General features: G+C 36.8%; 14 protein-coding genes, 2 long non-coding RNA genes, 1 other non-coding gene and 5 pseudogenes across 21 annotated transcripts; 12 read left to right on the top strand and 10 right to left on the bottom strand.

Annotated features, from left to right (window-relative positions):
* Positions 1-4253: 4253 nt before the first annotated feature.
* On the bottom strand, positions 4254-7241 carry LOC106442184 (annotated as a pseudogene).
* Positions 7242-11336: 4095 nt separating this feature from the next.
* Positions 11337-15075, top strand: LOC106404613. The gene is made up of 5 exons (XM_013845322.3): positions 11337-13389; positions 13488-14019; positions 14092-14191; positions 14279-14668; positions 14748-15075. The coding sequence occupies exons 1-5, from the start codon at positions 11370-11372 to the stop codon at positions 14952-14954; spliced, it is 3249 nt and encodes a 1082-aa protein (XP_013700776.2). The 5' UTR covers positions 11337-11369; the 3' UTR covers positions 14955-15075.
* A 282-nt stretch (positions 15076-15357) lies between these two features.
* LOC111202110 lies at positions 15358-17906 on the top strand. Its single transcript, XM_048749495.1, has 4 exons — positions 15358-16073; positions 16447-17333; positions 17399-17626; positions 17718-17906. Exons 2-4 carry the CDS (start codon positions 17280-17282, stop codon positions 17904-17906), a joined length of 471 nt encoding a protein of 156 aa, XP_048605452.1. The 5' UTR covers positions 15358-16073; positions 16447-17279.
* On the bottom strand, positions 17905-20010 carry LOC125584480 (annotated as a pseudogene).
* A 3504-nt stretch (positions 20011-23514) lies between these two features.
* Positions 23515-25625, bottom strand: LOC106442183 (putative Myb family transcription factor At1g14600). Its single transcript, XM_048752977.1, has 4 exons — positions 24835-25625; positions 24543-24619; positions 24382-24418; positions 23515-23857 (listed from the first exon to the last, which is right to left on the bottom strand). The coding sequence occupies exons 1-4, from the start codon at positions 24947-24949 to the stop codon at positions 23739-23741; spliced, it is 348 nt and encodes a 115-aa protein (XP_048608934.1). The 5' UTR covers positions 24950-25625; the 3' UTR covers positions 23515-23738.
* Positions 25626-35588: 9963 nt separating this feature from the next.
* On the top strand, positions 35589-38117 carry LOC106439277 (plant intracellular Ras-group-related LRR protein 9-like). The gene is made up of 3 exons (XM_048752976.1): positions 35589-36410; positions 37015-37181; positions 37265-38117. Exons 1-3 carry the CDS (start codon positions 35724-35726, stop codon positions 37893-37895), a joined length of 1485 nt encoding a protein of 494 aa, XP_048608933.1. The 5' UTR covers positions 35589-35723; the 3' UTR covers positions 37896-38117.
* Positions 38118-38585: 468 nt separating this feature from the next.
* On the top strand, positions 38586-40958 carry LOC106439279 (probable sugar phosphate/phosphate translocator At3g11320). The gene is made up of 4 exons (XM_013880686.3): positions 38586-39681; positions 39961-40064; positions 40179-40407; positions 40495-40958. Exons 1-4 carry the CDS (start codon positions 39235-39237, stop codon positions 40639-40641), a joined length of 927 nt encoding a protein of 308 aa, XP_013736140.1. The 5' UTR covers positions 38586-39234; the 3' UTR covers positions 40642-40958.
* A 130-nt stretch (positions 40959-41088) lies between these two features.
* On the bottom strand, positions 41089-42684 carry LOC106439281 (protein yippee-like At3g11230). The gene is made up of 5 exons (XM_013880689.3): positions 42390-42684; positions 41828-41871; positions 41612-41720; positions 41477-41532; positions 41089-41388 (listed from the first exon to the last, which is right to left on the bottom strand). Exons 1-5 carry the CDS (start codon positions 42483-42485, stop codon positions 41307-41309), a joined length of 387 nt encoding a protein of 128 aa, XP_013736143.1. The 5' UTR covers positions 42486-42684; the 3' UTR covers positions 41089-41306.
* LOC106441294 lies at positions 42653-44284 on the top strand. The gene is made up of 6 exons (XM_048749494.1): positions 42653-42680; positions 43327-43370; positions 43486-43552; positions 43646-43694; positions 43828-43872; positions 44022-44284. Exons 1-6 carry the CDS (start codon positions 42653-42655, stop codon positions 44086-44088), a joined length of 300 nt encoding a protein of 99 aa, XP_048605451.1. The 3' UTR covers positions 44089-44284.
* A 322-nt stretch (positions 44285-44606) lies between these two features.
* LOC106439284 lies at positions 44607-45995 on the top strand. Of its 2 annotated transcripts, none has more exons than XR_001287508.3 (3): positions 44607-45119; positions 45223-45293; positions 45704-45995. It is a non-coding gene; the product is annotated as an uncharacterized LOC106439284 (long non-coding RNA). The 2 variants fall into 2 exon arrangements; XR_001287509.3 differs by having other exon boundaries at positions 44607-45144.
* Positions 45996-47257: 1262 nt separating this feature from the next.
* Positions 47258-48954, bottom strand: LOC106439276. Its single transcript, XM_013880683.3, has 2 exons — positions 47966-48954; positions 47258-47860 (listed from the first exon to the last, which is right to left on the bottom strand). The coding sequence occupies exons 1-2, from the start codon at positions 48952-48954 to the stop codon at positions 47425-47427; spliced, it is 1425 nt and encodes a 474-aa protein (XP_013736137.1). The 3' UTR covers positions 47258-47424.
* A 20983-nt stretch (positions 48955-69937) lies between these two features.
* LOC106439275 (PHD finger protein ALFIN-LIKE 2-like) lies at positions 69938-72275 on the top strand. The gene is made up of 5 exons (XM_013880682.3): positions 69938-70312; positions 70414-70446; positions 70519-70741; positions 71548-71671; positions 71748-72275. The coding sequence occupies exons 1-5, from the start codon at positions 69994-69996 to the stop codon at positions 72009-72011; spliced, it is 963 nt and encodes a 320-aa protein (XP_013736136.2). The 5' UTR covers positions 69938-69993; the 3' UTR covers positions 72012-72275.
* A 40-nt stretch (positions 72276-72315) lies between these two features.
* LOC106439274 (omega-3 fatty acid desaturase, chloroplastic-like) lies at positions 72316-76031 on the bottom strand. The gene is made up of 8 exons (XM_013880681.3): positions 74636-76031; positions 73816-73905; positions 73663-73729; positions 73492-73584; positions 73205-73390; positions 73025-73105; positions 72785-72922; positions 72316-72694 (listed from the first exon to the last, which is right to left on the bottom strand). Exons 1-8 carry the CDS (start codon positions 75088-75090, stop codon positions 72503-72505), a joined length of 1302 nt encoding a protein of 433 aa, XP_013736135.1. The 5' UTR covers positions 75091-76031; the 3' UTR covers positions 72316-72502.
* A 504-nt stretch (positions 76032-76535) lies between these two features.
* On the top strand, positions 76536-85482 carry LOC106439273 (clathrin heavy chain 1-like). The gene is made up of 30 exons (XM_013880680.3): positions 76536-76791; positions 77093-77297; positions 77782-77870; positions 77965-78043; positions 78123-78250; positions 78349-78447; positions 78530-78638; positions 78747-78826; positions 78916-79143; positions 79231-79296; positions 79438-79554; positions 79663-79860; positions 79934-80050; positions 80145-80204; positions 80352-80438; positions 80530-80613; positions 80699-80833; positions 80929-80991; positions 81070-81174; positions 81247-81359; positions 81453-81705; positions 81790-81926; positions 82015-82293; positions 82379-83381; positions 83473-83958; positions 84045-84215; positions 84295-84480; positions 84572-84694; positions 84780-84890; positions 84994-85482. Exons 1-30 carry the CDS (start codon positions 76747-76749, stop codon positions 85159-85161), a joined length of 5124 nt encoding a protein of 1707 aa, XP_013736134.1. The 5' UTR covers positions 76536-76746; the 3' UTR covers positions 85162-85482.
* Positions 85483-86236: 754 nt separating this feature from the next.
* On the top strand, positions 86237-87164 carry LOC106439272 (probable thionin-2.4). Of its 2 annotated transcripts, none has more exons than XM_013880679.3 (3): positions 86237-86525; positions 86638-86715; positions 86845-87164. In XM_013880679.3, exons 1-3 carry the CDS (start codon positions 86282-86284, stop codon positions 86937-86939), a joined length of 417 nt encoding a protein of 138 aa, XP_013736133.1. In that variant the 5' UTR covers positions 86237-86281; the 3' UTR covers positions 86940-87164. The 2 variants fall into 2 exon arrangements, with proteins under 2 accessions (XP_013736133.1, XP_013736132.1); XM_013880678.3 differs by having other exon boundaries at positions 86247-86525; positions 86839-87164.
* Positions 87165-87494: 330 nt separating this feature from the next.
* On the bottom strand, positions 87495-89031 carry LOC106439271 (RING-H2 finger protein ATL66-like). Of its 2 annotated transcripts, XM_048752975.1 has the most exons (3): positions 88351-89025; positions 87804-87943; positions 87495-87717 (listed from the first exon to the last, which is right to left on the bottom strand). In XM_048752975.1, the coding sequence occupies exon 1, from the start codon at positions 88848-88850 to the stop codon at positions 88374-88376; it is 477 nt and encodes a 158-aa protein (XP_048608932.1). In that variant the 5' UTR covers positions 88851-89025; the 3' UTR covers positions 87495-87717; positions 87804-87943; positions 88351-88373. The 2 variants fall into 2 exon arrangements, with proteins under 2 accessions (XP_048608932.1, XP_013736130.1); XM_013880676.3 differs by having other exon boundaries at positions 87804-89031.
* Positions 89032-92937: 3906 nt separating this feature from the next.
* Positions 92938-95463, top strand: LOC106389107 (sorting and assembly machinery component 50 homolog B). Of its 2 annotated transcripts, XM_048751525.1 has the most exons (5): positions 92938-93460; positions 93960-94445; positions 94520-95002; positions 95101-95197; positions 95358-95463. In XM_048751525.1, exons 1-4 carry the CDS (start codon positions 92993-92995, stop codon positions 95176-95178), a joined length of 1515 nt encoding a protein of 504 aa, XP_048607482.1. In that variant the 5' UTR covers positions 92938-92992; the 3' UTR covers positions 95179-95197; positions 95358-95463. The 2 variants fall into 2 exon arrangements, with proteins under 2 accessions (XP_048607482.1, XP_013684752.1); XM_013829298.3 differs by having other exon boundaries at positions 95101-95463.
* Positions 95464-101100: 5637 nt separating this feature from the next.
* Positions 101101-104793, top strand: LOC106385754 (annotated as a pseudogene).
* A 645-nt stretch (positions 104794-105438) lies between these two features.
* On the bottom strand, positions 105439-106745 carry LOC106384290 (annotated as a pseudogene).
* Positions 106746-115360: 8615 nt separating this feature from the next.
* LOC125584850 lies at positions 115361-115468 on the top strand. Its single transcript, XR_007321757.1, has one exon. It is a non-coding gene; the product is annotated as a small nucleolar RNA R71 (small nucleolar RNA).
* Positions 115469-121608: 6140 nt separating this feature from the next.
* LOC106384289 lies at positions 121609-132958 on the bottom strand (annotated as a pseudogene).
* A 4302-nt stretch (positions 132959-137260) lies between these two features.
* LOC125583756 lies at positions 137261-139151 on the bottom strand. Its single transcript, XR_007320838.1, has 3 exons — positions 138540-139151; positions 137708-137750; positions 137261-137573 (listed from the first exon to the last, which is right to left on the bottom strand). It is a non-coding gene; the product is annotated as an uncharacterized LOC125583756 (long non-coding RNA).
* Positions 139152-140460: the final 1309 nt, after the last annotated feature.

The following is a 140460-nucleotide window of genomic DNA, read 5'->3' as shown; positions in this document are numbered from 1 at the left end:
ACACTACCCATTATACATATTTACTCTATACACCCCCTCAAGATGGAGGGAGGGAAACCACTCCAATCTTGCGTATTAACTCTGTGAAGTGTGGTCTTGGTAATGGCTTGGTGAGGACATCAGCGAGCTGGTCTTTGGTGGAGACGTGAGTGACGCGCAGAGCTCCTGAGCGAACATTTTCGCGCACAAAATGAAAGTCTAAGGCCAGATGTTTCATCCTGGAGTGGAAGACAGGATTTGCGCTGAGGTATGTTGCACCTACATTATCACAGAAGACAACTGGAGGTTGAGTAAGAGTGACACCAAGTTCCGTGAGTAATGAGCACACCCATCGCAGCTCAGCAGCTGTATTTGCGACAACCCGATATTCAGCTTCTGTTGATGAGCGAGCAACTCCTGTTCGTTTCTTCGAAGACCAAGCAATAGGTGTTGCTTCAATGTATAGGATGAACGCGTTCGTTGAAATGAAGTCATCAGTGTCCCCTGCCCAATCAGCGTCTGAGTAGGCGTGGAGAGACAGAGGCGTATCGCGGCGGAAGAGAATGCCGTGAGAGAGGGTTCCAGCGAGATATCGTAAGACGCGTTTCACCGCTTGCCAGTGTTCATCAGTTGGACAGTGCATAAACTGAGAAAGCTTGTTGACGCTGTAGGCAATGTCGGGTCGCGTGAAAGATAGATATTGAAGACTTCCCACAATCATACGAAATTCACGCGGATCTTGCATCGGTTGACCGGAGGTGATGGTGAGCTTTGGTGAGATAGGCATCGGAGTCGCAACCGGTTTCGCGTCGAACATCTTCGTCTTGGTGAGAAGATCGATGATGTATTTGCGTTGCATGAGGTGAAGACCAGCTGGAGTTCGTGTTACTTCGACACCAAGAAAGTAGCTGATATCAGATGGTTCTTTGAGAGAGAACCGCGAGGCAAGAACACGTATGCAGGCATCGACCAAGCTAGTGCTGCTTCCCGTAATGATAATATCGTCGACATATACAAGGATGTAGACAATTTGTGTGCCATGTATGTAGACGAAGGCGGACGTGTCTGCAACCGAGTTCGTGCATCCCATTTGAAGAAGAAAGTTGCGGAGCTCCTGGTACCAGGCTCGAGGAGCTTGTTTGAGACCGTAAAGCGCCTTCTTGAGATGACATACGTGATGAGGACGATCAGAATCAATAAAACCAGGTGGCTGAGACACATATACCTCGTCGGTTAGAGTTCCTTGGAGAAAGGCATTATTGACGTCCAGTTGCTTGATAACCCACGAGCGACTAACAGCAAGTTGAAGAACAAGGCGAATCGTCAAAGTCTTGACCACAGGACTGAAAGTTTCTGCATAATCCACGCCATATTCTTGTCTGAACCCACGAGCCACCCATCTTGATTTGTACCTGCGAATCGTGCCATCAGGTGAATATTTAACTGTGTGGACCCATTTCGTAGCAATAACATGTTGTTCCGGTCTCGGAGGAACAAGTTCAAACATATGGTTTTTGATCTGAGCATTATACTCATCTTCCATAGATTGTCTCCAGTTGGGATCTCGCATTGCCTGGGCCACGGTCGTGGGAACTATGGGTTTGGTTTCAGGTGTGGCGAGAAGGGTAAGCTTTTGGGTTGAGTTGGTTATTTTATTTTTGGCACGGGTTTGCATCGGGTGGACATTTTGGAGAGGTTCAGGATGTGGAGTGGGAGACAATGTATTTGGTTCGGGAGGTGGGATATTTGTGGTGACTGTTGGTTGATGGTCAGAGTGAGAAGGCGAGGTTTGTGAGGTAGTTGGTTGTGGAGTCTCTGCTTGTACCTGCACAGAACCAATACACGTACCTGAAGAATTATTTCTTGTGCTCTGTTCTGCTGATGGAATGGCAGAGACAGAGGGAGACGGTGATGATAGCACCGGCTAATGGTGAGGATCCGGGCACGGGGGAGAAGACGAGCCTTGATGTACGAGTGGTGACTGTGAGATCGGTATGTAAGTGTGTGGAGCATGGGTGGTGGTTTCGGTGGCTTGAGGCAGAGGTGCTTTCGGTGGAGTGTATGGGAACTGCGTCTCATCAAACTGAACATGGCGCGAGGTGTAAATGCGACCAGTCGGAAGGTGAAGGCAAAGATATGCGCTTTGGGTGAGCGAGTATCCCAGAAAGATGCACGGAAGAGATCTGTTGTCGAGCTTGTGTTGCGCATAGGGCCTGAGCCAGGGAAAACAAAGACAGCCGAAGACCCGAAGCTTGAGATAGTTAGGTTCCTTGTTGAACAGCTTCTTGTATGGCGATTGGTGCTGAGTTACCGGAGACGGGAGACGGTTGATGAGATACATTGCAGCAGCGAAAGAGTAAGTCCAGTAGGTTGTTGGTATCGTCGATTGGTGAAGAAGAGTTAAACCAGTTTCGACAATATGTCGATGCTTTCTTTCTGCAATGCCATTATGCTCAGGTGTGTGGGGAGGTGAAGTGAAATGAGAGATCCCGTGTGATGCCAAGAAACTCGGCAAAGCGATGTACTCGCCACCATTGTCAGAGTAGAGATTTTTGATCGGCTTCCCAAAGTGCTTTTCGACAACAGCCTTGAAGAGGATGAAGGTTTCTTTGACCTGAGATTTTTGTTTCAGAGGATAGAACCAGGTGTATCGGGTGAAATGATCGACAAATATGATGTAGTATTTGAAATTGTCGACAGTGAGAATTGGGGAGGTCCAAACATCAGTGTATAAGTACTCAAGAGGTTGAGTTGAGGTGATTGTGTTTGTGTGAAATGGAAGTTTATGACTTTTATTAATGAGACAATGAGAACAAGGGGTTTTTTTTTTGAGAAGTAGAAGAAAGCGGTAACAAAAACTTAGAAATAATAGCTTGCAAAACAGAAGAAGATGGGTGTCCCAATCGGGAATGCCATGAAAAGAGAGTGGTTTTTGGTGTTGGTGAGGCGTAAAGGGAGATGGTATTGGATGAAGTCACGGTCCACTCGTACAGCTCGTCCTTAGTCTTGCCTTGGAGCAACCGGACCCCCGTGCTGAGATCCTTCACCTGAAAATGTGCAGGAAAGAATTCAACAAAAACGTTATTGGAATTGCACAAGCGATAAACAGAGATAAGGTTTCGTTTCAGGTTAGGAACATAAAGGATATTATTTAAGTTAAAGGAATGAGAAGGAGTGGTAAGAGTTGTGGAACCAGTATGCGAGATCGGGAGACCGGAGCCATCTTCAATCATGACATCTTCACCACCAGTGTACGGCTGATTCAGAGCTAGGTTACTCAAGTCGGTTGTCAAGTGGTGTGTCGCGCCGCTGTCCAAGATCCAGTTTCCTGGATTATACGATTGAGCCATGGCCATATTAGCACGAGGTTGCCACGCCGATGACGAGGCCTTGGAGCTCGGGTTGTAGGAGGCAGCTGCGCTCTGAAGCTGATTGCACCGACGTGCAGAGTGTCCATGGACGCCACACAGTTGACAACGACCCTGATAGCCACGCGAAGATTGATCATTGCGCGGACTGAACTGCTGTTGTTGCCAGGTCTGGTGAGGACGAGAGTTGTTGTTGCGGGACTGGCCATAGCTGGTCTTCTGCGCATTGCGATGGTTGTTCGAGGAGCCGCGGTGATGGGCAACATTGGCAGTGACCGGAAGAACCGCTGCCGTTGTGGTTTTGGAGAGGAGCTTGGTCTCATGGTTCAACAGCTTCTCGTGAATCTCGGTGAGCGATGGTGGGGACTCACGACCTTCAATCTGATCCTTCACCGGCTTGTAATCTTCCGGTAAACCTTCAAGGAGGAACTCGATCTGATCTTCAATGTCATAAGGTTTGCCCAATAAGGCGACTTGATCAAACCAAGTCTTGAATCCCTGAAAGTAATCATCAATACTCATGGTTCCTTTGGTCCAGCTTTTGATCTGCTGGCGCAGTTGTTGGATGTGGCCACGGCTGGGTTTTGCGTAGGTAGAGGATAGAGTCTCCCAGATTTGAGCCGACGTCGTCGCTGTGGACAGAATTGGTTGAATGGAGACAGTGATGGCGCCGAGCAAACCACTGTAGATCAAGCGATCTTGACGCTTCCATAAGAGATAGTCTGGGTTCGAGGTAACCTCACCCTCGTTTGTAATGGTCGGAGGTGGAGGAACGGCAGATCCGCCGAGAAAGCCCGAGAGATCGTAACCGTCGAGCAGCGCACTGACTTGACGACTCCACATGAGGAAGTTTGAAGCCGTGAGCTTGGTGACATTGTTCATGTTCACGTTGAGGAGGTTTGAAGAAGGAGAGACTACAGGAGAGAGAGCGTATTGAAAATGACGGCTAGGTCAATTTTTAATGGATCAATAGCTCTGATACCATATAAGGTTTGATGACTGAATAGTATTATTAGAATGAGAGTTACACGTATATATACTCAATACAAGATGTACTAGGTTAATATGAATGACTACACTACCCATTATACATATTTACTCTATATTAACTCTCAAAACGTTGTACATTGTGACACTATCAGGGTCTATGTTCTTCTCCTTCATCTTCCTTAGAAGATTGTCAATCTCAACTCGTTTTAGAAACACACTGTAGATAGAAATCATCGACTTAAAGGGTGAAAGCTTGTTGAGAAAACCTAGCTCTCCCATCTTCTCAAAGATAGCTTCAGCTTCACCAACATCTTGGTGAGCTCTAGTGTACATGTTCAAGAGTGTAGTGTAGACAGAGTAGCCCTTCATGGTCTCAGGGATGCTTGTGTCAAAAAACTTATCAGCTTCTTTCAAACCCAACACTTTCTCGGTTAGGTCAAGCCTATCAGCATAATCTTCTGGAAAAAGATTAATCATCTTTTGATCACAAAACCATGAAGATGCCTCAAGTGCTATGGATAATTTATTTGAGTCTTGAAGGTTCTTGATGAGGTCTCTAAACTCTGAAGGCTTCACTTGGCTCCCCATCTTCCCCCACTCTTCCAGAAACGGAGTGATTGGTTTATTACCAAATCTTATGTTCCTTAGAGTTTTGTTCATTAGTATGTCTGCTTGTTGGACCATACCATGTTTGCGGAAACCAGACGCCAACATCGTTGGGATTCGGACATCAAACTCAAGACCCGACAACGCGTACTCACTGTAGTACATCTCAGCTGCTATGTTGATATCGTCAAGATTCAAGAGAGATTCAATCAAAGCTAGGAACCCATCATTGTCTTGCTCTCTTGTCTTCTTGTATAGATTCCATATACGGTAAACATCTCCACTGTCTCCTGCTTCACCGTATAGCCTCATGAGCTCCTCATACGAGGAGGGATCATTCAGCTCCTCAGCTCTAACAAGCATCTCTCTCGCTTCTCTCTTGGAACCAACTCTTAGATAAGCCTTTGCCATGTCAAGATTGTCGAGCTTGACGTTGTTCTCCTTCATCTCTCGTAGAACCTCGTCGACCTTACCTCTGTTCCCAACGGAGCTGTAGAGAGACATCATGTAGCTGTACGGCGAAGGTTTCAAGAGCAGACCTAGCTCTCTCATCTTCTTGAAAGCAGCTTCTGCTCTATCAACATCTTTGTTCCCTGACTCTGCGTAGCTCTTTAGTAGAGATGTGTACATAGACTCGTTTCTAAGATTCTCAGGGACCTTCTCCAAGAACTTCTCTGCTTCTTCAAACCCTAACACGTTTTCGACCAGATCAAACGTGCTGTGTAGTCTTCAGGTACGAGACTGCACATCTTTCGTTCAACCATCCATTCTGATACCTCTAGGGCTTGTGGAAACCGCTTGGTGTCACGGAGCTTCTCTAAGATTCCTCTCACCAGAGTAGGATTCAAGTTGTTACCTTGTTGTCTCCATTGCTCGAGCACTGTACTGATCTTTGCCTTGTGATTTAAAGCCGACTCTATCCGATTCTGCAGGACTTGGTTCGAGGCCCATAGGGTTTCGTTTGAATTGGAGCAGAAGAGACGAAGACGAGGCTTGGTGCTGTGAGCGAGAATACGCTTTGCGTGTTGCTGAAGACTAATCATGCTCTCTAGTTCAGTCTTAGGGTTTTGTGCTACCTAACTTACCGAGACACTAACTTAGTCGTGTTTATCACGTAAGGTTTTTGAGTGTTGGGGAAATAATACCGTAAGTAACTAAAGGGGTTATTTAGTAAAAAAAAAAATTAAAGAAGTTATTAGGAGATGAATTTGTGTAGAATTTGTGAATTTTAAGAGTTGATAGTTTTTAATAGTTATATGGATTGTGAAAATATATATATATTTTTTTAGATTGTTATAAATTTTCATAAATTTTATTATGCCTATTATGAAAAATATATATAAGTTCAAAACTGTTATAAATATTGTAATTATGTCTATTATGGAGAGTTCAAATATATTTGTTCTCCAAACTTTACTTATTTACTTATTCTCTATGTTATCCTTTGTTTCAAAGTTATTGTATTCTTATATAAATGGTTATTACTCATGAATAACACACACTAATTTCTAAATTTTTTTAGTTATATACTTATAACGTGTTATTAACACGAAACTCTAGCATTTTTGAGTTAAAAGGTATAAAAAAAATTTCTGTTAGATTCTTAATCTTTATTAAATTCTTCTTCGATCTATTTTTATTATCGATACATGGTCGTAAGTGTGGATCTAATTGTTGGAGTTTTAAAAGCTTTATGATATCGATTTTTACGGGAAGCTTTTTTAGGGAAATTCTTTGTCGTTTTACGACAGTTTTAGAGAAAACTTGTTTTGTAGTTTTGGCAGAAACTCATTTTTGCGAGAGTTCGGTTTTGCGAATTTGGTGAAAAACTCAATTTTGTGATTTTAGCGAAATTTTTTGATTTTGTGATTTTGACGAGAAAATTGATTTGGTGAGAAAACTTATTTTTCAGTTTTCGCGAGAAAGTTTTTTTGTGGTTTTGGAGGGGGAGAGCACAATTTTTTGGTTTTGACGGATAAACTCGATTTTGCGGTTTTAGTGAAACCACAATTAGTTTTTTTTTTTTTGCGAGAAAATTTGTTCTTTTTTTTTGCCGGAAAAGTTTTTTGTGTGTAGAATAACTTGATTGTACACTTTTCGTAGGAAAACTCGATTTCACATTTTCGGTGAAAAAATTAACTCAAAATTCTTATTCCCCATATTTGATATGAGCTAAAACTTTATTTGTTTTAGATTATTGGATGGGCCATGTCTATATTGCCCAAAAACTCACTAACGCGCATGGTATAGTTTGGCTTGTGACTCTTACCAAAAACTCACTAACGCGCATGGTATAATTAGGCTTGTGACTCTTATCAAATTATAATCCACGTCATTTGTATTTGGACACGGACCATTCATAGCCAGGCCACCCATTTGACAGCCTTACTCGCTGTATAGAACACATAGCATATCTCCAATGTTTACTATACATAGCATAATTCTTAAAAGAACTCATTAAAACTTTCTAAGCAAATAAATATAACTTTATTACTAATTTCTCCTCGAATTTTACCAATTAAAACAATTAAAATCAAAATAACAAAGAAAACAAAATTGTTGAGAATGATCGTTCTTTGAGATATCTGAACAAAAAATGAAAAAAAATCTAAAACAAAAGAGGAACATTTATAAATTAATAACTCTATAAACTAATAAAATATTGTGTTTACATCGTTACTCATTTATAAAAATTTCACTGTGAATCTGCTCGAGACGAGAACAAGAGGAACAATAATAATAATCAAACAAGTAATAAAAATGGAATAAGAGCCTTGGATAGACTGTCCACGTCAGATGGAAAAATCACTCAATCATGTTATAAGGTTTTGCCACGTAATCAAGTGATTTCGGATGTTGGGTTTAAATTTCTTTACTACCCCGCATGTTAATCTGAATGGCCCAGGAAACCCATTTTATTGAAAGCATCGTGACCTTATTCTTCACCGACGCGAGATCTCCTTTTCTCATTTTGTCCAAACCCTAATACGGTTGCAACTGGCACATACAAAGATCTTTTGTCAGCAGGATCCATTGATCCAACCAAAGTGAAAATGATCATTACTTAATTACAGATTGAAGTACTCCGTTCTGCATGCTAACCGAGTGTTTTTCTTAGGGTTGTGAGATGTTGCTTGCAGTATGCTTCAGCCATAAAGCATCTTTGATGTCCAAGTGTGTTGTTGTCGACATCAAGGAGCCTGACTCAGCAGCTTCTGCTGGTAACCTTTATTAGTTATTTTTTATTTGAATCTTCAGAATTACCGGTAGATCTGCAACCTTTTCCCTGATATCTCTGTTGGCCTGCATGTTATGGCTTTTAAGTTAGCAATGAGAACAGAGTAATGTTTGAGAAAGAAAAAGCCACGACCAAGTTATTTGTTTCCTGATGTGGAACATAACCAAATATATGTTTCTCCGATGACCTGATCATATAAATTTGTTTGTGTAGTGTGAATCAAGAGCAAACAAATCTTTGAATATGAACTCTTTTTTTTTTGAGAACTGAGTATGAACATATCTTATTCTTTCTCTTTTTTGCAGCTTTTAGAGCACGTGATGGTGGACAAAAAGATTTACATGATTTGCAATGTGTAATGATCAACAGATTTTAGTGACACAGAAATTGGTGTTGCACAAAAAAGAAAGCAATTTATGATGCGGTAAGTATATTTGCGTTTACTTTTTTTACAGCAATAGCTACTTTGCTTATGACTGATTTTCTAAAACCAGTTGAGCAAATATGAACAAGTGTCTACGTTCTCACGAGTTCAATCCATCTTTGGTATGATTTGCAGGAAGGCCTGCTCTCAACCCCCATATCCAAGATATTCAACTCGTGCACTTAAAGATAAGAGATCACATGGTAGTCTTTCAAGCTAGAGAAGGGAATAGAGTGGCAGACAAAATTGCAAAGGAAGATCTCTATTTTTTTTTTAAATAGTGCCCCTATATTGTATTATGTTGCCAAGTTGGTTGAATGTCTTAGTGGAGGGTGATAATGTGTAAACTATTGGGTTAATGAAAAGTATGAAGGTTGAGCCAAAAAAAAAGAAGGAGATTAAGATATTAACATGGAAATATGGATTAGTGTTAGTTCTGATGATAGTTATGCCAAGTTGAAATAATATTTTTGTTGTAGCGCGCATATTCTTTGCATCTTAAAAAAAAAAAATAAGCAAGTCGTACATATGACAAACTAACATCAATTTAACAGTTTTGAAGAAAATATTCTTGCAAATTAAATACCTTAATTTATTTATCTCACAGATACAATATTGTGATGTTGAAAGATTTTAAAAATTGGTGATATGCGTAAGAAATGAAACCCTTAACAAAATAAATATTTGTTACAGCATATTATAAATCAATGCATTTTCAAAAGTGACTTAAATTGCTAACTGTAGAGAAAGCATACATACCAGAAAAGAGCAACAGTACAAATATTAGTTTTCTATAAACTGACCAAGCTAAATATTGTAATTTCATCATAATAAAGTATGAACAACATAAATATTCCACACCAAAGCTATATTTTATAAGCAAAAAGCAAAAACGTGTCATTAATTATCATCCAAACTTCTTTCCTTCAAGAAAACGAAAACGTTAGACAACAGGAACAAAAAGCATATGCACAGATGTAAAGAAACATTACCATAGATTATTTCTGCTTTGGGATTAGAAATTTGGTGGCTCATATAAATTAATAAATCTAACACATATATATATATATATGCATGTTATGTGATCAAAGGGTTCTGACATTACTAATATTAATAAGGTTTACCAATTATAGTGTGAGTTCTTATAGTATATAGCGTAACCAGTGTAAGTATAAATATATATATATATATAGATACAAATTACAAAGTAATTTAAATTTAACTAAAATATATGGAAAACAATCCGGCTGTAGCCCGGAGAAGGCTCTAGTAATAATAATAATAAATAGGGGAAGGTGGATGCAAACAAGCATAGCATGGCCACAGAAAACGCTAAGTCGGGGTCGGCAGCTGCAGCATGCAAGATCATGGACAGAGCAATCACTAAACAGATAATCAGCACCACACCCACCATATTTTGCATAAACCTCTTAATCTTCATTTCGCCACCAGGTATCTTAGCATCGAACTCTGCTCCTCCTGATGATTGTTCCCACTCTCCATACATCTTTTGTGCTCCTTGTACATCATCAAACTTCGACAAAGACTTAACGACACCCATCTCTCCTACCTTGTTCCTTACTCTCGAAACGCTGTTCATTGTGACACTGTCCAACTCTATGTTCTTATCCTCCATCTTCCTTAGAAGATTCTCGATCTCTGTTCGTTTCCCTAGCACACTGTAGAGAGATATCATCGACTTAAACTGATAAGTTTCTTGGGATTCCAACTTAAAACCAATTGACAATTAGTGGATTGGCCCAAGTCTCTTATATATTACTCAAGTCTCTTTCATATTTCCGATGTGGGATCTTCTTTCCAATACCCTCCCTCGAAATAATAGTGCATATAACCATTAATCTCGCAGAATCCATCATACCCCCTCTGAAATCAAGCTTTATTTTCTAGCGATCTCGGCGGAACTGAGCCTTCTATGGACAATCAGCTAATGGGATGATCGGACCACTGTACGGGCCGGATTAATGGGTCAGAGTATTGGGCCCGCTCTAATACCATGATAAGTTTTTTGAGCTTCCAACTTAAAACCAATTGGCAATTAGTGGATTGGCCCAAGTCTCTTATATATTACACTACAAGAAAACACGGATAATACCGACGGAAAAACCGACCGAAAAAAATCGGTCAGGATTTTCCAACGGAATTCCGACGAAAACTTGTCGGAAATCTATTTCGGCAAATTCGTCGGAACTGCGTCGGAAAATACTGACAGAATACTTTCGTCGGTATTTGGTCATACGATCCCGACAGAAAACCGACAAAAAACTGACAAAAATATGACCGTTGCAAAAAGTTGACACATACCGACGAAATACCGACGCAGTACCGACAATTTTGGAACTCGGTCATAATTCCGTCGGTATATTCCGACGGAATACCGACGGATTGAACACCCTTTCACTTCCCGATGGAATACCGACGAATTTACAGCCGTTGCACTTCCCGACGAAATACCGACGAATTATGTAGCCGTTAGTATCCGTTTAAATTACCGACGGAACACCGACGGGTTTTGTACGTTAATTTAGCCGTTATGATTCCCGACGGAATACCGACGAATATTTGCCGTCGGGAAGTTTTCCAAATTCATTATAAATACGACCTCTCCTTCATTCATTCAAATCACAACAAAACAATATAAATTATGGGTACTCCTTATAATTTCCGTTCTTGGTTAAATCAACCTCATATGGATCCAAATACAAATTTACTTACGGAGGAATACACACGTGGTATTCAAGAATTCATGGGGGTGGTTCAAAGTCAACCGGAAGCAAGAACAAGTAAGTATTTATTATGTCCATGTTCTACTTGTAAGAATAATATCCGTGTCAAAAAAATGGAAGTATGGAGTCATTTATATTTGAAAGGATTTACACGTGGTTATAAGATTTGGTATCTTCATGGAGAAAGATTTGAGTATGGTAGTAGTAGCGAACCTCAAACTGCCGATAGGTTAGATGAACCTACCACAAATGTAGATTTTGGGGTAGGGACTGTTCAGATGGTATATGATGCATATGGAGAAAATTTACCGTCGGGTGAAGAGGAAGGAGATAGACAAGAACAACCCAATTTAGAAAATTTCCCATGTGAAGAGGAAGGAGAACGAGAACAACCCAATCTAGAAGCGAGAAGATTTTTTGAAATGTTAGATGCAGCTAAGCAGCCATTGTATCAAGGATGTAAAGATGGGCATTCACCTTTATCATCCGCAAGTCGATTGATGGCGCTAAAGACTGACTATAATTTGGCTGAAGAATGTGTGGATGCGATTGCAGATTTTGTTAGAGATGTTCTACCTGAAGATAATCTTGCACCTGGCTCATATTATGAGGTACAAAAATTGGTCGCTGGTCTTGGCTTACCATATCAGGTGATAGATGTATGCATCGATAACTGCATGATTTACTGGAGAGCAGATGAGAACAGGGAGAATTGTAAATTCTGTCGGAAACCTCGTTATCAGGATACGAGTGGAAGAGTTCCGGTGCCATACAAACGAATGTGGTATTTGCCGTTGACTGAAAGATTAAAGAGGTTATATCAGTCTGAACGAACAGCAGAACCAATGAGATGGCATGCAGAGCACTTAACAAATGGTGAGATAACACATCCTTCCGATGCAGAGGCGTGGAAGCATTTTCAATCAACATATCCAGAATTTGCATCTGAGGTAAGAAATGTGTATCTTGCATTATGCACAGATGGTTTCAGCCCATTTGGAAAGCATGGAAGACAATATTCATTGTGGCCGGTAATCTTGACACCTTACAACTTACCACCACATTTGTGTATGCGACGGGAGTTTTTGTTCCTCTCAATTCTCGTTCCCGGGCCAGATCATCCTAAGAGATCACTGGATGTGTTTCTTCAGCCATTGATATATGAGCTGCAATTATTATGGGAGCACGGTGTTCATACATACGATGTTTCGCGGAAAGAGAATTTTCAGATGCGAGCAGTACTTATGTGGACAATAAGTGATTTTCCAGCATATGGTATGTTATCTGGATGGACCACGCATGGGAGGCTATCATGTCCTTATTGCCAAGACAACACAGATGCTTTCCAACTAAAAAATGGTCGGAAAACGTGTTGGTTTGACTGTCACAGGAGATTTCTACCACACGATCATCCATATCGTAAGAGTAAGACATTGTTTACAAAGAACAAGAGGGTGTTTGACAGTCCACCTGAAGAAGTAAGTGGCAAAAAGTTGAAGGAACAATTAAGAGATTTTGGTGCAGATAGAACGCCAGACGTGGGTGGAAACGGACATGAACCGATTTATGGTGTAGGGGAAAATCATAATTGGCATAAGAAAAGTATCTTCTGGGATTTGCCCTATTGGGAGACTCATTTGTTGCGGCACTGTTTAGATGTCATGCATATTGAGAAGAACTTTTTCGACAATTTGATGAACACCATCCTTGATGTCCAAGGCAAGACGAAGGATAACTTGAAGTCAAGACTGGATTTGGTTGATATTTGTGCTCGTCCCGAACTTCATGTTGATGAGCACGGTAAAGGTCCTATTCCCATATATCGACTGGATGCAACTGCAAAAGAAGAGTTTTTTGATTGGATAACACACAGTGTTAAATTTCCAGACGGTTATGCATCAAGTTTGCGTAATTGTGTTGACAAAAGTGAAGGGAAGTTTACTGGCTTGAAGAGCCATGATTGTCATGTAATGATGCAGCGCCTCCTTCCTTTTGCGTTTTCCGCACTATTGCCACGAAATGTCCACGAAGCAATCGCAGGTACTTTAAAATTTAACATAGTTAAATTAATTGTCATATTATTTTTTAATGCTTATATATATATATGCTTATGGAATTTGTTTTCTTCGTGTATGTAGGGATAAGTGCTTTCTTCCGTGATTTATGCTCGAGATCACTCACATCAGATGGTATTCGCAATTTGGAAGTTAAAATACCGGTGATCCTTTGCAACCTCGAGAAGATATTTCCTCCATCATTTTTTGATGTTATGGAGCATCTTGCTATTCATCTTGCGAGAGAAGCGGCACTCGGTGGTCCCGTGCAGTACAGGTGGATGTATTTGTACGAACGGTTTATGTTTCATCTGAAGAAGAAGGTCAAGAATTTAAGCAAGGTGGAGGGATCAATAGTGTCTCAGTGCATCAATGAGGAAACCTCAAACTTTGCTGAATACTACTTTCCATCAGAAGTTCGAACAAAAAGTCGAAGACCTGCACGGCATGATGATAGAGGTGAAAGGGCAACTTATTATGTTTATGTGCCAAACATGTTTACACAAATTGGACGACATAGTGGAAAGTCAACGGACCGGATACTTACAGTGGCTGAGCATGCTCATTTGCACACATATTTGCTTACAAACTGCGAAGACATTCTTGAATATGAGAGGTACATAGATTTAAAACTATGAATTATTTGCAATATTTTTGACACATATCTAACATTTTGTGTTTTTTACAGTATTTACTTGGCAGAGATGCGCTTAAAGTACCCGGATGCGACCGAAGAACAACTCGAACAACTCAAGCAAAACAACTTTGCAACATGGCTTTCTGATTATGTAAGTGTCTACTCAGTAATTAGTGGTAACTAATCATTTTACTTATTATCTTTTAATGAAAGAAAACATTTTTTTTTGTTTTTATAGGTAAGCCATTGTTTAGCTACTGGGCACCCACCTAAAGATTGGTTACGTGAGATAGTTTGTGGTCCAAAGTTTGTTGCGAAGTCATATCCGAGATATTGCACTCGAGGATATGCATTCAGAGTTCTTAAGGAAAATACTGTAAGGAGAACAGTTGATTGTGGGGTTTCTTCGTCATCCGGAGACGATGTGTACTACGGTAACGTACGCGAGATTTTGGAAATTCAGTACCCGGGAATGATTGGCATGAGATGTATTGTCTTCAACTGTGAGTGGTACGACAACGTTGTTGGTCGCGGAGTAAGCACTGACGCATTCGGTGTTACATCTGTACATTCGCGACGACGACTGGATTTTTACGATCCATTCATTCTTGCTTCACAAGCTGACCAGGTATGTATGTTGAAATATATTTTCCATCGGAAGTAATCATATATAATTACTTCGACTTATATAATTTATAATTTTTCAGGTTTGCTATATTCGTTATCCGCGGATTAGGCAAAGGAACGATCCTTGGATCGTTGTCATGTCAATAAATCCCAGAAGCCGAGTACAAGGAGTATTTGATCCACTACAACAACAATTAACCGAAGAGGACGGCGAGATTGGAGAGTTTGACGAAGACGATTCAGATTCATCATGTTCATCATCAGATAATTCCTCAGATGCAGAGTAGATACTCTTTTATGAATGTATATGCAAATTACTTTTAAACATTGTAGATTTCTTCTAAAAACAAATTATGGGTTTGAAACGTTGTATACTTTAAAATTAAAAAAATAAATTAGATTTGTTGATTTAAAAATCTAACGGTTGTAAAACAAAAATCGAACTGAAACTCTAAATTGATAATGTCCGTCGGTATTCCGTCGGTATTTACCGACGCATTTCCGACGAACCCTTAGAATTTGAGGGTTTTGTCGGAAATGCGTCGGTAAATACCGACGGAATTCCGACGAACCCCTCAAATTCTAGGGGTTCGTCGGTATTCCGTCGGTATTTACCGACGCATTTCCGACGAACCCTAAATTTAGGGGTTCGTCGGAAATGCGTCGGTAAATACCGACGGACATTATCAATTTAGAGTTTCGGTTTCTTACAGGTATGTTTTTTTTACAGTTGTATTAAATATCATATATAACATCAGACAACAAATCTACCCATTGTATTCTCACAGTTTTAAAACTTTGAACATGACATATATATAATCATTCAATCAAAACCGTTCGAACAACATCATACACTTTTAAGTTGGCTTGTGCCAGTTCTCAGAAGTTGTAACACTCAAATAAATTTATAACATTTTTTGAGAATGTTTTATGATTATATAACATAATATATCGGTTTTAGAAAGTCGTATAACAAATATAAATAATTTCGACACCCTGTGTAAACTCTAAACCGTAATCCGTCGGTATCTCGTCGGAATATTCCGACAAATAACCGACGGAATTAACTATACCGACGAAGAACAGACGGAAATGGTCGTCGGTATTTATAAAATTACCCGAGTGAAGCTGTACCGCGCAAAATTTCAGTGAACCGCCAATATTAAAAAACCGACGGATTTCCGACGGGTATATTAAATACCGACGGAAAAAACCCGTCGGTAATCCGTCAGTTTGTTAAATGAATACATAAGAGAAAATCTCTTCTTTTTCCTCATTTCTTCCCCTTTTTTCTCTCTCTCCGCCCAACCTCTCCTCCTCCCTCGCGATTTCCGGCGATTCCCTCCTCCTCCCTCGCGATTTCCGGCTAAATCCCCCAAATTCGACCTCCTCTTTCACCCAGTCATGTAAGATTTTCAATTCCTTTAACTTTGCTCATGGGATTTTAAAGGTTACAATGTTAGTTTTAGGGTTTATGTGATTTTGAGATTGATTAGGGATTTGGAAGTTAGTTTAGGGCCGGGATTGAAGTTTTGATTTAGGATTTGTGTGATTGAAGTTATAGATTTTGAAGTTATAAAGTTTTTTTTTAATCAAATGTTTTTAATTATATAAAAATCGTTTTTATTTATAAAAAATCAGCATATGGTATAAAAAATATTTTTTTCATTATAAAAATTCGTTAAATAAATTATAAAACACATTTTAATTATTATAAAAATATTTTAATTATAAAACGTTTCTAAATAATAAAAAAGCTTACTAATGTTTTTTTTGTAGGGATGAACCACCTCCTCTTATACTTAGACGTCGTTCTCGCCGGGGTACTTCTTCAGTCACTCAGAGTACTCAGAGTACGTCACCCGCTAGTAGCCCAGTTGCAGCTACCACTCCTCCAGCAGCCCCCACCCCTCTAGCAGCCCGCACCCCCCCCCCCTCTGTAGCTTCCGGCCCTTCTCAAAGTTCAAGAGGAGGAGGATTGCCTACTACGATGACTGTTGCGGAGTTAGTTAGGCAACCTGGCCGAGAATCGCTTCAGCGCCTTGATCCAAATTATCTTATTGTCCCAAACACCACTTGGTAAGTATTTGTTTTAAAAGGTTCTTTCATTTTATATTCATCTTTTACATTTAATTGTGTTTGGTTTTATTTCGTAGGTTTGATTTGTCTGGCAATGGTATCACCAACAGCCTTCTTAGGATGGAGTACACGATGCTAAAGCGTGGTTATCCAACTTTCTATGACATGCCTGAAGAAGATCAAGAACTTTGGTTTCGGCAATTTGCGGTATACGTTGTCAATTTTTAATATTATAAAAAAAATTTCTACAATTGTAACTTTCTAAAAAAAAATTTGTATTTATTTTGCAGCAAGAGTTCACTTGGGAATCAGGGATTACAGAACAAGTGAAAATTGTTTTCCGCCGCAAAGCAGCTTCGCACTACACCAAGCGGATCAATGAGTGGAAGCAAAAATTCGATGTTGGCGAGGTCCCGAAGCACATCAACCCAGACGTTTGGCGGGATTTGTGTGCTCATTGGACGAAAGATGAGACAAAGTCTTTGTCGACAATCAACTCGCAAAATCGGTGTAGCGGGCGTGGCGGGAAAGGGATGTTTGTCCACAACTTAGGGGCAACAAGTTTACAGACCCGAGCACTTCAGCTAGTAAGTTTCTAATCTGATTTTCTTATTCATTTTTAAATATGTGATACTAAATATATTGTTTTTAGATGAAGGAAAACGGTGGAGTTCCCGTAGATGATTTTACCCTGATGAAGAACGCCTATACCAACAAGAAGACTGGGGAGATTCAGGATGGACTTATTAAGGGCGTAATCCAGGTCGTGGAAAATCGAAAAGTGGATCTCCTCGCGACTCAAGCTTCTATGTGTGAAGAAGGCGATTCTGCATCTTCCAACTCCTTAACCGTAGAGCAACTCAACAACCTTGTTCTCGAGGTACATTCTAATTTCTTTTTGCTATGTATGTGTGATATGTGTGTGTGCGTGCGTATGTGTGTGATATGTATTTGTTATATTTCTCATTCAGGCTGTTCCAAAGAAAAAGGGCCGTTATGTTGGATTGGCTCGTTCGACCGGAGGGGCTTCTTCTTCTTCTTCAGCTCACTATCCACTCGTTGATGAGCTTATGGAGCAGATTAAGACCAAGGATACGGAGATTGAGTTCCTGAAGCAGACAATGCTGAAATCCGGGTTGAGCTGCAGCAAAACCGAATGACTATGGAGGAAAACAATGTTCTCACCCAGACCTTGTTGCAGAAGTTTAGGACCCGATTCGGTGAAGACTTTTAGTTGTTTTTTAATTTTCAAAAACTTTTTATTACTTTTTATAACTTTAATGTATAATAATGTTGAATTTATATATCTATAATGTTTTTAAGAAATTATCAATTTTTTCTTGAAATTAAATTAAGAATTATAAAAATTATTTTTTTAATTAAAAAAGGAATACCGACGGATAGAGTTATCCGTCGGAATTTCTACATTTTTCCGACGACTAAGATCCATCGGTATATTCATGATATTCCGACGGAATAAAGTCGTCGGTTTTATTTTCAATTACCGACGGAATCTTTTCGTCGGTATTTTCTGAATATTCCGATGAACACCCTTTGTCGGTATTTTTTGAAATTCCGACGAATTCTCTTCGTCGGTATTCTCTATAAATACCGACGGATACGCATCGTCGGAAATTTTAGATAAAAACCGACGGAATACGTTCGTCGGTATTTGCCGACGAAATATGTTTGTCGGTATTTACCGACAAATTTCCGACGAATATCAGTATACCGACGAGATGATACCGACGGACATTTTTCGTCGGTATTCCATCGGTATGCGGCTTTCCCGACGAGATTATGACGGATTTGTCCATCGGTATCGCGCAGTTTTCTTGTAGTGTTACTCAAGTCTCTTTCATATTTCAGATGTGAGATCTTTTCTCCAATATAAACGGTGAAAGCTTGGAGAGGAAACCTAGCTCTCCCATCTTCTCAAAGATAGCTTCAGCTTCACCAACATCTTGGTGAGATATAGTGTACATGTTCAAGAGTGTAGTGCAGAAAGAGTAGCCCTTCATAGTCTCAGGGATGCTTGTTTCAAAAAACTTATATGCTTCTTTCAAACCCAACACTTTCTCAGTAAGATCAAGCCTATTTGCATAATCTTCCGGAAAAGATTAATCATCTTTTGATCACAAAACCATGAAGATGCCTCAAGTGCTTTGGTAAACTTATTTGAATCTTGAAGGTTCTTGATGAGGTCTCTCAACTCTGAAGGCTTCCCACACTTTTCTAGCAACGGAGTGATTGGTTTATTACCAGATCTTATGTTCCTTAAAGTCTTGTTCATTAGTACATCAGCTTGTTTCACCATACCGTGTTTGCGGAAACCAGACACCAACATAGTTGGGATCCGGACATCAAACTCAAGACCAGACCACTCGTACTCTTTGTAGTACATCAACGCTGCTCCGTTAATACCATCAAGATTTAAGAGAGACGCAAACAAAGCTAAGAACCCATCATTGTCTTCCCCTCTTGTCTTCTTGTATAGATTCCACATACGGTAAACATCTCCATTGTCTCCTGCTTCACCGTATAGCCTCATGAGCTCCTTGGGATCATTCAGCTCCTCAGCTTTAACAAGCATCTCTCTCGCTTCTCTCTTGGAACCAACTCTTAGATAAGCCTTCGCCATCTCAAGGCTATCAAGCTCAACGTTGTTCTCCTCCATCTCTCTCAGAATCTCATCTACCTTGCCTCGGATCCCAACGGAGATATAGAGCGACGTCATGGAGCTTTACGGTGAAGGTTTCAAGAGCAAACCTAGCTCTCTCATCTTATTGAAAACAGCTTCGGCTCTATTAAGATATTTCTTCTTTGCGTAGCTCTTTAGTAAAGTGGTGTACATATGCTCGTTTCTGAGATTCTCTGGGACCTTCTCCAAGAACTTCTCTGCTTCTTTAAACCCTAGAACGTTCTCGATGAGATGAAAACGTGCTGTGTAGTCTTCAGGTAGGAGACTGCATACGTTACCTTCGGCCATCCACGTTGACACCTCTAGGGCTTGTGGATATTGCTTGGAGTCGCGGAGCTTCTCGAAGATTCCTTTCACTAACGAAGGGTTTAGCTTGTTACCTTGTTGTCTCCATTGCTCGAGGACTGTACTGATCTTTGAGTTTTGATGTAAATCTGAATCGATCCGAGTCTGTAGAGTTTGACTCCGTGTCGATAGGGTTGGGTTTGTGTTGGAGCAGAAGAGACGAGCCTTGCTGCTGTGAGCGAACGCCTTGCGTGTTGCCGAAGACTATGGATCATCATGATGCTCAAGTTCAGAGCTTAGGGTTTATGTGTCTTTAATAAGCTTTGCGTGTTGCTGACTGTGAAATTAATCTGAGGTTAATAGGAATTATTCACCCTGTTTCAATATATAATTTTTTATTTTTACAATGTAAGTCGGTTTCAAAATACAACTCAAAACAGAAAAATTTTAAAATATGATTTACAGATTTACCATTAGCCCTCTCTTTCTTCAATTAAATACTAAAACTAAAAATATATTTTTAATATCAACACTATTAAAACATGAGAACTTTTTATCTACTTACAAATAGTCTATGTTAGACCATTACATTAATTTAATTTTCCATTATTTCTCCTACAACTAACTTAGTTATTATTAAATATATATCATATTTAACCAATTATTTTAATATTTTTAAAATAAAATATATTATTAAGTATCTTTTTCTAAGACTACATTTTGATAATATATTTTAATATCTTTTATTTAAAATGTAACTATACATTTTTAATATTTAATTTTAAATAAGAAAATTCATAATTAATATAAGATATAATTAAAACGAATATTGATTCATTTTTAATTTATATAATAAGAAATAAAATTTCTATAAAATCTCTATATACATAATTTATATTCATAATTAAATTACTACACTAATTAATAAATATAAAGTAACTTAATCCATTTATTAGCTATTTTACAAATTATAAAATAACAGAATAAAACAAATAATAAAGTAATATATATAAACTAATAAATAATTTAATATTGAAATATATATATATATATATATTTAAATTAGAGTATTAAAAATAATTAGAGTATTTAATATGAATTAAATTTGAAAATTTAAAATAAACAAAAAAACAAAACATCGAAAAAATTCTAATAACATGTTAACAATAAAATTAAACTAAACAAATGAAAAAGAAATTATATTTATTTCTATTTATGTATACGAATCGTTCATGCTCAAATTTATTTCTATTTTAGTATGCATCTTCTCAAATATTGATCCATTACGATTACAATAAAATAATAAATTAGTTTGACTAAAACTTTGTATATCTAACTTTTGTAAAATTGAAGCATCACATTCATATTATATCCACCATTCATCTAAACATTCATGAATTATAATACTTTAAGTAAGACAATTTAAGTCAAACCGTATTACATAATGGGTCATCCATCGGTTCAACTGATTGCCGAGTCCCATGTTTTATCGTTTTTTGCGGGTTTTATAGAACTTTTAAATAACAATTTTTTTAAGCCAGGTCGGATTACATATAGGGTCACCGGTTTTGTCGGTTTAACCGTTGGCCAGAGTCGAGTTTCAGAACACTAAATATAATGTTTCATGTGTAACATTTAAATGTAGATACACAGTTAAAAATACAAATTTATGTCATATAAATTTGGTTTGTTTCAAAACATATCCCGAGTTTCAAAGCGCGGCTCAAAATTTAGTCTAATCAATTAATTTAGGGTTCTATTTTTTTTATCTACCATTAACAAATTATAGTAAGACCACTTAAAGAATTAGATAATATGACATATTTGAATATTTACATTAATAATAAACCAACTATAAATTTGAATATTTTTTTAACTATAACAAAATCTGTTAAGAAAGAATCTAACAAAATCTTACTTAAAATTTAAATATTTTAATAAAATAACATATTAAATAATTTCGTAATTTGCTATATAATATTATTATAAATCAATTTATAAAACAAGAAAATAAAATTATACTGTTTTTTATAAATTCTATAATTATATTCTGTATTATATAAAAATATAAGTGCTATATGAATTAAATATGACAATTCTCTCAAATAGTCATTAGTTTTTGTCACAAAAATAGCCTCAAAAAATAAAATGACCAAAATAGCTCTTTTTATTTTGAAAATTTTAATATTTATTCTTTATTTTTTAAATTTTGAACTCATCCTCAAAATCCAACCCCTTAACTCTAAATCCTAAGTCTTAGATACTTGTAAATTAGTTAAAAACTAGTCACACAATATTGCAATCACCATGTACAGTCGCAAGAGTAGTCTAATTGATGTTTTCTTGGAGTGTAACCTCTCTCACTCCTTCTCCATACTATCCCACAAGCTTGTGAACCTTGTTAAAGGGATGCCATATATATAGTACAAGATTTATCTTGTCATAAGAAATGTAAGATTTCATACTCTTCCATTTCGTTTAAGTAAAAATCGTTTTATTTAGAACCCAAAAAAAAATTGATCCAACTTTCTCTCTTCACATTAATCCAAAATTTTACACAGTCCAAAGACTTACAAAATTTGGGTTCCAACAGACTCTTGCCTTAAACTAAGCTTGGTCAAGGTGGATTTGGAAATGTCTACAAGGTCAGAACATTCATAAACTAGAAATTTTGTTAAAATATTTAAATGGTCTATGATTTCAGGAGCTTCACCAAAGGGACAGAGATATAGTTGAAGTAACTAGCAAATGTTTTTGCATAAACTTGATACAGAGAAGAAGAACGAGGTCTCAGTGAAATGATAAGAAGAGATTCTTGTCTGCAATAAAATATTTATTATTAAATAATATTTTTTTTTTTTGTAACTTTATTATTAAATAATATTTTCACCCAAATAATGGATGAAAAATCACATACTTACATTTTATATTATATTGTTCCTTTTTTGATTGGAGCGCATATTGTTCATTTTTATTTCTCATACCATTATATGGAACAAGAATTACATAAATATAGGAAACTTAAAAAGGATAGAACCGAAGTCCTCTTAGTAGTTGAGTCCAAGAGTGAGTCCAAGGGACAATTTCTCTTCACCCTTCAAAACTCCTGTGGAGTTTAAAAGAACGTTTGCACCATCGCCAGCAGCAACGAAACCATCGTCAGCATGTACGACCTTCCATAAACCAATCATATAGATCACAATAATTATAAACAACCTTGTTTTTCTAATTTTAAAAAAAAACACAAATTCATTCTCAAGTTTCTATTGTCACATAGATTATCTTTTTTATATGATAGCATATCCAAAATCAACATAAACTTAGAAAATATAATCGGAAAATAATATCGAAAATAGTTAGATATCATTATTATGGGTAAACATTTGATAAAAAAAATTTAGCAATGAGTGTAGGGTGATGCTATTTGGGGGTGGGGGGAGAGGGGGGGGGGGGGGGGGGGGGGGGGGGGTGGTTATGATCTTGTGTATGTGATTTGATATAAACATCTATTTAAATGATCTTCATGGAATCTAATAATCCTTCACGATTATAATTTAGTACAAAGGAAACGAAAGATCGCTCATGAAGACTGAAATAGAGACTTGCAAGATACCTCCATAGCTTTGTTACTTGGTTTCAGAAATTCGATTGTTTTTTCTTTATTATCGCTTAGCCTACAAGAAATTCAAAACAAAGTTTATCATTATATATAAAACAGAAAAAAAATGTATATATAAATAAACAACTAGATGAATTTAGAGAAATCAATTAAAATATCATAAGTTGACTACCACTTTTCAAAAATACAATCAATCAAAAATATCATAATATTTGGGACTTGTATATTACTTAGAGAATAAATTATTAATTTAAAGTTTGTTTAATTAAAATTATTGTAACGCTGCCACACAAGCAATAAAATAATGTTAAACAAGTTCAAATTGTTATTAATTCAAGGTTGAGGTTGCATTTTTTAAAAGATACTTGATAATATATAGCAGATCAATTATCGCATGAACCTTCGTTGATTTTGCATAAACTCGATAGCGTCTCGAAGGCGTTCATAGATTTGAAGGTGTTGTTGAGATTGCCGCCACCTCATTTCTCGTCTCATTCTCCTTTCTGCTATAGAATTGCACACATGTAATTTATAATAAGACTACAGCAAAATATTAGATATTTCAAACATTTTAAAAATATTTATAAAATAACTAAATACCATTTAAGTTTTTGAATTACAACATAAATCCAGTAATTTCAATCAATACAAATAATGCCGATCCAGAGTGGAAGGCATATAAACATGTTCTTCCAGTCTTGTTTACAATATTTAAAATTTTGACCGTTCATTTCATAAGTCATATGTCACTCAGTTGGCTAATGCCTTAAGACTGTTACCATTTTAGAACTTTATTACCATTTTCGTTCATTTTAAGATACAATTTCTTTTGTTCTCTGGCCCAAAATGTTTCAGACCAAGCCAACGAATTAAAATTTTATATCCAAATGAAATGAAACAAATCATGGACATCACAAAACAATTATCATATCTGCTGTGAACTCTCTGTTATTGGATCATGTGCAAAAAGATGTACAATACAAACATGCTTGTACAGCTTTAAATTAAAGTGCGTGTGATATTTATTTACCTTGTACTGAGTCTCTCCGCTTCTTGTTCCTATACATCTATTGAGATCAACAGATTCGTTTGATTCAGTAAACACCAGCATAGACAAATATAAATGTTCACACACTGAAAATTTGCATATATAGTGATACTTATAGACATATTTTGTGTGTATATAATGACCTGGAGATGGCTTTTCACATGAGATAGTGTGAGACTTTTCACACCCATTGCCTGCACAATCTTCTTAGGAGTTGCTTCTGTAATTTTAACAATAAAATAAATACTTTTTATACAGTCAAAAAATTATAAATATATTGTAATATAAAAATTATTTATAAATTATAATATAGATAAATTTTGAAAGTAGAGAAAAGTATCAAAATAAATAAAATAAAAACAAATAATATTGGTTTTGATAGACATCATTTTTAATAGAGAAACTGTAATTGTTTTTGAAAAAAATATTGTTTACTTCTTTCGCCACCAAGTCGATTAACAACATAAACAAAATATTGATGGAGATCAGTGGCCCATCGCAGCCGCGGCATCTTTGACTTAGTGTAAAATCTAACAATCGGTTTTTCCATCGCCTATGTTTTCCGATGAAACTTGTAATCTGATTTTCAGTAATATACCGATTTATATTTTTTGTTCAGATATTTATAGAATTTTGTTTCTAGAGGATTTAATTCCCAAAATAAATAACTAGGAAGAAAATATTTGATCCATATAAATATTGTTTGTTTCTTTCTTTTTTAACTATACCTCTTAAAAGACATTCAAACTGAACTTCTAGAGAAAATAAAAATTTACACCATTTTTTTCTCATGCTAATAATATGTATCATAAATTTATAAATATCAATTAATACTACTAGATTTTGTTTAGAAAATCATAAAATAAAACTATATACAAAATTTATATAAATAAGTCAAATTGACCAAGAATTGATGTATAGGATATGTATAACTTAATAGTTTCAACAACTGTATTACCAACCAAATTCTGACCGGCATATTAAAAGTTATTGACAACAACAACAAATATTAAAACATAAAGCCTCAAATAGTCAAGTTATAACTTATTATCATTATTTTTAACCAAATGATAAAAATAACTTGGACATTTTCCAAGAAAAATACCATGAATATATACACTATACAAATGCTGTTTCCTTTCCAACCAAACTTTTTTCTGATCACAAAACACTTCAATATTGGAGATATCACAGTGTAGAAATTTAATAGTTTCCAAATAATTAAAGTAACCCCCCCCCCCCCCCCCCCAGATTCCCTTATGTGTTAGATATTGTAATTTATTCTTATTAAATTTTTTATAGATTATTAAGTTGTAGGTTTGAATTTACAGTAAAAATTCTATAAATTAATAATGTTGGGATTATGATATTTATTAATTTATAGAGTTATTAATCTACACTAATTTTTTTTTAGATTTATATATAATAAATATATAATTTTCTAAAATAAAAAATATATATATATATATATTTTTAATTTTATGTATATACATTAATTAAATTTTTGAAATTCGACGTTCATACTATTTTATTATATTATTTGGTGTATATAAAATATGTTTAATATAGTTTAAATGTGATTTTAGATATAATTTTACTAAATCTTATTAAAATATATTAAATAAAAAAATCATTTTGAATAAAAAAAATAATATAATGGTTTGTTTGTACATATATAAATGTATATACAAATGAATTATTAAAGAAATCAAGGAATTTCTAAGAAAAACTTCTTCCCAAAAGGAGTACTAGAGGGGTCCCGATTTCGAATTTATAATTTTAATGGAACCATATATTTACAAAAATTTACTTAAAAATCATTATTTTATTGATTTGTGTCACATTTTGAATTGGTCTAATTTAAAATTGGAGAAATTTATTCATTTATAGTATTTATTAATCTATAGAGTTTCATCTACTGTATCTAATTTTATTTCACCCTTCATCTGAGTAATGTTATAGTTCATTCCTTAGCAAATGTGCAGTTCTCTATTCTATCGTAAAGTCTCTCTTGGTGGAGTAACTTTGTTTTTTTTATGAAATCAAGATTATTGTTCAAAAAAATCACAAAACGGTTTATGGAAAAAATAAATAAAGCGAAATACATATGTGTATTATATATAGAACAATATTTTATGATTGAACTTCAAGTAGCTATAAATAAAAAAGATACTAAATTAGTATATGGACTGAGTTCAACAGTTAATTCGAGACCGTGTAAACCAGTCATACAGCCATTAGCCAGCAATATTAGTTGCATGAATATTTTCTGAAATATAAAACCCAATCGTATACTAATGAAAGGATCTACCAATAAAAAGAGAATGAAAGAATAGTGGAATAGTTACCGTAAATTCGTAATGATCCTAAAGAGGAATTAGGATATATTAATATATCCTATCTACTTGTACATGATAATGGCTAATGATTTTATAATCCTATATAAGAAAAGCTTTTTTTCTCGTAGTGTCAGGGCAATAAACCAAATCTGTAGCTATCTCAAGCTTCTAGAAGTTATTCACATACAGCTGGCAAATAGATGTTTTCTTCACCGTGAAGCCACGAAACAGAAAAACACACGCCTACAATACAACCACCAGCTAAGAAGTAAGAAGCACTTCATAAACAAAACAACCACATACAAGGCGTCATGCCAATGAAAAACCACAAAGCTCTGAATAGAAGAGACGAAAGGTCCAAGAGACTAACTCTACACACCTACCAAGAAAAACATGAGAAGAAGAAAAACAACCAAAAGGAGGGCGAATGAAAGCCAACCACGGAAAAACCAAAGCTCAAATTTGAGACAAGAAATAATATCCCAAGCCCACAAAACATACACAAAGAAAAACACTATCCAAACCTGGAGTGGCAATCATGGCGAAATGGAGAGCTACCAGAAACGCAACTAGCGATGAAAATGCAACAAGATGAGAAAACAAAGAAAGAAAAGGAGACTACACAAAATCAACAAACTGTGGAGCCATCCTCGAGTTATGAAAATAACATAAAAGTCAGATCACCAAAAACGAGATCTTGAAAACCAAGACGAGCAGGGACTATCAACGGCAAGCCAACTACGAGGAAGACAACATAAAAGACAACTAAACTCTGACCCAACCCAATGAGATGTAGTTCCTAACATTAGCCAAATCTAAGGAAATATAGGACAAATATTAACCAGAACAGCGTACAACGTCATGAGAAACAACCGCACAACTGGAAACTCATAAACCTGATTTACAACAAATATCATATAATCTCACTTGAGAAGAAGACGAGGAAAAACAAGAAAAACGAAGGTGAATTTTTCTGGTGATGGTAAGAAACACCCACACCGGAAATGTAAACAAAGTACATAGATGACGGCTCAAGTCAAAGATGCGGAGACGGAAAAAAATATCTTAGGAGAATAATGCTCGACGTTGTTAAAAAAAAGAATAATGTTCAAAATATTAAATATAATTTTGACGCTGAAACCGTTAATGTTAGAATTAACAAATGCTTAAATGTAAAGTTATTGAAATTTAATATGCTTTACACCAAAAGCTCAATTCACCACTAACAAATACTATTATACACACAACAACACATTATTGAAAAAACAAACATATAATATATTAACTTATAACATAATACTACATAACAAAATAAAATATTAAATCATGCTCTTCACAAATAAACAGTGACCACATAATTACATCATCCAAAAACATCATACTTAACAACAATAAAATAATATTCCGCACGAAGCGCGGACACCCCCTAGTTTTATTATAAGAAAGACAAACTACAACATGTGTTAGTCTCATTTCTGTCACGTGCATTATTACGTTTTTTTTTTCTTCACGTGGAACGGCCAGCATTATTACGTTTAAGTAGGTGAAATACCTAATTATATATTACTAGGTCCGGCCCGACCTGCGGACGGGATGAATATTTAAAAATAGTTTAAATTGTTAGAGTAAATATTTAATATAAATTTTTATTAATCAAAAATATAAATATTAGTTAAATTTTATACATGTTTTTTTTAAGACTAAATAAACCATGCTATGTTGATAATTAGTTTTTTTTTTCTTGGAGTGGCATTATATCATTTCTTTCATAGTATTCATGATGTTGTACTGGAAGTTATTATCATATAAAAATCTATTTATGTTTAATATTTATTTTGTTTCAAATTATAAGTATTTTGGGTTAAAAATACAAATATTAAGAAAAAAATATCTTTTTATATTTAGCATTTAATTAAATAGTAAAATTGACCAATGATAAATTATAGGGAAATTATCTCAAATAGACATTTTTAAGTTTTCGCCACAAAAATAGTTCTTAATGAAAAAATGACCAAAATAGACCCTTTTTATATTGAAATTTTTAATTTTTAATTTTTATTTTTAAAATTTTGAAAATCTATCCTCAAAACCTCACCCTTTAATTCTAAACCCTAAATCTAGATTAGTTAACCTTATTGTAAAAATACATTTTTACCTTTTAATAAAATTTATTTTGATCATTTTTCTATTTGAGAGCTATTTTGTGAATATAAATTAAAAAAGGTCATCCTAGCGAATTTCTCTAAACTATATTATAAATTTGTTTTTCAATTTTGTTTTAATTGATTTACTTTTTATATTGGATTTTGAAAATAACATAAACTGTGAAACAATAAAAAACTCTTCAGACTATTTAATTAAATAGTAAAAGTGACCAATGATAAATTATATTACGTTTGCGTGCCAACCAATAGCTGAGTTACACATCAAATTCAAACACATATAACACATACGGAGCTGAGATAATTCAATAATTCACAGAAGTGTTAGTTTTTTCACTTTTAATTATTATCTTCTATACTCTTTGATTTTATAACTTTTTTTGACATATAATGGCATTTTATTAAAAGAAGCAAAAGTTTTCTTTTTACATAAATCAACTTTTTTTTGGGTCCAAAGAAGCTCAATCCTGATATGCCAGAGTGTAAGGTGAAGGATATATATTTGCAAGTTTGAATTTTTTTAATGTGAAATCGTAGGCAGTTAATTAATTTTTTTGGTCTTAAATCAATCCTGGAGAACATATTTGTTGGAACTTGGAGAGAATTTATCTAATTTCTCATAATATGTGAATTAAGAGAATTATAAGGTTTAAATTCAACTCCCTTAAGACATTAACAAAATTATCTTTGCACAACAGTAGCAGTGCTTAAAGATTTATATTTAGGACTTTTCGTGGTTAGAAGGTTTGAAAGTATAGATGAAATCTACTTCTCCATACTGTTACTATAAATAAATGTTTTCCTCTCACACTTACCACATAGTAAAATATGTTACATATCTCGTGAAGTAAATCACGTTAGTTCACGTCCAGCATTAACATACAACATTCACTTTGAGAAACTGTCTAATATTTTTTTGCTTTCTCGTGAAATAAGGGCTTACCGTATCAGAGAGCTCAGAAAACTCAGCAAGAAAGCTGTTGAAGATATCTTGATATTGGTTTAAGCTATATTGCATCACCAAACTATTCTTCATACATCGTTTCAATCATCGGTTCATACAGCAAACTCTCTAATTAACAAAACCACATCACAACTTGAAGTTTGTCAGGAACCAGAAACCACTCAAATCAAAGTGACACCAAAGAGACAACAACAAAAGTTTCATCTATCCTTCTTGCATTACCTTGTTTTATCTAGTCATGTCTGCTTCGCAAACCTGATTTTCTCTAGTTCCTTTGGATATCTGGAAATATATTGAGATGGTTATTAATCAAGTAAAGAAAAGCAAGAATGATGTCTCTTGATCAACACTTACGAATGAAGTAAATGCGCTCAAAGAGTCAAGCGCAGAATATAGAGACAAACTTTTCAGGTAAGCCTTTTTGTGGTCTCCAGACTTGTCTAACCACGAAGCTGTTGATGCAAGTCTCTCGGTCGTCTTCACATATGTTCTAAATACCTAATATGTGGTAGCTTCTAAAAGTTACAGATGCAGATGTACGCAAACTCTTGCGCAGCAGCATGAACGAAAGTGTTAATGAACATACAATTCCCCTATAAACTATATTGGTTCCAAATAGAATATTATATATATATATATATATATCACCATAAAACACTCAAGCCACCCTCAAATCATCAACACTCAAGCTTCCTGTGTTTAAGAAGCGCTCGTCTATACTACAAAAAGGCATCAAGCGAGGAATCAGCGAGTTTCCACAGCTGGGGAAGCAGCTCAACTACTTTGGTTAGCGTCTCCTGCAACTATGTATCAACTGACACATGTTCAGACTCAGCTTCCGGTTAAAAAGCCTCCGCTGTTTCAGTTTTCTGAAAAAAATCCTCCATAATATCATACCAACTTTGTGAGATTGTGGCGCTTCTGCAATAAGAATCACTCTGTTTAGCAAAATGAAAAAAAAAATAGTCAATTGCAGAACTAAAAGAAAAGATTGTTACTTGTGACTAACATGGAACCTTCTAAAACGCTCGAGAGATTTGGATTCATCAGTTGGCGTACCCTTTTTATCGGTGGAAGAACACCGCCATGAAGAGGGATAACTTACAATCATTTTCAGATCGTGCTTTAGGTAGCACGGTATATGGAATTAAGAAGACGATAATGACGTTGGATCTGTAAGTTTGACGGCTTCGGTTGAGTAGATTAGAAGACCAAAGGACGCGAGTGGAGATAAACAAAGAGGTTCTTCATCTCGATTTCGTCATCCAAATCCCTGGAAACACCATTGAAGGTATGGGAGATCGAAGAAGAAACTTTTTTTAGGTATTGCTTATCGAAGAAGAACACGGCGTGAAAGAGATGAAGACTAAAAGACCGTTCAGTTTTGGGCTTTAATTGTGAAGATTAACACAAAGCCCAAATTTTCTTCTGTATATCTTTAAATGAAACGGTGAGTTTCGAAGACAGAGACACATGTCAGATGCAGGATGCACGAATTAGTGACCTGTCATCCCATGTGGACATCCTAGTAGAGAAAGAAACTCTATTTTATATAAATATATAGATAGATTTGGTGATCGAGCTAATGCATAAATATTCCAATAAATTTAATTTTTTTTGTAGCATAACCAATAAAGTTAATTATGGCTGGTAAGTATACTTGCATAAAATTATATTAAACTAAAAAAACTTATCTAAGGAAATTTTTCAATTAAATATGACAAAATTATATTAAATAAGTAAAATAAAAAATTATTTTTAAAAATTATTTCATTTAAATAAATTATCACTCATCACTAAAATGGATTAAAATTCGTAAACTATATAATATTTTTATATAAAAATAAATTTATTAACATAGGTAACTTTTATATCTACAACTATATATTTTTATTTTTATTTATTTTGAAACTCTCAACAGTATATTGTTTAAAATGTTTATATACAAAAATATAATAGTATATAATAACATTTAGTTCATATACTATTTAAAAATATGTTATTAGAAAATGAAATTTTAGTAATTCACTTAAAATATTAATGACAAATCAACTTTTAACTATAATTTTTTTTTAATTATAACAAAATCTGTTAAAAAAAAATAGTTTAAAAACTTCAAATATTTTTTTTATAAAATAATATATTAATGTAGTAACAAAAACAAATTCAAAATTCATGTAACCTTCCAAACTCAAAAATAGTAGTGTAATGTTTATAAACTTTTTGACAAAATATGAAATTTTGAAAATAAATATTCAAGGTCAAAATGATAATATTTCAAATTTTGAAAACGATAAAATCATCGATAATCAACAATAATTTTTGAAATGCACCACGAAAAAACAAACTATATATATTGTAAATTTTAAAGCAATCTAATATTTTGAAATCTTAATTAAAAATAAAAAGAAAACTTTATATCATAACATCCAAAAAATATCCGTTATCAATATAACTTACTAAAATAATATGATAGATGCTACAACGTATAAAATTTACTAGAATAATAGGGCTATATTATTTAAACAAAACAATATTTTTACTTATTAATCCAGTAAAATATTAAAATAATATATGTTAAAGTATATTTTTAAATACAACATGTAAATATAAATTATCTTAAACATATTTCTTTTCTATAATATAAATTAATAAAATTTTAAAATTTATTATAGCAAAGTGTATAAGCTAAAGAGAAAACATATTTTGAAGGAGGAATTTTTGATTATTTCATATTGTTATTTTATTATACCTAACTCGAAAATATATTAATATGTAATAAAAATTAATAACAAAGTAAAATGTATTAAACAAATCACTATATATTAATAATGCCGAATAAGAAATATAAACAATAATATTATAAAGTTACACAATATATAATACTAAAATGGAAATTATATATTTAAAACATTTATAATACCAAATTTATAAAACGAAAAAGTATTCATACGTACATGCGGATTAAAATCTAGTTTATATTTTAACTGAAACTACTTATAAAAAAGTTCAAATATTTTTATTATATATATTCTTATATGTATAAACAAATCAATATAGCGTAGTCAGTGGGTTATTGTGTTTATCCAGTTTTGTAAAGTAGTGGATTAGAATGTTGAAAAAGGTGTTTTGGGGTTTTTAATATTGTCTTCACTGAATATGAAATTTTAAAAAAAAATCTGTATTTTCATCACCGATGTCTACCTGCAAATCTTAATTTTCTCTTTCACCAAATTCTTACAATTCATTACGATTTTGACATTTTCTGTTGTGTTTTTTTTTTAGTTTTGTCTAATTGTAATAAAATTTAAATCACAAATATGATTTAAATCTTAAATTTTAAATTTATTTATTTAAACCACCTAGTTTGCCAGCCTGTCGCCGTTTAAACGTCTGAATCTCCATAAGCCCGACAAATACTCCGAGAGAAGCAGAAACGGAAGCGTTACGCATGACAGTACGACAAATGCGAGCACTCACCTTCACAAATATTCATTTTGAAGATGATTGTAAATCTGTAACATCCTGAGCTGTGATATATGGAAATGTTCAGAAGATTGATTTGGTTACCTATGTCACCAAAGTTGACTTATATTTTCTGTCACACATCCATTTAGAACTCTAGAGTTAATCGTGCTTGAGCTGGAGTAGTAGAATGATGAGTGACCTATCGGGAAGTGATTCGCGATACCGTGCGAGTGAGACTAAAACACAGGGAAAGGTCGGGTGGTGATGGCAGGGTCAGTAAACAATGATTTCGAGCCTTGAAAAATTTACGCACCGACCGTTGGAACGGGATGGAACCCACGGACCGAGAAAACGGGTGTGGATGGCCTATTAGCTGTAGACGATCGGAGCGTTAGAATATAAATCATGGATGATTTGGGTCAGTACACCACTGGAGCAACCATCGCAAAAGGTCTGTAACACATAATCTCTATGATACATGACATTGTAGATGCTTCAAAAGCAAATGGTTTTTTACCTTTAGTTATGTACTGAGAAATAGTCTAATGTTGGTAGATGAATTAGCCAAAAAGGCTAGATGTAATAACCAAAACTATGTAATCACTTGGTTTTAATATTTTTTAAATACAAAATCACAAGTCACCTAGCCAACAAAAGTTTGACAAGTGTCATTGCATAATAAAATTTAAAAACAATTTTTTTGTTTCAAATATTTATGTACCTGTAAAAAAATATAAAGTTACAAAAGAAAAGAATCATATTATTTCTCAAACAACTGCTTCTATTACACGTTCAAAAAATAAATTTTCTAACTCCCTAACTGCTCCATCTCCTATATAACATTTAATTAACTGGTTTTGTTTTCTTTTTTTTCAATAGTTTCAGCTTCTTTGTTAAAAAAAAAATCAGCTTTTTTTGTTGTTTTAATTTGGCTTCAGTGTGGCAAAGATCTATTTTAAAGTTCATTCTCTTTTTCCTGAAATCATTCTCATGATTCTTTCTACATGATTCAAGTTGAAGATTTTATCAAAATACACTTTTTAGCTCAATATTTCACAACAACGTGGAAGATCAGAGCTTTGTTTCAGAAAGCATTACTACCAAAAGCATGAAGCCATTCTTAGTGTCAAAAACTATGTAGAAAAAGTTAAGCACAATTTACATTTTAAAATTATGATATCTAAAAATCAATTTAAATAGATGAAACTCAACTATCTCCAGATTTATTATATAGAAAACATATGGATTTCAAACTTCAATGAAATAGAATTTGATTAAAAAAAAGAATTAGGGAAAGGAGAGTGTGATTAGTTTCTATTTGGACATACAAAAATTTCCATTGATTCTTTAATTGTTATATTGGATATAATATTTATTTTGGATTTCAAATATCAAAATACTTTCAATTATATTTAAATTTATCATAATTTCATTTGTTTTATTTTCTTCAATAAATTCATGTTTTTATGTTTATTTTGTTGACAATGAAGAGATTTATATATATTTTAAGAAGTATTATTTACAAAAAAAAAAACATGCATCATGTATTCATTTCTCAAAACAAAGTCACATAAACTGTTTAGTGCTCTCTACTACTGTATTTGAATTACTTTTAAATCAAATGTACCAATGTATTATTTAGATTTAGAAAATATGTGACTAATATAAGAATTTGTTACTTTTTTATATGATAGCTATAAAAATCTTATGATCAAATAGTTTTTAAAGATAATAAAATTCAGCTATAATTTGTACGGATATTTTTAGATATAATATGTAACATTTACAGTGAAAAATATAGAATTATTTTTCAAGTTATATCTATAATTTTATTATCTTTAAAATTATAGAATTATTTATTATTTTTTAATGATTCTATAATTTTATCAAAATCTAATGTTATTGAAATTTGAATTCTTAAAAATTTAACTTATAAAACAAAAATTTCAAAATATTGCATACATCTTCAAGATTTTTAAAATCATTATAATAAAATAGTTTTATTGACTTTTAAATATAAAAAAAAACATTTAGTACTCTTTAAAATTTAACAAATCTGTTTATTCTTAAAATCAATAAACTCTACCTAAGTTCAATCCACACTACCTCCTAATTCTGCCTGAAGTATCATGTTACTGCAATAGAATACATGGACAATTAACATCCGACGATCAATTTGTTAAACGATATTCTACAGCCCATGAAAGGCCCAAGTGTATTTAGCTGACACTAAGTGAACACGTGGCGACTTGGCAACAGAGAGCATTAGAGAGAGAGGCAAACACAAGAGAACGTGGGAGAGAACAATCTCACCACTTGATCATCATTCACTCGATTCAGATTCAAATCTTCTCCGAGAACACTCTTCACACACGCCCAAAAGCTACGACAATGGCGGCGGATCCTAACCCTAAAAAGTTCCCCGTCCTCTCCTACGTCTTGGCTCGCCTCCCTTCCTTCACCCCCGCCAAATCCGCCCCCGCCTTCGATGTCGAGCAGCCACCACCGTCGTCAATCGAGATCGAGATGCCTCACCTGGCCGAGCCGGGAGTCCTCGCCTCCATGACCAAAGCCATCACCGACGTCGCCGAGACCCGATCCGTCCTCCGAACCCTAGGGCCCAGGCCCGATCACGAGGCCGTCGACAGGGCGCGCGCCAAGCTAAACGAGATCGAGGGGATGCTGTCGGAGTCCTTCGAGGACATCGCGCTGACCGAGGCGGCGGGGGAGGATGAGGTTGAGAAGAGGAGGCGGGAGATGGATCAGGAGAAGGCTTGGTGCGAGTCGATTCTGAAGCTGGACGAGGTTCACGGTTCGTATGAGAAGCTGTTGAGTGAGGCGGAGGAGAGGCTAGTGAGGATTTATGAGTTCGCTGAGAAGAAAGCTAAGGTTGAAGAGGGCGAGGGTAGCGTTGAGGAGGTGGAGGTTAATGAGGAGGTTGTGGGGATACTGCAGGAGGCGTTGGCTAATCCAGTGGAGAGGGTTGATTTGTCTGGGAGGAAGCTGAGTTTGCTCCCTGAGGCGTTTGGGAGGATCCAAGGGTTGCTTGTTCTTAATCTCTCCAACAATCAGCTCCAGGTTTGTTCTCGTTCCTTGTTGAGAATAATAGATATGGAATCAAGATCACATTTTGAGTAGGATGAGTTTGAATCTGTATATGGTTGTTAAAAGATGCAACTTTCATTTAACATCTTATAGTGATGGCATTCTAGAGTCGATGATGTTAAAGGAGTGATCACAATCACAAGATTACTAGTTGCATTTGGTTATTGCCTTATTCTATTGGTGACAATGCCTTATTTCATGTGATTCAAAGACATTTTGTATCAGTGATGTGACTGATGTCTAGTCTAATGTGAAAGTTAAGAGATTCCGGCTAATGTCTAGTCTAATGTGAAAGACATTCTTCCTACTTGCCTGTTTCTGGTTCTGCCATCGTTGATTTGTCCGTCTTCGAAAGTGTAAAACCTGTGTCCGATAAGTTAGTTATTTAAAGGAAATGGTTCAGGTATGGCCTAATGGGTTTAATCACGTTCTGCAAGCTATTGATCTCTGATTGTTCTTGAGTTAGAATCTACGATGCCAGCTGCATTAATTTTCTTGATTTATTAGTGCTGCAAAATAGATTTTGCAAAAGCTCAGTTCCACTTGTCTTGCATGACCGCGGTTTATTGTCCAACAGGCTATTCCTGATTCAATAGCAGGATTGCATGGCCTTGCTGAGTTAGATGTCTCCGGTAATCTTCTGGAGACATTACCAGATTCTGTTGGTCTACTGTCAAACTTGAAGATTCTAAATGTCTCAACTAACAAGCTCACCTCCTTGCCTGATTCCATCTGCCGTTGCGGGTACGTAATACACAACTTCACTTTATCAAGTTTTAGTTTTTGTAATCAACCTCAACCGTTTTCTTACACATCAAAACTCTCAGGTCGTTGGTTGTCTTGGACGTGAGCTTCAACCGTCTCACCTACTTACCAACCAACATAGGGTTCGAGCTAGTGAATCTAGAAAAGCTCATGATCCAATACAACAAGATCCGATCCTTACCGAGCAGTATAGGCGAAATGAGATCCCTAACATACCTCGACGCCCACTTCAACGAACTCCACGGCCTTCCTGACTCTTTCGTCTTGCTCACAAACCTAGAGTACTTGAACCTAAGCAGCAACTTCAGCGACCTCAAGGATCTCCCTTCCTCCTTCGGCGACCTCATAAGCCTCCAGAAACTGGACTTGAGCAACAATCAAATCCACGCCCTCCCTGACACTTTTGGCACGCTGGAGAGCCTGGTGGAGCTGAACGTGGACCAGAACCCGCTCGTGGTCCCACCGAAGGAAGTTGTGAATGAAGGCGTGGTGGCTGTGAAGATGTACATGGGTAAGAGAAGGATCACTATGTTGGAAGAAGAAGAGAGGAGGAGAGTGGAGGAGGAGATGGAGCAGGCGAACGCTGGGTGGCTCACACGAACCACCTCTAAGCTGAAAAGTTATGTCTCAGATGTTTCTGAGTATCTAAACCCGAGTTCTCCTCGAGACCCTTACCTTGAGAGGGAACTATGAATGTGACTTTGGCTTTGAAGAAACGATAACTCTCTTTTCAGTCAGAGTATATAATGAAGGGTTCTCTCTTCGTTACGTTTGTGATTCTTTCTGATAGGTTATATGCCTGTCTTTTAACTTGGGTTCATTGTTAAGATGAACCTTCTTGAATTTTGCCGGTTTTAAAGAAAAAACAAACAACTGTTTTGTGGGTTAAATAAAAGCTCAAAGGAGTTTAACTGAGTTCTGTGTGTCTTATATTCTTTTGGTTGGTTTCCTTGGTTTGATAATTGCATTAGACTATGAGTTAAAGTCTAAAGATTCTAATCTAATATTGTGAGAAACATGAACGGATCTACCTCTTACGTTTATGCTAGTTTTGTGCAAAATTAAGCGTATGGTTCACAAGCTTAAGTTTCAAGAAATGGACAGCTAGAGCCTGAGAGTTGGATTCAAGGATGTAGGTCCCAAAGTCCTTAACTATTTCAGAACCGGTTAATGAACAGGACCTGTCTGAAGGAGCTCTGGTGACTTATCTTAAGGGATGACTTTATTGTCGGTTGGTAGTGTTCCTTATAATAAGATTCAGCACGTTGCGGTAAGTCAACGGACAACAAGATCGTGCCCGAGCATGGGTCATGAACTGATAATCCACTTCACGATCCCAAATCCCGTGATCTGTGATTATGAGACAGTATCCATATAATAAACAGAATTATCTACTGAACACAAAGTCGTATAAAAATTTAGCATATACTCCTATTTTACTACAAACAGAAGCCATATTTGAATCATTGTAACAAATGTGACAATTACATTTCAACAACCTGTATGTAACTATCTTATTTTGCTTGCCCTTATCTTTACCTATTTAAATCATTTGGATTTTTTTTTCCACCTAATTATTTATTGGTGCATGTGATGATCATTACAACTTTTATGGGTTCGAAACTACATTAACTTCATAATTACATAAAACGCAGTAAATCGAACCAAACCGAAAACCGGTATTACTACGAACAAGGTTAGAAGTCAAAAACAGGCAAGTCCGACGTTAATTGAGAGTCCCACAAAACAGTTAAAAAGTAGTAGTCTTATAAATGCAATGTACTGAATAATTAAATTTAAACTGACGGAAACTTACATAAACGCATTAAAAAGAGAAGAAGAAAAAACAATAATACATAACGCATTGTTGAAGAAGCTTTAGCCCAAAAAAAAAAAAAACTCTGATTTGACCATTCCTCCTTGTTCACCACCAATCGCAACTTTCTCCAAATCTCGATTCCACCATTCTCCCCGATTGCCGCATAAGAATCCTCAAATCGAATCAGATCGAAGTGGGACTTCCCAAAATCCGATGAAGATGGCGGCGAACGGCCGATTATTCACGATCGGGATCGTCGCGTCGTGGTACTCGTCCAACATCGGAGTGCTGTTACTAAACAAGTACCTCCTCAGCAACTACGGGTTCAAGTACCCGATCTTCCTCACCATGTGCCACATGACCGCCTGCTCCCTCCTCAGCTACGTGGCCATCGCGTGGATGAAGATGGTCCCTATGCAGACGATCAGGTCCCGCGTCCAGTTCCTCAAGATCGCGGCGCTGAGCCTCGTCTTCTGCGTCTCCGTGGTGTTCGGGAACATCTCCCTCAGGTTTCTCCCCGTCTCGTTCAACCAGGCCATCGGCGCCACGACGCCGTTTTTCACCGCCGTGTTTGCGTATTTGATTACGTTGAAGAAGGAGGCCTGGTTGACTTATGTTACGCTCGTGCCCGTTGTCACTGGTGTTGTTATTGCTAGTGGGGTAAGTTTGTGTTTTTTTTTTTATTTTGATTGAGATATTGAAATGTGTTGTTATGTGAATGTAGAGGCATGGCATCTGATTGGTTCTGTTTTGTATGTGAATTTTGATAGAAATCTTAGGAAAGGTAACATTTGTGAATGTTGAGAAGTTGTTCTTATATGTGTGTGAAGAGTATGCTTACTTTTGCATCTATTCGATTTCAGACAGAGTTTTGTTATCTCTGTATTGAGTTGACTCTCTATCTGATTTTTTTTTTCTTTGTTTTCGTGATTTGACCAGAGTGAACCAAGTTTCCACCTGTTTGGATTCATAATGTGCGTTGCAGCCACAGCTGCGAGAGCACTTAAATCAGTTCTTCAAGGGATTTTGCTATCTTCAGAAGGGTAAGTGATAAATATCATCTTTTGGAGATTTACCAGCTTAAGGTTTTATATTTCTCAAGTCTTTATTTGTCAAGATAGCTGCTGAAAATATTTATTATGAATTTTGTTTTGAAGGGAGAAGCTAAACTCCATGAATCTCCTCCTCTACATGGCTCCCATAGCGGTTGTGTTCCTTCTTCCGGCTACCCTTATCATGGAGAAGAACGTTGTTGGCATCACAATTGCACTCGCCAGAGACGATTTCAGAATCGTTTGGTATCTGCTATTCAACTCGGCGCTTGCTTATTTCGTGAACTTGACTAACTTCTTAGTCACAAAACACACCAGCGCTCTGACACTCCAGGTAAAACAATTCATCTTCTTCTATACATTAATTACCACTTCTTCTCTAAAAGTTAATAAGTGGTTTCATGAACCTTCTCTATGGCAGGTGCTAGGAAACGCCAAAGGAGCAGTAGCAGTGGTGGTATCGATCCTAATATTCAAGAATCCTGTCTCAGTGACTGGAATGTTAGGCTACTCGCTAACTGTCATTGGAGTAATCCTCTACAGTGAAGCCAAGAAACGAAGCAAATGAAGTTAAAGAAACCTCTTCAATTTTTATTTGTTAGGTCCTTGCAGGTAAAACACACAAGGCAAAGTTCCTTTTGCTGGACCAGAAGCAAAAGGATGTGTAAAGGCAACACCAAAGGATCAGAGTACCCATAAGCAATAAGTGATTTTTGTTTCCTTCTTTTAATTTTTGTTTACGGATCTTCTACAGCTTTTGTCTTAGGTTGTTCTAAGAGTAACTTCGATGTAGCTTCCTTTTTTTTTGGTCGATTCTTTACATCTTTTGTGATACAACATTTATAACACTGATTAATTAATGGAAAAGACGAGTTTTTTTTTTTCTTTCATCTGTCTGTTAATCCAACTTGTGTTCTGTAGTTCCACTATGATTTGGTAAACTCTGTAAGGCTTGGAACTGAATTTGATTTCTAAACAGCAATGTACACTGCTCTGTCTTAATGTAGTAAAGAACTTTGGAAACGAAGTTAAAGCTTTGATAAATAAGATAATGTATGTGTTCTACAAGTGGTTGCAACACAAACATTTGATCTCTGAAGGTGTACTAATGGAAGATGGATGGTTCAGAAAATGAGGAAAAAGAGATTGAAAAGAATGATAGAAGATATGAGAGAGGAGGAGAGAATGTACAAATCAGATAATGAGTTATTTGAGATAAAGCATATTCATCAATCAATCATCAGTATCACTATCTCCAGCTTCAACTTCTTGAGCCACCCAGTAATTGTTCCCATCCGGACCCCAAACCTTGTACCTGTCAAACACATTTATCGTCTCAACTAAAAAAAAAAAACAATTTGTTAAGAAAAAACCTGTGATTGAGATGAATCAATGTACTTTACCTTTCGAGAACAGATTTGCCTTCCTTGTACTTTTGGCTCTTCTCAAAAGCAAACTCCTGAATAGCAAACAAAACATTAGATTAGCAAAGGCAAGGGCCAAAAAAAGAAAGAAACATTGGATGTTTTTCTTCTTACATATCTCCATCCAACATAAGAGCCGCATTTGACGCAGTAAATATCGAAAACGGTGTGCACTCCAGTCATCATCATCCTATCTTCCTTCTTCCCAGTATACACATTCGCTCTGTCCACACACAAGTTGACATTCATAAAACTATTCATATCAAGCTTTGGCCATTTGCAAAGGATGTTGGGCTTACACAAAAACCAAATGAAAGTAGATTAACTTACACCTTACTGAAGAGGTAAGCTTTCCCATGGCGTGATTGAAAAGACTGTTAAAAAAAACAAAGCAAACGACATAGACGTTGTCACTATCTTCTATACTCAACAAAGCGCAAAGACATTGCAATATATCATTTAAATAGTTTTAACAATGTGTGAAGTGAACCATATAAGCACTTAGAAATAAAGTAATCAAAATCCACACAGCTTATTATGCACCAACCAATCGTTATATGTGATTGAGAATGCAGGATGGTCTCAAGATTCACGTAGCTATATAGAAAGAGTAACAAATGTTGTAGATTGATCTAGTTTCATACAATTTACTGCTGCTAAATCTTTTTCTAGATGTGAAGTATCCCCCAATTCTCATGATCCAGAATCTTAGAGCGTTGATCATGGAGATTCAATTAACACAAAAAAAAAGGCACAATCGATGCAATGCAAAGCAATCAACAGTGTTGATTCTTTACAGTCAATCTAGAGAATCTGATCGTGTACTCATCGAATGATGAGAGATAAATCGCAGAAAAAGATTTAGCAGCAGTAAAAAGAAATTATGGAAAACCTTGGAGACGACATCATCGCAGAGGGCTATATCAGTTTTGCAGTGACGACAACAGTAGGACTTGCCTTCCAATTCCACCAAGAACAATCTCCCCATCTTCTTCTTTTTTTTTCCTTCAGGAATCGATCTCACTAGTAGTGGAGAGAAAGGAACCGATCTTTATATTTTTAATACTAATCAATGAGAGATATGAGATCATTTAATTACGGAACAAGGCGTTAGAGATTATTTTTGGGTGAAAGAACCAAGAAAAGTCTATAAAAATGGAGAAAATTCAGAGTTGTGTGTTCGGTATTTTTTTTTATTTTTATTTAAAAAAATGTTCATAAACATTTTTTTGTAGAAAAGTGGACCCTGACAAAGTCATGGCCTGGGAATATACGTTAAACTATTTCTTTTATGCCAATTTTACTTACGTACAACTCTCTTTGTACTAGATTGATGCAAGTGTACGTGATTGCTTCGTTCTTATCCTAAGATTCTTTCTATGTATCCATCATCACACTACTTGTCAACAATACTATAATCGCGGAGAGCTTCTCGTCTCTCTTCGTTTCCCTCCAATCGACTCTTTCTAAGGTTAGAATAAAGTATTAGTGGAATGACCCATCTATCTTATTTATGGGCTTCCAACCTAAAACCAATTGGTGATAAGTGGAATGTCACATCTATCTTATATATTAAAGATCCCTTCCAACTACCGATGTGGGACCTTTGTCCCTAATACGCCCCCTCGAGATGATGGCTCTTTAAGCGTCAATCTCGGAATGTTTGGGCAAGGATCGAGGACCAACTTTGGACCGGGTCGATGTGGATCGGATTGGACTGCGTGGATCGGACTCTGATACCATGTTAAGCTAGACGGGCTTCCAACCTAAAACCAATTGGTTGGAAGCCCGTCTAACTTAACATAAAGAACCAATTTTTTGGGTTATAGGAGATTTCATCAGTGCCCTTGTTTGTCTTCATGTTTTGAGCTTTGTAATGATCTGATCGCATCTCTAGTTGTCCGTGGACCGATGTAAACATTGCAAAGTTTGATGCTTTTAATCTATTTGCTTAGAGTTGTTTGTTTGCGTGGCTAATGGTGTAATAGGCTACAGGAAGCTCAGTTGATCACATGACTTGCTTTGGAGATGCAGCTGGACGCCTTCAGGAAACCGGTAACGTTAGAGAAAACTCACTGCTTTTCTTTTGTATGAATGAATGAAGAAATCAACTTGAACTGCTTTTCTTTTGTTTTGTGAATTTTACAGCTCTAGATGCATCCACAAAAGGGAACCGCTACATCAACTCTTGCCTCAGGTACCTATCGTAGCGAACACCGAATATGTTTCCAAAATCCAAATGTGTGGCTTCATATCGTCGGTTAATTAAATTTCAAATACACTCACGGTTGTGATTTGTGAACGAGTTCTTATTCGGTTCAAATGTGCATACTAAACGAGGAAATTAAAGGCGTTGATACTCTGGCGGCTCAGTTGTATCCTTGATATAGTTCTTTGCGTGTCAACCATGTTGTTGAGTGTTGTACACAGAGAGACAAATACAAACCATCTTTGGCTCAAAGCTTTGTTAATTGTGGTTTTAGTTGGAAATTGTTGTACAATTCCTTGATAAATCAATCTACAGAAAGCACCTGGGGAGAAATTTGGATGTTCTTGACACGGCTGTGAACAAGCTTCTCCGTCCACCATGACAAGTCATTGTTAGCTTTCATGGACTTGGATCACTTATCTCTCGTACATAAAGGTTTTGATTATAACTGATGTTTTTCTTCTTCTTTTGTGACGCAATGTTTTGTGGTGAAACGTTTTTTACTAAAATATTTTTGAAATTTAAAATGTTTAGTAACATACGATATTAAAAAAAAAAATCGAATTTTTTTTTAAAAACCCTTGATTAAGAGACTCGCATTGGAGCACATAAATGTTCGGGTCTCTTAACGGAGTCTCTTAACACCCATTTATTGCTTAAAATTATTAAAAAATAACTAAGAGACCCTAAATGAATATTTGGGATAATGATGCTAAGAGCATGATTATCCCTAGAAACCCATAAGGTTTTTTATGTACACTTTAATGACTATTTAACTATTAAATTTTAGCTAAGGGTTTTAGTTAAGAATCACCTAATTTTTGTGCTACGGTAATTTCTTAATTTGGGTTTTTTAAAAAAAATTTAACTTTTTTTAACGATTCGAGTAAATGCTTGACATACAAACAAACGCCACAAAACCCTAGAACACTTGGAAGAAGTAGAAGATCAATCATTATATAAAAAATAATCTGGAAGGTCAAACCACCTAGCTATATTGACCCAACAGTTGCGTATGTATCAATATCATGTATGTCGTGTTTTAATCGATCAATGTACATGAAGAGATTAGGAACCTGATAACTGTTGTTGAAGTTACCGTACGCGAAGTGATGATGCTTGTTTTACCAACTCCTTGATCGCCAAGGAACACGAGTGTTAGACCATAATTATTGGAGTCTCTTAACAGCGTATTTTAATTTATTTAGGAATAAAAAAAAAGAAAATAGCAATTAACATAAGAGACGTGAGAGAGAGGCGATGGAGGCACGAGGTATACCGTATACGGTGGAGAAATCCCAGACGTCGGAGTTGGATGGATTGATTGATTTGGTGTTGGTAACAATAGGAGTTGGATGAGATGAAGAATCGATTGAGGATGAAGCTGCTGCTCTTCGTGAGATGCAGGCCAAGGTTGAGAAGGATATGGGACCTCAAGGTTTGTTCTGATTCTGATTTGTTAGCGGCAGATTCAAGTTCTTTTGTAATTCAACTGTTTATTCAATTCTATTTGCAGTTCCTGTTACGATAGCAGCAGATCAAGCAGGCAAGGAGGAGGTGGATGCTCGATCTGTTTTTGTTGGCAATGTAAGAACGCTTATGTGTCTTTAATTCTTCTTTGAATTGAAACGTTGTAACTCCTAGTTGATTTCATAGTTTGTTCCTCTTTGTGACTTAGTGGGCATTCAGCTAGACTTATGAATTGTGCGTAGATGACTAGCCCAGTTGATAAAAAGGAGTGTTTAGTCTTAAGAGTTTAGAAGTGTATTATGGTTTAATTGTGAGTTCATAATCTGATTATTTTCTCTTGCTTTCTCTACAATGCATGCACTGGATATCTGTTCAATGACGAGTCTAGATTTGGCGAATATTATGAATGGTAAAATTGGGTGATGAGATTGTAGAGTACATCTTAAAATGTAGTATCATAAGCCATTGTCTGTCCATTAGAAATTCAGTTTCATTTGTACATAGTACTGACTTTTCCATTTGGGCAGTCACAGGGTCCACTTCAGCACATTCAGTCTATGTCTGGTTTGAAGGACATAACCGAAAGCTCAAACAGCCGTGAGAGTTTCTCCAGTGGAACACATCCTGGAAGATGAAGATCAGTTACTGGCTCCTGTCACCGTTTTGTTAACTTGTTACTCAAGGTTAGTCTTTTGTATATAAAGAGGCGAAATCTATGTATTCGTTTTGGTGTTTTTCTGGCTCATGCCAACTCTTATGTATAATTAAGGGAAAGATTAGAAGAATCTGTAAAATATAATTGATCATCTTTGTTCACTATATAGTATGTAAAGTCTGAGTCTCTATGGTCACTCATAAGGATTATGAGTTAGTATAGAATCATTTGCTCTGTTTTTTTGCTTGTATGCTGAGGATTGAAGAGAAATTTTCTTGATTTATCTTGTTATGATCATGTACACACTTGTATAGTCTGAGTCTTTGTGGTCACTCAAAAGGATCATGATTTAGCATATAATCATTTTCTCAGTTCTTTTGTTCATATGCTAAGGAACAAAAGTGTCTTATTGTTCCATTTATCGACATATTATGATCATATACATACTGTATAGTCTGAGCCTTGTAATGTTGTGTAATCTTGTTGTGTTTTATTGTGTATTCTTGTCAAGTATTGTGTAATTTTTTTTAAGAATGAGGTCTTTTAAATAACAATATAACATTTAATACTGAAAAATGATTAAGAGACCCAAAGTGAGTCTTTGGGTTAATGATGCTCTTAGTCTTAGATTCTTCTATGCATCCATCATACTACTTGTCAACAATACTATAATACTCCTCTGATTACTCGCAAACCCTCTTAGCTATAAAGAGTCTTTACAAAAGAGTCTTTACAAAGAGTCTCCAATCTCTGTATCGATACCATTTTATCCAAAGACAAAAGAAGATTTTGCAGCTTTTGCGTTTGAGACAGGTGACAAATCTTAATTATGCCTTCATATGTGGCTTGATCAAAAATTGTAGCTTTAAAATTTGTTCTCGAAACTTAAATCTACTAGTTTGTTCCTTGAGTCTTTTTTTCCACCTTTTTTGGGACTTAAGCAACTTCTATCATCTTTTATTGTCAGAAATGAATATTTACATACCTTTTAGCAAAAAAATGGTGCATATGTTCTTGAAGGTCAACAAGGCGACCATTAATATGCTTCGCTGAGTTGAACCCTACGTGACCTGCGGGTACTCCTCTCTTCATTTACAATGTCAAAACTGCCTTTCTTGTGAACTGCACGTTAGAGTGTTTTTTTTTTTATAACATCTTAACTTTATTAATATCAAAAGAGAGTTAACAATGAACCAGAATCAAAATTTACAACAAATACATTTTAAGCTGAACATGACAACGTCAAGAGTGTTTCTGTGTAGCCATGTTGGGCTCAGTCGTTAATTACGATACATTGCAGTTTTGAAGTGTAATATTTAATATAAAGCGAACCCATAATCTATTTTTTAAGGTTTGATGATTTCTTGATGAGTTATTCCTGTAAAAAAATATTTGGTTTTATGAGTTTTAAGATAGAGAGAGTCACTTTATTAACAAGGAGATTTTTTATTTTATTTTTGTTACATATGATTACAAGGAGAATTATTACATATCATTAAACTGGTTTTGCCATGTCCTAGCATAAACATAATTTTATTTACTCCACGCGATATTATTATAATCGATCATTATTTTAGACATTTTATTCCGATTCTAAGAACAAGCTTGGGAAGGAATACACTTGATAGAACAGAAGCATACTTGATCTTTTCCATTGAAAACCTGTTTGTCTTGGCAAATACGGTGACAGGTTTGACAAATGGGGCGAGAAGCACCATCGTTTGAAGAAATCTTAACCTCGAAGCCATTCACTTTGATCCTATTGCCACATTTCAAATAAGGGTATTTCCCTAAGATGCAGTCAACATGTAGAGTGGTGAAGCAATGGCGGCAGGTGTAGATAATTCGTCTTTTCTCTATAATTTCTTCACATATCTCACACCACCCACTGCTATGACCTTCATGATCATAGTATAAGGTGAGTGGATGGTCGTCACACTTGTATTCCACCTGTCCTGGTAAATTCAGGCATTTGAAGTCAAAGTCGATGCTGCCTTGGACACATGTTGCTGTGAACCTTGAACGTTGCCTGCAACCGTAACACCGGTAAATGTATTCGTTAAAGTCTACTCCCAGATAGAATGGATCATGTGGGAGAGCAGTATGGTTGAATGGCTCAACAAAAGAAGCACACCTTACGTCCATTTTGAATCCACAATCTTTTTGGTTGCATTTGTACGACATGAGTCCACAAGAGTATTGATTGCACACAGAACAAATGAAGAATCCATCCCCGGTTTCGACATGTAGAGTTAGGGGATGGACATGTAACCCGTGCTCCATCTTCCGAGGAAGACTGGCGCACGTTTCGTGGAGAGCAAAGTCGCACTCCTTGCAACGCAAGAACTTACCGGTTTTATAAGTGGGAAGTATGCATGCTTGACATAACTCCTCACTTTCTTGCTCTTCCACTACTCTCAATAGGTCATGGTCATGGCTAAAATGACGCCATGTTGATTCTCCATCTATATCCTCCACCAACAACAAGGGCGCAACATCATCAACTTCAGAGGCAGCAACCTCTTCTCCTTCAACGTCTTTGCCATCCCACACATTGAGGCGAATAATACAATCAAAATGTGCAAAATAATTGCATGTCTTGTCAATACAAGAATATCCTCCATACCCAACATCAACTAGAGACCGACAAATTCCACAAACTTTGTCGCCATCAGACATGCGGAGAACGTGAGAGAGACGGTGCGAGTGACGTGTGATCTTTATAACCTTTGGTAGGTATATACAATGTCTATTTACAAAGAAATCGCACTGTAAACATCCGTACATCTCATCGGGAAACTCTTGCCCACAAACATCACAAGGGAAGGGAATCTTCCGACGAATGAAGGTTAGTGTATGCTCATGGCACTTTGGATAAGTTACCGTGAGACAATCCTTGTGGAAACTGGATCCACATCCTTGACAACAATAAAAGGCGTTTGACGACTCCTCCACCAAAGAAAACTTGTTTTTACAAAGATAGCAAATTGCACCTCTAGATATGCACTGCTGAGATTCTTCAAATTCGTGTTTAGGGTGATCAGAGCTGAAGAACATCACGGCAATGTAGTTTTTTTTCTTATGAGAAAAAATTATATTAACTTTTACGTGTATTGAATACATAATACGATCGAATCACGTGGTATAAATAGATATCTTGTTTGTTCTCCTTCCTTTTAGATACAAGAAAGAAGAAGAAAAGTACATTTTGGCTTTACGATGCCTGGACAAAAAGCATACTCCATAATTCATACATATACTTTGCACAGGGCCTTAGGCTATGATTAAAGGAGGATGCAAGGTGGGGTTTTAGGGGAAAATGTGGTGTGGACCCCACCAAAACGGGGGAGACCATTGTCTTCTGTCGCGAAATAAGGGACGTGTTTTGCACTGTTTCGCGGGTCCCACTGACACGTGGTAGCTTGCGATTGGTTCATTTTTAATTTTTTTTTTTTAAATCAGCAAAAAAAAATAAGAAACCCAAGTTGGGTATTTGCGTTGAGGGTGCTCTTACGCTGTTGCGTACCTCCGTTCTTATTTTCTTTATGTCAGATATGATATTTGTTATATTCTTGAGGCAATCCATTTAGACATACAGTACTAGTATATAGCCCGTACTGTGCGTACGGGAAAAGAAAAATAAAATAAAAGAGAATGATTGTAGTAAACTATTGCCGGATTAATGCTTATTCTCAATGTATTGCAGTATTTGTAGACAACAAATGTATATACTTGAGTAGCCCTGGGCGTTCGGGTATTCGGTTCGGTTTCGGGTAGGAACCATTCGGTTCCAGGTATATCGGATAAATAATTCTTATACCTAATGGGTATTTAGGAGATTTCGCTTCGGTTTCGGTTCGGTTTCGGTTTGGTTTCGGTTTGGTTTCGGGTACCCATTTAATAAATGAATCAAATATATATATACAAAATATATGAGTTAATATGTTAATCTAAGTGGTCTAGTGGTTACACACTTGTATATTTGTCAATCCAACTAGAGTTCAAATCAATAAAGTGCTAGTTTTATAAGTATTTATTGAATTTTAATATAAAAATACCATATATATATAATATATGTATAATATTAGAGAGTACATAAAAGATAACATGGTTTGGCGATAACAATGTTCTCGTTCTTCATGTTCGAGTGGGGTTGATGACATTTTACCTTATATTAGAAAGTGGATACTTGTTTTTCGGATATTCGGGTATTCGTCCGGTTTTCGGTTCGGTTCCGGTTCGGTTCCGGTTATTCGGATATAGAAATTTAAGAACCATTCGGATATTTGAGAGTTTCGGTTCGGTTTCGATTTCGGGTAATTTGATTCGGTTCCGGTTCGGTTTTTCGGTTCCGGTTTTTTTGCCTAGGGCTATACTTGAGTTCTAGTAAATAATAACATTTTCTTCTTTTCGACGTACAAAGTTATTAATAATATTATACTGAAATTAGTTTTACTTGGTTTCAAGGTTTGTGTAGTTCTTGTTATGTTTTTCTTTGAACATTTTTTTTTTGTTATGTTTCTCTTTCAACAGTTTAGAGTTAACCTTATAATTTCCTTGACTATTATGCTCAATTGCTCATATACAGATAATCATGTATTGTAAAGCATTAGTAAATTAATGTGGAACTAATAAAAAAAATTACACTCAGTTTACAATTTTAACAAAAAAAAAGAAGAAAATTTGATTTTCAGCTCCACCACAGAATTGATATCTACTTGTTTTATAAACACAAAACCGTATACACTGGAAACATATTTATTATACTGTTGGTTCTTGTGCCAGAAATTCATTATAGTATAGACAAATGTATTTGCTCTCCAACTCTGAAATCTATTTGAGAATTTTATTAGAGCACAATGAGTAAAATATTAATTATAATTTTTTTCCGTAAGATATTATATTTCTTTTTATGAAAAGGAATCTGATTCTAGTCTATAAACTTGCAAATAAACGAATAATGTATACTTGCTATTCAAGTAGTCTTTCAACAGAATTCACAAAAGAAAGACATTATAGGTGTCAATCATCATGGCTTATATTTTATTTTTGTCACCAAGTAAACAAATATCAATCCAAAGAAACCGTGTAAAATACGATAATTTTTTTTTTTTTGTAAACTAAAAATACGATAATTCTTATGATAAAAAATATGAAAATTATACCTGTAATTTAGTTTTTGTTGATCGGTAGTGTTAAATTTTGTTTGATCGTTTCACATATTTTGGAATCTGCTTCAGTCAATCAATATTTATTAGGAATGAGATACGATTTCTTCCAGCATGCAACAATTACATAAAATAAAATAAAAGTTTGAGGAGTAAGATAAGAGATGAGAAAACCAATGATTTTCCATTTTCCCCATCCTTTACAGATTTTCAGATTTAGAAAAGAAGTATACCTTGAGTTTTTTAAGAAAACCTTGCATGTGAGCGAATGAGCCTTGATAAATAAAAGCCATAGTGGAAGTAGAGAAAAGAACGAGATCCAAAGATATTAAGAAAGAGTAAAACAGAAATAAATGATATGAACTAACAATTTATTTTAGAGAAGAAGCTTTGCATGTCCACATCGGGTTCGTGGAACAGAGGAGAGAACTGTGTGTTTATAGCAATAAGCCATCATAGAATAACTTCACACAAGTATATATGTTAGAATAGGGGTAGTTACCAGAGATTGTTGAATGGTGTGATCGTGGAGGTGTGGATAGAAGAACCGCCGGCAAAGGCGAGGTGGCTGATAAAATATTTTTTGTTATTTTTTTTTACTAAATATCTGAAGTAATAACACGTAATATAGAACAATTTTTTTTTTTTGTTTTTGTTATTTATATTTTTCAATCTATGTGACAGAATATGATTGGTTGAGTGACTTGTGATTTAGTATATAAAGGATATGGGTTTTGATTTCGTCAATTATAGAAATAATTTTTACCGAGGGCAAAACATATTAACTAAAATATAAATAAATAAATTTATATATATATATATATAAATGACAAATTAATTATCTATTTTAAATTTTTATATATTTATTTTAATATAACATTTACAAAAAAAATTATCAAAACCACAATATTTTTGTTAATTATCGTATATCTATCTAGCATGTTATGTAGCATGTTATATACAAATTTTAAGAAAAAGTGCTGGTATAGACAAGTATTTTATATATACTGTACTTATAATATCATATGGGACGTACGAAAGTATAAAAAAATAATGAAGTAATACTAATGATCTTCATATGGGACATACGAAAGTATAAAAGAATAGTGAAGAAATAACATTCAATTCCTTATGGTTTTCATAAAATTATACCGTTCATAAGGAATTAATTTTCCTTTTCTATTTTTTATCGTTTTTTTTGTAGAAAATAATAAAGCAAAATTATTCTTCATTATTTTTGAGGAGCAACCATTATTCCCACTCATTTTTTTATTTTATTTCTATTCATTTATTTTCTATTTGTTCTTAGTGTTCTCCGAATGGTCACCGGTCAGAACCTAAACTCTACCGATTAATAAAAAGCATTGATCAAATAAAATGACTGAACAAAGAAAACAAATTAATGGGGGCAAATATATAATTTTTTTGTGGGGCAAGAACTATTTTAATTTCCTTAATAACATACACTGATTTTTTTTATTGGGGCAGCTGTCCTCATTCCACTCCACGTGCGTCCGCCACTGATTACAGGGCATGTTTGTTTGGTTATCTGGATAAATGAAAGTTGATGTTTTTTTTTGTATTAAAATGAGCATCATCGGAATGATTCATCGAATGAGTTTTTAAATTTTAGCATAAAACGAGATTCAATGTAGATTTAGAAAAAATTGAATATGTCCAAATAACAATGATAAATTTATTATTACTCAAACACATATTTAGATCCAAGTCTAGACAACAAATAATATCATATATATTTTTCAAAAAGTTAGAAACCCATATTTTTCATTAAAACTACAAAATAGTATTTTTTCGCCAACAGCAAAATCTCTATGTAATATTGACTTTTAGTGTATTGGAGATCTCATATACAAAGAGGCTATTGTATTGTATTCTAGTTTATTTTTGTTACTCTATCGATAATCTATTACAATTTGATGTTTTACTTTTGTTTTATTTTGGATTTAAAGTTTAATTTTATTATTTACATTAGACATTTAAATACTTATCGGTTTTAAGTATTGATATTTTTATTAGATGTAATAACTCATAATTTGTTACAAAAAATTTAAATAGTCTAAACTATTTTTGTTATTTTGTATATCAAATAAAAATAAAAATAAAGAAAACTAAATTTAACTATTTTCAAAATGTTTTTTAAACACACAAAATATCTCTTATATTTTTTAATAGCTATTATTTTATTATATAAAAATTAACTAATTTATAAATATATGGTTCGTCTGCGATCGACTCACTAACCCGATGACAGAAAAAATTATTCGGTTCAGTGTTTGAGCCGGGTTTAAAAACATTGGTTAAAGTATAACCTGCTATACTTTAAGCCTACAGTATTTTAGGGCTTTCTGAGTGAGCTATAATCTTTTCTGCAGCTTCCACTTTACGCCTCCAGTATTTTATCCTTTGGTATAAAAGAAACAGCTAAGAAGATTCAGTATTTCACCACTGAATCAAAGGTAGAAGCAAGATGACTACAATGGGGCTTAAAAAGGAAGCTAGAGTTTCTCCTGGAACTAACGAAGTGCCTAAGAATATCCTGTTCCCGCTTCTCAATCCTGCATCCTTTAAGATGATGGGAGTGAAGCCATTGTTTGATCCAAAAACGGTGTTTATGCTGGTGATGTTTGTTGGATTCAATCAAATAAAGAATATAAAGATAAAAGATTAGATTCTTAAGGTTTAGGAGAAATCTTGAAAGAATCAAATGAAAAATGAACATCAAAAAGAGTTTATTGATCAAAGAATGTATTACAAGAATGGTTTCTAGTGTAAAGTAAATCTAAAATGATATAAACTCTTTGTAAGAAGTTTTCTAGGTCTAAAATGGAGAAGAGAAGATTCTTTCTAAGAAGGAGGTTGCTCCTTATTTATAAAAGGATGAAGCCTAGGGCTTTCTAGCAATATGAGCTTAATTCATTGTCTAATGGGCCTTGAGTGAGGATGTAAATCCACCTCCAACAGTAGGTCCCCCCAAGTTCGTTGAGAGAGATGAAATCGATCTCTGCGAAGTTTACGAATAGGGTTTATTAGACAATGAACTAGACACATTCATGCCTATGACAGTTTAGGCGAGTTTATTTCGAACTTGTGCCTAGTAAGAAGCGAGTTTGCTTTAAACTCGTGCTTAGCGAAAGATGAGTTTACTTGACTCATGCTAAGACAGAGGCGAGTTTACTGAGAGCTCGTGCCTAGTAGAAGGAGAGCTTCTGTAAACTCATGCCGAGTCAAAGACGAGTTTTTGTAAACTCGTGTCTAACAATAAGCGAGTCGACCGCAAACTCGTGCCTAATAAAAAGCAAGTTCAATTTAAACTTGTGCCTAAAATACACGTTTACTGAACTATTGCTGACCCGAAGTCTCGTGTTGAGATCGTGTGTGCCAAGAAAGTTGTTGGCTTGTGTGTTCGTCAAGCTATGATGATGTTGAGAAATGTGCCGGCTTGTGCTGTTTGTATTGCTTCCGCCAAGCTCGTAGCTGTCTTTCGAAGTGTGACGACATGATGGTGGCGAGCGCTTGTTGATTCTCTTTGGCCCAACTATCACTGGCAGAGCCGTGCGAAGGTTTAATGGGGCCTGAGGCGAATATAAAAATGGGGCCCCTTTATAAATTTTTTTTTATCATAGTACAATATATATTTGGAAAAAAAATATTAAGACAATAAATTTAAAAAACTAAGTATTATCTTGAACTTGATCATTCACGTCTTCATTCTCCTTTTCACTTAGATTATCATACTCTTCAGTGACATCAGTAACATCATCTTCAACCTCCTTATCTTCTTCATTGACATCCTCATCATTTATTTCATTCTCATCTTCCATTGGATCATCAAACTCATCACCACTTCTACCGGATTCATTAAGATTTGCTGATTTTACAAGAAATCTGTCCATAGAACCTTGCATTGATTTCACCAATGCATCAACTCTGTCTTTTTTTTGTCTTTTCTTGGCTCATGATGCACATGATCTCGTTGGAGGCATATTTTCTGAAATTAATAATTAAACTTAAATCAACAAAGACTGAAAACTAAAAAAATAAAAAAATAAAAAAATTCACCACTTTAACAAAACTGATGATAATATAAGAGACACCTGTAGCACATGATTGAGAACCAAGAAAGAAGACGTGTGTGCTTGCTTGAGAAAGATTGATGTGAACATTGCACGTAGAATACTTAGGAATATATACGAACCAAATATATTAAGTATAACTGCACTTTTTCCTTTTTATTTAGGAGTTTGACATATAAAACATATATTCCTTTTTTCAATTTCGAAAATTGACAATAAAATAAAATACTCATTTTTTTAAAAAGCAATGTAGATAATTGAACTTGTATTGAATAATAAATGGCAAACTTAAACCAATATACTACTAATAATTTTTGGAAATTTGGGACCCTAAAAAAACTATATATTTTGGGGGCCCTAGGCGAAAGCCTTTTTGGATACACTTGAAGCACGGCTCTGATCACTGGTCACGAAATACATAATCATAATCATGATTAGATCAATGTAAACCCAAAGACATAATCAACTTTGGCATAAATCAATAAGCAAGCGATCAAACTTATAAGAGGATAAGCAGCTTAGAGTTGTTTAATGATTTAAACCACAGTGACACATATTTGTTATTTAAAAGTTAATAAAGCATGTTGTGATTTAGTAAGAGAGCTTATCTTCATGGTGAAGAGCAATCAAGCGTCCGAGGTTGTGGTTTGTATCTTCTCGAGGATGTTACCGTCGTTGACGTTGTTTCAAGACCTTGTTACGTCATAACAAAACAAGATAGAGCTGTGTTTGAGTGTCCAGCTCGGGCTCCTTGGTGCTAGCGGAGCTTAAAGACGTGACCGCTGATGGAGCATGAGAGCTTCTCCACGAAATCTTCTCGCAAGAGCTTTGTAGGATGTCCGTGACGGAGGTGAGAGGCGTTTCTGTTATGATGGAGACCGTGATGTTACTATCCCACCTCAGCTCTAGCTTCCATGAACCCTCCATGTGAATGCTATAATAACTAGACCTAGAGCTCTCACTAGCAGCTCTAGCAGAGCAAAGGAAACATAGAACCGGTTCATCTTGCCACTCCAGAGAACACAAATGAACTTGAACTTGTCCAGTGGCTGACGAGATGGCCTTCTTCAACGAGGGCCTTGTGCTGGTTACGGCAAGCTTGTCTCGAGCGATGAGTGACATCACTTCACTTTCCCAGATCTTCAACGAGCTAGCAACATCTCCAGAGACGCAGGCATCTCACTGACTCGATTGGAACCAGAGGAGCTCTCAAAGATGGTTGAAACAAGCTCAAGTTTGAAACTTTCCTCCACATCCGACTCCAATTCCCTACCGCGACACCTTTGGTTGTGGTGAACTCGTCGTGGGGCAGAGAAGCTTTGTCAAACAGATAGTGAGCTGATGTGCTCGACCAAAGTTCGAAAGCAACAACTGTTTGGCCCACCAATCGGAGGTTGAAGTTCCTCTGGAAAGTAGAAACGTGAGCTTGGGAGCAAGTGACCTTCACGACCAGCTTCAGGGCTCGCATAAGTACAAACAACGCCATCTCTCTCGCTCCGAGGCGTTGATCATAGTTCAAGCACATCTGAGTTTACAACGAACCCGAACAGAATCTCAATTCAAATCCGTCGATCTTGGTTCAAGCACAGCCGCAGCAGATGACGATGAAGACATCGCATGTTTTATGTTGTTGATCTTAAAGGACCAATCTTTTGTTGATTTCTCACTCGAACACGAACTTTCAAGCAACGAGCTTGGCTATCATCGGACATGCTTCTCTTAAAGGAGAAACCAATTTGGATGCTCTAGAGAGACTCGCCGCAATGTCACCAAGCCTGAAGAGCTTGATGGTGAAACGTCATGTTCCTCTCGATGCACTGACAAGACTGATTTTATCCAATCAGGTCTGAGAGCTGGTCATGGTTCGAGATTGTCGTGAAGAGATGGAGAGAAGCCTCTGAATAGAGATCACAACTGAGTCAACTCGCCCTGAGTCCGACCACAGCCCCGACACCGTACTTTTCCATCGCGAACAGCTTCTTCGTGAAGAGCTGAGGATGCGACCCCGTCACTCCCCGCCGCTTAGGTTCTTTGCCGTTACATTTGATGACTTGGAGCAGATCGCCACTGTTTCGTGTGTGGTTCCGTCGTCGGGATTCTCCCGGAGGGGACGATGAGGATGAGGTGTCGACGAGATCTGTTGGGTCTAATTTGGGCCTTTTTTTTTTTAATATGGTTTTCTTTGAGCCCAAATCCTCGGCTGTTGTAATGGAGTAGAAGCCAACGATTACTCTGATTCGTTCCCAAGTTTGATTCTTCAAAGATAGTTTTCATTTCCCCCTCCTTCTAGCGCCAACTGTTTGATCCAAAAACGGGGTTTATGCTGGTGATGTTTGTTGAATTTAATCAAATAAAGAATCCAAAGATAAAAGATTAGATTCTTGAGGTTTAGGAGAAATCTTGAAAGAATCAAATGAAAAATGAACATCAAAAAGAGTTTATTGATCAAAGATTGTATTACAAGAATGGTTTCTAGTGTAAAGTAAATCTAAAATGATATAAACTCTTTGTAAGAAGTGTTGTAGGTCTAAAATGGAGAAGAGAAGATTCTTTCTAAGAATGATGAAGCCTAGGGCTTTCTAGTAATATGAACTTAATTCATTGTATAATGGGCCTTGAGGGAGGATGTAAATTCACCTCCAACAGCCACCAAGCGGGATTCTATTCCATGGACCACCTGGCTGTGGAATGACTCAGCTGGCCAATGCCATTGCCATTGCCAATGAAGTTGGTCTTCCCTTTTATCAGATTTCAGCTTCTGCTATTGTTGGCTCCCTCTCGCATCTCATTATTTAATGTATTTTGTACTAATCACAGTAACACCTTTCAGGTGCTTCTGAAGAGAATATTAGAGAGATCTTCTCTATAGCATATAGGACTGCGCCTTCCATTGTGTTTATCGATGAGGTTGATGCAATTGGATCAGTAACACAACTATTGACTTCAGAGCCGGTCTTTAGATTTTGAGGGTTTTAGGCGATTTTTGTAAAGATTTCACTGAAAAAAAATTTAAAAAAATTTGAAGGCCTTTTTAAAATAATTTGAGGACCTACGTATATGTAATTTTTTTCAAAAAATGTAAGGGTCATAGGCGAATGTTTCATCTGACTCTGCCCAGCACCGGCCCTGATTGACTTGTATGGATGGGCCTCGAGATAAAAATGATACTGATTCATGTGGTGGGTATGTTCTTGTCATTGGAGCTACTACTAGGCCTGGTGCTCTTGATCCTGCTCTCAGGAGAAGTGGGCGATTTAAGATTGCTCTAAGAGTTCCTGATGAAAGATGCCAGGGCTGAGATACTTACTGTTGCAGTCCAAAGACTTCGACTTGAAAGTATCCAATCCATATAAGTCAGAGTGATAAAGGTGCTATCTTATTAATTGTCTTTCAGATTTTGAACAAGTTATTAATCCGGCCTCGAGAAAGAGAACGAAAATGTTCCTTCTCTCCTATTTAGATATTTTATAGTAAAGTGATTGGACCTCAAACTATTGTCAGTGCACTCCCCTTAAACCTAATCTATAGAGCACCATTAGAGCATGATTATTGGGAGTTCTTAGAGTGGAGTTTTTAGCGAAATATAAGAACCCGTCTTCTAACTTTTAACTAAAAAAATTAAGAACCGGCTCTTAAAACTCTTATTTAAGAACCGGTTCTTAGCTTTTTTAGTTAAAAGTTAAAAGACGGGTTCTTATATTCCGCTAAGAAACTCACCTTAAGAACCCTCCAATAATCATGCTCTTAACGATTTGAACCCGTGCAAGTTTCTTAAAAAAATAATATTACTATTATAATCCCTTTATTTATGTTTAGGTTTGGTCAAAACAATAAAACAATATTGAAGTGACATCTGTTTTTCTTTATACTCAATCGGTTCTTAATTTTTTTTATTAAAAACTCCATTTTGTTCTATTTCTTAATTTTGATTATATTTTATTTATTTTTAAAATTAAGAACTCTTCATAAACTTAGAGCATGTTTAATGGGGTGTTATCGGAATATAAGAACATCACCATAAGAGCATGTTCATTGATATAACCCCTTAATGGGCTCTTAGCTAATATTTTAGTAATTAATTTAGGTTAAGAGTTAATGCTAAGAAACTCTTAATTTTTAGTCATCCAATAGAGGTTTCTTTAGTTAAGAGTTCTTAAAAAAAATTATTAAAAAAAAAATTGAAACTAAAATTTATTTATTAAATAAAACAAAATAAAACACTACATTTTAAACATAGAATTTAAAATAAAAACATAAAAACAAAGATTACTAAAATAAGCGATAATAATTTAAAAAATGCATTGAATCTCAGTTGTTGTCTTGATCACGTCCAAATTTAGACCACATATGTTCAACCAAATCAGCTTTCAGTCGTTCATGAATTCGTCTATCACGAATTGTAGTTCGAACATTCACCATATTGCCCATATATGAAGGGATGTCTGTAGAATAGGTGAGATTGACATGTGAACATCCGTTGTCTTCTCCTTGTTGGAATTCTGAAACATCAAACTGAGTGTTTTGACCTCGTTCGTCTTGTACTATCATATTATGGAGTATGATACATGCTCCCATAATCTTTCCGATCTTTACTTTATCCCAAATACGTGCCGGATTTTTAATAATGCCAAATCGAGCTTGCAAGACTCCGATAGCAAGCTCGACATCTTTTCGAACAGCTTCTTGACGTTGAGCAAATAAAGCTACTTTCGGCTCTTGTGGAATCGAAATAGATTGGATAAAAGTAGCCCATTTCAGATGAATACCATCAGTGAGATAGTAAGCCAAATCATACTCTCTTCTGTTGACCGAGAGCTTGACCATTTATTATGTCATCAAAAACAGGTGAGCGATCAAGAACATTGATATCATTTAAAGTACCTGGAGGTTCAAAAAACGCATGCCATATCTATAGATCATATGAAGCAACCGCCTCTAAGACTACAATAGTGGGTTTTCTAGAATCACGAGAATATTGCCCTTTCCAAGCGGTGGGACAATTCTTCCACTCCCAATGCATACAATTGATGTTCCCTATCATCCTGGGAAATTCACAAAGCTCTCCAATATAAAGTAGACGTTGAAGATCATCCGGTGTTGGTCTTCTTAGGTACTCATCGCCGAAAAAAATTATTATTGCTTCCACAAAATTTTCCACACATAACCGAGCAGTGGTTGCACCGAGCCTGAGGTATTCGTCGACCGCGTCAAGCACAGAACCATATGCCAACACACGAATAACTGCTGTACACTTTTGAAGTGTAGAGAGACCAAGCCTTCCTAGACCGTCTTTCTTTTGACGAAGGAAATGAACTTCATTGGAGAGGCGATCAACAATATGCATGAACAATCGCTTGTTCATTCTAAATCGTCGTCGGAATAGATTTTCAGGATATGTTGGAGTGTCACTGAAATAATCATTGCATAACCGGAGATTACCTTCTTTACAATTTTATTCGATAAAAACTCTCTTTTTTTTTCTTGTGTTTCTTTCATCTTCTTGATCACCATTAGCATTGATCAGATACAACACACTCTCTCTCGTGATACAACATTACAAAACAAGAGTAAATCACTCTCTATCGTGATACAAGATTACAAAGAAGAGTACAACACACTCTCTCTCGTGATACAAGATTTCAAATGAGTACAAACAAGATTACAAATACAATCTCCCTCTGTGACATCTCTCTGTGACCCTTCCACTCACAATCTGCACCACAAACACATACACATGTTTCTGTCCCAACGTACAGTCTCTCACCTGAAAAAAGAACAATACAACAAGAACATTTAACCATTTGAAACCATTTGAAACAGAACAAGACAACAAGACACGTTCATTTTAGCATAACAAGACCAATTTAACAATTTTAAACCATTTGAAACAGAACAACAAATAACTAGAACTACATATCCACATAAACTCGATGAAACAGAACAACAAACAGACTCAATTCATAACTCAAACAGCCAACAATCCAACAAACAGACTCAAACTTAAACTCAAACATCCAACAATTCATCAATCAACTTCTTCTTTAGCACTTCCTCACACTCATTCAGTGGTCCTTCTTTTGCAATAAGCCTGTCAAGCAGAGACATCTTGGAGAGCATTTCTTTACAGGCTAGATCAGCATGTTTGATGGTCCACATTGTCTCAAACTCTGACACCCCCTTCTCCTCAACTTACCATGTGCCTTATCTGCCTTTACACCCGGTGGACGACTGGTGCATTCATCAGCTTCAGTTGCGTCACATGTTGTTAACTGTCCAGCATCAGCCACCTTCCTCTTCCTAGAGATTCCCTCATGTTTTGAGCTTGAAAGATCACACTATTTCTGATCATTTTGGAGCTCCATCCACACACGCTCGAGATTGAACTTCTTTTGATGGTTGTTGTAGAAGATCTCATGCGCTTTTTTGAGGACATCAGTTTCATTTTGTCCGCTGGTCTTCTCCCTTGTTGCAGCTTCATACGAGCCACATAACTTGCATACGAGATCGTTGATCTTCTGCCACCGCTGTTTACAGTGCATCGGCTCTCTCGGTTCGGACCCTTCAGCTTTCTGGCTTGCCAAAAAGTTGGCTGCAATTCTTTTCCGAAATGCGCCTGATCTTTGCTCATTACCCACGACTGGGTATTTGCTCGTGTTAAGCCAGAAGCTGATGAGCAAAATGTCATTTGTAGGCGTCCATTTCCTCCGTTCTTTGCGCTCTACAACACTCTCTGAACCGAAGGAATGTGGAGTTCCATATACAGGAACTTTGGATGAACCAAATATACTTTGTTAACTTTGAAGAAGATCAACAAATTTTGATCCACTCGTAGATGGATTAAATTCCATTTTCGAATGTGTGAAAGACGAGAGAAATAGAAGAACAAGAGGAAGGAAGGTGTTATAGATGGACGAGAAGATCGAAGAGTTGTTAATGAAAAAAAAAAGAAAACATAAGCAATGCGTTTAATAGATGGAAGAGGATTTGACATATTTCTACACACATTCATCACAACCCATAGACTTGACACAAAGCCAACACATTTATCACCCTAAACCATAACTTCTATTTATCACTAACACAACCGTAATCTATCCCTAACCAACACATTTATTACACACGCTTCAGTTCAAACAAGGATCAAAGAGAAATGTTTACATGTCTTGCAATTGTTTAACGCATTGTGTCTCATGTCTCCTTATCATCTCTCCATATCATGTCTCCTTATCCTGCATTGATAAAACAAGTCAAATATGTTACCAACATAACGAAGAAACCGAAAAAGATCCTGCAATATACTAGTATCCCTCATCCATCACTCTACACCATCACTAAACTCCAACCATAAGTTCTATTTGTTACTAACACAACCATACTATAACCTAAACATTTATTACACCATCGACTTCAATTCAAACTAGAACTAAAAGACTAAAATCAATCTATCGGATCAAAGAAGGAAACTTTCGATTTACCTTTATCTCCTCGATGTACTGAACGTGAGCAGAGCAGCTTCTCCTCTCCTCGGAACCATTGATCCTTGCACAATCCAACAACAATGTCAGTAACTAAACACAAAAACAATTAAGAAATTTGGAACCATAAGATAAAGCGCTTAATCAAGACTCAGCTCTTAAATAAATCTTTTTTTTACCATTTAATTTAATTGCTTATTAGGCTAAGAGCTTGTCTTAAGATCCTGCAATGCACATGCTCTAAAAACCCTCATTAAACATACTCTAAGAATTCTTCCTAAACCTCTTGTTGGAGGTGCCGTAAGAAACTTAGATCACTTCTAACAAAAAAGTACTTAAAATACATATATATATATATATGTATTTATATGTATATATGTATTTAACCTATTAGACTGACTCTTTAAGCCCATGTGTTTATTACTGTAGTACTATTTTTGAAAATTTCAGTTTTTTTTTTGAAAAATACAAATTTCGGCATTGTTTAGGAATATCTAGCTAATTAGCACAAAACACAAATCCAATAAAATTAGAAGGAAAGAACCTCTCTCTAACTTGCTCTATCTTCTCTCTACCAAAGTTTCTAAATCAAAGAATCTTGTCGGTGGCCGGTGGTCTTGCTGCCTCTTTTGTTTTTTGTTGTGAATACCTTCGATCTATGAATCGAACTTGCTTCGCGTAGGCGAACTTGCTTCGCGTAGGCGATCTTGTTTTCGTTAGGCGATTTTGGTGCGCTAAGCTTTAATCAAAACTAGCTCTGGGCATTCGGGTATTCGGTTTGGTTTCGGGTAGGAACCATTCGGTTCCGGGTATATCGGATAAATCATTCTTATACCCAATGGGTACTTAGGAGTTTTTGGTTCAGTTTCGGTTCGGTTTTGGTTCGGTTTCGGGTATCCATTTAATAAATGAATCAAATATACATATACAAAATATATGAGTTAATACGTTAATCAAAGTGGTCTAGTGGTTACACACTTGCATATTTGTCAATCCACTAGAATTCGAATCAATAAAGTGCTAATTTTATAAGTATTTATTGAATTTTAATATAAAAATACAATATGTATATATTTATAATATAAGAGAGTACATAAAAGATAACATGGTTTGGTGATAGCAATGTTCTCACTCTTCATGTTCAAGTGGGGTTGATGACATTTTACCTTATATTAGAAAGTGAATACTTGTTTTTCGGATATTCGGGTATCCGTTCGGTTTTCGGTTCGGTTCCGGTTCGGTTCCGGTTATTCGGATATAGAAATTTAAGAACCATTCGGATATTTGAGAGTTTTGGTTCGGTTTCGGTTTCGGATAATTTGATTCGGTTTCGGTTCGTTTTTTCGATTCCGGTTTTTTTGCCGAGGACTAATCAAAACAGACCCGATTTTCACTCGTAACGTTTCTCTGTTTTGAATTAAAGCTGAATAAAGTTTTCAAGTTAAACTTCATCTCTCGTATTTCAACTTATCTATTCCTGTTTGTCTCTAAAATTTTCTTCTTTATCTGGTCATGCTTGATCTTCAAGTTTGAAGAAATCAATCTTTGCTTCATATGGATTTGGCAAAGTATTCGGATGATTTACAGATTTGAGTTTTTACAAGTGAGCTTTTGGTTTGGTACAGTTTAAGAAAAGACAGAGTTTGTTCTATAGACAAGCGTTATGTCAATGGCTGTGTCCTAAATCAGATAAAGCTTCTTGAAGATGTTCACATCCAGTGAAGACAGTAAGAGAGTCTCAGAGGCAACAGCGATTGAGAGATTGAAGCATACAAATGGAATCAAAGTTGGGTTCGATCTTTGTGTTCCGGAGGAATCGACTCGTCAGGAGTTCAAGTTGGTGACTTTTCCGGAGAAGACGCAAGAAGACGCAATCCTTTCCCTTGAGCGACACGTGGAGCCAGTTAAGAGATGATGGAGGCACGTGGATGGACAACTGCCTTACTCTTGTTCATCCTTATCATATAAACTAGGAATTAATCTTAATGTTTTTCAAATGTTAATTATCTTAACTATTCTTAATGTTTTATATCAAATGATAATAATAAAATATATTTAATATAATATTTAATTATTATTTATTTTATTTAACATTTTCAAATAGATAGTTAATACTATATTTTTTATTATATATTTTTTATTATTTATTTCTTCTATATTGTATATTTAATTATAATAATATTACCCTAAATGTTTAATGTAATATTCTTATTTCTTATATTGTATATTTACTTATTGTTTAAATTTTTTATTATACTGTATATTTATTTATTCTAATATTTTTGCTTTTATATTAAATAAAAATACTACGATAAATGTTTAACAAAATATTTGTGTTTCTTCTACTGCATATTTCCTTATTATTTATCTTTCCTTATATTGCATATTTACTTATTCAAATATTACAATAGATGTTAATGTAATATTTATATTTCTTATATTGTATATTTACAAGTTATTTGTTTTATTATAAATGTTGCAGATATATGTTTAATTTATTTTTTATATATTGTATATTTACTTATTTTTTATTTGTCTTATATTGTATATTTACTTATTCTATTTTTTTGCTTTATATTAAATGATAATAATACGATAAGTGTTTAATGTAATATTTATATCTTATCATGTATATTTTACTTATTATTTATTTTATATTATACATTTACTTATAAAAATATTGGAAAATAATAAAAATGTAAAATTATACATTTTTCAAATAAATGTTTAATGTAGTTTTTTCATTTCTTATATTATATATTAAATGTTATTATTATTTTTTTGAGAAAGGATTTTATTATATATTGTTTCTTATATTTTATATTTACTTAATCAAATTTTCTTACTTTTATACGTAATGGTAATATAATGATAAATGTTTAATGTAAGATTTCTATTTTTTATACTGTATATTTACTTTTCATTTATTTTAATATACAATTTTTTGATAGATTTTTAATGTAGTTTTATTTTATTTTTTATTTTTTATATATATTTTTAAATTATATATATATTTACTTTAATATTATGATAGATGTTTAATGTAATATTTCTATTTCTTATATTGTACATTAATTTATTATTTTAATATACATTTTTAGATATATGTTTAATTTAGATTTTCTATTGAAATATTTTATATTTACTTATTGTTTTATATTTCTCATATTGTATATATACATATTCTAATTCTTTGCATAATATCAAATTATAATATTATGATAGATGTTTAATATAATATTTATATTTCTTATATTATATATTTATTTATTATTATTTTTTTATATTATATATTTATTTATTTTAATATTTCGCTAGATGCTTATTGTAATATTTATATTTACTTACTATTTATTTTATTATACATTTTTTCAGATCGACGTGTAATTTAGTTTTTCCATTTCTTATATTGTATATTTACTTATTATTTATTTTTTCTTGTTTTTATATTGATTTTCAAAGTTAGTATGATAATATTATAATAAATTTTCCATTTCTTATATTTCTTTATATTATATATTTATTTATTATATTTTATTGCTTTTATATCATATGATAATATTATAATAAATTTTAAATATAATATTTATTTATTATTTATTTTTATTATATATTTAGCAGATAGATTTTTAATTTAATTTTTCTATTTTTTATATTATATATATATTTATTTATTTTTCTATATTGTACATTTACTAATTCTAATATTACGTTAGATGTTTAATGTAATATTTGTATTTCTTATATTGTATATTTATTTATTGATTATTATTTTTATATGGTATATATATTTATTCTAATTTTCTTGTTTTTATATTAAATGATATTTTTAAGATAGATTTGTAATGTAATATTACTTACTGTGTATTTTATTTTACATTTTACAGATAGATTTTTAATGTACCTTTTTATTTTTTATTTCTTATATTATATATTTATTTTTTTATTTTTTATATTGTATATTTACTAATTCTAGTATTATGTTAAATGTTTAATATGATATTTATATTTCTTATATTTTATATTTACTTATTGTTTATTTCTTCTTGTATTGTATATTTACTTATTTTAATTTTCTTGTTTTTATATTAAATGATAATATTAAGATAGATTTTAATGTAATATTTATATTTATTATATTAAATATTTGTTTATTGTATATTTTTATTTTATTTTATATCAAATGATAATATTACCGTAGAAGTTTTATGTAATTTTTTTGATTCTGATATTTTATATTTACTTATTATTTTTTCTATATTGTATGTTTATTTATTATCTATTTTTAATACCACATGGTTTCTTTTGAAAAATAGAATTTTTTATTTATGTGGACGGTCTATGAAAAACATTTAATTTTTAATATGAAAAACACATGATTAATTATAAAATGATAAATCAATAAAAATTTAACAAAAAAACTAATGCAATGTTTACAATGAAAGGATTCTTGTTATTGATAGATTAATTTATACCAACTATGTTTTAACTAAGGTAGTATTTACATTTTTTATATTATATATTACTTTTTAATGTAGTATTTTCTTTTTCTTTCAAGTTATGTACTTGCTTATTATTACTTTTTGTATATTATATATTTACTTATTTAAATGTATATTTACATGTATTTAGTTTTTTACATTTTAAGATACATGTCTACTATAGTATTTTTATTTTTTATTTTTTTTATTTACATTTTAAGATAGATGTTTAATGCTTAATGTACTTTTCCATTTTTTATATTATGTATTTACTTATTAATATTATTTTTGTATATATTATATATTTACTTAATATCTATATTTTACATTTCAAGATAAATGTTTAAGCTTTAATGTATCTTTTCTATTTTTTAAATTGTTTATTTACATTTTAAGATAAACGTTTAATGATTAACATAAACCTTTCTGCGCTACGCATAACCTCTTTTTCTAAGACCTTTCTTAAATGATTAACATAACTCAGACTTCAAAGGAGTACAGGTCTGAGTTAGGTTTAATTTCAACTTTTTCTATATCTTCTTCTTCTTGTAAAGCTTCTTCTCAAAACTAGTGTTTCGTTTGTAGTAATAGTGTTTGTTGTTGTAGATATCGCAGCTGGTGCTTGCTCCATCAAAAAGGATATGCACCATCACTCTCAGTGGAAGCAGCTGGCTCAGTGGAGCATTCTTGCTTGTGTCTACTGATAGTTTCTTACAGTCCAAGATTATGTATAACCTCTTTCTTTTAGTCTTATCAATCTTCTGATGAGCCTGAAAATAGAGAGGGTGTGAGATATAACAGTTACCGGTGTATTTTAAAGTGGCTAAAAATTATTCATAATTTCTAAATGTCATAGAAATGAGAATGTTATAGTTTTCTCACCTCCAACTATTTTGGAATTTATGCTGGTAGGTAGTAAAACTTTGTGATCTGACCCGTAGTTCTCCAGTTTTCCATGGAATGCAAGAATCCATCAAACAGACTAACACACAAAGTATTGAATTTTGAGGGGCAAAATAACATGCAAAATAACATACAAAGTAGTAGAAAATGACAAACACTATAGAATCAACCGTGGAAAGTACCTTTCGATATGTAGAGTTACCATTATACCGTATGTCCCGTATGAGCTGTCGTTGTTGTGCTTTTGATTGCACTTAGCTCACCAATAACGATTTCCCAATATGAAAGTGGAGCTCTGTTAATTAAGCAAAGGGAGACTTAAGCATAGTGTAGCTTGTTTGTTAATATCACCTCCGCCAAGGGATTGTCTTCGAGAAGACCCGTTGCTAATACTTCTTCCTGGAAAATTCAAAAGCAGCAATTCTTAGTAAAGACTTCATACAAATAACATAAAAGAAAACTTAAAAGATATGGTTCATAGCTAAGATTTTATACCTTTAGTGTTTCAGATTATGCAGCTGCACCACCAGCAAGAACAGCTCTCGCACAGTCTGTAAAGCAGTTCTTTAAGCATGGCTCTCTGTTACGTTGTTCTGTGAACCTTCAGAAAGCTAAGAAGGGTAACCACAAAATCCAAGCTTCAAGTTCGGTGCTTTAAGCAAAAGCGAAAATAGGTTTCCATATACCTAGTGGGTGAGACGTTGCTGCAAGGGTTTTTCAAAGAGAGATAACCTTAGTGATTTGTTGGGCAATGGTGTGAGTCGATGTTGATGTTGTGTTCGAAATGGAGGTATAAGTCTCTTTATATATAGATTTTTTCTCTTTTAATTAAATGGGTATTTTACATAATGGAGATAAGCCTTTTTTTAGTGAAAAATTGTAACTTTTTAATGTAAAATAGTAATTTTACGTATGTTTAATGTAGTATTTTCATTTCTTTTGTTGTATATTTACATATTATTTATTATTTTGGAAATTATTTTTAGCAGTGATATTAAAATGTATACTATACATTATATCAATATTCCAAAAATGTAAAACTATACATTAGATCAATATTTTTGGTGATGTGATTTTTTTAAGTAAAAATGGTAATTTTTAAATGTAAAATGGTAATCTTACATTCTTAATGTAGTATTTTCATTTCTTATGTTATATATTTACATATTATTTATTATTTTCGAAATTATATTTATCAGTAATATTAAAATGTAAAACTATACATTATATCAATATTTCCAAAATGTAAAACTATACATTAGTTTAATATTTTCGTGATATGATTTTTTAAGTAAAAATAGTAATTTTTAATGTAAAATGGTAATCTTACATGTTTAATGTAATATTTTCATTTCTTATGTTATATATTTACATATTATTTATTATTTTTGAAATTATATTTATCAGTAATATTAAATTGTAAAACTATACAATATATCAATATTTCAAAAATGTAAAACTTTAGTGATATGATTTTTTAAGTAAAATAGTAATTTTTTTAAAGTAAAATGGTAATCTTACATTTTAATGTAGTATTTCTATTTCTTATGTTATATATTTACATATTATTTATTATTTTCGAAATTATATTTATTAGTAATATTTAAATGTAAAACTATATATTATATCAATATTTAGAAAATGTAAATAATATTTTTGGTAATATAATTTATTTATGCCACTTGAAGGATTATATGAGGATGTGGACACCTGGCCTCCGATAGTCCATTTTATTAATTGGGCTCGGTATTTGTAACAAAAAGTGGCCCTTTGAGCTTTTAATATAAAGGTTGACAAAAAAAAAGTAAAAGAAGAAACCCAACAAAACAGGAAAAGAACTCGAATGTTTTTCTAGAAAATGTGCAAATTACATTATTTTGGGCTGAAAACTAGAATAGTTTTGGAACATAGGCCCAATAAGGATCTCCCAAATAAATAAACTTCACCTAAAACGACGTATCTTCATTAGCCAAACCTTTTCGCTGACGCAACCAAACTCCCAAAAATAAAATAAAAATATATAATTTTCTCTCTCTTTCTTATGTTTATGTCTTCTTCTTCTTCTTCTCTCCATCTCCTTCCAAAGTCTCTCTCTCTCTCTCTCTCTCTCTCTCTCTATCTCCTTTCTCTCTCTCTCTCTACTTCCGACCACATCGGGTCTCAGAAACCCATTGATGCCGACCTCGATCTTTCTCCACTAGCTACAGATCTACACCCTTATACAAACCGTATATACATACACACTTTGTATCTCTCTGTAAAATCTATGGCCGCCGTCTCCTCTAACCCTCGCACCGTCGAAGAGATCTTCAAGGATTACACCGCTCGTCGCTCCGCCCTCCTCCGTGCTCTAACTAAAGGTCTGGATAAAACCCATCTCGAAAGTTTCTATCTTTCTTCGTAATAATGCCTTTGAATTTTCCATTAAAGTGTTGATTTTTTTTTTGGATTTTTGGCTCAGATGTTGATGATTTCTACTCTCAATGCGATCCGGGTAAGTCAGTTTTAACATTTATGAGCAGAAAGGTTTCACCTTTTGATGAGATTTGGTTTTTGTTTTGTGTAGAGAAGGAGAATTTGTGTTTGTATGGACATCCGAATGAGTCGTGGGAAGTGAATCTACCGGCGGAGGAAGTTCCTCCTGAGCTTCCGGAGCCTGCGCTTGGTATTAATTTCGCTAGAGATGGTATGCAGAGGAAGGATTGGCTCTCGCTTGTTGCTGTTCATAGTGATTGTTGGTTACTCTCTGTTTCTTTCTACTTTGGTGCTCGCCTTAACCGCAACGAGAGGTATCTCTTCTCTCTCTTTAAATCTCTCTCTTTTTTTAATTACATGATTCAGGTTTGAGTTTCATTAAGACAACAAGTCTTGCATTTTTTGTACTTGGTTTTAATCGGTTTGGTTCTTCTCACATGAAACCGTTTGTGTTTTCCTGTTGTGTTTATGTGCCCTTTTAGTCCTGATATGAAGCTGTCCACAGTGATTGTTACTGTCCAAGGTGAAAAAAAAGAGTTTTCCTGTTCTTACATGAAAGCATTTGTGTGTTTACTGTTGTGTTTCTGTACTGTTTTAGCCCTGACATGAAGCTGTCTGAATGATAAAAATCTATAGTGAAGAAAAATTGAATTTGTTTTGGTAGTCTTTGAGTTTGTTTGTTTTTGCCCTTTGATATGTGCGTATGGTTCTTCTTTTCTTAGGCTATGTATTCTTGTATTCTATCTCATATCTATGGACGTCTTGATTGTTGTTACTTCACTTGTCTAAACTTTTCTCAGCTCTTTATTGCATCTTTGGTTATTGTATCAGCTAAACTTGAAACTTGATTATTTTTCTCGTTAGTTAATTATTACTCTCCCTTATCTTAAAGGGAAGTTATTCTATCTTATAACATCTTACAACCTATATTTTGTTGAAGCATGTGAGAATTTTCACCGTTTCATTGCTACATGTGAAAACTTACCTTAGTAAATATCAAACCGGTCATTTAAAAGGCAAGGTGAAAGTTGCATGTTGACATGAGTGGCTCTTTTATTAGTACTAATGAGATCATATTACTGTTATATATCTCTATAAAACTCATATCTTCTATTTACAGGAAGCGGGTGTTCAGTCTGATCAACGATCTCCCAACTCTCTTCGATGTAGTGACTGGTAGGAAACCCATCAAAGACAACAAGCCAAGCTCAGATTCTGGAAGCAAATCCAGAAACGGCACTAAGGTACTTCAGCAATAGGATCTTACTTTTATGTTTTTGATTTTTAGATTCTCACATTAAAATATGGGGTTTGTTGCAGAGATCAATAGAAGGGCAGACAAAGAGTCCAACACCAAGACTGATGGAAGAGAGCTACGAGGACGAGGAAGAAGAAGAAGACGAGCACGGAGACACTCTCTGCGGTATCTGTGGAGGCAATTATACGCAAGATGAGTTCTGGATTTGCTGTGATGTTTGTGAACGTTGGTACCATGGAAAATGCGTGAAGATCACCCCTGCCAAAGCAGACAGCATCAAGCAGTATAAATGCCCTCCTTGCTGTGCAAAGAAAGGAAGACAGTGATTATGATCATCATCATCTCCCTGAGAGACTGGTTCTCATGTCTTAATATTAATCATCCTTTTTCTTGTTTCATTAACCTTTTAATTTCAAAGCATACAAAAAACTCTCTCTTTAGATCACCAGAAAGGGATTCCAAGAAGTTGAGAGAGTGTAGCAACTGTTTGAGTATTTTTATTCATATAAGAGAAAACTTGTTTGTTCTGTCAAATGTGTAATGGGATTTGTATATGTAGTCATATCTTAAAGCATTGAACTTTACTTTGACTTCTATGTTTAATCTTAAGAGCTATAAAAAGGATGAATCTAAGACAATGCAATGTATCTTTTATATATAGCTTCAGTACTGAAAACAGAGTTGTTGTTTCCATCTAATTGTATTCAGAGATACTAACTCTCTAGATGAAGTAACACAATAACTTGACATTAATAAGCAAAAAATCAGCTGGTCAGAAATAGAAAAAACTTCTCTATCTCTTTCTGCCTGCTTCATTTCAATCTGCTGTTACTTTGATCTCTCCATATAGATTAGGATCTGCTTTATAGTATACAACATCTCCTTCATCGCTCACATAATGATCTTCTTTCATACTTTTTGCTAAGATTCCAAGTAAATGTAATGGCAAAGGTCCAGACTTATCAGGCTCCCTGTAATACTTCCCTAATACTGGTTTAGCCGCTTCTGTCTGCAAATGAGGAAATAGCAAACAAACACAAAAAATGTTAGAAACTCAATTTTTGTTTAACTCTTTCAGTCTTTTGTTTCAGTAACTTACTGCTTCTACTAGGTAATAATGTGGGATCTGCGGGAAAAGATGATGTATCACATGAGTTCCAATGTCGTGATGAATGTTATTGATCACTCCGTAGTCACGATCCAATGTTGTAAGTCCTCCTCTCAAGTAACTCCATTCCTGTTTTAAAGAGAAACATGAGATTTTACCAAACAGTGGCTTTAACCTTAAAGAGAGAGAACATTGCAGCTAAAGAACAGTGAAGGCAACGGATCATTTTACCTTCCCACGGTACCAAGGGAGCTTATCTTCATGACCATGGTGATGCAGGTAAGTCACAAAGTCCAACCACATCACATTTATCTGTATTTGACATTTAAAAACAATTGGCGAGTAAGACAAAAGGACTCATACACAAAGTGCTTAGTCTGATGAATCAGGAGAGTAACAACAACACATTACCCAGTAAGGAATGCCATAGAGTTTGAGCATTTGCATTGGACCCATCACAAAGTTGAGACAGACAAGCAGAGCAGCCATTGCAGTCCAACAAGCAGTAGAAGTAAGAACATCATTCTTCTCTTTAGGGAGGAACAAGTCGCTGTCCGGATGGTAATGAGAACCCTTCTTCCCCGGACTTCGAGCCCACTGAAAACAACACATGAAGAAAACACATAAGCTTCTTTTACTTGATCATGTGTCAGCTTAAGTTATTACAGCAACAAAGAGATGAGTTTTTTTCTTCCTACCAAGTAGAAAGGGTACGCGAGCATCACGAGAGGCAGTGTAAATCTAAAGAACCGAGTGGGTCTATCCAAAGTCTTGAAGATTTTCTCAGACATCTGCAGTTACATAAAACAGTATAAATAAAAGTAGAAAACATCAAACAAGTCAACAAAAAAGATGTGCTAATGACTTACAGGATGCCAAGATTCATCGTTCTCAACATGTCCATGGTTCTGGTGGTGAGTTCTGTGGCTAATTCTCCTGCAGATTCAATCAAACTTCATATACATTTACACAAAGAAGATAATTGCCTTTTTTAAAGAAAATAGTTTGAAAGGAATACTAACCAGCCATGGTAAGGGACTAGGATTGAGGAATGAAGAAGGTGACCCACCACACTGTTCAACCTTGGATCATTTGAGAAGCTACCATGTCCACTGAAACCAACAGAGTACAAAAATTATTGCGACAACTAGAAGGAGATTAATAACATCTAACAAAACCAGTGTTCTAAAAATCGGTTTAGGTGGCGCCTAGATGGGTAATTGGACTTAAACAAAACATTTTTTCTAGAAATTTTTCGAAAAAAATCTGCCTAGACTTTCAAAAGATTGGTCTATACATCCGTCTTAACAATACTCTCTTATATAACGCCTAATTACTGCCTAGTGATTCCTAAAGCATTGAACAAAACCAATAGAAGCTACCATGTCCACTGAAACCAACAGAGTACAAAAAAAATTGTAGTGACAACTAGAAGGAGATTAATAACATCTAACAAAACCAGTAACTAGTTGCCAAATTGGTTTAGTCTACAAGCAACATCATGATGATGATAATGACAGTTTGATACCTCAGAACTCAGTTCTATCCAAGAGACATGGATAAAGATGTTTCAATTTTGTAAAGCCAAAATTAAAAGTGGGAATCATCCAAAGTTGACCAAGTCAGAGGCTAAACAAGAGCAACCAGTGTTCTAAAAATCAATTTAGACAAGCGCCTAGTCGGCAAATCGGACATAACCATTGGTTTAGGCATGCAAAAAATCCTTCTAATTAATAATCTGTCTATAAAGCTTCTAATTACTGCCTAGCCATTTCTAATTGGCAATAATCAATTTGGGGACAAAACAATAAAAAATAAAGAGTTTTTTTTTGTAATTATTACCAATCATGGCCAAGAACAAAGAGAGCCCAGAACATGGTTCCTTGAGCAAGCCAATAGAGAGGCCAAACAAGCCAACTGTTGAGGTAAGCAGCTCCAGCAGCCAATGCAAACACAATGGCGACATCTCTCACGACATAACTCATGGACTTCCATGGGTTCTTAACCCAACAATGCTTAGGAATAGCTGCTCTAATATCCGCCAAGTTGAACGGAGGAGGCGCGCCTGGGTCGAATCTCTGCCTCTCGTGTTCTTCTGAGGTTGGAGGAGGTGAGTCAGCTGTTAAAGGCGTGGTTACATTCAACGCGGCCCAGTTCTTAGTGGAGAACCCATTCAGACGAAACGCAGGTGATGGTTTGAGTTTGAAGGTGGTGTTGGAGAGGAAAGTGGATCTGGGCGTGGTGTAGATTCTGGGGAGAGGTCTTATGCCACATTCGGATAAGACCAAGTTCGCCATTGTTAGAGCTCTCTTTCTTTCTCCCCAGAAGAAGAAGATGAAAGACTGTGTTTTTTTGCTCTGTTGTTAAATGAGAGGTTAGAAAAAGAGAAGAGATAATGTAATGAAAGAGTATAAAGGAAAGAGAGAGATGTGAACTTGTGTTTCTTGTTACTTGTCGTCTCTCTATCTATGGTTCATAAAGTGTTTTCCTTTCTGAGGTCGGCAATTAAGTATGTGTGTGCGCCAAAAGATCTGCAAGTAGGAAGGAGAAGGAAACTTAGTGCTGAGGTAATGAGAAAAGTGACGGTCAATTTTGGCCCAATTTTTTTCGTATATTATTCAACGCGTATTTAGCTGATCTTCTTGTTTTTTCATTTGGTATGGATCTTATTTAGTTAAAGCCTTTTTATTGATTGAGGCATATGTTTCATGACCCATAAAATCTTGAGCTGAATATGGGGAAGAAGCCATTTTTAACACAATTAATGTCACTTGAAGTCATTTAGACGATGTTCAAAAATTTTGTTTGGTTATAAAATTATTTTCTTTTACCAACGTCGAGGGCTCTAGCTAAGTTCAATTCACGCTATCTATTTACAATGTTTGAGTTCCTAAAAACCCCCATTTTTTGTGTGGATGTGTTCCGGTTACTTCCGGCCCGGTTTGATGATTGTTGCGTCTACAGATTATAGACACATGCCTTTGCCTAAGGCAAATCAGTGATTGGCTCTTTGTTAGGCTCTTTGCTCTTGTGTTGCTGAGATTTCTTGGTGAAGGATGGCGTTACAGAAACTTGTGCTTGGTTCCACTGGCACAATGGTACAAAGGTTCAATTATAGCAACCTTTTGGGGTGAAGATGATTGATACAATACTTCTGGATTTTTCTGCATATTACATGTTCCCATTTATGTTCACTGACTTTAGTTACTACTTTCCAACAAATTACATTGCTCTCCTATCCAATTACATGTAGCACATAGCTCTACTCTTGGGTATTATTGCACTTGAGAGAGAGAGAAGAGATCTAAATGCTTTCTTGTATTGTGCTTTCAGATGGGTTCCATTCTAATTTCTAAACAGCTAAGCCGCTAATTAATGAAAGGCCATATCCTGTCTTTGTCAGATTTCACTAAGGTTTCCACCTCAAGCTCATGAAGCCCTAGTGGAATCCACGAGTAAACGTGAAGACATGTATAAAAAGATGATGATAAATAAATAAATAAATCTGATAAAGACTCACTTCTTCTAGTAGAAACATCAGTGACATTAACCAGTATCCTTACCAATTATATTAAGGTTATTATCACTCATCAATTTTTAATTAGACGAGAAGTCCACCTAGCATAGGGTACATGTCAATATTATTTATCAACGCTCTTATCACTGTCTGTTTTGTGACAAACCCCGGCCCATTTATCAGCTCGGATCAAATTCGACCCGACCCGACCCGTTAATTTGCACGTCGTCTCCTTTTGTTTCTCTCTCATTATATTCTACGAGTGACTCCGATCGGATCGCTGTTCTTCATCAGCTTTCACTCGCCTCAGATCTGGCAGCGATCTCAAATCTTCTTCAGCTTCTCTCACATCTCTCGTCGCCGTTGACGATCCCGTCCCGGCCTTGGATCTGATTCTGTCCCAGGGAGATTCTCTCGCTGCGATCTGAGGTCAAACATGGCGGCAGCAAACGCCCCAATCACGATGAAGGAGGTCCTAACGGTAAGCTCTCTCCCTCCTCCATCTCGTCTCCATTTTTAGAAACATCTATACATCTCTTGGAATCGAGCTAGATTTGGCTGTAGTCTCCGATCTCTGGCGATTTGGTTATGCTCAAGACTATTATACGATTGATTCCATTCCCTTACTGTTTTGAATTTCTGCTCGATCGATAGTTTGTTTAGTGCATGTATCTGATCAGATCATACGCTCAGATCTGTGTTGCTGTGCTGATTCAATCGGATCTTGTAACTAAGTTCATGAAACTATGTGACTTGACGGCTTTGTTTTGAATATTTTACAGCTACCGAGCGTTGGGATCAATCAACAGTTCATCACGTTTACAAATGTCACTATGGAGTCTGACAAGTACATATGTGTACGAGAGACTGCACCGCAGAACAGCGTTGTTATTATTGATATGAATATGCCTATGCAGCCTCTAAGGAGACCTATCACTGCAGACTCTGCTCTCATGAACCCGAACTCAAGGATCCTTGCCTTGAAAGGTATTCGTCCGTTTCGTTCTATTACTAGATCGTGCACCTAGAAAAGTTTCCTTTTGAAGTTTTTCCTAAACTATGGTTGGTAACTCCCATTTTGCCGTGTTAAGAACATTTCTATCTATTACGGATTGGATGCTTTTAATTTTTTCTTGCTCTCAAGTTTTTCTTCATATTTTGATATTGAGTAAAGTCATAAACCAACGTGTTTCATAAGTTTGAATGAGTATGTTCCCTTTGTGGCACATCATTTGATAGAAAACCTATATTACAATATGGAAAAGTAACTACACTCATGTTTTTTGGACTTGTATATGTCTAACGCAGACATCAATGTAGAGTTCTATGTATTCGACATGTGGTAGTGTTTTGTCTCAGCTCTCAAGCCTATTGTAGTTCAGTTAGGTTTTCAGTCGAGTGATGGATGTTTCCTTAGCTATTACTTATTTCTTCCTTTGTTGCTCACTTTTTTTCTTTAATTTGTATATAGCTCAAGTTCCAGGAACTACTCAGGATCATCTGCAGATATTTAATATCGAAGCAAAAGCAAAGTTGAAATCACATCAGATGCCTGAGCAGGTGAGCATTGAAACAAACTCTTTGTACACTTTATCAGACTCTGATTTTACTGGTCTAAATTTTATTTTGGATACTAACCACCCATTTTTTGTAGGTTGCTTTTTGGAAATGGATTACACCAAAGATGTTGGGGCTGGTCACACAAACTTCTGTGTATCATTGGTCGATTGAAGGTTTTATATCTTTAACTTACTGTCATCTTCTTCATATTATCTGTCTCTTGTTTCTCATTTTGCTCCGATATATTTTCAGGTGATTCCGAGCCAGTTAAGATGTTTGATAGAACGGCCAATTTGGCAAACAATCAAATTATTAACTATAAGTGCTCTCCTAATGAGAAGTGGTTGGTGTTGATTGGAATTGCTCCTGGCTCTCCTGAGGTAGGTTTATTTCAGCCACATATTAGGCTGAATGGAGACATCATAATGGCAATCATTGTATTTATTCTTGACTGTCTTTTCATTATTATCTTCTGTAGAGACCACAATTGGTAAAAGGGAATATGCAGCTTTTCTCTGTGGATCAACAGCGGAGCCAGGCTCTTGAAGCACATGCTGCTTCATATGCCCAGTTTAAGGTAAACTATGTGGTTCTTTTGTGAGTTCATTCCGTGGTTTGATCTTGAACTCTAGTATGACAAGCAACATTATTAACGATAGGTCCCTGGGAATGAGAATCCTTCAATACTCATATCCTTTGCAAGCAAGAGCTTTAATGCTGGACAGATAACATCAAAATTGCATGTCATTGAGCTTGGTGCCCAACCAGGTTAGCTTCCGCAACTGCTCTATATTTTCATGGTTATTTATTTATGGTATTTGGTTAGATTTTAGTTGGTAACAATCTGATGTCTAAAGGTGGGCTTTTTTTCTTCAGGAAAACCATCGTTTACAAAGAAGCAGGCAGATCTCTTTTTCCCCCCAGATTTTGCGGATGATTTTCCTGTAGCCATGCAGGTTTGTAGTTGCATTAGAAGTTCAATTAACGTCAGTAAGTTCCTGGTGCAAATTTCATGACACCATTTTCTCCTTTTTTTTTCCGACAGGTCTCTCACAAGTTTAACTTGATATATGTCATCACCAAGCTTGGCCTGTTATTTGTATACGATTTAGAAACGGCTTCTGCAATCTACAGAAATCGTATAAGTCCAGACCCTATTTTCTTAACTTCTGAAGCTTCCTCAGTTGGGGGTTTCTATGCCATTAATAGGCGAGGACAAGTTCTTTTGGCTACAGTTAACGAGGCTACGATAATACCTTTTATTAGCGGTCAAGTATGTCTAACCTTTGTCCAGTTTTTCTCAATACGATCTATCTATTTGATCATGACATGCTAAGAACTCTATGCTTTTGTTTAACAGTTGAACAATTTAGAACTTGCTGTCAATCTTGCGAAAAGAGGAAACCTCCCTGGTGCAGAAAACCTGGTATGTGATGTTTACCTTGGTTCAGATGTGTGGATCTGTTCTCTTCTCTTACTGAAGTAGTTGTAGTTAACGAAAACCACGTGGACGAAAAAGAGTCCTTTGTCGATGTGAAAATTCTCATATTCAATTTGGATGTTGCAGGTTGTCCAACGGTTCCAGGAGTTATTTGCTCAAACAAAGTATAAGGAGGCTGCTGAGCTTGCTGCTGAATCTCCTCAGGGGATTCTACGGACACCTGATACGGTGGCTAAATTCCAGGTATTTACTCCATTTTCAAGCTAGTAATCCTCTGCGAACATGCTATCTACTATGAGATTTAAGTAACACCAATATAAAACTACAACATCGCACTATTCAATTTTGCAGAGTGTTCCTGTACAAGCAGGGCAAACTCCTCCATTGTTACAGTATTTTGGGACCCTTTTGACTAGAGGGAAGCTCAATTCATATGAGTCTTTGGAACTATCTCGGCTTGTTGTGAATCAAAACAAGAAGAACCTCTTGGAAAACTGGTTGGCAGAGGATAAGTTAGAATGCAGTGAAGAACTTGGAGACCTTGTCAAGGTAATCATAAGATTGACCGTTGTTCTTTAATGTCTCCTTTAGCATGTTGTAATGATAATCTTTTCTGTGCCAGACTGTGGATAATGACCTTGCTCTGAAAATATATATCAAAGCTCGAGCTACTCCAAAAGTTGTTGCAGCTTTTGCAGAGCGAAGGGAGTTTGACAAAATATTAATTTACTCAAAGCAGGTAAGTAATAATTTTAAAAGATTTCCCTCCCCTGTTATGGTTACCCGAGAGTTAATTGTGCTAAAATGTACCATTGTTTATATTGTGACTCTAGGTTGGGTACACACCTGATTACATGTTTCTTCTGCAAACCATACTCCGTACGGATCCTCAGGTTAGTGTGGTGCATTTTTGATACTTGAAAAATATTAAACTTGGGAAAGACTGGTTTGCTGGATTGCTTGCTGCGTAAACACAAGAGTAGTCATGAATCGATTAACTTCTATTGGCTAATTTTAACCTGATATTGTTTACTATACAGGGAGCAGTAAATTTTGCTTTAATGATGTCCCAAATGGAAGGAGGTTGTCCAGTTGACTACAACACCATCACTGATCTTTTCCTTCAGGTCAGTAAATAAATATAAAGCAGTGCATACAGCAATATTCATTGCTCATCACAAGAGAGTTATCATGTGCTAATTTACTTGTGCTATACAGAGAAATCTGATCCGTGAAGCGACTGCTTTCCTTCTCGATGTTCTGAAGCCAAATTTACCTGAGCATGCGTTTCTGCAAACTAAGGTTGACAAGAGTTGCCACCTTGTATCTGTCTGTGCTTTCCTTACTCATTACCTTTCTCAGACCTTTTACTCCACTGTCAACTTAGGTGCTGGAGATCAATTTGGTAACCTTTCCTAATGTGGCTGATGCAATTTTAGCAAATGGGATGTTCAGCCACTATGACCGTCCTCGTGTTGCTCAGCTTTGTGAAAAGGCTGGACTTTATATCCAATCTTTAAAGGTTGTTGCTTAATGTTTACTTTTTTTAGTTGGCCTAGAGATGTATTATTATTATTCTTATTATTCTCTTAACTTTTGTCCGTTTGCTTTGTGCAGCACTACTCAGAGTTACCTGATATAAAACGTGTAATTGTGAACACTCATGCTATTGAGCCACAGGTAATACCTCTGAACTAAATTTTTTGTTACTGAACTCCTGGGTGGTCGAGTTGTTGAATATTTTTCTGCTCCATGCAGGCTCTTGTTGAGTTTTTCGGTACCCTTTCCAGCGAGTGGGCTATGGAGTGCATGAAGGATCTTCTGCTGGTCAACCTGAGAGGCAACCTTCAGATAATCGTTCAGGTAAGTGTTGTGTTGTAGTGTGATATGGATTGTATTTTTTAATGTGACACTGACGTGTCCATATAATTTCAGGCTTGCAAGGAGTACTGCGAGCAACTTGGTGTTGATTCATGCATTAAACTCTTTGAGCAGTTCAAGTCGTACGAAGGGCTATACTTTTTCCTTGGTTCATATTTGAGTATGAGGTGATTTATAAAGAAACTACTGTCAGTCCTGTAAATTATCACAATCTTTGTGTTTGTATTCTGATGATATTTAATGTTTTCCCTCTGCGATAGTGAGGATCCTGAGATTCACTTCAAGTACATTGAAGCAGCTGCCAAGACTGGTCAAATAAAGGAGGTTGAGCGTGTTACTAGAGAGTCTAACTTTTATGATGCTGAAAAGACGAAGAACTTTTTGATGGAAGCCAAGCTTCCGGATGCCAGACCTCTGATAAATGTCTGCGACCGTTTCGGCTTTGTCCCTGATCTTACTCATTACTTGTACACAAACAACATGCTTCGTTACATTGAAGGTTACGTTCAAAAGGTATGTAGTTTCTGGAGACTACAGTTAATGTGTGAAAGTTTGGCATTTTATGCTTAAATAATTACAATTTGATTCCTTTTGCAGGTGAATCCTGGGAATGCTCCCCTAGTTGTGGGACAGTTGCTTGATGACGAATGCCCTGAAGATTTTATAAAAGGCCTCATTCTCTCTGTTCGTTCATTGCTTCCTGTTGAACCCCTTGTTGACGAATGTGAGAAGAGGTGTGAATCTCTTCGGTCATCTTGGTTTCCTTCCATATTCCTCTTATTTTTTGAAAAGCTCTAATATGTATTTGTCTACTCTATTCAGAAATCGCCTCCGTCTCCTCACTCAGTTCTTGGAGCATCTAGTTAGTGAGGGAAGCCAAGATGTGCATGTCCATAATGCTTTGGGTAAAATTATCATAGACAGTAACAACAACCCTGAACATTTCCTGACCACCAACCCTTACTACGACTCTAAGGTTGTGGGTAAGTACTGTGAGAAACGTGATCCCACCCTGGCTGTTGTGGCATACAGAAGGGGACAATGTGATGAGGAACTCATCAATGTCACCAACAAGAACTCATTGTTCAAGTTACAAGCCAGGTATTTGATTAATGCTAACCAAACTTCTTACTTATTCCACAGTGGTTCAATTGTAGTCTGCTTATGCATGGTTTTCCGACTGCAGGTATGTAGTGGAGAGGATGGATGGTGACCTTTGGGATAAGGTTCTTGTGGAAGAAAACGAATATAGAAGACAACTTATTGACCAAGTTGTGTCTACTGCTTTACCCGAAAGCAAGAGCCCGGAGCAAGTTTCTGCAGCTGTTAAAGCATTCATGACTGCTGATCTGCCGCATGAGCTTATCGAGCTTCTGGAAAAGATTGTGCTTCAAAATTCTGCCTTCAGTGGAAACTTCAATCTGCAAAATCTGTTAATATTGACAGCTATCAAGGCCGATCCGTCTAGAGTTATGGATTACATCAACAGGCTGGACAATTTTGATGGCCCGGCTGTTGGAGAAGTGGCGGTTGATGCCCAATTGTATGAAGAAGCATTTGCCATTTTCAAGAAATTTAACCTAAATGTCCAGGCTGTCAACGTATTGTTGGATCACGTGGGAAGCATTGAGCGTGCCGTTGAGTTTGCATTCCGGGTCGAAGAAGATTCTGTTTGGACCCAAGTCGCCAAGGCTCAACTCAGGGATGGACTAGTCAGTGATGCAATTGAGTCCTTTATCCGAGCTGATGATGCCTCTCATTTCCTGGAGGTCATCCGCGCCTGTGAAGATACTAATGTTTATGATGACTTGGTCAGATACCTTCTTATGGTTAGACAGAAGGTGAAGGAACCCAAGGTTGATAGTGAGCTCATCTATGCTTATGCAAAGATTGAAAGATTGGGTGAGATTGAAGAATTTATTCTGATGCCAAACGTTGCTAACCTACCAAATGTGGGCGATCGCCTGTATGACGAAGCTCTGTACGAGGCTGCAAAAATAATTTATGCGTTCACATCGAACTGGGCCAAGTTAGCCGTCACACTTGTGAAGTTGCAGCAGTTCCAAAGTGCTGTTGATGCTGCAAGGAAAGCAAACAGTGCAAAGACATGGAAGGAAGTTTGCTTCGCTTGTGTTGATGCTGAAGAATTCCGCCTGGCTCAAATATGTGGACTTAACGTTATCATACAGGTGAGAATAAACACCTGATCTTGTTGAACTTTTTCGTCAATTTTGCATGATATTTATTATCCCACGGGCTAATCTTTTTGTCCTCTAACAGGTGGACGACCTGGAAGAAGTCAGCGAGTACTACCAGAACAGAGGATGCTTCAGTGAATTAATCTCACTGATGGAGAGTGGACTTGGTCTGGAACGGGCTCACATGGGAATCTTCACCGAGTTGGGTGTACTGTACGCCAGATATCGTTACGAGAAGCTTATGGAACACATCAAGTTGTTCTCGACTCGCCTCAATATTCCCAAGCTTATACGGGCCTGTGATGAGCAACAGCATTGGCAAGAACTTACCTATCTTTACATTCAATACGATGAGTTTGATAACGCTGCAACCACTGTCATGAACCATTCTCCTGAAGCATGGGAGCACATGCAATTCAAAGACATTGTCGCCAAGGTTGCGAATGTGGAGCTTTACTACAAGGCCGTTCACTTCTACTTGCAAGAGCACCCTGATATAATCAACGATCTTCTCAATGTGCTTGCTCTGCGGTTAGACCACACACGTGTCGTTGATATTATGCGCAAGGTTCTAGGCTAACCCTTAAATTTATCTATTTTCCTCGTCTTAATAATGATTAATTTTCAGATGATTTTTTTCTTCCTGATTCTCAGGCTGGTCAGTTGCGACTTATTAAGCCCTACATGGTTGCAGTTCAGAGCAACAATGTGTCTGCTGTAAATGAAGCTCTGAATGAGATATACGTAGAAGAAGAAGACTATGACAGGTTGCGCGAGTCTACTGATTTGCATGACAGTTTTGACCAGATAGGCCTCGCTCAGAAGGTAAGAATTTACAACTACCTATCGACTTTACGTTTTTACATCTCCTTATATTATTTCTAATTAATCTTGGTGCGAACAGATTGAGAAACACGAGCTTGTGGAAATGAGACGTGTGGCTGCGTATATCTACAAGAAGGCTGGTAGATGGAAGCAATCAATTGCTTTGTCGAAGAAAGATAACATGTACAAGGACTGTATGGAAACTGCTTCACAATCCGGCGACCACGACCTTGCAGAACAGCTTCTGGTTTACTTCATTGAACAGGTATGTGTTTCAAGCACGATTACATCAAACGGGTTTGCGGTAAAACAGAAGATGAAACTAAGAAAATCTTCTTCTTTTTTTTGGGTGACAGGGGAAAAAGGAATGCTTTGCTACATGTCTCTTTGTGTGTTATGACTTAATCCGACCAGATGTTGCTCTAGAACTAGCATGGATCAACAACATGATTGACTTTGCCTTCCCGTATCTCCTCCAGGTGATTTATCCTCCACATCACTCAAACCAGATATACGAACTAGGTAGACTCTATTTATGATGCAATCTTTTTTTTTGTATGGCAGTTTATCCGAGAATACTCTGGCAAAGTGGATGAACTGATCAAGGACAAGCTAGAGGCTCAGAAAGAAGTGAAGGCTAAAGAGCAGGAAGAGAAGGATGTCATGTCTCAACAGGTAATACTTTTCACAGCTACACTCATACATCACATCCCACAATGCTAAAAGAATTTAGAAATGAAAATGAGACGCTTACGTCTTGATTTTGTTATGAAAACAGAACATGTACGCTCAACTATTGCCACTGGCTCTACCTGCACCACCGATGCCGGGAATGGGAGGAGGTCCAGGGATGGGAGGCGGTTACGGTCCACCACCACCGATGGGCGGAATGCCAGGAATGTCTCCGATGCCACCGTATGGAATGCCACCGATGGGCGGCTACTAAGACTTATCAGAAACAAAAGCTAGACGTTCAAGTAATCAGTTGCGCAATCTTATACCACGGTGGTATTCGTCAGAATGTTCCCTTCTTTGTCTGATTTTATAGGTATGTGTGGATAATAATCTCGTACTTTTGTTTGTATTATTCTTTTGGGGGGGAGTCGTAGATGAGTCATTTTTGGTTATAAAACATTTTACTACATTTCTTTGGAGGGGAGAGAGGTGACTCCAATAGTCTTTATCATTTTACCTTGACCTTCTCGCATGTCGGTTGTTCTTTCTTTCAGCTTATTATTTCCACTTATAAATTCCTATCGTTTAAGAATTTGAAGAAAATGACGAGAACTAATAAATATATCAGTGACAAAGATAGAGATAATACAAATGCAAGAGTCTCGAAACTTTAGGGACAAACAATTGAAAATGAACTTTCAGTGAACAGTGACGCAAGTTATGGCTATGTTTACTTGATGGCTTTTCTTTTTAGCATCCTCTTCTTCTTTGTACGCCCTTCATCAATTTCAGAGGCTAGAATTAGTCAGGTCGCAAATCATCAATATAAGATTGTTTTCTAAGTACATATTGTGATGAAACAAAGTAACATCAAGTTAAAGATGGAAGCCAAACCTGTGGTCGGAAGTGTGCTTATACTGAGTATGGCACTGTGACACAAATTCAAAGTAGAAGCAAATATCTGCTGTCCGACAGACTCATACAGATATATTTAATAAATGTCGTCTTCCAGGAACCCCAAAGTTCCGTGTATTATCAGTGGATGCACAAATGTTTCAGGGAATAGCTGCCTTGGGAGATTTCCGTATGAATATTCTCGTAAACTCAAGCAAGTTATATTTGTCACAAGATGGATCAAGAACTCACTTTATTGCATGTTTTTATAGTATTTTTGACTTTAGGTAATAATGTCAATAATGAATACTAACACGGAGTCACCTACACATTGTGTAACTGGTACGAATTTATTTTTTTCAGGTTTTTTCCAAGTATCCACCAATCATGTGATAACCATGGGAGCATTAAGTAATTGAAGATTGTGTAGAAGAAGTACTATTTAAGTTAGTCTAGTAGTATGACTATTTCATCAAAATACAAGCTCATAACTGTAAATGTATTGTAAAAAAATGGAAGGCAAAAGTGTGATTTTAAGTTTGCTCATAATGAGTCTGGTGGTCATGGTGCAAATTAAAGTAGAAGCAAGAGTCTGCTGCCCATCCCAACAGAGTAGAAATGCCTATACAGCATGCCTAATTGTATTCTCCAGGTCAAGTTGTCTACGTGCTAGTGGATGCTTAGAAATTTCTGGAAATGTCTGCCCTTCAGGATATCCTAACGACATTCTCGAAAACTCTGGTAAAAGTGAACTCATTTTTATATGGTATATTATTTTGCAGTACCAAGATGGATCAAAGATTTTATTTTGAAGCAACTTCGCATGTAACTTTTGATCTTTTTTCATTTTAAGGTGATCATGCTAACGAATACTGCAAGTTGGGGTGTACATCCTCGGTGTGTGGTGCCATGACCAGTCTCCATAACTCGGGTAAAGCATTCCGCCTAAGCTCATTAGCTATTATTATTTTTTGTTTGAACAATAGACAAGTATAATAATAATAATAATAATAATAATAATAATAATGCATTTCAATTTAATTCCGGTGACTAGGTGCAGGTGAAATTGTGAATGAAGCGTTTGAACAGTGTGCTAATGCATGTGCTACTTTCTGCAACAAGGGCTCTGTTAAGCCTGCAGCTGAAACTGCCTAAAGAACCACCATATCTAAGAAAGTATCACATCTAAGTGTTGGTTGAAGTCTGTGTGTAAAATTGTTGTTATGAAAATGTGCTGAAAATGCTAGACTTTGGTGCTAGTATTTTAAGAAGTTGTTTCTGGTTTGTGTATGCGTTTAGAAGGTTATCGACCTATATTGTATATGCCTTCTACTTGCTATCATCTAAATAAAGATTATATGTGTGGTCTTTTTTACCATATTTATTATTGAAACCATTTACAACATGATTAGGATAGGAATTTACGGAATCAGAACAACACATAAGCTTAAGTCACATCTACGATATTTAAGCAAGTCTAGATGCATCGCCATTACATCAATACAAGCTTAACTTTGATTTACTCTACACATAGTGCGGTCAAACAAGTAATCAATTAAAAGATGGAAGATAATAGTAACATTTGCAACATCTGAAAAAAGTAATCACCGATTCATCTTAAAGGTCCCTCAGCCGAACCTAACTTGAGAGCATCCCAATTAGCATTAAGAATATAGTTTAACGTCACCATACTATAATCAGAAAAACATGTGAATAAACATAACTGTTATTAGAAAAACATAACTGTTACTAGAAAAACATAACGTTCTATTAATTTGGTCCAAACGAAACATTCAAACCGAAACTCAAAACAGAGTTTGGTTAAAGTTAAAACGAAGAAACACAGAAGATGGTTTGTTCGAAAACACTACTTAGATCGCTGTCTCATCTTTCGTCTCTTCCTCTTTAATCTCCTCATACGCTTCTTCTTCCACTGATACAATCCAAACAAACATCTTCAACTTTCCGATTATTACCAATGTAGAGAATCTATTAAAATAACTAATATCCATTACTCACCTTAGCCCTCATGCTGAATCCACAGAAGACAAACCCTTCACTTCTCCTGCTATATGCAGCTCTCAGCAAAGATGCGGCCGAGAAGTCGAAAAGATTTTGTTCATTTCGCTCTTATTGCTTCTTTATACGACAGCAAAACCCTACAGAGTAGACTCGTTTTCTATTTTGTTTATTGGGCCCAATCGATGCCAACGTAAGGCCCATTAAATCCCATATTTTAAAGGCCCAAGTTTCCCAAGCCTCTTGGTTATTAGTTATTAGTTATTACTATTCTATCAACAAAAGTGACTTTTATTTTGTCAACTGCATCATTCAGTTTAAGAATATCTACACTGTACTATTGTCATAAAAGTACAGCAAGATCTTCACTATAAAATAATAAATATCTTATTTTTTGTTATAAAAATAATAAATATCTGCAGAGGGAAGTGAAAAAAACATCATAATCATTGACTAAGACATTCACATAATTTTTTTTTTTTTCAAATAATCTGTAACCATTTAATTCCCACCCATTCCTGTCTGTATAACAAATATCTTTACTCACCATCACTTTCGGTCTCACTGTCTCTACAACGACGCCAACGAGTCGACTCGTATCGAGACTCGGCAGAGGGGACAACTCGACTCGGTCATAAGCCACCGATCCACGCATTCGCAGTGGTAACAGTGGCGACAGAGAGGAAGCACCTTCATCTTCTCTCCTTCTTCGAGACCACCGAGGCATATGCAACACTCCTCCATCTCCTCATCCGCAGATTCTCTCCGGCATAGCACCACCGGCAAACTTCGAATCTCCGCCGGGTCAAGACCTCCACCAACGTACGACGTGAACGGAGGAGACAGGGGGTTGAGGTTGGTGGGATCGCGAACGAGGCAGCTCCTGTGGATGTAGAGAGTGAGCACGGCGATGAAGAGGACAACGGAGAATAGAGCCATGACGGAGAAGACTGTCCGGCCGTGAATCTGGACGTTCCGGTCGTCGTACTGGTTCTCCTGCCAGTACAAAAGCATTGAGTCTCTTGGAGGCGGTGATGATGACGTCATTTCTCGGCTTGCGATTGGGTGTTTTTTTTTTGGGTCGTAGCTCGTAAACGCAGTGTACAATATATATATACACACACTTTGTTGCTGCTAATCACGTGAATGATATACACTGATAAAAAAGAAGAAGATATACATTGGTTATAATTTTAATACTCTTTAATAAAATAAGAAGAGCGAATATTAATTAGAGTTAATTAAGAGCTTCCACGAGTAGTACAAGTGTCAAGTTTGGTCTTTGGAGGAAAGTGGATTTTACCATTGTTTTCATTTTCTTCCGGTGCTTTTGAGAACTACGTTAGTTAAAGATCTCAGTAGGCGCCATGCACGTTTATCTTTTCTCAACCATATAAAAGATATAATAGTATAATTAAATTAAATTAAATCCAGTGGAGGAGCCAGACAAAAGTTTCACTAGGGCAAACTAAGATTTGAACTTCAATTCATAGGGGCATTCGAAGAAATTTTACTTAAAACCATATAATTTTTGAAAATCAATGAAAATACAAAAAAAAAAAACAGTATTAATTTCATAGGGGGTAGCTGCCCCCTTTCCAACCTCTCTCCCTCCGCCACTGGTTAAATCACTAAACATGACTGAAAACATAGTGGCTAGCTTTTATTAGAATACTAAAAGTCTAAAAAGATAGTCGAATTAATTTACAACATCTCATCTATTGAAAACAAGAATAAAACTCGTTTGTATTAACTAAGATTAAACGAAAAAGGCTAGTCATGCATGCAAAGTTGCAAACGCCATGTTTACGTATGTTAACAATTGCCAGAGAACCGTATTCCAATCCCAAAGAGCGTCAAATTAAAGTTCTTCAAAAATTAAGAGGAGTCAAGCAGACCTTAATTTTCTCTTAAGTCTGGAATCAGTACTAACACACATGATGACATGACGTAAACCATTCTTTCAAACAAAAATTGAATAAGAGGCACAACAAAATTAACCAATTCCTTATATGCCAAAGCATCATTCTAAGGCCTTGATTGGTACAGCTGATGATAAAGCAGTAGCATTATGCTGTATAAGCTGTATGCTGCATAATCTGTATGCTTTCATTAAAGTTTTTAATAAACTGATTGGTAGAGCAGAAGCATATACAATTTTAAAATTACCACAAAAATTAATATATAATATATTTATTTTGAAATAATATATATTAAATTATAATATATAATAATAATATATTTGTTATTAAAAATAATAAATCTTATTTAATTATATAAATTAAATTTTAAATGTGAATTATTATTATCTTAAAAAATTTAAAATTTATTTAAAAATATAAAATTTATTCAAAACAAATAAATTATATATAAATTATCATTATTTATTTATTAGTAGAGCAGTAAATGATTCATATATAATATTATCATAAAAATTAATATATGATATATAATTTACTTATTTCTAAATAATATAGATGTTTTTGTTTTATAATATGTAATGTCTAAATATATATTATGTTATGTTTTGTTATTAAAACTAATGAATGATATGTGTAATTATTTAAACTATATTATATTTTAAGTGTGAAATATTGTTCTTTTAAAAAATTTAAAAATATTTAATTGCAACTCTTTTTTTTAAAAAAAAGAAAATTTTGTTTTTTTATTATAAACATAATTTTTTATAATATTAAATAAAAATAAATTAATTATATATAGTTTTTAAATTTTTTTATATATTCCAAATGCAAATGCTCACCAAAAGCTCCAGATGAGAGCATTGAGCAAATAGTATTTGGAGAGCATTAGCATCTTGTAAATGCTTTTCTAAATGCTTCTCTGATAAATGTTGATTGGATAATGACGAGCATAATGCTTATGCTAATACTCTACCGATCAAGCCCTTAACATGGAAGCATTGATAAATAAATTAAAGAGCTTATCATTTCCCTTAGCTAGTTTATTCGGATTGGAGTAAACACAACTCTTGGAACTTGATAAAATTTTATAATAACCATAATTAAACTCTCTCCATTACAACGACTGCAAACTAAATCTATTTACAAGTATCAAACGCACATCACTATCATAGCTGCAAATCGTGCATTTAGTTATATACATGTTCAACGGTGAAGATACTTTTGTCCTCTTAATTTTCTTAGTTAGGAAAAGCCGGACGCTTCAATTCACAAAACCCTGCTACTTGGCAAAGAGAAACTCATGCCTTTCTACAAGTCGTAGGAAGATTTCGGCCAAAAGTTTAGTACTTGTAGGAAAAGTAGTGATTAGGCATGGAGTGGCATATTAATTGGATGAGACAGCAAAAGGACATATACTATAGACAAAACACGGCACGAAACGAATACTATAGTCCAAGACCTAACACGTTTGGGATGATCTCTCTTATACCTTACCTAACTATTAGCCTACTCCCCTCTTTCCTTAACTATATCCCACCATTTTATTTTATTTTTCACTTCCAAACTCTCCTACTCTAGTTAATTTGTTACCAGAGTAACGTATACGATGCACATAACAGCCCCTTCAATTTATGGTAGATTAAGCAATTACTGTTTGTGATCCGGATAATCCATACATATATATGGTGTGCATACGAATGATTCATAGATTTTTTTTTTGTGTCACGGACACAACTTATATTATAAAAAGCTCAGTGAGCAACAACGTTTACAACTGAAGTAGAAGATTCCGAAACCAACGGTAGAACTAAGCTAAACAACATTACAAAATAACTAAAGATAAAACTATCTTGGGGAGAGTCATACTCAACAAAATGAAGAAACCCCAATGAAAACTTTACTTTTGTTCCATGGTGATTGTTCTCCCAAATGATAGTCGAAAACGACGTTGATACACCTGGTTGAGATATTGACTGGCAAGAGCTTTCTGTGAGAAGCTCTAGAACCGTACGCAACATCAAGAGTACAAAGTCCTAGTTGACTTGATTTGGCACTGAAACGAACACGATCAGCTCTACAACCTAAAAAATTTACCGAAGAGACTGTGAATCTCAAAAGCATCGGCGAGCATAGAGGTTGGTGATGGGGAAACGGTTGAGGCTAACAGTATCTCTGATTCCATAGATGAATTTGTCGCTGAAAAGTGCACTATGGATGAAGGAGGTCGAGGCTGATGAGTGTAGGTGACGGTACCACCGGTGGACAACTAAAATTTAGGAATCAAAAGGAATGTTTCGTTCCACTGTCCTAGCTAGGCATGTTGGAACGTAAGAACATGTTGATGTATATGCAAATGGAGATTGAGAGATCCGAGCTTGAGAAACGTAGAGGTGTTTCAGGTAGCGAATATGATATAAGTTTTCATTTATATGCATGATTTTGAAGATTGAAACTTTGTCAATACATGATATAGTTGAGCTTTTTTTAAAAAATGTATAGTTGAGCTTGAATTGTACATTATTGTTGTGCAGGAAAGAAGTTTTAGGATTAGATTGTGGAGCAAGGAGAAATGGTCGGAGCTGAAAGCTCATCGAGATTGGAGATACTGTTATTATTCTTAATCCTTAGGTTTCATGTTAGAGCATGCAATGTTTCTGTTTCCTTCTCTTCTCTAGGGTTGTAGGGGTAACATTGGTAGGTAGCAATGTAATATCTGACATATCAAGATGTACTTTTGTGAAGTATTAATGTGTGATGGGTTGTGTGTATCAATGGCTGCAGTTCCAATGATCACTTACTTCTTCAATGGCATCGTCTCTTCAAGAGCTTGCAGGCGGCACAAGAGGAGCTTGATCATGGCTCAGACCCTCTCATCTCAAACTCCATTTTTCTAGATTTTTGATGCTAAATGTTGGCTCTCGTTTTTTCTTTCTTTCTGTGTTATCTCTGTGGCTCCTTCATATATTATTGGAACACAATGGGACAAGGCATAGGCCCTATTCATCGTTTGTGTTGGCTTGAGCTTTTTCTTGCTAGTTACATGATTGGCTCGTGGGTTTGAGTCCAAGCTCGTAGCCGTATTACTAATGTCATAATCAGTCTAGCTTTTTTCCTTTCTCTGTTCAACTAACCAAAGCTATATAATTATTTTGTTAATTATGTCCTTAACGACATCGTTTAGCAACCTTCTGAAACACTTAGAGGGCTCCGTAAGACTTAATTCTGGTCGTCGAACTCCCTCAGCAGCTTTTTCTTTCTCTGCATCCCATGGCGAACCCGACGGAAAATCTCGACCCGAATCCACCAACCCGAGAACCAGAAGATGAAGTAGAAGAAGATGAGGAGGAAGAAGAAGAAGGAGAAGGAGAAGAAGAAGACGATGACGCCGTCTCCAATCCCCAATCTCTCAAGACGGAATCGCTTTTCCGCCGGATGAGATCCGCACCCGTGCCGGTGCGCGTTCACGACGTGATCGTCAAAGGAAACACGAAGACCAAGGACCATATCATCGAGGCGGAAGTGGACGCCGTGAGAGAGGCCAGCACGCTGCAGGAGCTTCTCGAAGCCTCTAGGGTTGCCAATTCGAATCTCCGAGCGCTCGATGTCTTCGATTCCGTTAATGTCACGCTCGATTCCGGCCCTCCGGAGCTTCCTGGTACCACCAATGTGATCATCGAAGTTGTGGAAAGCAAAAGCCCTCTCACTGGTCAAGTCGGGGCTTACACTAGAGCTGAGGTATTAGCCCTAATCGCAACGATTCAATTGAGTTGGTTTTTGTTGTGTATTCACATCTAAAGAGTTGACCTTTGTGTCTTCTTGAAGCTGCCTGTTAATGTGGATTGCGCTTTTGTACTTGCTATGATTCATTTGAGTTGGTTTTATTGGGTGTTTACCTCTAAAGAGATGAACTTGTTGTCTTCTTGAAGCTGCTTGTTAGTGTGGATTGCTGCTCTTTTATACTTGTGTGAGATCTTTGTTTGATAAGTTTGTAGAGTTGGACATGACTGTGATGATGATGATATTTGTAGGCTAAATCATCAAGTGTTGGAGCATCTTTGAAGTATAAGAACCTTTCGCAACAATTCACTTGCTATGTTTCACTTGACTTGGGTTTTATTAGGTGTTCACCTCTAAAGAGTTGAACTTGTTGTCTTCTTGAAGCTGTCTTTTTAATGTGATTGCTCTTTTATACTTGTTTGCGATCTTGTACATGACTGTAATGATGTTCTTGTAGGCCAAGTCATCAAGCGTTGAAGCATCTTTGAAGTACAAGAACATTTTTGGGTATGGAGATATTTGGGACGGGTCTGTAATTTATGGATGTGACAACTCTGCTGAGGTTGGCATGGGGATGTATTTGCCGAGGTTCAAAGGACTTCCTACTCCTTTCAGTTCCCGTCTCTACCTTTCTACTCAAGACTGGCTCAAGTTTTCTTCTTACAAAGAACGATCTCTTGGACTCTCTCTCGGCCTTCTCTCAAGCAAGTACCACGAGCTTGTCTACACTGTTGGATGGCGTAACCTGATTGATCCGTCCCGGTCTGCCTCGAAATCTATAAGGAGGCAACTGGGACATAGTCTGCTTTCTGCGTTGAAGTATACGTTTAAATATGATCAGAGAGACTCGTACTTGAGGCCAACGAGTGGATACGCTTTCAGCTCTACTTCTCAGATTGGTGGGCTTGCTCCTGATAGCCGAAGCCTACGCTTTCTGAAGCAGGTTTGTCCCCTTGTAGTTAACTTAACTTAGACCTATGACACTTTTTTAGCATCCATTGTGGTTTGTTCTCTCAGGAGATTGATCTTCGGTGTGCTTTTCCTTTCGGGTTTTACAACGCTGCTCTGAACCTTGGTGTCTCTGGAGGCGTCACATTCCCATGGGGAAGCGGATACCAGAACCGCCCTTCCTCTGTGCCAGAGAGGTTCTTCTTGGGTGGCAATTCATCTCCTGTATGCTCTTTGGGTGGGCCATCTGCGCTGTGGGGATTCAAGACCAGAGGAGTTGGTCACAACGAGCCAAAGAGGAAAGGGGATGATGAAAGAGATTTCATTGGGGGAGATGCTGCTGTGACTGCATTTGCGGATCTCTCGTTTGATCTGCCAGTGAGATGGTTAAGAGAGAGAGGAGTCCACGGACATGTGTTTGCTTGTGCTGGGAATATGGCAAAGCTAACAGAGAATGAGTTTAGAAACGTAACTGCTCCAAAGTTGTTGGAGACGTTTAGAACTTCAGTTGGTACTGGAATCGTGTTACCAACTAGTCTTTTCCGTATGGAGGTTTGCCTCTCATCACTAATCTCTTTTCTATATATTATATATATAATGAAAGTGAGATGATCAACACCAAAACTAATCCATCTTTTGTTATGAGACAGATTAACTACTGCCATATATTGAAGAAGCAAGAACACGATAAAGCCAAATCTGGATTTTTCCTGACATTCTCGGCCTGAGGAATTTGAGTTGAAGAAGGTAGTCAATATGATTATGGTCTCTTTTTTTTTTTTTTTTTTTCTTAAGCTGTTCAGCAATGTCTGGCAAAATCTTTTGTTTCAGGGCTTTATCTTAATTTCATTTTTGAATCTATATTGTTTTGTAAGAGTTGATTATTTTTGTCATGTTTTGCATGGAGTTCTCTTTTTTGGGATTCAAGAGGAATAAAAAGAGGAAGAATATTTACTCGCCTGAAAAAACTTTGATGTTTGTTTTTGTTAAACAAGGTTACACATAGTTTAGTATCTCATATAGTATTTTACTATTTCAGAAGAAACAAATAATGAAAAAAAAACTACTATCAGAACTAAAGACTATTGGTATAATCAGGAATAGTCCAAAACAAACCTAAGCCTTTGGAAAACCTGAAAAAATAGCCGTGGACGTTACTCTAGGGCAATTAAATAAGACTAGAAATTGCATGTTATCGAAGAAGGGGACCAAAAATGTGTGGAAATTTACTGTTCAACACAAATATTTGATTCTCCGCAATCGACGTGAAGAACATTGGGTAGAAAAACTAGTTATAGTGTTAGTCAAGTTGATTAGATTTTTATTTGTGGAGTACATATGATTGTGTATATAAAGAGATGGGCATGGAACCATGTTACTATCAACACTTCCCTTTCTTCTTTTATTTTCCTCTTTATTATTCATGAAACAGAAAAATGAAAGCCTACTGGAATATAACGAAGAGTACCATTCCTGTTACTCTTTCGGTTATTTTCTTATTCATTAATAATCAAGAGAACGTGTTTGCGGCTCCTCCTAGGCCGCACTTGTGTCGTCCGGAACAAAGGGATGCGCTTGTCAAGTTGAAGAACGAGCTTGAGGTTTTTACCTCTCCCTTTGGTTATAACTGTTATGTCAAGGGGACTTTACCGAGGGAGAACGTACTCAGAAATTACCTCGGAAGTTCCGACGAAATGTTCCTCGGAATTTTCATTTGGAAATTCCGAGGAAATGAACCCTCGGCAAATTCCGAGGGTTCATTTCCTCGGAATTTGAACCCTCGGAAAATTCCGAGGAACTAGCCCTCGGTATATTCCGAGGGTTCATTTCCTCGGAATTTAAAAAAAAATTATTTTTTTTTTAAAAAATAAAATTTTTGAAATTTAAATTCGAATATATAAAATTAAAATTAAAATTGAAATCATATTAGTTAATATTCAAAGTTGTACAAATAAAAATAAAACATTCTGAGTTTTAGAAAAATAAAATAAAACTACGAGTCTGGCACGTCCGGGAACACCTTGTTCGGGTACATCCTCTGCATCATCTCCATCATTTGCTGGTTCAACCTCCTCTGTGCCTCATAGCCCGCCTGTTGAGCCGCCATCTGAGTCTCCAAAAAAGATATGCGATCATCCTTGTCCTTCAACTGAGCCGTAAGTACTTCTGAATCAACAAAGGGCGGTGGTGAAGAAGAAGGAGGAACCGACCGGGTGCGACGACCCAAACCGACCAAACGTCCCTTCTTCTTTGGAACTGACTGAAATAGAAAATAGTCAAATTTAAATCAAGAAATAAATGAATTGAACTTTAAAAAAAAACTTACGGATTCAACGATTTCGTTGATTCGAAACCGGGACAAGTTGGTCGAAGCCGTCGAAGCGTCATCCTCGGTTTGAAGCTGAGACACTTCGTCCTGCACCTGAGTTTGGACCAGGGTGACCACTTCCCTCACAAGATCGTCATCAATCTGGCCGGTCTTCTTGTTGGTATACGCCCTCTTCATTAGGGCGAGATCATCAACCGGCTAGCCATCATTTTTTTTCGCCTTGAAAAAAACATAAATTAAAGAACCATTTGAAATTAGAAGAAATGCACAAAAAAATAAAATTTCAAAACTTAAATAATTGAAGAAAAAGCGACTGAACTTACCATGCGATCTCCGAGAGAGGCAATAGATTGAGCACCCAAGTTATGCTTGAAGACGCCCTTCCCTTTACGGTCGCTCCTGCGATTGGTAGAGTTGGTGGAGGAAGTTTCTTTCGTCTCTTCATTATCCCAATGCGCACACAACTCCGTCCAGACCGTGTTGTTTATCGACTTTGGGACCTTTTAATAAAAAAAGAAAAGAAAATAGTTAAATAAATTAAAAAATTGTTTAATAAATTAAAAAATTGTTTAATAAATTAAAAACAAACCTTGTTGATTTCCCACTTCTTCTTCCACTCGTGGATCTGCTTCCCATAGTTGTCCATAACTTTATGGACGAAGTGGTGATAGATAAAGAGCGTCTCATCGGAATTCCAGTTGAATTCTTGCTGAAAAAAAAAACACAATTAGTAGAAAATTTATATTAAAGATTAAAAATATAAGTAAAAAATTAGAATACTTACCGCAAACTGACGAAACCACAGATGCTGCTTGTCGGTAGGGAAGTCAGTGAAAGTCGGATGTCCCTTGTCGAGGGGCGAGTACATCATACGGTTGATCCATGCGCTGATCCCGTTCCTGGATCGGTTGAACCTAATAAAAAGAACAAACGGTTAATAATGAATCAAATTTTAATGAAAAAAAAATGATTAATTACCATGTTTGACCCCGTCCATGTGGATACGGAGTGAGATAGGGAAGATGGTCACGACCGGGCTGTCGAACCATCTCCGCAACACTCATCACTCCTAGAGGACCCGGAGGAGCAGGAGCGGGTACAGCAGCGGGAGCGAGAGGAGCAGGAGCGGGTGCAGCAGAGGGAGATGTATGGTAGGAGCTGTGGGGCGAAGGAGAATCCTGAAAATGGTTGGAATCCCGAGACTGACTCCCCGTACCACCACGACCACGACGCTGTCGAGGTCGGGTCTGATCATCATGAGACCTGTAAATTAAAAAAAAAATATTTAATAAATATGGAAATATATAAATTAATTTTTTTTTTAAAAAAAAATCCCAAATAATAATTTTTAATCAGAAAAAAAGTTTTATAGATATTAAAAATGTTTAATAAATATATAAAAATAGTTCTAATAAGTAAAAAATAGTTTTTACAAATAAAAAATAGTTTAATAATTACAAAAAATAGTTTTAATAATATTAAAAATGTTTAATAAATATAGAAATTTATATAATATAAATATATATATATATATTTTTAAAAAAAAAATCCCAAATAATAGTTTTTAATCAAAAAAGAAGTTTTATAGATATTAAAAATGTTTAATAAATATATAAAAATAGTTCTAATAAACATAAAATAGTTTTAATAAATAAAAAATAGTTTAATAATTGCAAAAAAATAGTTTTAATAATATTAAAAATGTTTAATAAATATAGAAATTTATAAAATATATATTTATATATATATATATATATATATTTTTTTTTTTTTTTAAAATCCCATATAATAGTTTTTAATCACAAAAAAAGTTTTATAGATATTAAAAATGTTTTGTAAAATCCAAAAAATCGAATTTATATACAAAAATCGTTTTGTAAAATACAAAAATCGAATTTATACACAAAAATCGAATTTATATACAAAAATCGATTTTATAAATACAAAAAAATAAAAAAATTATAAAAAAATTCTAAATCAATTCAACAAAACAAATTATTCAACCAAATCACAATTCTAAACCTATTATACAACCAAATCACAATCCTAACCAATCACCCTAACAAAAATATATCAAATCTACACAAAAACCTAACAAATAGAACCTAAGAGAGTGGGATAGGGTCCTTACATGATTTGTGTAAGAGAAGGGGGAGATCGCCGGAGATATCGTCGGAGAGAAGGGAGAAATCGCCAGAGAGGAGAGAGGAGCCGCGCAGAGGAAGAAGAGAGAAATGGGGAAGAAGAAGCGGCTCGTGGTTATAAAACCTAGGGTCCGACGGATACTATCCGTTGGAATTCCAATTTTAATTTTCGCGAAATATTTGCCCGGCTAAATGAAAATATTCCGAGGAAATTCCGACGGATACTTAAATATCCCTCGGAATTCCGTCGGAATATTCCGAGGAAATACCGAGGAACTAGTGTTTGGGGTTTCAAAACATCGATTTTTTTGCCGTATTTCATTTCTTATACAATTGTAATGCATTCCATTGAGGATTCTTTGTATAGATGATTCTTTGTATAGATGATCATAAACCATGAAATAACAAAATTTCAAAACGAATTGTAAGTATTCCCTTTACCGTTCATTAAAGTGTATAAGTGTTTCTCTTATGTTGTGGGGATTTGGTTCATACAATCGAAAAAGTGTTTATTATAGGGTAAGGAACAAATTTTTGACTTCATAATCAGTCTAAAACACTTAATAAGGGTTATATAAGTGTTATTCAAACCGCAAAACGTTGTTTTCGGTTTAAAAACCCTAGTTCCTCGGAATTTCCTCGGAATATTCCGAGGGAATTCCGAGGAAACCCTTATCTTCCTCGGAATTCCGTCGGAATATTCCGAGGAAATACCGAGGAACTAGTGTTTGGGGTTTCAAAACATCGATTTTTTTTGCCGTATTTCATTTCTTATACAATTGTAATGCATACCATTGAGGATTCTTTGTATAGATGATCATAAACCATGAAATAACAAAATTTCAAAACGAATTGTAAGTATTCCCTTTACCGTTCATTAAAGTGTATAAGTGTTTCTCTTATGTTGTGGGGATTTCGTTCATACAATCGGAAAATTGTTTATTACAGCGTAATGAACAAATTTTTGACTTCATAATCAGTCTAAAACACTTAATAAGGGTTATATAAGTGTTATTCAAACCGCAAAACGTTGTTTTCGGTTTAAAAACCCTACTTCCTCGGAATTTCCTCGGAATATTCCGAGGGAATTCCGAGAAAACCCTTATCTTCCTCGGAATTCCGTCGGAATATTCCGAGGAAATACCGAGGAACTAGTGTTTGGGGTTTCAAAACATCGATTTTTTTTGCCGTATTTCATTTCTTATACAATTGTAATGCATACCATTGAGGATTCTTTGTATAGATGATCATAAACCATGAAATAACAAAATTTCAAAACGAATTGTAAGTATTCCCTTTACCGTTCATTAAAGTGTATAAGTGTTTCTCTTATGTTGTGGGGATTTCGTTCATACAATCGGAAAATTGTTTATTACAGGGTAATGAACAAATTTTTGACTTCATAATCAGTCCAAGACACTTAATAAGGGCTATATAAGTGTTATTCAAACCGCAAAACGTTGTTTTCGGTTTAAAAACCCTATTTCCTCGGAATTTCCTCGGAATATACCGAGGGAATTCCGAGGAAACCCTTATCTTCCTCGGAATTCCGTCGGAATATCTATTAAAAAAAAAAAAAAGTCGATGCTAGTCTGTTTCAGAGTCATCATCACCAGATGAATCTGAATCTGGATCTTGGTGAAAGTCTCCAATATAGATGAGTCCAAACATCTCACTCTTTAATAACCTTTCTATTTTTACAATTAGAGCAAGGACATCTTAACATACCTGTTTTTGCTTCCGGTTGTCGGTGAACTAACCCCATGAATTCGGTTATACCTTGTTGGTATTCTTTCGTAAGCAATCTCGTGTTCGGATCCAAATGAGGTAGATCGATCCAAGAACGGAAATAATTTGAAGAAGACATGTTTTTTTATGAATCAAATTCATGTGTAAAGAGAGTAAGAGGGAGGATGAAGGTATGGAGTGAATGAAGAGGAAGAGGGGTGCTTGTATTTATAGTTGAAATCCTACCGACAGCCCGAGGAAATTCCGACGGAATTCCGACGCCAACGGCTAGTTCGTCGGAATTTCCTCGGAATTTTTAAAATCCCCCAACGGCTCTCTAACGGCTATAATATATCCTCGGAATTCATCGGTTTTTTCCGAGGAATACGTTTTTCCTCGGTATTCCATAAGAATATTCCGACGGATTAGTATTTCCTCGGAATTCCGTCAGTATATTCCAAGGAAATTCCTCGGGATATTCCGAGGATTTCATTTTCCGTCGGAATGTCCGTCAGAATACCGCTGTTTTCTTGTAGTGAGTCGATGATTGTGTATATAAAGAGATGGGCATGGAACCATGTTACTATCAACACTTCCCTTTCTTCTTTTATTTTCCTCTTTATTATTCATGAAACAGAAAAATGAAAGCCTACTGGAATATAACGAAGAGTACCATTCCTGTTACTCTTTCGGTTATTTTCTTATTCATTAATAATCAAGAGAACGTGTTTGCGGCTCCTCCTAGGCCGCACTTGTGTCGTCCGGAACAAAGGGATGCGCTTGTCAAGTTGAAGAACGAGCTTGAGGTTTTTATCTCTCCCTTTGGTTATAACTGTTATGTCAATGGGACTATACTAACCCCTCATCCAAAAACGGTGTCATGGGAGATCAACAACGACGGTTGTACATGGGAAGGTATCACGTGCAATCCCGAGTCCGGGGAAGTGATCAAGCTAGACCTTAGTTGCAGCTACCTCCGTGGCCAGCTTCATTCCAATATCAGTCTTCATTCTCTAACCGCTCTAGACCTTTCATCTAATGACTTTAATGGTCAAATCATGTCTTCACTTGGAAACCTTTCTCTACTTACCTCTCTCGACCTTTCTTATAATCGGTTTTCAGGCCAGATTCCATCTTCGATTGGAAACCTTTCTCATCTCACCTCTCTCGACCTTTCTGATAACCAACTCTCGGGTCAGCTTCCATCTTGGATAGGAAACCTTTCTCACCTTACCCAACTCGACCTCTCTAGTAATAACTTTTCTGGTCAGATTCCATCTACAATAGGAAAGCTTTCACATCCCACCTTTCTCGTCCTATCTAGTAACCAATTTGTTGGTCAAATCCCTTCTTCTTTTGGAAATTTAAACCGCTTGCTCTCCTTGGTTCTTGATTCCAATATGCTCACCGGCAATTTTCCCATTGCACTACTGAATATGACAATGTTGTCATATATATCACTCCATGGAAGTCACTTCACCGGCACACTTCCTCCCAACGTTACTTCGCTATCCAAATTAACCTTCTTGGATGCAGCTTACAACGCTTTCACTGGAGCCATACCTTCTTCTCTCTTGACACTTCCTTCCTTGCAATTTATTCGTTTGCAAGAAAACCAACTCAATGGAACTCTTGACTTTGGGAATATGTCTTTACCATCTTTTCTACGAGAGTTAAGCCTTGGAAACAACAATTTAATAGGTCCAATCCCCAGCTCCATTTCTAAACTAACCAACCTTCAGTATCTTGACCTTTCCAATCTCAACACCCAAGGCCCAGTTAACTTTACTGCCTTCTCACATCTCAAGTCGCTTTATTACCTTCACCTATCCAACTTGAACACCACCACTACAGTTGACTTGAACTATATCATGTCATGTTTCAAGAGTTTATATTTATTGGACCTTTCAGGCAACCATGTTTCCGTCACAAACAAGAGTTCAGCTACATATGATCTGGTTATGCAACCGATACAATCTTTGTTATTATCAGGCTGTGGTATCACCGAGTTTCCGGAGCTACTAAAAACCAAACAATTTCTCACCGATCTCGACGTTTCCAAGAACAAACTCAAAGGTCAAGTTCCTGGCTGGTTATGGACGCTACCGTATTTGCGCCACGTGGATCTTTCCAACAACAATTTGATCAACTTCGAAAGATCACCAAGATCTGGACCATCTTTGATGATGGCGGCATTGCTCGTCTCCAACAACAACTTCACGGGCAACATTCCATCTTTCATCTGCGATTTGCCTTCTCTAAGAACACTTGATTTATCAAACAACAACTTCGACGGTGTAATCCCTTCTTGCATGGCAAACCTCAGACGTACTCTCACCGATCTAAACCTTGGCCAGAATCGTCTGCATGGAGGTCTTCCAGAGTATATATTTAAATATTTGAGGTCGTTTGACGTCGGTCATAACCAGCTAACGGGAAAGCTTCCAAGAGCTTTGATCCATTCAACTTATCTTGAAGTTCTGAACGTGGGAAACAACTTAATCAACGACACGTTTCCTTTCTGGTTGAGTTCTCTACCAAACCTAAAAGTTCTTGTACTACGCTCTAACTTATTCCACGGACCGATACTACTTCAAGCTCCCTTCCCTAAGTTGCAAATCATCGACGTATCGCATAACCACTTCAACGGAGCTTTGCCGTCAGACTACTTTCGTGAAGTGGAGTGCCATGTCATCACTCTCGACTAATGAAGATAAGTTGAATAGAAAGTACATGGGAGATGTCTATTCTTACGATTCGTTGGTTTTGATGGATAAAGGAGTTGTGATGGAGCTAGTACGCATCCTCAAAATCTACACAGCGCTCGATTTTTCGAGAAACAAACTTGAAGGAAAGATCCCAAGGAGCATAGGTTTATTGAAAGAGCTTCACGTGCTCAACTTATCAAACAATGCTTTCACCGGTCACATCCCTTCGTCTATGGGGAACCTGAGAGCTCTCGAGTCCCTTGACGTTTCCCAAAACCAGCTCTCGGGAGAGATTCCGCAGGAGCTAGGGAGTCTTTCGTACCTTGCGTACATGAACTTCTCTCATAACCAGCTTGCAGGTCTAGTACCAGGGGGCACTCAGTTTCGTAGGCAAAACTGCTCTTCCTTTGAGGGAAACAAGGGACTTTTTGGCCCCTCTCTTGACGAAGACTGCAGAGATAATATTCACACGCCAGCATCGCATAAACAGTATGAAACGACGGAGGAGTCAGATGAAGAGGTGTTGAGTTGGATAGCAGCTGTAATAGGAGCTGTACCTGGTGTTATCTTGGGACTAACTATTGGATACATACTTGTTTCGTACAGACCCGAGTGGTTCGTAAATCCTTGTGTCCGAAAGAAACACAAACACAGACGCAGAAGCAACGCAACTCATTAAAGGAGGTATTGTTTTGACTTTTGAACCAATATGTTAGCAAACACTTGAAGAAACGAAACTGATTACCTTTTGTCTTTTGGTTTGTATAGGCGTTTTATAACCTACCTGAAGAATCTGGAAGATTAAATTCAAAGCAACCACTATGTCTGAATACAAATATGTGAAGATGAAGCTTATAGTTTACGGTTTAGTTATTTTAGAAAAAAAAAAGTAACGCAAACTTATGTCAAAATCCGGATTGGTTAAGATCAATGTTATTGTTTCTGGTTTAGCTTGGTGTGTTTTCTCTTTCTCTCTATTTTCAGCCAACTTCTCTGTTTCTCTGTAACCGAACAACTCTGTTTCCTACACTAAAAACGACTCGCTCTTTAGATGGAAAACAAATCAAGAACAGAGAACTAGTGGGACTCAATCACAACTAAGATTGAGAGTGTAAGCCTGCAATATGTTTTATAAATTGGCTATGCGAATAAACCAGAACTGGATTATTTTCAAGGCTTGACCTGACTAAAGATGTTCATTCAGGACAGTGACTCTCCATATGATTTTGTTCACAACCAACAATTTTTGTGGGTACAGACTTTCTAATTATTAAAAATATCAACCAACTAATCAGAGTGGCGCAGCGGAAGCGTGGTGGGCCCATAACCCACAGGTCCCAGGATCGAAACCTGGCTCTGATAATTCTTGATTTTTTTTTTGTTTAAAAAGGCCCCAAAGCTAAACCAGTATATGATTATGACATATGACCTACGAGCTTGGAATCAAACCACAAGCCAATCATGTAAATAAGCAAGGAAAGGCTCAAGGCTCAAGGCTCAAGCCAACACAGAGGATAAATAGGTCCATACCTTGTCCCATTGTGTTCCCCACTTTATTACACCTCTAAAAACACTCTTCTTCACAAAAAGTTATAAAGAGTCCAAGAATATATAAAATGAAGCACATAGATAAACACTTCAAAAAACAAAAGCCTAACGTTTAGCTCTTGAAGAGGGTATGAGCCACGATCAAGCTCCTCTTGTGCAGCCTGCAAGCTCTTGAAGAGACGATGCCATTGAAGAAATGAACACTCTTTGGAACTACAGGCATTGATACACTAACACTTCAGAAAAGGTACATCTTGATATATCAGATACTACAAAGAGTTTCCTTTCATCAAATCTGCATTGCTAACAATGTACCCCTACAACGCTCGAGATTGCTTTAACTTGAAACGTAGGATTAAGAATGACAATATCATACAAGGTTTTTATTTAGCAAACTGAAACCATCTTGCAGAGATAGCAACTTATGAATCTCACAGATAGACTTATGTCCAGAAATAGCATCCCTCACTAGGGCTTCACAGAAGGTTTTTCATCATTGCGAATACACATTGCAAGTAGGTATTACATAAGCACAACCGACTCAAAGAGAGTTTCAGACTTTGGAGCAGAACTTAAGTAGATGATTCGCTGTGTCTTCTTCTTTTTCTTTGATGAGTTCTAGCCGGAAGGACTCACCAACCTTCACTCCATTAGCTTCACAGAACTTTATACACTCTTTATCCATTCTCATTCTTCCATATTTGTCATCAGGTTTAAGACTCGTTGTCCTTCGTACACCGTATCTGTCAACAAGGATTATCTTCCTTACGTTCTTGATACCATTCGCCATCACAAACGCTACCGGTAGAGACTGCCATATACACTTGAAAACATTTAAACAACTCCAATAAAATGTCAGAAATGAAAACTTACTTACTTACCAGTTTACAGCTCTTGAGATGGTATTGTTTGAGAGTTAGTGTCACGAATCTGTCTTGGCTTGTTGAAGAAAATGAAGTAGAAGCTCGGTTGTTGTACACTGACGCACGCAACTGGAGCACAGGTTTTCTCCCTGTTTGCACAAGTTTGAAAGTCAATACATCGTTGGCTCTTTTTCAGTTAGCTTGACAGAAACTTATCCAGCCGCGTCTGATGTAAACATGACCACTTGTTTTGTAGTATTTCATTAACAATGTCCATGGTTCTCCATCTTCATTCAATAGAATGATCTCGCATTCACGATTCACGAAACCATTAGACCTTGAAAAGTGTTGTGGAAGAAACTGCAAAGTTTTTTTAAAAAGTAGTTAGTTTATGATTTTTTTAGGGAGTTGTTTAAATCAAATGCAGAATCATTCTTTCGTACAACTCACCAGTGCATCTTTTTTTAGATTAGACTCGGTGACACGGGCTACAAAACAAGAGTTGTCTGATGAAGATCCTGCTTCTCTTGTGTGTTGTTGATGATACTTCTCATCATCATCATCATTGTATTGAATCTCACAGCAACTAGGCCCAAAAGGTGTGACATGGAACAACAAATCTCCATCATGTCTGAAAATGACTATGTCTCCCACTTTGAAAGCATGACCGGTGGCGAACTTTTCCCAGCCATGGGTGAGTCTACGACCGTCCATCTTCACTTCCCATGTTAAATCAGAAGCGTCTGATCTCAGCTTTACCACCTCGTTGGTTGTTCCCTTTATATGCTTTGAGTAGAACGCCACGGGAATGTTCTGCAACAAAAGAAAGCAAGAGAAAAGATCTAACAAAACCATTCATGTATACTCAGAGACACGTAGATAGAAAGAGAGATTTACAATGTGGCTGTGGAAACCGGGAAGAAGAGGCTGAAAAAAGTGTGGATTAATCGCTGAGGAAGCTGAACCATTTGCCATTTTACAATTTTTTTTAAGCTTTGGTGTCGACGTTTCTTGTTCTCTAGTTAAGGTATGCGCTTTAGAATTTAAAGCCACGCCGTTCTTGGTATGTCAAAAGACACATAGCCGACTCTCATGTAGGTGAGTAAGCTGCAACTTTGTACATCATTAATGAAGAGTTGTTTTCATGTTTTCTATAAAGCTCTAAAGCGTTAATGTCATTTCGTATTCTCTACTTTTGTTATGTTCAATGCCAAAAGTTATTCACTCGCTCAAACTACGAGTTACATTATAAACACTCTCAAGTGTTGTGGACCTTGTGGTTAATGCTCATTAACTGATGCTGAAGATAAGTTATTCTATAGGGCTTACACGCATAGATGCTGACATTAATCATGCTCTATATCTATGTCCAGCTTGTCTGTCTTTCTTTCAATACATATATATGTGTGAGATATTCATACATAATGCTTCTCATCATATATCAGAAAAAGAATCATGTTACTGGTGAGCTAATAGACCTTTTCAGGCACAAGAGGTCTAAAAATCAGAAACATAGGTGAAGCCAAATCTTGTTGAAAGTTTCTCAATACTTAAAGGATCATGAGTCCGAGGAAACATTAAACAAACTGTGTGCTCAAAAGAGGATGTTGAAGAGATCAACAAAGTGTTTACAACGCAATTTGAACTTTTAGGGAAACAACAAGGTCTCTGATTACCTTTGTTCATCCCACCCTTCATACAACCTTTTTTTGGAGCCTTTCGCGTGAACTTTACGTCTCTGTTGATTCTCTCCTTCGTTGTGATCTTTCCATTGCTTTAGCCTATCAGCCACAGTTTTACCGTCTGCTCGTGCCCTAGATTTTCTCTTCTTTTGTTGAATAATGCCCTGAATCTGTTGGACCTTAGTCTTTTTTGAAGCCCACTAGTGCTAGTGTTTTCCGGGACACAACTATATATATTTTGTGTCTTCTTTAAACCTAGTTAGCAACCGTAGAGAAACTAGATCTGATCTTCTTGTAGACAGATCTCTGTAATTCCTCCATCAATAAAATCTCTCTTTGCCCGTGGAAGTAGCCGTTAGGGGTGAACCACGTTAAATCTCTGTGTCTTTCTTTATTGTTTATCCATCTGTTAAATCTCTATCTTCTCACATCCGTCACAACAAACTGGTATCAGAGTTTCGGGTTGAATCTGGTGAGAAGATGTCTGGGATGAATATGAAGATCGACAAGTTTACTGGAAGGAACAGTTTCAGTCTCTAGCAAATCAAGATGAAGGCATTGCTGAAGCAACAAGGTTTTTGGGCACCGTTGTCAGGGAAGAAGGTTGAACCTGTTACTACTGAGATGGAGGTTACTGAAGAGAAGGCGTATTCAACAATTTTGTTGTGTCTGGCAGATGAGATCATCATCGAAGTTTCCGGTGTTGATGTTGCAGCTGATTTGTGGTCGAAGTTAGAGAGTCTATACATGACGAAGTCTCTGACTAAGAAGCTACTTCTGAAACAACGTCTTTTCGCTCTGAGGATGCAAGAAGGTACACAACTCCAAGATCATCTTGACAGTCTAAATTCCATCTTGTTGGATCTGAGGAATATTGATGTTAAGGTGGAAGATGAGGATGCGGCACTGATTTTGTTGGTATCACTACCAAACTCCTATGAGAACTTTGTTCAGTCATTCATATGGTGTAAGGATACAGTGAGTTTGGAGGAAGTCAGGTCAGCACTTCATAGCATGGAGTTGCGACACAAGGCATCTGGTTCTGGTACAGACGACCAAGCTTCTGGGTTGTTTGTAGGTGGTGGAAAGAACTTTGGAAAAGGCAAGAAGTCGAAAGACAAAAGGTCGTTTTCAAAGGGTCTTAAACCAACTGATATTTGCAATTACTGCAAAGAGAAAGGACATCGGAAATCTGATTGGCTAAATCTGATGAAGATATTGCGCTGGTTGCTCATGGAAAAACACATCCTAGAGATGTGTGGGTCCTGGACACAGGTGCATCTTATCATATGTGTCCAAGGAGAGAATGGTTCTCAGAGTATGAGGCAGTGACTGATGGCAAGATCAAGATGGCGAATGACTTTGCTTGCGATATTGCAGGAATCAGTTCTATTAAGCTCAGGACACATGATGATAGAGTCTGCACGTTGACTGGAGTTAGACATGTTCCATCTATGTCCTAGAACTTGATCTCAGTTAGTCTTTTGGATAGCAGAGGTTTCAAGTATTCAGGTGGAGATGGAGTTCTGAGTGTCTACAGGGGTTCGGATGTGATTCTCAGAGGTTTCATTCATGGTACTTTGTATTTGCTGGAAGGTTCTACGGTTTCAAGTTCAGCAAATGTTGCATCTCCAGAGGTTCGCAAGGAAGATATGTACAAGTTGTAGCATATGAGGCTTGGACATATGGGCGAGCGTGGGATGTAGATTCTGTCGAAGCAGGTTCTTCTTTGTGGTCATAAGACCACGAGCCTTGTGTTCTGTGAGCACTGTGTGTTTGGGAAGCTGCACAGAAAGAAGTTTCCTAAGGTTGTTCATAAAACAAAAGGCACGCTGGATTACATCCATTCAGATTGTTGGGGTCCCTCCAAGGTGGAGTCGCTGAAGGGTCACATGTATTTTGTGTCCATGATTGATGACTATTCGAGGAAGACTTGGATAACATTCATGAAGCACAAAAGTGAAGCTTTCAACAGCTTCAAGGAATGGAAGATACTGGTGGAGAATCAAACTGAAAAGAAGATTAAGAGGCTTCGTACTGATAATGGTCTGGAATTATGTTCAACAGAGTTCAATCAGTTTTGTAAGGATGCAGGGATTGCTAGACATCATACAATCAGGTATACACCACAACAGAATGGTGTAGCAGAGAGAATGAACCAGACATTGCTGGAGAGAGCGAGGTGCATGCTTTCTAATGCTGGTTTAGAGAAGAGGTTTTGGGCTGAAGCAGTGAACACGACTTGTTATTTGATCAATCTTGGACCACATACAGGGATCGAGTGTCGAATACCTAATGAGACCTGGTCAGGCAGATCTGCTGATTATTCTATTCTGAGAGTCTTTGGTTGCACGGTTTACTATCATGTTAATGAAGGAAAGCTGGAACCAAGAGCGAAGAAGGGAATGTTTATGGGCTATGGAGATGGTGTAAAGGGATACAGAGTTTGGTCTCCATCTGAGAAATGGGTTGTTATGAGCAGGAACGTTGTGTTTGATGAGAGTTCTATGTTCAAAGTTTCAGCTGAGTCCATTTCAGAAGCAGAGCAGGAGGATGTTGACAAGCAAGTGGAGCTGCAGGAAGTGCAGTCAGACTACCCAGGATCAACCGATCCAGTGTCAGGGAGTGATCGATCTACGCCAGACACAGGATTGGGCGATGGTAAAGATCTCTGATCGATGTCCGACTACACGAGATCGATCGATCCTCAGGAAGAGAGCGAGCAATCGATGTCTGATGAGCAGCCTCAATCTTCCAATTCTGGAAATCAACGTATTAGGTCTGAAAAACGTAGTATTGCTAAAGACAGACCAAGGAGAGTTGATGTTAGGCCACCAGAGAGATATCGGTTTGAAGATATGGTGGGTTATGCACTACAGGTTGCAGAGGAAGTGGACACTTATGAGCCGTTTACTTACAGAGAAGCCATTTCAAGTTATGCATCTGAGAAATGGTTTGCTTCAATGGGAGATGAGATGGAATCTCATGAAAAAAATCACACATGGGATCTGGTCACACTACCACCTGGGCGAAAAGTTGTGACTTGCAAGTTGATTTATAAGCTAAAAGAAGGTCAGTCACCAGAAGAGGGAGTCAAGTATAAATCTCGAGTTGTTGCTAGAGGTTTCAGTCAAAGAGAAGGTGTGGACTACAATGAGATATTCTCACCCGTGGTCAGACACACCTCTATCAGAGTGCTATTGGCGATAGTAGCACGTCAGGATCTGGAGTTGGAGCAACTTGATGTGAAGACTGATTTTCTTCATGGAGAGCTTGAGGAGAAGATCTATATGACTCAGCCTGAGGGTTTTCTATTTCCTGGTAAAGAAGATCATGTGTGCAAGTTGAGGAAGTCACTGTATGGACTTAAGCAGTCTCCTAGACAGTGGTACAAGAGGTTTGACAGCTATATGATCAAGTTGGGCTACGACAGGAGTCCTTATGACTGTTGTGTCTACATGAACAAGGTAGAGGATGAGTCGTATATCTACCTGGTGCTGTATGTAGACGACATGCTGATAGCTGCCAAGAAGAAGTGTTATGTTCAGAAGCTGAAAGAACTACTGAGTTCTGAGTTTGAGATGAAAGTTTTGGATGCTGCGAGTAAAATTTTAGAAATGGAGATCTTCAGGGATAGGACGAAGAAGAAGTTGTTCTTGTCACCAAAGGCCTACATTGAAAAGGTCTTGACAAGATTCGGGATGCTTAATGTTAAGCCTATCGATACTTCATGTGCTGCAAATTTTCATCCTACCATGAGTGATGAAATGTCTGAAGGGAAAATCGATTATATGTCACGTGTTCCTTGTGCTAGTGCTATAGGAAGTTTGATGTATGCTATGGTTTGTACAAGACCAGATCTTGCACACGCAATCAGTGTTGTGAGTAGGTTCATGGTTCAGCCACGAAAGGAGCACTGGATCGCTGTGAAGAGGATTTTCCGGTACCTTAAGGGTACATCTGATATTGGTCTTGTCTATGGAGACAAGGATCCGAGACTGGTTACTGGGTATTCTGATTCGGATTATGCAGGAGATGTGGACAGCAAGAGATCTATGACTGGTTACGTATTTACTTTGGGTGGTTCTGTTGTGAGCTGGAAGGCGACTTTGCAGTCGACAGTGACTTTGTCTACAACTGAGGCAAAGTATATGGCATTGACAGAAGCTGCTAAGGAGGCAATATGGTTGAGAGGATTGGTCAGTGATCTTGGTCTTATCATGATCAGGCTACTGTGTTCTGTGATAGCTTAAGTGCTATCTGCTTAGCCAAGGATCAGGTTCATCATGAGAGAACCAAGCATATCGATGTAAGATACCATTTTCTGAGAGATGAGAAGAGGATTGAAGTGAAGAAGGTAGGAACAGCTGATAATCCTGCGGATATGTTCACTAACCCGGTTCCTCATAGCAAGTTCAAGCATTGTCTTGATTTGCTAAACATCTCAAGCTGTTAAATCTGGCCCTGATGGCCGTTTGGCCCTGAGGGGCATCTGGCTCGAAGAGAGCATCTGGCCCAAGTGAGGGCATCTGGCTCTGAGGAGCATCTAGTCCGACGGGACATCTGACATCTGAGGTCGACGAAACATCTGAGCAAAGAGAGAGTCTGGTACATCTGTATTCTGAGCACGAAGAAGTGCATTCTGGTACATCTGATTATGGAGGATTCAAGTCAAGGTGGAGATTTGTTGAATAATGCCTTGAATCTGTTGGGTCTTAGTCTTTTTTGAGGTCCACTAGTGCTAGGGTTTTTCGGGACACAACTATATATATTTTGTGCCTCCTCTAAACCTAGTTAGCAACCGTAGAGAAACTAGACCTGATCTTCTTGTAGACAGATCTCTGTAATTCCTCCATCAATAAAATCTCTCTTTGTCCGTGGACGTAGCCGTTAGGGGTGAACCACGTTAAATCTATGTGTCTTTCTTTATTGTTTATCCATATGTTAATCTCTATCTTCTCACATTCGTCACAACATCTTTGATGATGTATCGGTTCCGGTTTGTGTATAAACAGACATCTACAAGAGATCAAAAAAGATTATGGCTTGGAAAAAAGAAAAACTCTCTCGAGATTCTCAAAGATGATAGCTTTGGAAGTTAACGATTCAGGAAAACAGGAAAGGAATCAAATCGAAGGCCTGTTTTCCTGAATCGTTAACTTCCAAAGTTCTCATCTTAAAAGATGAATCCTTACTCTAGTTGATAAACAAACACATAGTTCAAGCCTCAAGGGGGTATTTAATTCAATTAGGGATTTGAAAAAGGAAAAGTTCAAGTTATTAAAGATTAAACATATCTTTGACTAGAAAATTTTCCATTTAAAGTTAGGATTGATTACACATTTTAGTTGGATTTAAAGTAGCTTTAAATAGAAAAATGACCATTTTACTATTAGTTGAAATATGTGTTTAAAGAAAATTACATTGTTAATAAATCCAATAGATTTAGCAATTATTGATTTATTTAGCAAAAAAAAAATGAATTTTAAAAAGAATTATTATGCATAAACTCTATAAAAGTAAAGTCTAATATTTGTCGACATAATAACTTTTTAATTTATAACATACAAGATGGCTGTCTGCATTTTGTGCGGATTAATATATACTCTATTTTAATAATAAATTTACAATAAAATAGTTATATTTAATCAATAATTTAAAAATAAAAATAATTATATGTAATGATTTTAATTAATATGTAAAAACAGTAGATAAAGAATAAAATTGTATCGAAACGCAAACTATTTTTTTTCTGAAACAAATAAAAATCTCAAATCACTATCTTCATGGAAAGGGGAGAGTTTATATATATCCAAAAAAGAATTTAATTTTAATGTTTATTTAATTTAAATCTAAATTATTGAATTAAAATATAACTTTAAATGAATATTATAAATTTTCTAACTTCAATATTTATATTGTCGATCGATTCTGAGTACTCGGTTTCGTACTCTGCTCCACAATGGCATGCTGCAATGTAGCCAAGATCATTTCCAAACTCCACGAGGTTAACATGTTGTCTTACAACTCGAACTAGGTCATAGTGGACGTCTGGATCTATAAGTGTCAGACACAATCTGTTGGTGTTCATGTCACATACAGCTCCTACTGTAGCTAGGAAAGCTCTTCCAAGCAGAAGTGAAGAGTTTCAGTTAAGCTTGATGTCCAGGACATGAAAATCTACTGGGACAAGGGCATTACCAATCTGTACCTCAAGGTCTCTTATGATGCCTCCTGAGCTTCTTTCTGAAAGGTCCACGAAGGTGAAAGATTCTGATGAAGACTATATTTTCAGACCCAGCTGGTCTGCCATAACCTTAGGTAGTATGCTGACTGATGCTCCTTTGTCACAAAGTGCATGGGGAAATTCAATACCCTTCACCACACATGGTATTGCAAACTTCCCAGGATCACTCTTCTTCTTCAATGTGATCCTTAGTTTCATCCTTTCCCTGACATGATGAAACATTCTCCTAATGTCTTCCTCAGTTTCCTTAGTCTCCCTGAAGAACATCCACAGCCGGTGTGTGTAATAAACTTCATCAAAAGGTTTCTCCACTGGGATTCTGAAGACGTTCTTAGGAATCTTCTCTTTCCTTTTCCTTAACCTTCTTCCTTCAGTTGCTTCATCAACTTGCATAGGCTCTGGTGTAGTGTATGAAGGGTTGGTTGTAGGTTCTGGTGGGTTTACTAAAGGTTTAGGTGGTGGTCTGAGTGCATTGATTCAGTTACTATCTTTTTTTTTTGACAGCAAGACATTCACAGACTCATATTGACTCTGTAAACCAAATCGGCAACTCCACATCCATATGAACGACGAAAGACAGTTGTTTCCTAGCACTACATGCCAAGTTACTATCAATAGATGGTAATCGCACTCGGTAGGTGAGAGGTGCCCGTCGATGATGGGAGGTGAGGGGGGTCGATCGATATTGGTCTCTCTCTGTCGATCGATGGCTGGCTCATGCGGTCGATCGATTTTGACGTAGAAAGGGGAGGGTGGGTGAGGATTTTTTTCTGCGAATTCCTCATGAGTCATGATTCGAACTGCACTACACTCCGCAGTCGATTCGATCGATCTTCATCATGGTCAGTCGATCGATGTGCATCCATTGACATCGGTCGACACCATTGAGATCTGCCGACACTTCGAAGTCTCCTTCTCCAAGCTTCTCATGCTTCACCACTTGCCAGAAATCATCATCTATGATGGCATTCACGTGGTGTTTTGCTTTCTCAACTCCTGCCTCTCTAGCCAAGGCTTCTTGCCTCTTTACAGTGTCTCCAGTCTGAGCCACTTGCATTTCAAGCTTCCTCACTTGAGTCTTTAAGGTCTCAATTCTTGTGTTCAGACTGTTGTAGGCAGAATCTATCTTCCCATTGAAATCCACAGTGAGTTGTTGATGTCCTTCCAGAACTCTGTCAAGCATTGATTCAATCTTGCTTTCCTGAGTCTGTGGTGGTGAATTCTGGTAGTATGAGTTTCCATAGCCTTTGCTGTTGTTGCTGAAAGGTTTCTGGAACTGTGAACTCTGGTTACTCCTCTGACCATTGCCATAGAAGTTTCTATTTCCACCCTGGTTTCCAGACCTCTGAAATCCAGTACCTCCAATGTAGTTCACATATTTTTTCTTCTTCGGCTGAGCAGACCTGCTTCCTAAGAAGCTCATGAACCACATCTAACGTTGCTCTAACTTCGTCCATATGCCCCTTCCCTAGGGATGCAACAAACTTCTTCCTTTCAAAGTCAGTGTTCTTGGTGCTGCTGCTGTTTGCTAGATTTTCTATAAGTCTCATAGCTTCCATCGGATTCCTGGTGTTGAATTTCCCTCACTAGCTGTATCAAGAGCCATCTGATACCTCAAGGCGATACCTCTGAAGAAAGTGCTCAGCAGTTGCACTTCATTGAATCTGTGGTGTGGACAGTCTCGCTGGAAGAACTTGAATCTGATCCACGCATCTTTGAAAGACTCTCCAGTCTCCTGCGTGAATGTGGCAATTTTGCTCCTCAAGTCTTCAGTGTGTGCCTCATCAAAGAAGTTTCGCAAGAAATCATTCTTGATGTCGGCCCAAGATGTTAGAGATCCTGTGGGTAGCTGCTTAAGCCAGTGCATCGCTTCTCCAGTCAGAGTATACTTGAAGAGCTTCCACAATAGGTCGTCCTCAGGGACTCCATCCATACGAATAGCAACGATAAGATCCTCGAACCTCTCCAAATGGTCCATAGGATGCTTGTGCGGTAACCCAGAGTAGGGTAGCTGCGACACGAGTGTGTAGTACTGAGGCTTCAGCTCGAAGTTCTGCTTCTGAGTCTATGGCAGTCGAATAGCTGATCTGTTGGCGTAGTACTCATCTGGACGATTGTAGTCAGCCAGTGCCTTTGGTTGAGCCGCCTCTTCTACAGGTTGAGCAGCTTCTGTAGCATCAATATCATGGATTACATTCCCCTGAGCGTCTAGTTTCTGACCTGTTGCATTACGCAGATGACCGTCCTGGTCATACAGGCCTCCATTCTCATCCTGTCTGAGAATAACAATCTCAACCATGTTTCGCGACTGAGGATCGATCGATGTAAGCGGCGTAGTATCGATCGATGTCGAACGATGTGGATCGGTCGACGGTTGGGTGCGAGAATCAGTCGACGTGAAAGCTGCTGCGTCGAGCGATGTGGAACGTTGGTCTTTGCGAATCGTCTGTTCCATGTGAGCATGATCTTCTGAGAATAGCAAGCATTTATCCTTGTTGCTTCTGGTACTGTTGGGCATGTACCTGAAAAGACAAGAAAAATTCTTGTGTCAGAATGAGGGTAAAGAAAAGAATAAGAATCAATAACACTAAATCTAAAGGCGATCAAAGCTCACCGGCAACGGCGCCAAATTTGATACCACTCAAATTACCCTAAGGAGCGAATTACTCTCTCAAATAAGAGGTTCAATTGTAGTATTTAGGTATCAACTCCACAAGGAGCAAGTCTATTGCTCGACTAACAAGATAATTGGGGGTGTAACTTATTGGAAAGGTATTAGATGCAGGGTTTCTATTCAGGTGTTGGAGATTATAATCCTATAGATGCCTAACAGTTGCATGCATGATGTATTAGAGCTCAACTCCTTAATCACAGTGATCAGCGATGACAATTTTTCACTGGTTAACTAACTAAATCTTGGATCTCAACGGTTAGTCTTTTGATCACAAGAAAGTGTCGATCGATGATCCTATAGGGATATCGATCGATACACCTTTCGCAATGTCGATCGATTGTCAGAAGACAATATCGATTGATACTTCTAGCTAAGCCATAGGCGCAGGTTGATAATGCTCACTAGCTTTCTAGATTAGCGGTTAGCCTTTTTCTAGCAGTCCTAGTATGATAGACTAGATTCAGGACATGATGGTCAAGGATGCTTGACTCATGCAGATTCCTAGGTTCATGTTCTAGTTAGCAAGGCTAAAACAAGCAGTAAGAACAATCTATCAATGAATACCACAACTTAGCAAATCTATAGTTGGGACTAATCCCTATAACCTATTTGAACCCTGAATCTAACAAGTAAACTACTCAGACATAGCTAAGCAATTCATAACACAAAATATAGATAAAAACTGCATAGAATAGAATAGATGAATCAATGGAGTTCCAATCACAAATCTCTCTATGATCTTCTCTCCTAAGAATACAATGGTGGCTGAAAAACTCTGTAAAAACTCTGTAAAAACTCTGTAAAAACTCTGTAAAAACTGTGTCTCTTGCCTCCTAACACTTAGGCAAGTATATAACTATTAGGTTAAAAACTCGTCAGGGGTAATCTTGTAATTTGGTGAAGTCTTGGGTTTAAATTCGGCTGGAACCAAGTCGCGCGCTCCGCGTCTCGACATCGATCGATGGTACAGGATGTACATCGATCGATTTCGTCTTCTTCGTATCGACCTCTTATGGTCATCTCGGATGAAATCTCTTTTAAGTTCTTAAATGCTCCATAATCATCAGTTTACTCCAAGATACTTATAAACCTGAAAACATACCTAATAGGATAGAATAAATAGTATATAGATAGTAAAATACTTATATACCATGAGTGAAAATGGATCAAATCCATGGTACGACTCATACTCTTCTCCGAGTTTGTGTGTAGTTTTACTTGTTTTTAGTTTGATTAACAAGGTTCTTTTAAAAAAGAACAGTTTGATTAACAAACTTATCACATATTTTGAATTTGCTAATAGTCTTAATTGTAAATATATATAAACACTTATACCCCATGATTAATATTGTATATATTTTTTTGTGCAACTGATTAATATTGTATCTCTCATTGTTGTTTCTATATGGTTTTACTTGGGTATATAGAGAATTTAGATCAGAAAAAAAACTATTTCCGTTTAGGTTGCGTTTATATACGTGGATCCTTGATCAAATCAAAGCAAAACTATTTCCGTGCGAACCAAGTTTTCTAGCATGCATTCTCAAAAAAAAAAAAGGTTTTCTGCCATGCATGCATGGGTTTAAAAAACTACTACTAAAATCTTAACATGGTTAACCTTTCTGTAATGGAAAATAATATATAGTTTAGTAAATGTAATTGTGACGTAAACAACAAAAAGTTGAACTGTGAAAGAGACACGTGGAGGAATCAACGAGGAAGGTCACTCATGCATCTTTTTGGGGATGTGGACACGCTTATCTATCTTTTGGCGTCGTTCGATTAAACTGAGCCGGCCCTACAAGCTTTAGAGACCGGGATATATAGAAATTAAGGGCACAAGTTAAAGAAAGTTAGCAGTGGTTTAGTGGTTCCGTGATTCTGTTAATTACTTGGAGTTACTTATATCGATGCTATAATCATGTTCGTATAACAAAGCTTGAATTCTTTAGGTGGTTCATGATTTCTCATGTCGATTTTGCATTTGTCATCACGTTACTTGTAATTTCAGATGATACGTCCAATTTTTTATTGGAAGAAAATCTCACATCGGAAATATGAAAGAAAGCCCGATCATCCCACTAGTTGATGACCCATAAAATGCTCAGTTCCGCCGAGATTGCTAGAAAAAAGAGCATTGTCTCAGAGGGGTATGATGGATTCTGCGAGATTAATGGTTATACGCACCATTATCTCGAGAGAGGATATTGGAGAGAAAATCCCACATAAAAAATCGAAAATATGAAAGGGACTTAAGTAATATATAAGGGACTTGTGCCAATCCACTAATTGTCAATTGGTTTTAAGTTGAAAGCCCAGAAAACTTGTCAATCCACTAATAGCCGTATGGGACATCCTTCTCCAAAGGCCTTGGAGTTATTGAATTTTTCTGATTTCAGTACTGGTGCTTTTGATTCTAAGACATGTGAAGTTTGTATTCGTGTGAAACAAACTCGCGACTCTTTTTCGTTAAGCATTAATAAAACAACTATGGTTTTTGAATTAGTTCACTGTGATCTCTGGGGTCCTTACAGAACTACATCCATCTGTGGCTCCAAGTATTTTCTTACTATTCTCGATGATTACTCTCGCGCTGTTTGGATCTATCTTCTTCCATCTAAGCGAGACGCACCAAAACATTTACGAGATTTCATTGCTTTGGTAGAAAGGCAATTCAACACTCATGTTAAAACCATACGTAGTGACAACGGATCAGAGTTCCTATGCCTAACCGATTTTTCCAAGAAAAAGGAATCATTCATGAAACTTCATGTGTTGGAACTCCACAGCAGAATGGTAGGGTTGAGCGTAAACATCGTCATCTGCTCAATGTTGCTCGTGCTCTTAGGTTCCAAGCCTCTCTTCCTGTCGATTTTTGGAGCTACTGTACAATGGCTGCGGGTTATTTGATCAATCGGACACCCACTGCAGTACTTAACGGCAAAACACCATATGATCTTCTTTACAAGAAAGCACCTCTGATGAATCATATCAAAGTTTTTGGATGTCTCTGTTATGTCCACAATCAAAGGCATGGAGGAGACAAGTTCGCAAGTCGCACCACAAAATCGATCTTTCTTGGATATCCTTTTGGGAAGAAAGGTTGGTGTGTGTATAATCTGGAAACTGGTATAATCTCAGTCTCCCTCGATGTGATCCTTTGTGAAACCGAGTTTCCTATGTCTCAACCTTTGGAGTCGAGCTCTCCTGAGATTACTACGTCCCTTGCAGCTCCATATTTTGAATTATTTGATGATGAATTTTCAGCAACGGTACAACCACTTCCTCCGCCTGCAGTTACCTCACAAACAATGGAAACGACAATATCAGCTGATGAGACCTTAATGGAAAATGAATATCCCGCTGTCATTCATTCTCCTTCCTTAACTGAAGAAGACAATGCCACCTCTTCTTCACCGACTTTGGATTCATCAACTTCAATTGTTAATCCTCTACCACATACAACCTCGCCCGAGCCTGAAGCTCTAGGACGAGGTCAGCGGATCAAAATGCCCCTACAAAGCTTGCCAATTACGTTACTACTCTTCTTCATCAGCCATATCCTTCTGCAACGCCATATCCCATTGATAATTTTATCTCCAGCGCTTGGTTCTCCGATGGCTATCAAACATATCTTTTGGCTATTAAATCAACTTGGGAACCGTTGAGCTACAAAGAGGCTATTGAAGATGAACTTTGGCGCAACTCAGTGGCTGATGAAATTTTCGCCCTGGAAGATCGTGATACATGGACCGTTGTTGATCTTCCCCCAGACAAGAAAGCTCTCACTTGTATGTGGGTTTTTCGGTTGAAATTCATTGCCGACAAACTATACGAAGACGCAAATCTCGTTTGGTGGTATGTGGAAACAATCAAACTGAAGGTATTGACTACACAGAAACCTTTGCTCATGTTGTAAAAATGGTTACAGTTTGAACGTTTCTCCAGCAAGCTGTTTCGTTGGATTGGGAAGTTTATCAAATGAACGTACACAACACGTTTCTTTACGGTGATCTTGATGAAGAGGTGTACATGCAATTCCCACCTGGTTTCCGCACTAATGATAAGAACAAGGTTTGTCGCTTGCATAAATCCTTATACGGACTCAAGCAATCACCTCGATGTTGGTTTGCGAAGCTTGAAACTGCCTTGGTCGATTACGGTTTCGTACGGAATGAGAAGGACTATTCTTTATTCACTTACGAAAAAGACAGCAATCGCATTCATCTTCTGGTATACGTTGATGACCTTATTATCACTGGAAATTCTAAAGATATTATTGATATGTTCAAGTCTTATCTCTGCACATGCTTACATATGAAAGACTTGGGGATTTTGAGATATTTTTTGGGCATCGAAGTCACCAGAAGTTCAACGGGAATGTATTTATGTCAACGGAAGTACTCCCTAGACATCATCTCTGAAACTTGCCTACTCGGTGTTAAAATTGTTGCCTTTCCACTTGAACAGAATCATAAGCTTTTGCTCGATGATGAGGTTCCTATGACTGATCCGCGTCGTTATCGTCGTCTTGTCGGTAAACTGATCTATCTTGCTACGGCCAGACCGGAGCTCAGCTACACTATTCACGTCCTCTCACAATTTATGAATAGTCTGAAGGTAAATCATTGGGAAGCAGCTCTTCGAGTGGTTTGATATCTTAAGTACAGTCCAGGCCAGGGGATTCTTCTCAAAGCTAATACTCCGTTGATAGTATCTGCTTGGTGCGATAGCGACTGGGGCGGATGTCCAACTACACATCGTTCTCTTATAGGTTGGTTTATTCAACTTGGTGGTTCCCCTGTTTCTTGGAAAACACAGAAGCATGATGTGGTCTCTCGCTCCTCAGCTGAAGCCGAATATCGTGCAATGGCCGACACGGTCAGTGAACTCCTATGGCTGCGAGACTTACTGCCAAGCTTAGGCATCAAGTGTGACTATCCAATCATCTTACACTCAGACAGTCTCTCTTCTATCAACCTTGCCAAGAATCCAGTCGGCCATAAAAGAACAAAGCATGTGGGTCTCGATTGTCACTTCATTCGCGACAAGATCGTACGTGGAAAGATAGCTACAAAACATGTCTCGACTTCAACACAACTGGCGGATATCTTTACAAAGGCATTGGGGAGGAAGGAGTTTGAGTTTTTTTGTCCAAGTTGGGTGTTTGTAACCTTCACACTCCATCTTGAAGGGGAGGGGAGGGGAGGGGGGAGGGGGGGGGGGGGGGTGTATTGGGCCCTATGAGGCCCTCGTCTTTAGACCGTTGTAATTAGGTTTTATGTAACCTACGTGACCTCTTGTATATAAGGCACATCCTTCACAACATATCAAATAAGAATCATCTTTATACTACTAAGAGTTCTTGACAGGTTTCATATATGTATTTTATTAAAAATAAGATCACGTCAGAGCAAAGACAGTATCTTCCATTTTCCGTTAGAGATTAGTTGTTGCAAGTCATAAGAGAGACCCATGTGATAGTGGTGGTACGTGAAACTGGTTCAGAAATATCACTCAGCTTACGTTGTATCTTCACGAGATGGTTACAGAATTAAGAATAATGCATAATTTTACACAGAAAATATTTTTAATGCGACCCTTAAGGCTCTAAAAATGGACTGTTTTATTTGGTGACTGTTTTTGGTTACACTACTGACAAATTTATCCGCAGTCCCGGGATAAAGTAACAGCCAAGAAAGGTAAAAATAATAACAACTAAATAAAGCTGCTTACGCGTCGGTTTCTGGTTGGTCTGTTGTTTATGGGTTGAAGGATTTGTGCGGTTGAAACGCGGTGTGGGACTGTTGGGGTACCGTGCTGAGCGTCGCGTCGCGTGTTCTTCTTCTTTTGGATATATGGTTTTTTTTTTGTTTTCTTATTTACTTATAGTACGGTACGATGAGTTTTTGTATTTGTTTGCAAATGGCTCATATTGAGTGGATGAGCTGTGACTTGTGTATGTATAACTTTAATTTTGCCTAACGAGGACTTTACAAAGATATAACTTCTTCCTTGGTTATATTGTAACTGGGATAAGAATATTTTCTTTTTGGATTCTAGAATGTTCCATAATTTTATACTACGAGTAATTCAGCATTCAATATCACAGCGGGCTCTGGGCTTTTCTTTGATTTGGGATCGTTTCCAGTACTTGTATCGTCCTTTCTCTCTTGGCTGTCGAAAATTAAAGAGGCATCAAGAGTCAAAAAATTGAAAAGAGTAGAAATATCAAAATATCAAGAAGAGAAAGACTAACCCTTCTCATGTTGTTTGTGGCTCTCTTGAAGTCTCCGTTTTGCATTCTCAAACTTGGCCTCTGGATTGAGAGCTTTGAGTTTCTTATAGCGACAAGAAACAAAGACAATTGCTGTTAGAACTTAGAACATAAAATAAAATCATCGCTTGACTAACCCAAACACTAACATCTTGTTGAGATCCAAAAATAGGCTTTCTTTGAATAGCATGTACCATTTGTTCTATTGATTAACAACAATAGGCTTTCTTTGGATAGCATGTACCATTTGTTCTCTGGTTTGTTTTGGTTGTCTTATACGCTCATCCAGACCGGGTGATGAGTGCCTCACAGGTCTAACATCAGCTTCTTTTTTCTTCATCTGTTGATTCTTTATGTCCCTCCTGTAGAACCTAAAATCTACACTATGTATTTGATAGTGATCGGGAGTTTGATCTAGGGAAGACAAAAGATGTAGACAACGATATCTTTAGAACACAAGGATGTTAACAGTTTCCAGTAGGCGAAAATGGACTTTATTGATGAATAGGATCGAATCCAATAAGTTGAACTAGATCGAATTACACAAGTGAGATCGGTAAAGAAAAGGATCTAAGAACAGGAGAAAACAAGGTCGATGTGTATGTGTAGCTCTCTCTAGGGTTTTCAACGTGTTTCTCTTCGTGTCCCTTCTTCCTTCTTTATAGTAAGTCGACCTCGTGATGTTCGTAACGGCTCTGAGATCTTCGTCTCTTGTTCCGCGATCTCCGACGACCTAGACGACTCTTCTTCGAACTCGATCATTTACTATGAGCTTTGGCTCCCTAAGACCCATGTCTTTGATCGCGGACCGTTAAGGTATTACCCAAAATTGGGTCCAAAATTTGTCCCCCAGCCTCTTTTGATTTGATCGAAAAGAAAAGAGGCGGTTATCATTTAACATGTGTCTCGTTGCTTGGTAACCGATATCGCTCGGATTCGATTTAATGATGGCTTTGACTGAAGATTGGAGGAGAATTCACCTGGAGAACGAGGCTCTTACGACCCAGATGGTTGCTCAAAAGGAAAGAATCGCGGCGTTCGAGGTCGAGAGAGATCGGGACATTCATCGCGCTTCCCGTATTACTCGTCGTGCTATTGCGACCCGGTACCAGGAAATCCTTGAGTCCTTGAAGGATAAATGGACGAGCAAGAAAAAGGAAGTGTCCTCTGAGATCCAGATGCAAGAAGTGATCGCTAACATCGATCTTCTGAACGAGCTCAAGGATGGGGGCCTGACAGTGGACGCAGAGCTTGCTCGTTTAAAGCAGATGGAAGGAGATTGTGAGGATCATGTTGCTTCAACTGCTGTGCCGGATTGGTCGATCTCCGAGCTCGATCTTCCTCAAGTCTCAAATGATTTGGCGGATCAGGTCAAGGGGTCATCTGTCACTGATGATTTCGCTTCTCGTTAAAAAATTTCGTTTCTTTTTTTTTGTTTACCGTCTTTTGCTTTCGCGATCTCTAATCGTGATATCTTGGATATTCTTAACGGATAAGCATAATGTTTCGGAATATCTTTGTTTTTTTTTTAATCTTCGAGATTTTCTTTGTTTGGGTCGTTGAGATACGGCGGAGCCTTGATCCTTATAAAGCTTTGCTTTGTTCTGGGACTTACCATAGTGTGTCGTTCTAATTTTTTTTTTCTTGTCAACGGAACATGGCTTCGAGAAGATCAAACCCCCGTGATTCTGATAGGGCGCGAACTCGAACTGGTAGTGCTAATGTGGAACCCATTCAATCCGGAGACGTGAGCGAAGCGCTCACAAAAGTTCTTCGTGAGGAGACCCGACTTCCGCTGGCTTCATACAAAGAGGCCAAGGACCTCGAGGGTGAAAATTCTGTTGCTCGTGTTAAGTCGAGTAGCCCAACAGGTTCGGAGGGGAGTGACCGCCCCCCGAAGAAGGCAAAGACGAATGGCTCGGACCATTGTCTCGGTGTCTCAGGTGAAGCGGCTGTTGCTAAACCATTTTATTGGCAGTTCTCACACTCTAAGGATTGCCCTATTACGGAAGATCCGGATAGTGTTGCTCACTTGGTGAGGCACTTCAAACCTGTTGGATGTCCGCTTCCTTCTTTGCGAAATATGACGGAACGCGAGGCTTACGTAAAAATGGTTGTGGCTCATGCTAAGGTTGTTCTTTTTGACACTCGATCCTTGTTGAATCTTTGGTTCGTTTTGTCTGTGCTGATTTGCTACATTCCAGGCTATGGAGGCAAACAACGAGTTCGCGGCGACTTTGGAAAAACGCTTGCAAGATGTCATGCGCTCTAACGAGCTTTACAAGATAAAGAAGGTCGTTCGAGAGATAAAGCTCGGTTTGAAGATGGCTCAAGATCGGGAGCGTGCAAATGCTGCTCAACTGGCCGCTGCTGAGAAATTGGGGAATCAGGCTGCTTCGCTCGAAGCTCGTTTGCGAGTTGTGAGTAATGAGAGGAAATCGCCCCTCGAGCAAGTTTCCTTTTTGGAAGCGAAGGTTGAATCTTCTGCTAATAAGTTCTCTGACGACCTTCGTCGCGCAACTTATGACGCTAAAAAGGCTCTGGCGGACAGCTACTTGCACGTGTTGGTGACTCTGAAAGGAAAAGTGGGAGAAGAAGAAGGCCGCGACTGATTATGAGGCTCGTCTTAGGAAGGTTATGGCAAATATAGATCTCTTGAAGGAGATCTTGAACAACAATCTTTTGGCCTTGGACGAGTTGTCGCGACTTCAAACGAAGGAGGTCGAGCTCGGGTCTGAGCTCGATGTGATGGCGGTTTCAGATTTTTCCGTTGGGAAGCTCGATTTGCCTCAAATTTCGGAGGATCTGCCAGAAGATTTCTTTGCTAGGGACTCTTCTGCGGCGAACGGTGCGGATGACGTGACGAAGTGCTCGGGTGGTCAGTTCGAGGGTGGTGAATTCGGCATCGAAAAGTAGCTTTAGGGGTTTTTTGTTTTTGTTTTTCCTTTTTGCTTTTGTTGCTTTATTTATTATTTATTAATAAAGAGTGGATAGTGAGTCCCGATTTGTTTTGCTGTTATTTTTGAGTTTATGTGAGGCCGATCTTTTGAAGCCGTGAGTCGATATGCTGTAGATACTTTTAACGACTGTTTTGGTGTAACAAAAGATTTTGTTATCTAGCTTTGTCGCGCTTATTGGTGGAGTTAGCCACAACCGAAGACTTGATCAAGGTCTTGGTTTTTGGTCAACTGTGATGGTTTTGCGATTTGTAGGTATAGGGAATCTGATATGCTCGAGCTGCGATATCTAAGAACTGTATTTATTAAGATGTTGGGTTTTGTTTTATTACAGACTTATGAAAAGAAGACAGTTTTTGTATTGTCGCTTCGTTGTTTCCCGGGTGCTGTGGTATGCTTACTTCGAGCTTTTGTAGTTGGAGGGTGACTAGAAACGTGTCGTGAGTTTCCTACGTACCCTCAACGAGGGATCAAGTCATGACGTAGTTTGATTATTTTCCCTGAGACAGGGTCTGTTGGTCGGTGGTTTGTGTACATGGGTACGTTTGTTATTGGTTTTGGCCGCTCGGCTAGGGGTGTTGCTCGATGTCTTTGAAGCTTTCGAGGTAGCATGTTCTGGAGCTCTTCTGACTTCCTCTGATAGTCTCGACTCCTTTCGGGGTTGGGAATTTCAGGCATTGGTGATATGTCGAAGAAACTACGTTCATGCTATATAGCCAAGGCCTCCCAAGGATTGCGTTGAACGGGGCTGGACGGTCTATCGCGATGAATTCTATGATTTTCCTAATTTCTTCGGCGGTTACAGCGAGTTTGATTGACCCGAGGGAATAAGTGGTCTGTCCTGCGAATCCGATGAGGGGTGTTCGTTCTTGTTTTAGGAGTGCTTTGGTGAATCTCATTCGTTTGAACGCGTAGTAGAAGAGGACATCGGGCGAGCTTCCGGTGTCTATCATTACTCGAGATAGTTCGCAGCCACCGACGTCGAGTTGTATTACGAGAGCTTCTTCGTGTAGTTTATCGAGATTTGCGGTCTCGTTTTCGTCGAAGGTGATTTCATAATCGGGACCTGATAGGGGCTCTCTTATTCCTACGCTGTTTTCGGCTCTTCGTTGGTACGCTTTGATCGAGTTGACTTAATTGCAGAACTTGGAGCCTCTGTAAATGAAGTCGGTTCGTTTTTTTGCCTTTGTAGTGGGCCGGGAGATTCCATCTCTTTGTCAGTGGTGGTCGGTAGTGTCTCTGCCCGCCCCCCCCCCCCCAGACAGATTGTGATTAAGGGTCTGTATTCTGTCTTTTTTCTGAATCTATAGGGCGGTCAGTTTTTCTAATAGCTCGCGAATTTTGGTCATTTTGTTCTTTAGTTTGAAATTTGGGATTTTTTTCGCGAGGTGACTCTGTGCCTGGGTTGTTCTGAGTAAAACTGGGAGGAGGAGTGGCTTCATCGATTTTTTCCAATGTGCGGATTGCAATTGTGATCTCAAAACAAAATTTCCCTTCGGTCTGGCTCTTGATTTCGTCGGTTGCGTTGTTGTTTGGCCCCCACGAAATCATGTCGACTCTTTTCTTCTGGGCTGGGGATGAAGAGCTCGGTGATTCCTGCTCGATCTCCCTGTTTCTTTTGTTTGTTGGGACTTTGGCCTTTTAGTTGGATTTTGGAGTCACTGGCTCTTCTTCTTCTTCTTCGGCTTCTTCAATGGTTTTCTTATTTTCGTTTTGATTGCGAAGTGCGGCTTGACATTCTTCGGTCGAGTGACTTTGCGATCATGGAAGGCGCGGTATTTGCTGAGGTCGTATGTTGAAGACTTTTGCGGCGAATTATTTATTGCATAGGAATGTTGCCCTTTGGTGGTTGGTTCTTTAGGATTAGCAGACTTTTTGGTTGTGTTGTTCTTGTTCACGATATACTGTTCTTTCAAGGTTGTGACATCCTCCTCGTGGGTGGCGAAATAAGAGGCTCGGTGTAGGGAGTCATCCAACGAGATAGGTGCTTGTACTGCCAATTCTTCCCTGAATTTGGATGAGAACCAGACGCCATTCTTTAATGCCGCAAGGGCAACGACCTCGTTCAGATGTGAGACCTTGGCCTTGATTTCTCGGAATTTGTTTATGTATGCTATTAATGGCTCGAAAGGCACTTGTTTGAGATTCCTGAGATCTGTTTCGGTAACTCTTGTCTCTATGAAGACTGAGTACTGTTTGAGGAACGTAGATTCCAACTGGGTGAATTGTCGATTGAATTTTCTTCTAGTCCTGCGAACCACTCGAGGGTGGCTCCGGTGAGGTTCACGACGAAGAAGCGGCATTAACCTGCTTCTTTTTCGTCGTTGGCGAGGTGTGCTCTTGATATTGCTAAACGGAAGGCTCGTACTTAGGCCTTCGGGTCTGTGTTTCCGCCGTATTTGGGGAATTTCAGTTTCCCGACGTTTTGCAGCCTTACGCTGGCGATTCTGTTTGTGAATGGAGTCCTCCTCGATGACCATGTCGATATCGGGTGTAGAGCTCGTTGCCATGTGCACGATCGCATGTATCCTTTTGAGCTCAGCATCGTTCCTTTCGATATAATTCTGAAACGTCCCAGTTTCACTCGGGATCCCTAAGTCTTCCCTTTGGGGGTCGATATTGACGGGACCGCGAAGATCGTGTCTCCGATCTTGTTCTGTTAGGTTATCGAATCCCGCTGGATGGAAGGTCCTCGTTGCAGATGGAGTTTGATTCTTGGAGATAGAATGGTTTGGTGGTGGGATCCGTGTCCTTGGCTCCCCCTGCCTTTTCGTTGATCCGTTCTGGAATTGGATCGGAGTGCTTCGTGGGCGTTGGAGCCCAATGTCGATTTCGTCCAATCCACTGTAGCTTAAGCCTCGGTGGGTCATGCCTTGCAGCGTGGGTCGTTGTGAATTTTCTTCCGTGTAGCGTCCAGATCGGGCGCTTGGGATCTTTGGAGTACCGAACACTCCGGTGCTTTGGGGGTTCGACATCGCTCTTAACGGATCGAGGGGCATTTGATTTCTTTCTCGAATGTTTGCAGCTCGATGCTCTGCGAGTTCCCTTTCAGCTTGGTCCAGTCTGTTAGCAATGGTTTGATTGGCGATCCTTTGACTACGAACTTCGTCGATTAGAGTCGTTATCATTCCTCGAAGTTCGGTTAGTTCTCCTCGAGTTTGGGCTAGAGGAGTTGGCAAAATCGGTCTGGATTGGGATCGGGTCAGGTCATCGAAGGATTGTCTGTCTCCGGTGCGGTTCCAGACTCGAGCTCCAGCTTGTTCTGGGATTGACGTCTGGTTGATCGGAAGAGATCGATCTTGACTCGAAGTCCCGATTGGAGGGAATCGTTGCGTCTGAGCTGTTTTGGTCGCGTCATTGGCTCTCGTTAACCCAGTTGGTGTCACTCCGGTTCCCGAGTCAGGCCCGACAGGATCGATGTCGTTGACTCTTGAAGGCGCGGTTCCGGTGGTCTAGTTAGGATCCATAGTCGCGCTTAGGAAACTTAGATCGGTTTCTTAACAAAGATGTTTTTTGTTTATCTTCCCCACAGTTGGCGCAAAAATATAGAACCTAAAATCTACACTAAGTATTTGATAGTGATCGGGAGTTTGATATAGGGAAGACAAAAGATATAGGCAACGATATCTTTAGAATACAACAATGTTAACAGTTTCCAGTAGGCAAAAATGGATTTTATTGATAAATAGGATCAAATACAATAAGTTGAACTAGATCGAATTACATAAGTGAGATCGATAAAGAAAAGGATCTAAGAACAGGAGAAAACAAGGCCGATGTGTATGTGTAGCTCTCTCTAGGGTTTTCAACGTGTTTCCCTTCGTGTCCCTTTTTCCTCCTTTATAGTAAGTCGACGTTGTGATGTTCGTAACGGCTCCGAGATCTTCGTCTCTTGTTCTGCGATCTCCGACGACCTCGACGACTCTTCCTCGAACTCGATCATTTTCTATGGGCTTTGGCTACCTAAGGCCCATGTCTTTGATCGTGGCCCGTTAAGGTATTACCCAAAATTGGGTCCAACACCTCCCAACCACATTAGCTTCATATGTACCCTCAGGTTTTTCATTGCGCTACTTTGCAATTTTCTTTCATGTTTGGGCTCCACACTGTCACGAAGATCTGAAAACATCATGAGCGTCAACATATATATGGGTTTCGAGTAGATAATAAAGCACTAAAAATTATACTATTAACTCACTTCTATCGCAGTCCAAGGAATCTAATATCTTCAAGTGGCCAAGAAATTAAGAAACTTGTCAGAATAACATTTCATTAATGGCCAAAATAAAATATGACAAAGAGGGAAAGATATATTCATAAACCTGAGAGAGTTCAAATGCAGTAGGTTCATGAGCATAAAAATCTAGGTCATGTGGAATGGAAGGAAAGTCTTCTGCTTCATCAACTATTGACAAAGTTGCAGACTCTGGCGTCCCATCATCAGCAGTTGCATGAGTGTTGGGGTCGAAAACGGTTACGACGAAGTTAATGTCCAAACCTCCGCAAAAATGAGCGTGAGCATCTTTTTACGAAAGTCATACTTCGAAAAAAATGTCATTATAAAGAACTTTGCGGTAAAATCATGTTCGAACCAAGTACCGATTGTCTCAAGGCAACAAACACATATCCAAATCAGCCACGGATAATCCAAGCTCGGTTGCTACGTAGCGACAGAGCCGTACGCGTGCTCGGTCGCTACGTAGATAAAAGGAAATCCTCTTCCCGATGATTGCTCACTTCACCTCTCAGGGATCAAAGTAGAAGTTCCCAGACAAGGAAGTTCTAAATACATCCGCGGGACGGTCCACTTCCTCGCCATCACCAGCAAACTCGGTCGTGTTCTCTACGGTATCAGGAGAGAGTACATCACACAAATGAGAGAGTACACGCACAAAGAGACTAAACAAATTTTTTTAAAAAAGTTTCACTCTTACTCAATAAGTCTTTGCGAGTTTGCAATTTTATCGGAACCATGTTTCCTCAAGCGATTAACAGCCTTTCCGATTTCACTACCCTGCAAGAATGCAAGCCCTTCAATCAGTATACAACGTATTTTAATACCAGACATGCATGATCTGGGATTTTAGGAACCATAAACATTTAGTAAGAACTTTAATAAAAAACTTTTCATAATTTAGGAGCTTATTCTCTCTATATATATATATATAACCCCTAAAATTTTGGAGGCTAAAGCCAATACTTTATTGGATTGTTCTCAGATCGGACCATGATACCAAATCATATACCGATCAAAACAGCACCAGAAACAAACCTTAGTAAAATCCAGACTGATAGACATGGACGCAAGCTTTGTCATGGATTCGAATAGCACAGATGGTTGTGTTGGATATGATTCAACATGAAGAACTTGTCAAGTGGATTGAAGAAGACACGTTGGTGATGAGGAGAAGAAAACAACTATGAAGATTATACAAGTGGTGAAAGCTTCAAGTGGCCAAAGAAGGTTTCAGCTGTATTGGTTTAATGAGTCATGTGATAGGCACGTGAGGTATCATCTTCATTATAAAAGCTTCTTGTTTTGGCGTAAGCCAGAGACGACTTCTTCTGAGTTCGTGAGCGAACAGAGAGAGAGAGAGAGATGTTTCGAGCGATAGAACAGAGTGAGAGAGAGAGAGAGCATTAGGTTGTATATCTTGGGGTCTCTTGGGTTTCTATTTTCTTGATTCCCCTTTCTTGTAAGGGTTGGTTGGATTGTAACCAACGGTGAGTGATCTCCATGTACAGCCACACCGGAGGCAGTTTCCGGCCGATCTATCGAACTTGGGGACCGCAAGGTCCTAACCGGATGTAGCCGTTAGTTAACATGGTGAACCGGGTCATATCCATTGTGTTCTTGGTTGAAGTCAAGTTCAGATTCTTGAAGTTCATCAATGGTGATCAAAGGGGTTTGATTCTCAACAGGCTTCAAAAGCTAAGATGACCAAAACCAAACAATCAGAACCAAGATTACAAACAAACCCTAAAACTGTCTATCACTGCTTCTGATGTAATTAAAGCAAAGAGACAAAATCTCATCATGTTTGTTCCGCAAGATATCTTTGATCCTCGTGACCTCATAAACAATTTGATCAACGTTCAATTAAAGGCATGACTGGTTCAAACACCGCGGTTGCGGGAGTTTGCGGTTGCGGGAGTTTGCGGTTGCGGGAGTTTGCGGATGCGGGTGGTTGCGGTTTCTAGCGGTTTTAAGAGATTTGTATGACTGGTTTTGCGGTTAGAAATTAGTGTGTTTGCGGGATACTTATGACTGGTTAACTACTAAATACAGAAGCGGTTAAATAATAAATTAACAATATTTACATTTTATATAATTATAAAAATATCAAAAATCATAATATTATAATAAATATGAAAATCATATTTAGAAAGTTATAGTTTTAAATTTTTAAAAATTATAGAAAATATTTTAATTTTAAAATTTTATAATATTAATTAAAATATAATAGATATATTTTAGTATTTTTATAATTCTAATTTAAATTTTTTATTGAATATTTTTATTTCTGTATTTATATAGTTTTTGAAAAAAAGAAAAAAAAAATTATCCTCCCGCAACCGCAAACGCTAGCTGGAACTAACTTTTGATTTTAAGAGGTTCGGAGTAGTTTGAAGCGATTTGTAGCGGTTTGTATGATTGTTTCGAAACGCTGTCAACCGTTATCAACCGCAAAAGCTGCGTTTGCGGGTGGTAGCGGGGAAACCAGTCATGCCCTTAGTCTCATCTTCTTCATGGCCGCCAGAATCAACTCCAACTGTCTCCACGGTCTTACGGTTATTGTTGGCCTCTTTGTCGCCAGCTTTTGACAGCTCGGGCTGGTCACATCTAATGCAGCGGCTCACTTGACAAGAGAAGAGAGGCTCGGTGATTGCGTCTCTCCTGGATTTGAACTCAAAGATATCTGAATCTCCACGCCGGAAATGGTCCCTCCAAGTATCTAACGAAGCCGTTGGTTTCATTATCGTCATCTGCAAGAAACGGATTCCAAAATCAGGTTAACAAACCTAAACCGGGAATAAAACTCAAACCTAGGCTTTGAACACGCCTTTCCAGTCAAAAGAATCCTGAGAATCTGATAAAACTCTTGCAGAGAGTGCACAAGCACATACCCAGAAAATTTGAAAAGATTTTTTCGGAGCCAATTAAGATAACACAAATGAAGACACGAGAATAAACCAACAAAAAGACACAATTTGGAACAGCCTGACGTTACCTTTTAACTTAACCCCCACAAATGAAAGTCCTTTAATATTTTTTTGAGCAAATGATTAAACGGTATACTAAAATGGTTAATATATATTGATAAATATTCGAAGAGTTATTTTGTGGTTCGGTATTTTGTGATGCGGATGGAGATGAAGCATGCTTATATCACGCTTCTCTGCGGTTGGTTGTGTTGGTTTTTGTGAATTAGGATGATTTAAATCATCACGCCCCGCATGGACATGAGGAGTTAAATAATATAGCCACGTGGGTGTCGAAATTCGAAGAGTTATTTTGTGAATTAAGCAGCTGTGATGCGGTTCTGTCAGGTGCTATGTACATGAATCAAATACTTGTGGCTTCATGTATCGAGTTGGTAACACAGATATTCTTGAGAAAATTACCTCCCATTTTTAGATTATAATTGTTAGAATAAGAAATGAATAATTTCTATTATAATAGCATTTAGAAAACAATCTATTCCAGCCAAAATTTATTCCTTTCTCCAAAATAGAGATTGTTTTTCTTTTTCTTCTATATTTAACCGAAATAATATTTTTTGTAACTAGAGTAAAAAAATAAAGAAATGTATTTTTTTTATGTTAAGCATAATAATCAGTAATAGTCAATATCCATTGTGGATAAAAAGTATTTAAAGGGAAGAGCAAATGGCAACTATAAAGGCGATTTATAATCGGTTAGGTTTTCTGCAATTTTTCGCCACGATCTTTGTGGTTGAATGTGATTCTGATGACATAGTGAGATATTCTAAATGGATTCTCCCCACGATGTCTTTTCTCTCCACGAATGAACCCATGTTCTTTCGTGATGAAGTAACTGCTCAACGGTTGGGGGAATCTGATGGCTATAAAATTCCGATTTATCGGATAGTCAAGTACTCATCTTTCTTCAATTTACTAGCAAATCTATTGATTTACTTCGTCATTGTCCTGACCATTGCATTTTTAATGATGACCATTGCATTTTTAATAGAATCATACTCCCAGGGGTATTGTAATCGAATCTTCGTCAGCGCACACACACACCTTGTTCACACTGATTTGAGATTAGCAGAAGTATACGCTTAATTAGTTTATGACCATTGCATTGTTTAAGAGTCATTGATTACTAAAACATGCTGGTCATTAGCCATTGTTTGCCCATTGCATTTTTTAAGAGTCACATTGAAACCTTTACAATAGATTTAGGGTTTTTCTCAGCTCAGAACTCAACAGAGCGAGAATATTGGAAGTGGAGCTGAAAATCTTGAGAGGCTCAGACGTCGTCGTTCATGGAGGAAGCCCATTGTTTACTGGTTGGAGGCTCAAAAGCCTTTTACCTAATAAAACAAAATTTAGGGGTGCACAGAAAATCGAACTCGGGACCCTCTCGCATCCGAAGCGAGAATCATACCACTAGACCAAACACCCTTGTTGAACAAATAGAGATATAAACTATTAATGTTCAGTTTCATTTCACAAACAGCTCTAGCCATTTTTCTGACAGCTTGGAACTCGTTTAAAGTTTTTAGAGTTTATTTCAAATTCATCCAGAGTATAATCAATGAAAAGAAGTGTCAGCCACACTTCGGTCAGAAAAGAAACATAATCAATGTTGTCAAACAACTTTTACGTAAACATTTTGATTTAATGTTTCGGTCGGACGTAAACCTATAGATTTGTTGTTAGATTAGATTAATGATCAAAATTGCATTGGATAAAGTTAATAAAGCCAGAAAAGAGAATCCAATATGGATAAGTACAATAACACAACGTGTACTGCTGTCTTGGTGGGAATTGGAGTCACATCCTCTGCAAACACATTCAAGAAATATTACTCTCAACCAAACCACACTTTACTGAAATAATCAAAAGTACCTAGGTAGAGATTCAGCTTTCTGTGTTAAATACCCGTTCCGGATTTTCTGAAATAAGATTTTCCGTTTTTTTTTCCTTCACATTATAATGACTTAGTAGATAAATTTGTTAATTGTTTTGGTTAATTTTGTGATCATCGAAAAATCCTCTTGGAAATCTTTAATTCTCCTAATAGTCAAACTGATAAGTCTATTGATTTAGTTAGTTATGATTTGTTTATCGGTTGTGATTGTAAAGATCTCTTAGTACTGCATAATATAAAACCCTTCAATAACCCTAATTCAGTTCCTATCCCACCTCCCCACGGCCTATTAATAGCTACAGATTTTTTTGTGGATATCGCCCAAATTTTGTGATCATCGAAAAATCCCCTTGGAAATCTTTAATTCTCTAGTAGTCAAATTGATAAGTCTATTGATTTAGTTAGTTATGATTTGTTTATCAGTTGTGATTGTAAAGATTTCTTAGTACTTCATAGTATAAAATCCTTCAATAACCCTAATTCAGTTCCTACCTCCCCACGGCCTATTAATAGCTACATATTTTTTTTGTGGATATCGCCCAAATTTTGTGGCTATTTGAACCGTTGTACTATTAGCTCCGACGTGTGATCTTTCTGCATCTGCATTACTTGTTTTAGCTCAGCTCCTTGTTGATCTTGGTGCAACGATTCGTTATGCTCGTCAGCCATGGCGAGAGAGAGAAGCGTACGGTTTCTTACAGTTTCTTTTTGCTGACTGCTTTTGCTCACACTAACTGACAAAATTTATCTGCAGTCTCAGGATAAAGTAACAGCCAAGAAAAGTAAAATAATAAAGCTGCTTACGCGTCGGTTTCTAGTTGGTCTGTTGTTTATGGGTTCAACGATTTGTGCGGTTGAAACGCAGTGTGGGACTGTTGGGATACCGTGCTGAGCTTCGCGTCGTGTGTTCTTCTTCTTTTGGATACATGTTATTTTTTGTTTTCTTATTTGCTTATAGTACGGTACGATGAGTTTTTGTATTTGTTTGCAAATGGCTCATATTGAGTGGATGAGGTGTGACTTGTGTATGTATAACTTTAATTTTGCCTAACGAGGACTTTACAAAGATATAACTTCGTCCTTGGTTATATTGTAACTGGGATAAGAACATTTTCTTTTTGGATTCTAGAATGTTCCATAATTTTATACTACAAGTAATTCAGCATTCAATATCACAGCAGTCTCTGGGCTTTTCTTTGATTTGGGATCGTTTTCAGTACTTGTATCGTCCTTTCTCTCTTGGCTGTCAAAAATTAAAGAGGCATCAAGAGTCAAAAAATTGAAAAGAGTAGAAATATCAAAATATCAAGAAGAGAAAGACTAACCCTTCTCATGTTGTTTGTGGCTCTCTTGAAGTCTCCGTTTTGCATTCTCAAACTTGGCCTCTGGATCCAGAGCTTTGAGTTTCTTATAGCGACAAGAAACAAAGACAATTGCTGTTAGAACTTAGAACATAAAATAAAATCATCGCTTGATTAACCCAAACACTAACATCTTGTTGAGATCCAAAAATAGGCTTTCTTTGAATAGCATGTACCATTTGTTCTATTGATTAACAACAATAGGCTTTCTTTGGATAGCATGTACCATTTGTTCTCTGGTTTGTTTTGGTTGTCTTATACGCTCATCCAGAGCGGGTGATGAGTGCCTCACAGGTCTAACATCAGCTTCTTTTTTCTTCATCTGTTGATTCTTTATGTCCCTCCCAACCACATTAGCTTCATATGTACCCTTAGGTTTCTTCATCGCGCTACTTTGCAATTTTCTTTCATGTTTGGGCTCCTCTTCTACGACTTAGCCACAACAATTTTTTGTGGCTACTATCTACAAATAGCTACAAATAATGTTTATGGTTATATTAGCCACAACTGGCTACATATCAATCTGTAGCATTATAACCACTATGTAAATTGTTGCTAATTTGTGGATATTTTAAAAATAAAAAACAAAAAAAAATAAATTTATAATAATATTTTCAATATACTATATTAGTATTGATTTATAAAAAATATATTAATGTATTACATTTCTGGGAAAATATATTTATTTTTACAATTTACAATAAAACTAAATAATTATTAAACAAAAAAAGAGATTAAACTAGTTCACAATTAACCTTCTAAACTTATGCTATGCTTTTCAAAGCGGGTTCTTGCATACATAAGAGAGTAGAAATTAAATTTGAAGTCATTTGCTCAAAAGAAATGTCAAATTGAGAACAAGAAAATCTTATTTAAAGGTTCAAGTATATATACCTCATGATTTTCAGATGTCTTCTACAGTTAAGCTCCAACTATAGCTTTCTCCTCCATTATTTCTTGCTGCGCATAAACACATTTTGGTTTTTATTGTTATCAGAACATTTATCACTACTTCAAAGAGCAAATCAATGAGAGCTTAGCTCCTAATAAAGTGCAACCAACAATTTATATATTTATTGTTTCAGATCCCTTATCACTACACCATCAAGTGCAGATCAGGGAGAGATTAGCTCCTAATTAAGGAGCAATATCCAATCTCTACTCAACTTACATCTGAATGAGCTATTTTCATATCCCTTCTCATCCTTAGATTAGCACCAGAATCAGATAAAGAATCGACCTACAAGTTTTGAAGAAAGATTAACCAATCTACTTGAAAGAACAAGCTTAAGAAATCGGCTGGACAAAGCAAACAAAATCACAATCTCTTACCTAACAGGGAGATAATATATGAGTATGTTAACTTGCAAACGGGAGTATAGGAAGGAAATATCCCTGACAGAGGTAGAACGAGCTGACCTCACTAGGAGGCATTGGCAAGTCTGGTTAGTTCCCTGTGATGGAGAAGGACCTCAAATACTCATCTGCAAATCGACAATCAATTATTCAGCGGCTAGCTTTAACATGAAATGTTTCTGGGTTTATAACTTACTGTAAACGAATCTAAAAGAGAGTGCAGAGTTTCAAGGAAATAATAATGGAAATAACCACAAATTACCTTTGTCTTGAGCAAGCTGTCTGACATTAGTGATGTCCGTTTGCTGTAAGAGAAAGAAGAAGACGAGGGAGTATGTAAGATGAGATTTGGGTACATATATATAAAAGCACACTTTTGCAAAATCACAACCAGAACGAACACTAAGAACAAAACAATACAAGCAAACTTGAAAACCCAGAAACGCAAATTTGTTATATCTATGAGTATTAGAGGGAAATTAAACAACAAAATAAGTAGGGGTTATTGGTTGTTGTATTTTAATGGATTTGAAAATCTAAACTAAATCTAGTGTTATTGGTTCTATGATTTTCAAATCTGTATTAAAATCATGTGTTATTTGTTTAATGATTCATAAATTCGGTATCAAATCAAGTGTTATTCAATCATACGGATTTACTAATATATTTTATTTTATAATGGATTTGTTTGGATTTTTTAGTTAAAAATACAAAGACTCAAATCTGAAGGAAAACCTCCGGATTTGCATATTTTACTTGGATTTATAAATACTATATATATATTTCTAAATCAATCAAAATATATAAACCAATAACACCTCCTAAGAGTTGCTCTTTGGAGAGCACAGTACGATAAAAGTTGTAAGCTGTGTTCGGGGGGGGGGGGGAGTTCTTGGACCTAGCTTCCCTGGTTTGGGTTGGCTTGGGAATTGGGAATAGGCTAGTCGAGGAACACCTTGTTTTCTTATAAAATCAAAATTTTGGGATTTGCGATCCCAGGTAAGATCGGTTCAGGATCATGGGATCCTTTTCTATCAGATAGGAAGAGTTGTTGCACAAAATGTACTTATAAGTAATTGCCCCATAGATCGTACCTTTAAACAAAGGGAGATAGGAGATAGATTGAGTGACAGAGATGAAGAGAGAAGATAGATCTGTTGGAGATAAACATGAAGTTAACTTACGAGTTAAGTTACTCAAGTCCTAATTGAGTTAGGATTAGGATAGTTAGTTTCCTAATGAGTTTAGGAAATATAATCTCTATATAAAGAGTTGCAAGAGTGTTGCATACCTTTGAGAGTCTTAAGATTGTGTGTGAGAAGCTTAAGGTTTTTGTGAGTGTTTCCTTAAGAGAGATTAATAAAGAGAGTGTTGTAAATAAAGAGAAAGAGGGAATTGGTTGTTCTTATTCATAATATAATGTGCCCTTTATATATAGAGAATTACAAGAAGTATAGACCGTCATAGATAAATGGAAAGATTACAAATCATAAACCAATAAGGAAAAAGAAATCTTAATCATACAAGGAAAAGAAAAACCATGAGAAAAGGAAAAGTCTAAACTGCCTTTGGTTATGGCATTCACTTAAACGGTTCATAACACTCCCCCTTGAATGTTATAACCATTCAGAGCTCGTAATACGCTTTGGATGTTGCCTCATTAAAACCTTACCAGTAAAACCCAAAGGGATAAAACTATGGTTAAGGAAAAGGAGTACAACACGTATTACTTCCCCTGATTTGTACCTCACTAAAGGTCTTTCAGTCGATGCATCCCAATCTGATGCGTAAGCTTCTTGAATGTAGAGGTCGGAAGTGACTTAGTGAATAGGTCGGCTGAATTGTCACTTGAACGAACTTGTAGCACTTGGACCTCGCCGGCAGATTTGACACTCCTCACTGAAACTTGAATATCTTGATGACCGTAGGACCAAATGACTTCGAAACACTTGGAAATCGAAACTAACATCCATGTATAACTTCAGGCACACGTCTAGATCTTGGAAGATGGTAATATCTAGCAATATTTAGGATATCGGTCGAAATTGGGTATTCTGAGACAGCTTGTACATGTCTCACAAAAACAGTCATATCTCAAGTTATATCATCTGGAATGACTTGATTCAAATTGGAGATGAAAGTAGACTCAAAGATCTTTCTCTGGACGCCAAGTCCATATTTTAATTCCATCTAGAAGGTCTTTTTTGATTCGTAAACATTTGACCTTCGTTTCTGTCCCGCGAATAGAATGTGTTCATACCTTGATTCCTTTTAAAGTATGACTGATCTTTGATCATTCTCTTCTCAGTCTCAAAAATACATTAGAATATTGATATATTTATCACTTAAGCGATAACGTTACTCTTTAGGTATCTATCATTAAGTGTTCTTTGTTGCCTCGTTAAAACCTTAACATGGAAAACCCAATGGGACAAAAACCATGATAAGGAAAAATAGTACAACTACGAAACATCATCATATTTCTCTCCCTGGAAGCATCATCTTAGGGAGATGTATTCTCATCATATATATAATCCTTTTAGGAATTGCTATAAACATATTCTTAGAGAATAAACTTGTTTGATTGTGAGATAATCTCTTAGACCATTGGACTCTTGCCCATAACATTACTTTCACACAAGATCATATATTGGTCTATTTGGAATCCATGTCCAAATTTCCTTTTTATAGACAATCTTCTAAACATGTATATTGTACATACGAGTTATTCTCCCTCTTCTTATAAAATTAAATAGTATGACCATTCATCTTATCATACAAAATCACATCTTTCAATCATGAAAGAGATCTGTAAATTTTCCAATTTCATGGTACTTCATGAGTAAGAATTATTTCTTTTATATACTCAAAATACTCTCGCGGTAATGTTCTCGAGAACTAGTATTTACTACTTTTCAATAGATGGTTCATGATCCTCATTCTCATCAACTACTATATTGCATGCATAAGTATTCACGACGTCGATTTAATATCAGTTCCATATTGCTTCAGACA

This window comes from Brassica napus, chromosome C3 (assembly GCF_020379485.1).
Source record: "Brassica napus cultivar Da-Ae chromosome C3, Da-Ae, whole genome shotgun sequence".
Classification (NCBI taxonomy): domain Eukaryota; kingdom Viridiplantae; phylum Streptophyta; class Magnoliopsida; order Brassicales; family Brassicaceae; genus Brassica; species Brassica napus.
The sequence above is the reverse complement of the archived record's forward strand: the minus strand, read 5'-3'. Positions and strand labels throughout refer to the sequence as shown.

Excerpts from the sequence above, each read along its gene's own strand:
- LOC106441294 (XM_048749494.1), top strand. The coding sequence starts at position 42,653 with ATGGAGAAAATTCAGAGTTGTGTGTTCG. Across the intron at positions 42,681-43,326 it reads AATTCAGAGTTGTGTGTTCG|GAGATTTCATCAGTGCCCTT; the intron begins GTATTTTTTTTT and ends TTTGGGTTATAG. Across the intron at positions 43,553-43,645 it reads TGGACGCCTTCAGGAAACCG|CTCTAGATGCATCCACAAAA; the intron begins GTAACGTTAGAG and ends TGAATTTTACAG.
- LOC106389107 (XM_048751525.1), top strand. The coding sequence starts at position 92,993 with ATGGCGAACCCGACGGAAAATCTCGACCCGAATCCACCAACCCGAGAA. Across the intron at positions 93,461-93,959 it reads GGGCTTACACTAGAGCTGAG|GCCAAGTCATCAAGCGTTGA; the intron begins GTATTAGCCCTA and ends ATGTTCTTGTAG. Across the intron at positions 94,446-94,519 it reads GCCTACGCTTTCTGAAGCAG|GAGATTGATCTTCGGTGTGC; the intron begins GTTTGTCCCCTT and ends TTGTTCTCTCAG.
- LOC111202110 (XM_048749495.1), top strand. The coding sequence starts at position 17,280 with ATGTTTGTCCACAACTTAGGGGCAACAAGTTTACAGACCCGAGCACTT. Across the intron at positions 17,334-17,398 it reads AGACCCGAGCACTTCAGCTA|ATGAAGGAAAACGGTGGAGT; the intron begins GTAAGTTTCTAA and ends TATTGTTTTTAG. Across the intron at positions 17,627-17,717 it reads TCAACAACCTTGTTCTCGAG|GCTGTTCCAAAGAAAAAGGG; the intron begins GTACATTCTAAT and ends TTTCTCATTCAG.
- LOC106439272 (XM_013880678.3), top strand. The coding sequence starts at position 86,282 with ATGTATTGTAAAAAAATGGAAGGCAAAAGTGTGATTTTAAGTTTGCTC. Across the intron at positions 86,526-86,637 it reads CGACATTCTCGAAAACTCTG|GTGATCATGCTAACGAATAC; the intron begins GTAAAAGTGAAC and ends TTTCATTTTAAG. Across the intron at positions 86,716-86,838 it reads GACCAGTCTCCATAACTCGG|GTGCAGGTGAAATTGTGAAT; the intron begins GTAAAGCATTCC and ends TCCGGTGACTAG.
- LOC106439275 (XM_013880682.3), top strand. The coding sequence starts at position 69,994 with ATGTTTATGTCTTCTTCTTCTTCTTCTCTCCATCTCCTTCCAAAGTCT. Across the intron at positions 70,313-70,413 it reads CCTCCGTGCTCTAACTAAAG|ATGTTGATGATTTCTACTCT; the intron begins GTCTGGATAAAA and ends TTTTTGGCTCAG. Across the intron at positions 70,742-71,547 it reads CGCCTTAACCGCAACGAGAG|GAAGCGGGTGTTCAGTCTGA; the intron begins GTATCTCTTCTC and ends TTCTATTTACAG.
- LOC106439271 (XM_013880676.3), bottom strand. The coding sequence starts at position 88,850 with ATGACGTCATCATCACCGCCTCCAAGAGACTCAATGCTTTTGTACTGG.
- LOC106439276 (XM_013880683.3), bottom strand. The coding sequence starts at position 48,954 with ATGTATTCAATACACGTAAAAGTTAATATAATTTTTTCTCATAAGAAA. Across the intron at positions 47,861-47,965 it reads GGATTCAAAATGGACGTAAG|GCAACGTTCAAGGTTCACAG; the intron begins GTGTGCTTCTTT and ends TTACGGTTGCAG.
- LOC106439273 (XM_013880680.3), top strand. The coding sequence starts at position 76,747 with ATGGCGGCAGCAAACGCCCCAATCACGATGAAGGAGGTCCTAACG. Across the intron at positions 79,297-79,437 it reads TCCCTGGTGCAGAAAACCTG|GTTGTCCAACGGTTCCAGGA; the intron begins GTATGTGATGTT and ends TGGATGTTGCAG. Across the intron at positions 84,481-84,571 it reads TGGTTTACTTCATTGAACAG|GGGAAAAAGGAATGCTTTGC; the intron begins GTATGTGTTTCA and ends TTTGGGTGACAG.
- LOC106439281 (XM_013880689.3), bottom strand. The coding sequence starts at position 42,485 with ATGGGGAGATTGTTCTTGGTGGAATTGGAAGGCAAGTCCTACTGTTGT. Across the intron at positions 41,721-41,827 it reads GCTTACCTCTTCAGTAAGGT|AGCGAATGTGTATACTGGGA; the intron begins GTAAGTTAATCT and ends GTGTGTGGACAG. Across the intron at positions 41,533-41,611 it reads CTTATGTTGGATGGAGATAT|GAGTTTGCTTTTGAGAAGAG; the intron begins GTAAGAAGAAAA and ends TTTGCTATTCAG.
- LOC106442183 (XM_048752977.1), bottom strand. The coding sequence starts at position 24,949 with ATGGAAAAACCGATTGTTAGATTTTACACTAAGTCAAAGATGCCGCGG. Across the intron at positions 24,620-24,834 it reads TCGACTTGGTGGCGAAAGAA|AAGCAACTCCTAAGAAGATT; the intron begins GTAAACAATATT and ends TTAAAATTACAG. Across the intron at positions 24,419-24,542 it reads ATGTGAAAAGCCATCTCCAG|ATGTATAGGAACAAGAAGCG; the intron begins GTCATTATATAC and ends TGATCTCAATAG.
- LOC106439277 (XM_048752976.1), top strand. The coding sequence starts at position 35,724 with ATGGCGGCGGATCCTAACCCTAAAAAGTTCCCCGTCCTCTCCTACGTC. Across the intron at positions 36,411-37,014 it reads TCTCCAACAATCAGCTCCAG|GCTATTCCTGATTCAATAGC; the intron begins GTTTGTTCTCGT and ends ATTGTCCAACAG. Across the intron at positions 37,182-37,264 it reads GATTCCATCTGCCGTTGCGG|GTCGTTGGTTGTCTTGGACG; the intron begins GTACGTAATACA and ends CAAAACTCTCAG.
- LOC106404613 (XM_013845322.3), top strand. The coding sequence starts at position 11,370 with ATGGGGGTGGTTCAAAGTCAACCGGAAGCAAGAACAAGTAAGTATTTA. Across the intron at positions 13,390-13,487 it reads TGTCCACGAAGCAATCGCAG|GGATAAGTGCTTTCTTCCGT; the intron begins GTACTTTAAAAT and ends TCGTGTATGTAG. Across the intron at positions 14,192-14,278 it reads CAACATGGCTTTCTGATTAT|GTAAGCCATTGTTTAGCTAC; the intron begins GTAAGTGTCTAC and ends TTGTTTTTATAG.
- LOC106439274 (XM_013880681.3), bottom strand. The coding sequence starts at position 75,090 with ATGGCGAACTTGGTCTTATCCGAATGTGGCATAAGACCTCTCCCCAGA. Across the intron at positions 73,730-73,815 it reads CTAGTCCCTTACCATGGCTG|GAGAATTAGCCACAGAACTC; the intron begins GTTAGTATTCCT and ends TTGAATCTGCAG. Across the intron at positions 72,695-72,784 it reads ATTATTACCTAGTAGAAGCA|ACAGAAGCGGCTAAACCAGT; the intron begins GTAAGTTACTGA and ends CCTCATTTGCAG.
- LOC106439279 (XM_013880686.3), top strand. The coding sequence starts at position 39,235 with ATGAAGATGGCGGCGAACGGCCGATTATTCACGATCGGGATCGTCGCG. Across the intron at positions 40,065-40,178 it reads ATTTTGCTATCTTCAGAAGG|GGAGAAGCTAAACTCCATGA; the intron begins GTAAGTGATAAA and ends TTTGTTTTGAAG. Across the intron at positions 40,408-40,494 it reads CCAGCGCTCTGACACTCCAG|GTGCTAGGAAACGCCAAAGG; the intron begins GTAAAACAATTC and ends TCTCTATGGCAG.